The following is a 144,179-nucleotide window of genomic DNA, read 5'->3' as shown; positions in this document are numbered from 1 at the left end:
TTCTTAATGAGTTCACTTGGTTATCAAATCTACTTTTTAAAGCCAGGAAAGATAGTCATTATATACACGTGATTTTCAGGAATGGCATTAATTATATTACTTCTAAAATTCCATTTTCTATGGCATCATACCCAGCTCACACTGACTTCTCTTGCTAGAGAAAATTGTGAACATTCCCCTAATTGGTCTACCATAACCCATATTATTTTTCAGTTTTTTATTAGCTTTTTGTCCAATTTAATTGCATTTATTTTAAATGAGCTGTTGCCAAGTATCATTAGAGCTTGATCTACATCTCAATAATGTGTGCAGCAGGGCATATAGGTGGGTCACAGAGTGGAGGGAGAAATGGCAGCCTTGTAGAGAATCAGCAGAAATGACTAGGTAAAGGCAGGCTTGTTTTCAAAATGAATATAAAAAAAGAGATGAATTAAACTGGAATCTGAAAATGAGGGGATCAGTAGCATAAATTAGGATAAAATAGGTGCCATTGTAATTAGAATTTTCTGTTTTATTATTCTAGGCTCTCAAAACAGAAAGCCTTAATATTAATATTTAACTTCAAAGACTTCCATATTTGAGCACATAGCTGATAGTGTAAGTCCTATCCTTGTGAACAAAAGTGGTTAGTATAATGTTCCAAATCAAATTATTTGATAAAAATTCGGTTATATAAGTCTATACTAACACATTTATTGCCTGGAATATTTTAATAGATGATAAAATTTATGTTTTGAGCTTCCCTTCCTCAGTGCTTACCTCAAAAATAGAGAATCTAGTGGTATTATGCTACTCTATGGTTTGTACATATGAAATAAAACTAAAAAAGAGTACATGCCGTTATAGATCAAATCATGTAATTAGAAGAATAAAATAAATGCAATAGTTCTGAATACCTACATAAATCTGTGTATATTATTTCTCTCATATAAATTTTGCCTAAGCATTAGAGTAAAATTTTGACATAATTATCTCATTGGTACTATCATTAACATGTATATGTTTGAATATACAATATATATTATTAAGTATAATATCATAACTATTGTCACATATATTATGTAATAAGTATTTCCTACGTAGATGTTGTCCTAACATATATTCTACATATAAGCATATGTAATGTAGGGCAAACCTGGGATTCAAATCCAAAGAAATATTGTGATTTAAAACATGAGATACTCCTTTAAACTTTCCTCAACTCTTTGACAATTTATTTCTCCTTGCAGTTTGGGAATTGTGATATGTGAACTCTCCTTTTAAGACTCTTGGCCAATGGTCATCTGTCCTCTGATGAATACATTTTCTGAAAGAAATTTATCTTCTAGTGAAGAGACTTCCATATTTAACAGTTTCAACTGTAGAGAAGCTCTTCCTCATAGTGCCCAACATCTGTTTTCTTCAAACCTATTCTTGTTTATGTAGGACTTTTCCTTCGTAGGCCACAGAAAATGCTCTAAAATATTGTTTGTACATCAGACCTTCAAATACTAGAAGCCAGCTATAATTGACTTTTCCTTTCCATTTTAAATTCGTAAACACTTCTAGATCCTTCATCTCCTCTTTAAATGACACAATGTGACACTCATTATCTAGTGCAGTTAGGCTTTTCCAGATACTACCCTGTTTTTAATATTTTTAAACAAAAGTTGGCCAAAGTTGAACACCTTACTGTATGTGTAATCTGCAAGAAGCCACAATTTTAGGAATGAAGTGGTGTAGACACTAGAAACTATATACCTCAAACCAGTTTGCCAAATTCTTTACCGCATTTAAAAATTTCCCTTTAATTGTCTCTTATGTTATTTCCACAGTTTATAGTTGCTCTTTGCAGGAAGAAATAAATCCATACTAATTTGTCCAGTTCAGAAGTAACAATAAGCTTTTAACTTTCTCTGCTTTTATCTATTCTCTGCTATTATTATGTTGTTGCAAAATTAACTGCGGCTTTTGAATATGCTTTCCCAAATTAAAATCTCAGATGCAACCCTCCTGATTTAAATGTCCTAATTAATCCCCATTTCTTAATATGTTAAACTTCAAACTCCACAGATGGAAATACAAATGATTTTTTTCCTAAATCTGATCCCTGCCCGTCTTGAAACCCCTGATTTTATCCCACAACCATCTCACACATTAGCATTACAGGGTATTGACCATACTTTAAGATGGCGAGGTCATCCTTTCCTCTCCATTTGTGAGTGCTTTTCTCTTCCCCTCAAACACTCTCCCCTTCTATGTCATGCAGGTTTCACTTGGAAAATAGAAACAACGTTTTCATTTTCAATTAGAAACCTCTAATAAAAAGAATCATATACACAAAGTATTTGAGAAGCTGAAAGAACAAAAAGGTAAGGTGAACTGATGAAGACATGAGTCACCACAGGAGACCTTACCTGAGGTATGGGAGGAGGAATGTTCAGAGAAAAAGCAGGTCATTTCACTAATGACCAATTCACCAAAAGGCAATTTAATAAATGACTCATTTACTGAATGATCTTTTTTCCAAATTTACTTGTTTCCTGTAATTATTTAGCCTAACCTGTTTCACATTTTCATAGCTTCATTTTATGAAATATTTACATTTATTTCAGTCAAGCTCTCTTGCTGTGGCTGGAGATTCAGGGGCAGACAAGGAAAGAGTCTGTAACTCCTAAAAAGGTATTAGTAGAAAATATGTCCTTAAATTGTTTTCTTAATATTAATATAATCATCATCAATATGTTATCAATAATGAAATATATGTGATTGTATATATTCAGTAACATACTTCCACATTTTTGATGAATATATTTTTGACCTATACTAGAATATATTTGGTAAATATATTTTTCTGAGGAGTGTATATATATATATATATATTTTTTTTTTTTTTTTTCTGAGATGGAGTCTCGCTCTGTCGCCCAGGCTGGAGTGCAGTGGTGCAATCTCAGCTCACTGCAAGCTCCGCCTCCTGGGTTCACACCATTCTCTTTCCTCAGCCTCCCAAGTAGCTGGGACTACAGGCACCTGCCACCACACTCAGCTAATCTTTTGTTTTTTTTTAGTAGAGACGGGGTTTTGCCATGTTAGCCAGGATGGTCTCGATCTCCTGACATCGTGATCTGCCCGCCTCAGCCTCCCAAGGAGTATATATTTTTTATAAACCTCAAGAATAATATATTAATAAAATATATTAAAGGACTGTTCCGTAAAGGTTAATTTTGGTGATGTTTGATGGAGGGTTAATGCTTAGCAATATCAATTATAAAATGACTGGGATAGAATTCCCAGTTATTCATAATTATGGGTATCACTAGGTTCCTATGGGACCAGATGATGCTTTTTGACCACTAATGTCAATATGTTTGCAAATTGGTTTTTGACTTGGGAAGACATTTTATTATACATAATCCTGACTGCATTGGCAGAGCAGCTTTGAAGTGTTTGTTTGTAATAATCTCTGTGGCTTAACCAGACCCCTGGTACAGGGCTCACAGATGGGATGGAGCTAGGCAAGGTGTATCAGCAAGAGACATAGATATGGAAGCAAAAATCTTTATTAACTAAGTTGAGAATCATATAACAGCTATGTTTGTGGCAGGAACTCATGTTCAAACCATTGAATTATTTCTAGGGTAGGGGCAGCATATCATGATTACTTCATCTCAGAAATTTTACAATTCTATTCCTTAGCAGCCCACAAAACCTGCCTAGGTCCAACTGGTGCAATGACCCTGGCAATCATTTCATTTGAAAAGGACAGCAAAGTCTCAGGATCACTGGAGAAATTTTCTAAGGGGTTTATCCACAGCAGAGTTCATGAAAACAGATATTTTTTGAAACTCTAACCTCTGTATTATAAATTATGATTGCATCATTGTCCTATGGAGGGAAAGCCAATGTCACAGGTAGCAGAGGTGGCACAAGAACCTGGAATTCATAAGCAGCTACTACATGCTCCATGACAACTGGGGACACTAAAGCCTGAAGAAGAGAATATTGAACAAAAATGTAGGTGTTTTTTCATCATCTAGTTAAAGAGTATTGCACCTTGATGACGGCATAGGCAAATTGAAGCTCTGTTGAGCTCAGTTGAATCCTGGATACCAGGAGAAGCAGGAATTCTCCTCAAATATAAAGCCACAGAGCATAACCCTTTACTTCCTCTTCAAAACCAAAAGAAAGATCTGGTGCTCAATGTTCAATTTGTTGGAAACTCTAAAATTTAAAATAAAAACATGCCAAGTTCTGAACATGAATGTATTATACCAGCTATTAAGGATAGAGAATAAGCAAAGAAACATGCACTTACATACATACATACAAACATACATATGCACACCCATATAGTAAGTCGTGGTCTTAGCTCAAAGAACTCTAGAAATAAACTAATTCAATTCTCCTATTCATTGGTAAGAGATTTGTTTTTACTTTATTTATGCAACTCCCTCTACTAAGTATTATATAAGCAGTATAATTGATACTTTGGGTATATTAACTTACACATTTGCTGTTTAATAAAATGACTAGCTGAATAAAGGAATAAATGAAACACTGGGCATCAGAGGTTGTATCATCCTCAATCACATGGGATTCAGGCCTGCAGATTTCCTGTTCTTCCATCTTGTATTGAACAGGAATAACATATTTCAACGTTGAAGTTAGATGGCTTATAATTGATCCCTGATAGATTCAGAAGGCCTTAAAAATCTGTTAGCACTTCAAGCCTTTGATATTCCTATTGAATCAAATGATAAAGGTGATAACTTTGGAGTACATTGTTCAGCACATTTTTTCTCAAATTCTCATTATTATCTAGGAAGGAAAAGGAAGACCTGGAGAACAGGTGAAATGCACCAAAGGATTCTTCTGAACTTTATTCTCCAACAAGTCTTTGAATCTCTCCCTAAAGTAATGCGGGTCAGTAAATTTCTGAAAGTTCAGAAACATTTTCCCTGTCCTGCTTTGAGTCTAGTTGAGACACTGATGCTGCTAGTTAGGAACTGTAAAGAAACCAAATTATGATCTGTTATTTAAACATAAAAAGTTACTGGTGGCTTAGAGCTAAATAATACTACTATGCTAAACAACTAGATATTAAAAAATAAAAAGTTAAAGTTGTTTATCTCCTTTAAGGGGTCATTAGTATTGAAAGGTCCAATATCAAAATAGAAACGTCTGCAGCACTGAGACCTGAACTGCATGGAGGAATTGGATTTCTGCAATTAGAATATCATGTGTGAAAGAAAAACCAAAGCAGGACTCTGCAATGTCACTAGAAGAGCAAGCATAATAAATGTGAAGAAACATAAGATCATAAACATGACTATGTCATTCACAACTCTGATGATAACGACAGACATATTTGTGACTTCACAGCCTGCTATTAATACTATAAGCTTCGATCTTTATAAATTCATTTGTTTTATCATTTGAGTGAGTGCATAAGGAAACTTTTTCCTTCTTAACTTTCCTGTAAAGTCTAAATTGAATGCAATTTTAGTGATCTCTCATGGCACATAAAAGAAGAGAGAAGAGATTTAGATTGACTCTAGGTTTATTGGACTCTCAAGCCACTCACATAATGGTAGCTCTTATCATGAGACTACCAAATAGTGTCAGCCATTGACAATGTTTAGATACGTTGCAAAGCCTGTTGGTTTTGAGTCTTCAGAAACAGCGACGGTACTCCAAAAAATTAATACTGGCCACCTTAAAGCTAATTCTAATTTGCTCCATATTTTTATCTCTGCTAAATTGCATCTTACATAAAGTTTTTCATAGTTTAAGACCATGAATCAAAAGTATCCTTGAATGCATATTGTGTTACAATTGAAAAGTCATTATATTCTCTGTTTTCTAAAATGTTCGAAAGAAACGAATTAAGGTCCAATATAGAATATGCTTTCCTGTCTATATAGAAAAGATGCCAGATAATTTATAGTAAAAGAAATAAAGGTGAGAGAGATTTTATAATGGCTGATCTACTTTAATTCTTTTTTCATTCAAGTTGTTATTTCTTAATATTAGTTAATATTTCTACTCTGGTTGGATTTCTAACTTACCTGGAGACTATCATAGCTGTTTTAAACCTGTGGTCATGTAGTCAAACCACTACAAAATATTAACAAATGGCATATTCACATGGTACCCAAGTAGATAGTCAAAATTTCCTCACCAGAAACAAGGATAGAATATTATCTCCTACAGTTGATTGTGTGAAGATTAGGTACCCAATTCAATTACAAGGAGACCAAAATTAAGAAACGTGTAGAGAATTCTAACTGCCCCTTTCGCTGTGGGCATATAAGATTCTTCCAGTTACACACTGTTGTGTAATAAGTCACTTCAAAACCTAGTGTCTTAGAAAAAATGTATTATTCTCATAAATCTGCACTTCAGGCTATCTGTACTAAATTTTGCACTGGCTGTGACAACTCAAAGGATGGAATATAGTATCTTCTGTATGCTTCCTCATTCAAGTCTGTTGAATGGATTAGAAAGATTCAAACAGCTGAACGATAACCCAAAAGAACTTTTGACATTTTAGAAACTTCACTGTGAGTTATACAAACCATCTGCTTTTCCAAATAAAAAGAAAGCATAAAACTAGAGTAGATACACCTCCAGAGAAGAAAACACAATATTTGGGTTCTGAGGCAGAAAACCATAGTTTAAGGTTCTAAATACTTACTGTATCCCCTGACCCATCAGACAAGCATACAATTCAGTAAATCTATTCCAAATATAAATGCTCCATCAAAAACCATTAGTAATGATTAGAAAGAATAGAGAATTGATAAATAAACATGAAACAACAAATTGGATAAAAGACACATAATAATAAGATAAACATCATATATCAGAAAAATTGCCACAAAGTTTAGAAGACAATATTGAGAGATTTTTCAAAATTCAGGTGCCTTAGATAAAATAAAATTGAATTAACTCAAATATATACATTTTTGAATTAAAATAAAATAAGTAAAAAAAGTAAATTGAACTAATAAAAAAGGTAACTGTGAAAAAATAAATAGAGGAATAAAATAGAGCATACCTTGGAGATACCGCAGATGAGTTCGAGATCACAGCAATAAGGCAAATTCTGCAATAAAACAAGTGACATGAATTTTTTGGTTTTCCATTGCATATAAAAGTTATATATATACTACACTGTAGTCTACTAAGTGAACAATTGCATCATGCCTTAAAAAATACCTTAAAAGTGCTCTATTGCTAAAAAGGCAATCATCTGAATCTCCAGAGAATGCTAATCTTTTTGCTAGTGGAGAGTCTTGCCAGTGTTGGTGGCTGCTGACTGAACAGGGTAGTGGTTGCTAAAGGTTGGGATAGCTGTGAGCATTTCTTAAAAGAAGACAACAGTGAATTTTACGGCATCAATTGACTCTTTCTTTCACAAAAGATTTCTCTGTAGCATACCATGCTGATTGATAGCACTTTACCTATAGCAGAACTTCTTTTGAAATTGGAGTTAATCCTCTCAAGCCCTGCTTCTGATTTATCAACTAAGTTTATGTAATATTATGTAATATTCTAAATCCTTTGTTGTCATTTCAACAGTGTTCATAGCTCTTCACCAGGAGTAGATTCCTTCTCAGGAAACCACTTTCTTTGCTCATGCATAAGAAGCAACTCTTCATCTGTTGAAGTTTTATCATGAAAATGCAATAAATCAGGCCCATCTTCAGGCTCCATTTCTAATTCTAGTTATCTTACTATTTCCACCATATCTGCCATTATGTACTCCACTCAAGTGTTGAACCCCTCAAAGAAATCCGTGAAAGTTGAAATCAACTTCTTCCAAACTCCTGTTAATGTTGATGCTTTTATTTCCTCCCATGAATCACAAATGTTCCGAACGGTATTTAGAATGCTAATTACTTTCTAGAAGGTTTTGGATTTACTTTGCCCAGATCTGTCATAGAAATCACTATTTATGGCAGTTATAGACTTACAAAATGCATTTCTTAAATAATAAGACTTGAAAGTCAAAATTATTTCTTGATCCATGGGCTACAGAAGAGATGCTCTGTTAGCAGGCATGAAAATATTAATCTTGTATGTCTCCATCAGAGCTCTTTGGTGACTAGCTACACCTTCACTGAACGGTGATATTTTGAAAGGATTTTTTTTTTCTGAGTGGCAGGTCTCAACAATGGACTTAAAATATTTAGTAACAAATGCCATAAACAGATGTGATATCACACACTCTTGTTTGATGTATAGAGCAAGGGCATAGTAGTTTTAGAATAATTCTTAAGGGCTTTAGGAATTTTAGAATGGTAAATGAGCACTGGCTTCAACTTAAAGTCACCAGCTGCATTAGATCCTAACAAGAAAGTCAGTCTATTCTTTGAAGTGTTGAAGCTCCTGGATATGACAGTCTTAGATGGCATTTTCTTCCAATATAAGGCTGTTTTGTCTTTATCAAAAATCCTTTTTTTTTTTTTTTTTTAGTTTTAGTGTTAACTACCTTCATCAGTGTTCTTAGCTAAGATCTTCTGAATAATTGGCTGCAGCTTCTACATTAGTACTTGTGGCTTCACCTCGCACTTTTAGGTTATGGAGACAGCTTATGTTATGGAGATAGGGTTATTAGCTGGTCTAATTTAAATGATGTTGTGTCTCAGGGAATAGGAAGTCCCAAGAAAAGGGAGAAAGATGAGGGAACATCTGAAGGGTGGAGCAGTCAGAACCAACGCAACATTTATAAATTAAGTGTGCTATCTTATGTGGGTGAGGTCCATGACGCTCCAACAAAATTACAATAGTAACATCAAAAATCATTGATTACAGATCACCAGAACGGATATAAAATAATAATGAAAAACTTTGAAATATTGTGAAAATGTTCCAAGAATGTAACAGAGGCACAAAGTGAGCACATGCTGTTGGATAAAGGGCACCAATAGACACTGAACGCAGGTTGCCACAAATCTTCAGCTTGTTAAAAAAAAAAATGCAATATCTGTGAAGCACAATAAAGAAATACAATAAAATGAGGTATGCCTGTATATGAATGACAGATAAGGAAGTAGGACATAGCATAATTGATAGTACCAAAGAAAAGAACAGAATAAATTTATCAAAATTTTTGAAAACACATGTTTGAAATACAGAAAATCTAGAACCTGCAGGCAAAAGTACAGTATTTGAGGGATAAAAGGATAAGTAATAATTACTATCTATCTATCTACAGTGGTAACATTTATTTTAAAAGTCTTTGAAGATAAGGATAGAATACAAAAGGCATCCAGAAAAAAAAAAGTTTTGTCACCTATAATGGGGCAAATATCAAAGTGATACCAGCACTCCGAATAGCAGATTTCATGCTGAATATCATTTCCAAAGAGAGAAATTTTTCATTTAAAAGAGTTTTGCTTAGGAACCAAGATGGCCAGCTACCTGCAGCCAGGAAGAACTTCCCACACTGAGAGAAACCAGACCATCAAGTAGACTGATACACTCCAAACAGATTTTCAGAAAGAAGACATTAAGAGTAGACAGAGGGAGGACACAGACCCCAGGCTGAAGGGAATCCTGCACTGAGTCGCTGAGCACAAGGACTTGTACCTAGGCAGGGCTGCCTTGCCTGTGAGATGGGGCCAGTCTGATCTCTGAGTGCCTGCCTACCTGCCAGCCTCTCCAAGAGTACCTACCTGGTTGCACCCACTTGCAGTGCAGCCTCAGCTGCCCAACTGAAGTGTTTGCCAGCAGCTGCCATCATAGCTCTTTTGCCAGCAGATTCGGCCTACCCATCAGAATGCTTTTGCAGACTAACTCCTACCAGTGTTCACTCACCCACAGCCTTCCCCCACCAGCACACACTCATCCACAGCCTCCTACTGCCACCCTAACAGCTTGCATCTGCACAGGGCCCCACCACTGCCTTATCAAAGAGCTTTTGCTGGCAGCTCCATCGGAGTGTTGGTAGAGAAGACTGGGAACACCATGCCCTCTCCAGTGCAGCAGGTGCTTAAACTTGATGGGCCAGAGGACAAAGCCACAGGCTTGGTTCTAGCCCCCTAGGGCAAAAGCATGCAGCCCAGGAGTGCTAAGCCAAGCCTTGATCCACTGAAAGCATCCAGCAATGAAGCCAATTGACTGAATTTAACTTACACTTCAGTCACACCCTCAAAGGCATCAAACAATATCTAAGCAAAAAGCCCCTTCCAAATGACAGAAACCTCAAGGATTAAAGGAATATCAGCCCACTCACATGAGAAAGAACCAGCAAAAGAACTCTGGCAACTCTAAAAGCCAGAGTGTTTTCTTATCTGCAAATAACCACATTAACTCCCCAGCAGTGGTTCTTAACCAGACACAAATGGCTGAAATGAGAGAGAGAATCCAGAATCTGGATGGCAAGGAAGCTCACTGAGATATAGGAGAAAGTTGAAACCCAAGCCAAGGAAAACAGTAAAGAGTCCAAGAGTTAAAGGTGACATATCTATTTTAAAAAAGAACAAAACTGAACTTCCGGAAATGAAAAATTTACTGCAAGAACTTCAGAATGCAATCAGAAGCATTAATAAAAAAATAGACTATGCTTGGAATGTCAGAGCTCTGAGACCACTCCTTTGAATCAACACAGGCAGACAAAAATTTGAAAAGAACCAAACAAAATGAACAAAGCCTGCAAGAAATATAGGATTATATAAAGAGGACAAGCCTACGACTCATTGGCATTCCTGAAAAAGATGGAGAGGGAGCAAACAACTTGGTAAACAGATTTGAAGATATTGTCCACAAAAATTTCTCCAAGCTTGCTGGAGAAGTCAACATGCAAATTCAGAAAATTCTCACAACCCACGTAAGGTACTATACAAGATGACCACCCCCAAGAAACACAGCCCTCAGGTTCTCTGAAGTCAGTGTGAAAGAAAAAATCTTAATGGCAGCTAGAGAGAGACAAGTTACATACAAAGGAAATCCCATCAGGCTAACAGCAGACTTTTCAGCAGAAACCATACAATCAAGAAGAGATTGGGAGCCTAGATTCAACATCTTTAGAAAAAAGAAATTCCAACTAATAATTTTATATCCATCCAAATTAAGCTTCCCTAATTAAGCTAAGGAGAAATAAAATGCTTTCAGACAAGCAAATGTAAAAGGAATTCATTAACACAAGAACTTCCTTACAAGAGATTCTTAAGGGAGTGCTAAACATGGAAATGAAAGCTGTTACCTGCCAGCTCAAAAACACACTTAAGTTCATAGCCCACTGACACTGTAAAAAACCATACAATGAAGTCTATGTAACAGCCAGGTGACAACATGATGACAGTATCAAATTATCACATATCAGTATTAACCTTGAATGTGGATGCACTTAATACCCCACTTAAAAGACAGAGAATGGCAAGTTGGATAAAGAAGCAAGACCTACCTGTATGCTGGCTTTAAGAGACCCATCTCACATGCAATGACTACACTAAGCTGAAAATAAAAGGATAGAGAAAGATCTATCAAGCAAACAGAAAACAAGCAAGAGCAAGCATTGCTGTTGTTAGTTCAGATAAAACAGACTTTAAGCCAATGACATTTAGGAAAGGACAAAAAAGGGCATTACATCATGGTAAAGGATTCAATTTAACAAGAAGACTTACCTATCCTAAATATATGTGTACCAAACCTTCAAGCACCCAGATTTGTAAAACTAGTTCTTAGAGACCTACTAAGAAACTTAGATAACCACATAATAAGTGTGGGAGAGATCAAGACTGAACTGATAGTGCTAGGCAAATTATTAAGGCAGAAAACTAATAAAAATATTTGGGACCTAACTCAACACTTGACCAAATGAACCTAGCAGACATCTGCAGTACTATTTGCCCCTATAAAACAAGAGTATACTTTCTTCTCATCCGCACATACTCTAAGATCAGCCACATCCTCAGCCATAAAGCACTTCTCCACAAATTAAAAACACCTGAAGTCCTACCAACCATACTATTGGATCACAGTGCAATACAAACAGAAATCAATACTATGAAGATCTCTCAAAACCATACAATTACATGGAAATTGAACAACCTGATCTTGAATGACTTTTGGGTAAAAATGCAATTGAAGCAGAAATCAAAATATTATTTGAAACTAATGAAAGCAAAGATACAACATGCCAGAATTTCTGGGACACAATTAAAGCGTGTTAAGAGGAAAGTTTATAGCACTAAATGCCTACATCAAGAAATTAGAAAGATCTCAAATTAACAACATAACATCACACTTAGAGGAACTAGAAAAACAAGAGCAAGCCAACCCCAAAGCTAGCAGAAGGAAAGAAATAACCAAAATTGAGTTGAACTGAAGGAAATTAAGGCACAAAAATCTGTATCAATGAAACCAAAAGTTGGTTTTTTGAAAGAGTAAATAAGATTGATAGATGGTTAGCTAGATTAATAAAGAGAAAAAGAAGATGCAAATAAACACAATCAGAAATGACAAATGTGATAATACCACCTCATAGAAATATAAAAAACCGTCCAGGCACGGTGGCTCATGCCTGTAATCCCAGCACTTTGGGAGGCTGAGGCCAGCAAATCATTTGAGGTCAGGAGTTCAAGACCAGCCTGGCCAACGTGGTGAAACCCCATCTCTACAAAAATACAAAAATTAGCCAGGCATGGTGGCACATGCCTGTAATCCCAACTACTCAGGAGGCTGAGGCAGGAGAATCATTTGAACCTGGGAAGCAGAGGTTGCAGGGAGGCAGAAGTTGCAGTGAGCCGAGATTGAGCCACTGAACTCCAGCCTGGGCAACAGAATGAGGCTCCGTCTCACAAAAAAAGAAAAAAAAAGAAAGAAAAAAATAAATGTAAAAAAGCCCTCAAAGACCATTATGAATGCCTCAATGGACACAAACTATATAACCTAGAAGAAATTAATATTTCCTGAAAACATACAGCTACCCAAGATTGAAATGTGAAGATATTAAATCCTGAACAGACCAATAATTGGTTCAAAAATTGAATTAGTATTTAAAAACCTAGAAACTAGAAAAAAAAAAAAAAACCCTAGAACATTTAGATTCACAGCAAAATTCTACCAGACAGATTAAGAAGAGCTGGAACAAATTCTACAAAAATCACTCCAAAAAATTGAGGAGGAGTGACTCTTCCCTAAATCATTCTATGAGACAAGCAGCATTCTGATACCAAAACCTGGTAGAGACACAAGGAAAATAGAAAATTTAAGACCAATATCCTTGATGAACATAGACACAAAAATATTCAACAAAATTCTATCAAATCCAATCCAGCAACACATAAGAATGTCAATAAACCATGATCAAGTAGTCTTTATTTTGGTGATGAAAGTTTGCTTCAACATACACAAATCAGTAAATGTGATCTATCACATAAACAGAACTAAAAACAAAAAAATCACATGATCATCTCAATAGATGCAGAAAAAGTTTTTGATAAAATTCAACATCCCTTTATGATAAAAATTCTCCACAAAATAGGCATTGAAAGAACATACCTCAAAATAATAACCATCTATGACAAACCAACAACCAACATCATACTAAACAGGCAAAAGCTGGAAGCATTCCCCTCGAGAACCAGAACAAGAAAATGATGTCCACTCTCACGACTGCTATTTAACATATTACTGGAAGTCCTAGTCAGGGCAATCAGGCAAGATAAGTAAATGAAAGGCAACTGATATGGACTGGATCTGTATCCCTACCCAAATCTCAAGTTGAAACGTAATCCCCAATGCTGGGGGTGGGGCCTGGTGGGATGTGATTGGATCATGGGGGTGGTTTCTCATGGTTTAACACCATTCCCCTTAGTCCTATCATGGCAGTAGTGAGTTCTCGTGAGATCTGGTTGTTCAAAAGTGTGTGGCACCTCCCCCACTCTCTCTCTTCCTCTTGCTCCAGCCATATAAGACGTGCCTGCTTCCCCTTTGCCTCCTGCCATATTCGTAAGTTTCCTGAGGCTTCCCCAGAATCAGAAGCAACTAGCCTCCTACACAGCCTGTAGAACTGTAAGCTAAATTTCTTTTTTTTATAAATCACCCAGTCTCAGATATTTCTTTATAGCAGTATGAGAACAGACTAATACAACATCCAAATAGGAAGAGATGGGGATAAATTATCTTTGTAGATAATTTGATTCTATACAGAGACAACTCCATAGTCCCTGCCCAAAGGCTCCTAGAACTGAAAAACCGTTCCAGTCAAGTTTCAAGAGACAAAGTCAATGTATAAAAATTAGTAGCATTTCTATACACCAAAAATGAACAAGCTGAAAGCCAAATAAAACCATTCACAACAGCCACAAAAGGAATAAAATATCTAGGAATGCAGCTAACCAGGGAGGTGAAAGATATCTGCAATAAGAATTTTATAACATGGCTGAAAGAAATCAGAGACAACACAAATAAATGGGAAAACATTCCAGGCTCATGGATAGGAAGAATCAATAGCATTATAATGGTCATACTTCTCATAGCAATTTACAGATTCAATTATAGTCCTATCAAACTATTAATGTCATTTGTTAAAGAATTAGAAGAAGCAATGCTGAAATTAATATGGAACTAAAACAGAGCTCGATAGCCACAGCCATTCTAAGCAAGAAAGAACAAAGCTGGAGGCATCACACAAACTAACTTCATATACTACAAGGATACTTAATCAAAACAGCACGGTACTGGTACAAAAACAGACACATATACTAATGGAACAGGTTAGAGGACCCAGAAATAAAACCACACACCTACAATTTACAAGCCACACACCTACAACAATAACCTTGCTATTGTCTACAATAACAAACAATGGGATTAGGGCCCCCTATTCAATAAACAGGGCTGGTATAACTGGCTAGCCACATGCAGAAGATTGAAGCTGGACCCCTTCCTTTCACCATCTATGAAAATAAACTCAAGATGGATTAAATACTTACATGTTAAGACCTGAAACTATGTTTAAAACCTTGAAGAACACCTACGAAATAGCATTCTAGACATAAGCATTGGCAAAGATTTTATGATGAAATCCCTAAAAGCAATTGCAACAAAATCAAAAATAGACAAGTTAGACCTAATTAAAGAATTTCTGCATGGCAAAATAAACTATCAACAGAGTAAACAACCTACATAATGGGAGAAAATATTCACAAATTATGCATGCCACAAAGGTCAAATATCCAGAATCTGTAAGGAACTTAAACAAATCAACAAGCAAAAAGCAAAGAACCCCATTAAAAAATGGGCCAAGTACATAAACAGACACATCTTAAAAGAATATATACAGCATGGCCAAGAAGCATATGAAAAAATGCTCAACACTACTAATCCATTAGAAAAATGAAAATCAAAACCACAATGAGGTAACATCTCACACTAGTCAGAATAGCTATTATTAAAAAGTGAAAATATGAGAGATGTTGCTGAGGATACAGAGAAAAAGGAATGCTTATACACTGCTGGTGAGAGTATAAATTAGTTCAGCCACTGTGGAAAGCAGTTTGGAAATTTCTCAAATAACTTAATACAGAACTACCAATCAACCCAGCAATCCTATTAATGAGTATATACCAAAAGAAATATAAATCATTCTACCAAAAAGACACATGCACTCCTATGTACATCACAGAATTATTCATAATAGCTAAGGCATGGAGTCAATTTAGATGCCCATCAATGGTGGACTGGAAAAAGAAAATGTGGTATATATACACTATGGAATACTATGTTGCCATAAAAAAAAGAACAAAATTGATATGGTTTGACTGTGTTCCCACCCAAATCTCATCTTCAATTGTATTTCCTATTATGTCTACATGCCGTGGGAGGGACCCAGTGGGAGGTAATTTAATCATGGGGGTGATTACCCTCCTGCTGTTCTTGTGATATTGAGTGAGTTCTCATGAGTTCTGGTAGTTTTATGAGTCTTTTCCCCTTTTGGCTTTGCATTTCTCCTTGCCGCCACCACGTGAAGAATGATGTGTGTAAGAACAAGCTAATACAAAAATTATTATTATTATTTGCACCAGCATGGATGGGACTTGAGGCCACTATCCAAAGTGAACTAATGCAGAAACAGAACATTGAGTACACTGGGAACAAGGAAGAAAGAGCAGACACTGAGGCCTACTTGAGTGGGGAGGGTGAGAGAAAGGTAAGGGTTAAAAAGCTAACTATTGGGTACTATACTCACTACCTGGATGACACAACCATTTGTACACCAAAACCCCAATGACATGAAAATATTCATGTAAAAAACCTTCACATGTATCTCCTATACCTGAAATCCAAGTTGAAAAAATATATATATGTATATATTTAAAAAGAGCTTCGTATTTAGCCATATGTCATTTAAATATTCTGATATATAAAAGCATTTGAATAATATAGAAACCATTAAATTTATAGGAAATAAGAAACTCCCTACTTAAATAAAAGTAAAATGCAATAAATAAATTCAAACAAAGTAAATAAAAATAAAAAGGATTGGGCCAGACACGGTAGCTCACACCTGTAATCCCAGCACTTTGGGAGCTGAGGTGGGTGGATCACAAGGTCAGGAGTTCCAGACCAGCCTGACCAACATGTTGAAACCTCATCTCTACTAAAAATACAAAAACTAGCTAGGCGTGGTGGCACGCGCCTGTAATCCCAGCTACTCAAGAGGCTGACACAGAAGAATCGCTTGAACCTGGGAGATGAGGTTGCAGTGAGCCAAGATCGTGCCACTGCATTCCAGCCTGGGTGACAGAGACTCTGTCTCAAAGAATAAAAATAAAAATAAATGAAATAAGGATTGGAGGGGCAGAAGATTTGAAATACAATGTAAAAAGCTGTGAAGTGACTGCTTCTATCTTAATGACAACCTAAAGCCATTATAATCCATTAAACCATAACTTCTTTTCAAACCCTTGAAAGGCACAGGCCTCAGGACAACCAAATAGCCTTAAATCTAAAGTAGGGCAAGGGCCTACAAGCAGAGATATGAGATGAGTTCTGGATTACTTTCAGTAGAGCAGAGGAGGAAGATGGAACTGCCATACTGAATGGTAAGAATTCAGCTACAATGTTTAAAAAAATGCTAGAGGCCAAATGTAGGCTAGTATGACAATATAGAGATCCTGGGAGTTGTAGACAAAAGAGGAGCTTGTGTTCATTCGCAAATCCTTCTCCATGGACTTCACCAGTTACTCAAGAGAACTACAGGGACAATGAAGAAGCTGAAGAATGCCTCCCACAGGGGCAGGCTCTGAGGACAACAACAGATTTTGCTATTCGATTTTTCTCCTCTGTTGAACAGAAGACTATGTAACTGGAAAAAAAGTAAACCCTCTTTCCCCAAGGAGCAGGTGAAGACTCATGGCAGCTATCAGAAGAAAAGACTAAAAAAAAATAATAAATAAAACAACAACAATAACAAAAACACCTCAACCCTTAGAGGAGGGGCAGAAAAACTTCCCGGTCCCAAAACTTGGAGAATCCCCTGATTGTGGGAGAGGTATGATCATTAAGGAGACCCTCCCCATGAGGAATCTAATGGACTATAGCTTAACAAAGCCAATAGTCTTTCTTTATACCTCCCATACTGCTACAGAAACCCTCTTAATTTTTCAATACTTAGCCAAAATATCACAATATTTTATTGTCTTCTCATTTCTTCCTATTATAATATTCATTCATTCTTTCATTCAACAAGTATTTGAGAATTTGCTATATGTTGCTAGGCATGAGGTTGCAGGATTGAACATAATAAAGAAATCCTTGGCCTTCAAAAGTGTTTGTATTCTAATAAAAGGCACATAAATAACCAAATAAATACACATTTTACCCAGAAGTAAATAATACAAAATCACTATAAAAAATCAGAGTGACAGTGTACACATAGATAGGGTATTCAGAAAACCTTATTGAGGGTTACTTTGAAGCCAAGATTACAAATAAGCTAAACAGCAAGGGAGGCAAATATCTGAGGAAAGTGCATTCCTGAGAGATGAGCAAGTGAAAATGCCTTGATGCTGTGATATATGTGGTATGTTGAAGATAAAGAGACTGGTGTAATGAGACCAGGTGAATGAAGGGGAGCACAGTGTTTATTCCTTCTCATTCTATTACATGATCCCCTTATACCTTTCACATTGTACTTACATTATTAAATAATTATATGTTCAGGTGTTTTGTGTAATATTGTTATTGCCTGGCATAAGTTATAGTCACACTCTCACTCACCTATAAACTGGAAACATACCATGTTTTATTCATTTGAAACCCTCAATACCTGACAGTAAATGTTAGTGTAATTGAAATCTAAGACCAGTGATATGGTTAGGCTTTGTGTCCCCACTGAAATCTCATCTTGAATTATTATCCCCATAATCCCCACATGTCGAAGAAGTTACCTGGTGGGAGGTAATTGGATCGTGGGGGCAGTATCCCCCATGATGTTTTCATGATAGTGAGTGACATATGATGAGATTTGATGGTTTTATAAGTGTCTGACATTTCCACCTTTACAAACCCACTCTCTCTTGCCTGCTTCCACGTAAGACTTGCTTATTCCCCTTCTGCCATGATTGTAAGTTTCCTGAGGCCTCCCCAGCCATGTGGAACTGTGAGTAATTAAACCTCTTTTCTTTATAAAGTACCCAATCTTGGGTACATCATTATCGGTAGTTTGGTCAAAACCATTCAACAAGTCTCTAGGAAGTTCCAAACATTCCCACGTCTTCCTGTCTTCTTCCTAGCTCTCCAAACTGTTCCAGCCTCTGCCTGTTACTCAATTCCAAAGTTACTTCTGCATTTTTAAATATCTTTACAGGAATACTCCACTACCTCAGTACCAATTAACTATATTAGTCTATTCTCACACAGGGTCAGGTGGTCTCAGATAGAGATCAGGAACTTCTTGGGAGCTGGAGCACAGGTCACTTTTACTATGCTTTAGCAAAGAGACTGGTGGAATTTTGTCTCTGCCCTAGAGATCTGTGGAACTTTGAACTTGAGAGAGATGATTTAGGGTATCTGGCAGAAGTTTCTAAGCAGCAAAGCATTCAAGAGGTGACCTGGTTGATTTTGGAAGTGTTCAGTTTTATGCATTCACAAAGAGATGGTTTGAAATTACAACTTATGTTTAAAAGGGAAGCAGAGCATAAAAGTTTAGAAAGTTTGCAGCCTGACCATGTAGTAGAAAAGAAAAACCCATCTTCTGGGGAGGAATTCAAGCCAGCTGCAGGAGTTTGCATGTGTAACGAGAAGACAAATGTTAATAGCCAATAAAGAAAAAAATGTCTCCGGGGCATGACAGAGACCTTCACAGCAGCCCCTTACATCACAGACCTGGAGGCCTAGGAGGAAGACATTGTTTCATGGGCTGGGGCCAGAGCCCCACTGCTGCTCTGTGCAGCCTCAGGATTTGGCATCCTGTTTCCCAGCCATGGCTAAAAGGGACGAACATACCCCTCAAGCCATTGCTTAGAGGACACAAGCCCCAGGCCTTGGCAGCTTACATGTGGTTTTTGGGCCTGCAGGTACACAGAAGTCACTAATTGAGATTTGGGAATGTCCGCTTAGATTTCAGTGGATGTATGGAATTGCCTGGATGTCCAGGCAGAAGTTTGCTGCAGGGATGGAGCCATCATGGAGAACCTCTGCTAGGGCAGTGTGGAAGGGAAATGTGCTGTTGGAGGCCCCACGGAGTCTCAACTGGGGCACTGCCTAGTGGAACTGTGAGAAGAGTTCCATCAGTGTACCCCAGAATGGCACATCCACTGACAGCTTGCACCATGTGCCTGGAAAAGCCACAGACACTTTTGTGGCAGCCTGTGAAAGCAGCTAGGACGGGGGACTGTACCCTGCAAAGCTACAGGGGTGGAACTGCCCAAGACCATGGGAGCTCACCTCTTGTATTAGAGTGCTTTGGATGTGAGACATTGGTGACAAAGGAGATCATTTTGGAGCTTTAAGATTAAATGACTACCCCATTGGATTTCAGACATGCAAGGGGCCTATAGCCCCTTAGTATTGACCAGTTTTTCCCATTTGGAATGGGAGCATTTATCCAATGCCTGTACCCCTATTATATCTTGGAAGTAACTAACTTGCTTTTGATTTTACAGTCTCCTAGGTGGATGGGACTTGGCATGTCTCACATGAGACTTTGAATTGGGACTTTTGAGTTAGTGCTGAAATGAGTTAAGGCTTTGGGTGACTGTTGGGAAGGCATGATTAGTTTTGAAATGTGAGTACATGAGATTTGGGAGGGGCCAGAGGTGGAATAATATGGTTAGGCTTTGTGTTCCCACCCAAATCTCGTCTTGAATTGTAATCCCCATAATCCCATATTCCAAGTGAGAGACATAGTGGGAGGTGATTGGATCATGGAGGTGGTGTCCCCCATGCTGCTCTTATGATAGTGAGTGAGTTCTTATGAGATCTGATGGTTTTATTATAAGTGTCTGACAGCCTCCTTCACACACTCACTCTGTCTTACCTGCTGCCATGCAAGATGTGTTTCTTCCCCTTCTGTCATGACTGTAAGTTTCCTGAGGCCTACCCAGCCATGGGGAAATGTGAGTCAATTAAACCTCTTTTATCTCTAAGTTACCCAGTCTTGAGTAATTCTTTATAGCAGTGTGAGAACAGACTAATACACTGAGCATTGGTATATTAAACTATTTTCTAAAGCAGGAGAAAGAAAATGCAAAATGATTTCAGCCTCACTATTGAAAAAAGATCCTTCCATATGCCTCTTCCCTAAATAAACCAATCGTTAGTTCATTTTTCCAGGGATGCCATCCATTTCCTCTGTCCAAGACTATATCTGAAACCAGTTCTGGGTCACTGATATCCTCTGCTATTATAGCAGGAGTATAGCTTATCCAACCCAGATAACCGGATATATTCATGTAACAATTCTGACTTTAGCTCAATTTCCAAAGTAAGAACTGAAGGTTAGGTTGAGAGAAAAACTGGTTCTGCTTTTGAACTTTTAAATATCTGGTTTAGAAGTCACCATGGTTCTCTGGTATTGGTCTATACCTGGACAAATTTCAATAGATTAAGGTTCCACTGTTAGGCTTCTATTAAACGAATAACAATCCCCTAATTAATTCCCACTGTTTATAGGTGGTGAGTTTGTTTAAACAAAAATTTAGAGTCTTGAGTAACCAAAATAGATAAAGAAGGCAACCAATATATTCCCTTATCATTAATCAATTTTCTTATTTACTAATGAAGGAGCTTCTAAGATAAAATCTATTCCTTTATTGTTCCAGCCTTCCACTATCCACAGAATTCTGATAGTAAGACTCGACAAACAGCTATTTAATTCTAAATACAATGGATTCTGTGCATTTGCTTCTTTGCACTTTTTCTGTATCTTAAAGCAAAGACTCACATTTTATACTAAAAAGAAAAGAAGTTACCAGGGAGAAAAATAATATTGGTAAAATTTCATATATCCATGTTTGATACTTCACAGAATTAAAAAGCTCAATGAAGATTACAAAAGAGAGGTCAGATAGTTTAGCTTTGATACAAGAAACCATTTTAAAATTCTAATTAGATGAAAAAAGAATATAGTTTTATAAATTAAATTCTGTAATCACTTCAGTTTAAATTTCCCTTCTGTTAATTTTTTAAAGCAAGAAAACCATATGCAGTGTGTTAATACTGATACCAAACTTTTTTATCTACTAAGTTCCAAACAACTACTGATTAAAAGAATAAAATCTCATCATAAGAGGGAAATTTAATGAGTTCTCATGAACAATTAAAAAGATTATTTGCATATTTTTAGCCTATTGGAGGAAAAATTACCAAGTAGCAAAGGTTTAGCAATAATCACATGCTGAGAAGGAGTGGAGAGGGAAACATTAAATAGTTTTCTTATTCCTCCTGAAGCCATGGATAGCATTTCAGGAGGCTTATTAACATGCACATTTGAGTGACCTGGTTTACCAGTTCTCTCACTTAGACAGGTGTTTATTACAGGTGCTCCATCTTTGGTATTTTTATCCCTCCAAGAAAAATTAGGAATACAGAGAAGACTCATGCCTGATTATGTTCACAGTAGTATATATTACAGCTAAGGGCAGAGGCAAATTCAACCCAAAGCAAGGCTTGATAAACATTTGATAAGCTCTCTTTGAGAGCCTATTCTAGGACATTTACTCTATCATTCAGCCTATGGTACACTGGAATTATGAAAACATCTGTCTGTAAAGTCGAGGTAGCAAAAGTAAGGATCTGAAAAGAATATAGGCTTTAGATTCAGAACTGATGAGCCACTTACTACCAAATGATCTCAAACAAGCAACTTTCCTCTATATCTCCATAAGTTATACATGTGTAAACATTATAATAACATCTGTCTCCTAGTGTTGTTGTATTGATCAGGAAGAATGTCTTTTTCCAGTTTCCTGTGTATAGAAGAAACTCATCACTTGGCAGCTAGGGACATAAAACATTTAAATAATAATAAACATCCATTAGCAGTCTAGCAGCACGTGATTAACGGAGGGAATACTCAAGGTAATATATGAAGTGCAAAAATAATATAGTCGATGGAGTCATTTTTGATTGATACTAAAGACTAGTGACAATTCGTGTTGCAGTGTATCTTTTGTCTATGCCTTTAATGAACCCTGACACTGGAATATACTTCTTTCAATATGGAACAAACAAACTGAAAACACTGACACATTCCTGTAATATTTATTTTACTCTTGTTGCCTCACATCTCATCCTCACATTTTCATTTCAGCCTTAGCTCTGGTGAGCTGTGGTGGCTCATGCTGACATTGCTTCACCCAAAGGCATGCCACGCCGTCTATTTTTCTGCGTCAAAGCTGTTTGAGGAGCCACAGAATCCCTCTTAGATTACACAAGCACAACCTATAAATGCAAGATGATAGGGGTTGGAGGGTAAAGTTACTGACTCAGGTGACTTTCAACTGATGGTAATAGAAGGCAGGGGTAAATTTGATACCCCCCTTTACTTTGTAAGGAAAATTCTAGAAAATTCCTCATGTTTCTCAGAGATCCCATCTAAATTGAGCCCATTGCCTGCAACAAGGAACTTGATAATTCTAAGTGACTTTTCCTCTTTTTCCTGTCTTTTGCTTTGTCTTAGTCCATTTTCTATTGCTATAACAGAATAACTGAGACTGGGTAATTTATTAAAAAAAAATTTTTTTTTTTGGCTCACAATTCTGGAGACTGGGAAGTTCAAGCTCAAGCAACTGCATCTGATGGGGGCCTCATGCTGCTTTATAGCATGGTGGAAGAGCAGAAGGCAGGAACAGGGCATGCACAAGAGAGAAAAGGGGGGGCCAGATTCTCAAGATAGCTAACCCATTCCTGCAAGAAAGACATTAATCCCTCTTAATTACTTAATCACTTCTTAAAGATTCCACCTTCTAACACTGCCGCAATAACAATCAAATTTCAACATGAATTTTGGAAAAGTAAAACCATATTCAAATCGTAGCTCTCCCTCCCTGACTCCATTTTTACCTGGTTGGGATCATCTACCAAATAAACTGTTTCAGGCTCTATTTTGGGGGTTGCTCCAACTAAGACACTTACCAAAAATTGGGTGGATATCCATTGAAACTAGTCCTGGACTACTCAAAAGGTACAAACCTTATAACTTTGGTATATTGTAATTTGAATAAATAGTATTAGTCCTCATAATTTTTTCATTTATATGGAAAATCGATATATGATAGGAGAGGTGACAGCGTATTTATTAGGGGGAAAACATTCTGGAAGTAACAATACATAATTATGTAGTACCTCATATTCATTTTACTTGGTCTTATGTAAATAAAGAAAATAAACTCTTAAAATATCTGAGAGATTAAAATGTGGAAGCCAATCTTGGTTGAAGCTAGTTTTTTTTTTTTTATGTAATACACTCAAGGATGAATTTTATTTCAGTATGGAAAGTGTGATTGGCTAATATCTACACCATTCAAACCAGACTTTTAAACCTTTTAGTATGACAAATTTCTGAGATATATAGAATATAAATAATAATATAATAAATCCCCATGTAGCCAGCACCCAATTTCAACTGTTATCAACATTTCACCATTCTTATTTATTCTGTTACTTTTTTCTCGAGTATTTTAAAGTACTTCTAAGGCATAATTTTAGCCATAAATGGTTCAGTATACATCTCCACCAAATAAAGATATTATTTTTAACATAACCATGATACTATTATCATACCTTAAAAATTAACATGAATAATATTATCTAAGATCCGGTCATTTTAAGATGTTCTCCAACTATCTTAAATTTTTATTTTTATTTAATGAATTTTAATCAAGGTCTCTTAAATCATTTGTGATTTATTATAGTTCTTTCACTTTAAAAATGTATTGATGCTTAATTGATACAATAAAATGCACAGATGATTAATTGTAGAGTCCCATGAGTTTTATAAGTATACACCTCAATATAACCACTACCTCAAACAATGTGCAGAATATTTTAATCACCTTATAATGTTCTCTAATGTTTTGCTGTAGGCCATCCCATCCTACCACAATGAACGAGACAACCATTGTTGAAATTACTACCATCACAGCTTAGTTCCACTATTTCAGAACTATATATAAATGAAATAAAAAGATGTATACTTTTTTGTGACTGGATTTTTTCTTTAAACATAATGTTAATGAGATTTGTTCATGTTGTTTTTTGTATTATTGAATAGTATGCTATTAAATAAATATGTCACCATTTGTTTTGCTATTTACCTCTTGATAAGTGGTTTCCACTTTTCTTTGGTGAAATAAAGCTACATTTGATCATTCTTGTACAGGTATTTTTGTGGACTTCAGATCATATTTTTCCAATTTCTCCTGAACAATATCTAGCAGAAATGTTTCTCGGTCATATGGTAAATATAGGTCTTAATTTTATTTAGAAAAAAACACAAAACTATTTTTGTGAAGTAGATGTATGCTTTTGAACTTATACCACTAATGCCTAAGAGTTCTGGCTATATACCCTCATCAAATTTGGTGTTTCCTCTTTAAAAAATTTTGACCATTCTAATGGGGGTCTAGTGGCATTATATATATATATTTTTAAATAGTTATTTCTGAGGTTACTAGTGATGTTGAGTATCTTTTTATGTATTTATTGATCATTTTAGCTTTTTTCTAAATTATCTATTAAATTTTTTTGTCCATTTTTATCATATCTGTCTTATTAATTTGATACACAAGTTGTTTATATATATTTGGTATAAGCCCTTATTGAGATATTTGTATTGCAAAAATTGCCACCAGTTTGTGGCTTGCCTATTCATTTTCTTAATTTTTGAGAGTAAATGTGTTAAACTTTGATGAAATATAATTTATGAACATTTTCTTCATTAATTATAGTGCTTTATGCCTTGCTTTAAAAATAATTGTCTATTTTCAGTTACAAAAATAGTATTCTATGTCTTTAAATTTTGTAATTTCAGCTTTTATATTTAGATCTGTGGTCTGAAATTAAATTTTAATATATAGTGTAAGATAAAAATTGAAGTTTTTTTTTTTTAAATAGCCAGTTTCTTCAGAATCGTTGGTTGAAAAGACTATCTTCTGTCCTACTGAATTATCTTTGTGTCACTGTAAAAATCAATTGAATGGATATATGTGGGTTTATTTCTGAACTCTCATTTCTGTTGCATTGATCTATTTGTCTCCATGTATACTAGTACTTAAATTGTTTTAATCACTGTTAATGTATATTAATCTTTGAAATGGGTTGTTCAGTTTCTCCGTTTTTAATACCAATATTATTTTTGGCCATTTAAGGTCTTTTTAAAATTTTCTTTTGACTGCTTTTTATTATTTGGCTATTTTCATGTCCATATTAATGTGAAATTAGCTTGTTAATTTCTACCAAAAAATACCTACCAAAAATTTTATTGGGGTTTTAGTGAATATAAACAGATCAATTTAGGTAGAATTGATATCTGAATATTAATATTGAATCGTTTTGTCCATGAACATGGTACATCAGTTTATTCAGGTCTTTTAAAATTTATTTAAGCCATGTTTTGTAGTTTCCAGTATTTGTGTGTCTTGCACACATTTATTAACTTTAAAAATATTTAACGTTTTGCTACTATTTATAAATTATGTTTTATTGTATTTTTCAATTAATTGTTGATTGTATATTATACTACAGTTGATTTTTGTACATTGGGCTAGTGTACTGCAATCTTGCCAAATTCACTTATTTATTCCAGTGTAGTTTTATTTGTTTTTGTAAATTGCTTTGGATTTCCCAGCATAACCACAAATGCATATGCAATTTTCATTGTTCTCAGATGTTATTAACATAAATGACCAAAGAACAGAGAAATCACATAGTTGATTTATTATTGTTACATGATTAAACAATGTAGAGCATATTTTTCCAAAGGTGTTTTCTTTTAAAACACTACACAGATATTTGCCAGATTTTAAATATAAATTCAAATGAGCACTGGTGTAGTGCTAATTTAATTGCTTTGGATGGCATTTTAATTATTTGTATTTTCTATTTATTCCCAAGTGAATAATAGTAATGTTATTTCATTGCCAGTCATAAAATATGTGATAAGGACTAGAAAATGACTTGTTTAAAAAAGAGGATATTCTCTACCCAGACTCCCATTGACAGAATGTTGAAGCACACTTCATGCATTATTTCAGTTGTCAATAATTTCTACAGAGCTTCTTCTGTGTCAGAAATAAACTATCTGATTTGAAATATTGAACAGCTACCAGAGGAAGTTTCTCATTAGTTGTCGATTCACATAAATATTGGAAAATAAAAAATTGGTCCTGTAGAGATTATGTAATTTCCTTCTTGAAAGATGTTAGATGACATTAATATGAATTGCTTTGAGCTTGTCATAAATCCTAGTTATCAAGCCTTTAAGTCAAAGAAATACACATTCCCTGTCATTACTTGGGCCAAGTTGCTCCTTTTAAAAAGTACATCTCCAGATAAATCTTGCTAGTGTCAAGTTTTGTCTTGATTACCAAGTAAGCCAAGTCACAATGTGTCCTCTATGACCAATGTCCCAGCAAGAACTGCATGTGAGGTTTACTATTAATCTTTCTGTTATTTGAAAGAATGACATTGATGTAACATTGAGAATTATTGGCTTCAGAAAGGAAAACAAAGACAATATTTCAAACATTTTTTAATGCTCTGAATTTTATTCATTCCATGGTGATATTATTTCAAACTATTCCCAATTTGAGGGTACTCACAAGGGAGCGATACAACCAAAGATGTAAATTTTCCTATGTTAAATTATGAAAGACATGCACACTATCTGCTGCCCGCTTGATGTGGAAAGATATGTGGGCAATTAACTTCTAGAAGTGTGAAAAAAAAAATCATCCTATTCCAGTACTGTAGAAAGTAAAACAGGACAGAAATTTTGCACATTATTTTTTAAACAATGTTAACAATTAGCATCACCTACAATGGTAGAGCAAACAAAGGGACAGTAAATTGTTTTCTCTCTTTCTTTCCCAGGAGAAAGACCATTTTAGTAGTGCTTGTTACATGAAAAAACAGCAGCTGTATCATGAATGGAAAAATGATTAATAGCTGGATTAATACACAAGAGACCTAAAGTCTGGCTTAATATTTTTTTCTTGTATTTGAGAGATGAGGTTTATCTAAATTATGAAGACTAACAATAGAATGAACTAGACACTCCTCAGCTTAACAAATAGAACATTACTAATAATTTATGAGCTCCCCATGAGCCTTTTGTGATTCAATACCTAGCCTCTCTTCCTGAATTTCGGATTCATACTTCTCCTGCTGTAGAGATATTTATCTATTCCTAAAAATGTATTATTCAATCTTAAAGTGTTTTGAACTTCATATAAATGTTAGACTTGCTGTGAATCATTCTGCACACTTTTCAAAGATTTTGTGAGATTTATTTGTCTCAATATATGCAGCTGTATTTGATTTGTTGTTACTGTTGCATAGTATTCTAAAACTTGAATCTTGCCAGGCGTGGTGGCTCACATCTGTAATCCCAGCACTTTGGGAGACCTAGGCAGTGGTTCACCTGAGGTCAGGAGCTCAAGACAAGCCTGGCCAAAATGGGAAAACCCCATCTCTACTAAAAATACAAAAATCAGCTGGGCTTGGTGGTGCACACTTGTAGTCTGAGCTATTCAGGAGGCTGAGGCAGGAGAATTGCTCGAACCTGGGAGGTGGAAGTTGCAGTAAGCCAAGATCCCACCACTGCACTCCAGCCTGGGTGACAGAGCGAGACGCCATCTCAAAAATAAATAAATAAATATTTAAAAAAAGAAAAAAAACTTGAATCCATAATAATGTCTTCATCTCCCCTTCTTCAGTGGGCATGTTAGTTGTTTCTTGTGTTCTTGCTACTACAAAGCAAGCTGTACACATTTCATTCTATTTCTCCTGTGGAACATGTGCAAGAATTGCATTTAGGTATAAAATTTTTGGTCATTGTAAACTTTACTGCCTCACATTAATTAGTTTCCAAAATGGGGGTGAAGGCTATGAACAGACAGTTCTCAAAACAGGACATTCATGAAGCCAACAAACATATGAAAGAAAAGCTCATCCTCACTGTTCATTAGAGAAATACAAATCAAAACCATAATGAGATAACATCTCATGCCAGTTAGAATGGCGATCATTAAAAAGTAAGGAAACAACAGATGCTGGAGAGAATGTGGAGAAACAGGAACACTTTTACACTGCTGGTGGGAGTGTAAACTAGTTCAACCATTGTGGAAGACACTGTGGTGATTCCTCAAGGATCTAGAACCAGAATTACCATTTGACCCAGCAATATACTGGCTATATGCCCAAAGGATTATAAATCATTCTACTATAAAGACACATGCACACGTATGCTTATTGCAGCACCATTCACAATAGCAAAGACTTGGAACCAACCCAAATGCCCATCAATGATAGACTGGATAAAGAAAATGTGGCACATATACACCATGGAATACTATGCAGCCATAAAAAGGGTGAGTTCATGGCCTTTGCAGAAAAATGGATGAAGCTGGAAACCATCATTCTCAGCACACTGACACAGGAACAGAAAACCAAACACTCACATGTTCTCACTCATAAGTGGGAGCTGAAAAATGAGAACACATGGACACAAGGAGGGGAACATCACACACCAGGGCCTGTCGGGGGGTGGGGGCCTGGGGGAGGGATAGCATTAGCAGAAATACCCAATGTAGATGACGGGTTGATGGGTGCAGCAAACCACCATGGCACGTGTATACCTATGTAACAAACCTGCACGTTCTGCACATGTATCCTGGAACTTAAAGCATAATTTTTAAAAATGACATTCTCATGGTTTATTAATCCAATAACTATATTTCATAAATATATAAAGAAAATAAAGCAAGCTTGATATGAAAAAAATGTTTCTAGAGCTACTATAAAAGTTACACTTATGAAATGTACATTTATGAATTGATAAAATATTCCTCTGAGTTGTACAAGGATGGGGACAGGGACCAGGGACAAGACATGGTATTTGGTATTAATGAGACTTGGCTTCTTTCTCTCTGATTTCATCAAAGGCTGGGCTCTCCTCGGTTTTCATGTCACCATTTTCTGCAGGTTGATCTTTAGTTTCTTGGTTTGCCATGTCACCCTGTTTTCCCTTTGCACCGTTTTTTTCCCTTTTGTTTGTACTTTTTTGTCTGAAGATTTATTCTCTCCTGTTTTCTTTTTTGGCTTCATTTCCACTTTTGCAGCAGCAGGTTTAACAGACAACCGCGCTGATGTCCTCTTGGGCTCGTCCTTCACCACCTCTTCTGCTGAGCTGACCATCCTCTTGGGCACCTTAGTGGGAGGGAGTGTGCTTGCTGGGTGCCTGCAAGACATGAGATACTGAGAGCCTCTGTGAAGCTGGGCTGCCTGGCCACTGCTGCTCCTCCCACTGCCTGAGGTACTGAGCAAATTTTCTGTAGAAACGTAGTCTCTGCCACTTTGCTCAGGCTGGTCTCAAACTCCTAGCCTTACGCATTTGGGAGACTTTGGCCTCCCAAAGTGTTTGGATTACAGGTGTAAGCCAGGCACTCTGCCACATTTCTTGATTGATTGATTTTTATCCTTAGAAGTTGTCACATTTTCCTGATCTTTTGTAAGTGAACTGTGTAAACTCTGTGGTGTGGATTTTGCTAGAGAATACTGAAACTTCTATTTTACTACATAATCCAGTTAGGTTCAGATCATGACTTTTTTTTTTTTTTCTTTTTCTGCAGTGGTTTAACGCTCAGTTAGGTTCACCAACCTTTCTTCTACTGGTTTGGAGAGGCCTCCTTTATGTGTAGATGGGTCATGAGACTGAGCCTTCTGTAGGTTCATACACGGGATTAGGGCAAATGACTTGCTCTCATTTGGGCTTGCCCCACATTCCATCTAATCAAACTTTGTCAGGTACCTCTGTCCAAAATGACAATCTTTTCAGAGATATTTAGCCAGATCTTTTCATCATGATTGCCTGCTTCCCATGACAAGAGCTCACACTGCAGGCAAAATCGTATTATGACTCAACAACAGGAGCAACCTAAGTGCACAGTGAGAAATAAGTGGACAAAGAAAATGTGATATATATAAATCAGAAAAAAATAAGGAAATTCTGTCATTTGTGACAAAATGGATGAACCTAGAGGACATTTTAAGTGAAATAAGCCAGGCACAGAAATACAAATATATAATTACATTTATATCTAGAATCTTAAAAAGCCCAACTTATAGAAGTAGAGAATAGAATGGTGGCTGACATGGGTTACGGGTTGAGGGAAATGGAGAGATGTTGGTCAAATGGAACAAAGTTTCAGTTATGCAGGATTAATAAGTTCTGGAGCTCTAATGTGCAGCATGTTGACTACAGTTAATAGTACTGTATTGTACACTTTAGCTAAAAGAGTAGATCTTAAATTTTCTTACTACACACACACACACATGTAGTGTAACTATATGAGACGTAAGTATGAAATTTTTATTTGTCAATTATACTTCAACAAAGCTAGAAAAAATATGCAAGAAATACTATAAGACATTCTAATGAAAAATTTAGAAGACATAAGTAAATAATGAGCTATACTATGATCAAAAATTGTAAGACACAATATTGTTAAGAAGACAATTTGCCCAAATGATTCATAGATTCAATGCAATTCCAGCAAAATTTTCTGCGTGCCTTTTTTTGTAAAAATTGGCAAGCTGATTCTCAACTTGTATTAAATAAAAATAAAGTACATTATTCAAAGCAACTTTGAGAAAGAATAAAAGAATTAGAATATATCAGCTATCTGATTTCAAGACTTGCTGTTAAGTTACCTAATCAAGACCATGTGGAATTAGGAGAAATACACATATATAAATAAAACAGAATAGAATGTTCAGAAATAGAAGGATATATTTATGAACACTGATTTTTTTACAAAATTGCCATGACACTGAATGTGAAAAAAAACTCTTTTCCACTAATAATACTGTAACAAATACATTTCTATATGCATCAACTTTTATCTTATACAATATCTAAAATGTAACTGGAACTACATCATAAATTTAAATATAGAAGGTAATAGTATAAATATTCCTGAAGAAACCACAGGGGAAATTTTTGCAGCATTGGATTAGTAACATTTTCTTAGATAGGTCACAAAAATCATAAACTATGAAAAACTTAATAAAAATTGGACTTTAAAAATTATATTATTTTTATCTTCAAAAGACAACATTAAAAAATCAAAATGACTCATCTCAGGAGGGGAAAATACTCAGTATTATTTTTCTTATGATAAACCTGAATTTAAAATATACAAATAATTCTTACAACTCAATATTAAGAAAAATATTTAATAAATAATCGAGAAAAGATTCAAACAGATATTTCACAAGGTATAAAAATGGCTAACAAGCACTTGGAAAAAATGTTCAAAATTATTAGTTAAAAAGGAAATGCAAATAAAAGTCATAATGAAATACCACTTCTTGCTCCCTGGAAAGGCTAAAACTTACTTTGAAAGACTAAAACATTCAACTGATGTTCTGCATGTAGAGCCACTGGAATTCTTTTCTCTTCTTTTTATATTTTTATTTATTTATTTATTTTTATTATGCTTTAAGTTCTAGGGTACATGTGCACAACGTGCAGGTTTGTTACTTATGTATACATGTGCCGTGTTGGGTTTGCTGCACCCATTAACTCGTCATTTACATTAGGTATTTCTCCTATTGCTATCCCTCCCCCATCCCCCCACCCCATGACAGGCCCCCCTGTGTGATGTTCCCCACCCTGTGTCCAAGTGTCTTATTATTCAATTCCCACCTATGAGTAAGAACATGCGGTGTTTGGTTTTCTGTCCTTGCGATAGTTGGCTCAGAATGATGGTTTCCAGCTTCATCCATGTCCCTACAAAGGATATGAACTCATCCTTTTTATGGCTGCATAGTATTCCATGGTGTATATGTGCCACATTATCTTAATTCAGTCTATCATTGATGGAAATTTGGGTTGCTTCCAAGTCTTTGCTATTGTGAATAGTGCTGCAATAAACATACGTGTGCATGTATTTTTTTATAGCAGCATGATTTATAATCCTTTGGGTATATATCCAGTAATGGGATGGCTGGGTCAAATGGTATTTCAAGTTCTAGATCCCTAAGGAATTGCCACACTGTATTCCACAATGGTTGAACTAGTTTACACTCCCACCAACAGTGTAAAAGCATTCCGACTTCTCCACATCCTCTCCAGCACCTGTTGTTTCCTAAGTTTTTAATGATTGCCATTCTAACTGGTGTGAAATGGTATCTCATAGTGGTTTTGATTTGCGTTTCTCTGACGGCCAGTGATGATGAGCATTTTTTCATGTGTCTCTTGGCTGCATAAATGTCTTCTTTTAAAAAGTGTCTGTTCTTATCCTTCGCCCACTTTTTCATGGGGTTGTTTGAATTTTTTTCTTGTAAATTTGTTTAAGTTCATTGTAGATTCTAGATATTAGCCCTTTGTCAGATGGGTAGATGGCAAAAATTTTCTCCCATTCTGTAGGTTGCCTGTTCACTCTGATGGTAGTTTCTTTTGCTGTGCAGAAGCTCTTTAGTTTAATTAGATCCCATTTGTCAATTTTGGCTTTTGTTGCCATTGCTTTTGGTGTTTAAGACATGAAGTCCTTGCCCATGCCTATATCCTGAATGGTATTGCCTAGGTTTTCTTCTGGGTTTTTATGATTTTAGGTCTAATGTTTAAGTCTTTAATCCATCTTGAATAAATTTTCGTGTAATGTGTAAGAAGGAAGGGATCCAGTTTCAGCTTTCTACATATGGCTAGCCAGTTTTCCCAGCACCATTTATTAAATAGGGAATCCTTTCTCCATTGCTTGTTTTTGTCAGGTTTATCAAAGATCAGATGGTTGTAGATGTGTGGTATTATTCCTGAGGGCTCTGTTCTGTTCCATTGGTCTATATCTCTGTTTTGGTACCAGTACCATGCTGTTTTGGTGACTGTAGCCTTGTAGTATAGTTTGAAGTCAGGTAGCGTGATGCCTCCAGCTTTGTTCTTTTTGCTTAGGATTGACTTGGCGATGCGGGCTCTTTTTTGGTTCCATATGAACTTTAAAGTAGTTTTTTCCAATTCTGTGAAGAAACTCATTGGTAGCTTGATGGGGATGGCATTGAATCTATAAATTACCTTGGGCAGTATGGCCATTTTCACGATATTGATTCTTCCAACCCATGAGCGTGGAATGTTCTTCCATTTGTTTGTATCCTCTTTTATTTCATTGAGCAGTGGTTTGTAGTTCTCCTTTAAGAGGTCCTTCACATCCCTTGTAAGTTAGATTCCTAGGTATTTTATTCTCTTTGAAGCAATTGTGAATGGGAGTTCACTCATGATTTGGTTCTCTGTCTGTTATTGGTGTATAAGAATGCTTGTGATTTTTGTACATTGATTTTGTATCCTGAGACTTTGCTGAAGTTGCTTATCAGCTTAAGGAGATTTTGGACTGAGACGATGGGTTTTCTAAATATGCAATCATGTCATCTGCAAACAGGGACAATTTGACTTCCTCTTTTCCTAATTGAATACCCTTTATTTCTTTCTCCTGCCTGATTACCCTGGCCAGAACTTCCAACACTATGTTGAATAGGAGTGGTGAGAGAGGGCATCCCTGTCTTGTGCCAGTTTTAAAAGGGAATGCTTCCAGTTTTTGCCCATTCAGTATCATATTGGCTGTGGGTTTGTCATAAATAGCTCTTATTATTTTGAGATACGTCCCATAAATACCTAGTTTATTGAGAGTTGTTAGCATGAAGGGCTGTTGAATTTTGTCAAAGGCCTTTTCTGCATCTATTGAGATAATCATGTGGTTTTTGTCTTTGGTTCTGTTCATATGATGGATTACGTTTATTGATTGCGTATGTTGAACCAGCCTTGCATCCCAGGAATGAAGCCCACTTGATCATGGTGGATAAGCTTTTGAATGTGCTGCTGGATTCAGTTTGCCAGTATTTTACTGAGGATTTTTGCATCGATATTCATCAGGGATACTGGCCTAAAATTCTCTTTGTTTTGTCCCTGCCAGGCTTTGGTATCAGGATGATGCTGGCCTCATAAAATGAGTTAGGGAAGATTCCCTCTTTTTCAATCGATTGGAATAGTTTCAGAAGGAATGGTACTAGCTACTCTTTATTATCTGATGGTAGTATTTCAGTGGGATCAGTGGTGATTTCCCCTTTGTCATTTTTTATTGTGTCTGTTTGATTCTTCTCTCTTTTCTTATTAGTCTTGCTAGTGGTCTATCAATTTTGTTGGTCTTTTCAAAAACCAGCTCCTGGATTCATTAATTTTTTGAAGGATTTTTTGTGTCTCTATCTCCTTCAGTTCTGCTCTGATCTTAGTTATTTCTTGCCTTCTGCCAGCTTTTGAGTTTGTTTGCTCTTGCTTATCTCGTTCTTTTAATTGTGATGTTAGGGTGTGAATTTTAGATCTTTCCTGCTTTCTCTTGTGGGCATTTAGTGGTATACATTTCCCTCTACACACTGCTTTAAATGTGTCCCAGAGATTCTGGTACGTTGTATTTTTGCTCTCATTGGTTTCAAACAATATCTTTATTTCTGACTTCATTTCATTATTTACCCCATAGTCATTCAGGAGCAGATTGTTCAGTTTCCATGTAGTTTTGCAGTTTTGAGTGAGTTTCTTAATCCTGAGTTCTAATTTGATTGCACTGTGGTCTGAGACACAGTTTGTTGTGATTTCTGTTCTTTTACATTTGCTGAGGAGTGCTTTACTTCCAACTATGTGGTCAATTTTGGAATAAGTGCAATGTGTTTCTGAGAAGAATGTATATTCTGTTGATTTCGGGTGGAGAGTTCTGTAGATGTCTATTAGGTCTCCTTGGTGTAGAGCTGAGTTCAAGTCCTGGATATCCTTGTTAACCTTCTGTCTTGTTGATCTGTCTAATATTGACAGTGGGGTGTTAAAATCTCCCATTATTATTGTGTGGGAGGCTAAGTCTCTTTTTAGGTCTCTCAGGACTTGCTCTATGAATCTGGGTGCTCCTGTATTGGGTGCATATATATTTAGGATAGTTAGCTCTTCTTGTTGAATTGATCCCTTTACCGTTATGTAATGGCCTTCCTTGTCTCTTTTGATCTTTGTTGGTTTAAAGTCTCTTTTATCAGAGACTAGGATTGCAACCCCTGCTTTTTTTTTTTTTTTTTTTTTTTGCTTTCCATTTTGCTTGGTAGATCTTCCTCCATCCCTTTATTTTGAGCCTATGTGTGTCTCTGCACATGAGATGGGTCTCCTTAATACAGCACACTGATGAGTCTTGACTCTTTATCCAATTTGCCAGTCTGTGTCTTTTAATTGGGGCATTTAGCCCATTTACATTTAAGGCTAATATTGTTATGTGTGAATTTGCTCCTGTCATTATGATGTTAGCTGGTTATTTTGCCCGTTAGTTGATGCAGTTTCTTCCTAGCATCGATGGTCTTTACAATTTGGCATGCTTTTGCAGTAGAGCCATTGGAATTCTTAAACACTGCAGGTGGAAATGTAAAGTGGTACTACTACTTTAGAAAATCATTTGCCAGATTCTTTAAAATTTAAGCTCACATTTACCATGTACCACTCTCCAAATCCTTATGTGGACTGAAAGAAGCTAGATACATAAAATTGTGCATTCTTTACAATTCTATTAATACAAAATTCTAGAAAAGAAAAATTAGTTTATAATGACAAATGTGGATCAATTCTTGTGTGGGGCTGGGTTTTACTCTTGTGATGGATATATTCACTATTTTGATTGTAGTAGTGGTTTCATAGCTGTGTAAACCTATCAAAGTTCATTATATCCTATACTTTTAATGGATGCAGTTTAAAGTAAATACATTTATTTCTCAATAAATTAACAAATATAATATGTATGACAGTTCAAAACAACTTTATAAGTTAATATTTCAAAGTGCAAATCTCACATTTCAGTAATGTTTTGTAGGATTAATTCTTAAAATGTGGAGCCGTTAGGCGGGATAGGCCCTTATCACTTTACCAGACTCTGTCTTAATTTGTTTTCACCTCCATAGGGCATCACATACACATGCATGCCTCATTAACCTTATTCAATCTATTGCCTTCACCTGGAATCTTCTTCCTTTCTCTGTATGTCCTTAGAATTGCCACTCATTCTTTAAGAACTAGCTATTGGGCATCCTTTTTCCAATCTTTTCCTTTATACTACTTGAATGCTAATAGCTCCTGCCTATAAAATCTTCGATTCTTTGTGTTTCCCTCTCTCGTTGCGTTTTTTCTTTGCATATATTCTAGAGGTCATTGTGCGAATGTCAGTCTTCCTCACTAGACTCTAAGCTTATCAAAATCTAATTTCCTTAGGCCTTCAAACAAGGCCTACAACCTAAGAGGCAGATGTTAAAAGTACATTAGAATGGAATTAAACTTATTCAGATACAAATTTAGCTAATTTTTAAATGGGCCATTTTTTTCCATTATAAGCCCCTCTCTATTTTCTTCACAGGGAAACCATGGGCAGCAGTGTATGCTGTTACAGCTAAAGAGAAATATCCATGGAGAAGGAAACTTCAGAGAGAAAGTTCACAATTTACATGACACAAGACATTTTTTCCCCTCAATTAAGATGAACTATTCTTAGTTTTAGCCTAACTTAATTCAGTTCTGAATAAGAGGGGCATACCAAAAAGTTAAACTATTTGCTCATTAATTAGTGTAGAGACATTCAGTCTTCTTAGAATTCCTGTAATTTTTTTTTAATTTCAGAAGTGCTTTATGAACATTTCAGTTTTGCTAATGTATGGATGTTTGTCAATGAAAAATTTCACCACAGTTAAACACGAAAGGAAGACTTTATGCAAGGCTATCACAATAGAGGGGAGAAACCAGAATCCAATCTGAGCATTTAGGAGTTAAAGTAAGAAAATCATATGACAGTTGTTGGCTAATTGGCCTTATCCAAATGAAAGTAAAGCATTCCCATATACAAATAATAGAGAAGCAGAGAGCCAAATCATGAGTGAACTCCCATTCACAATTGCTACAAAGAGAATAAAATACCTAGGAATACAACTTACAAGGGACAGGAAGGACCTCTTCAAGGAGAATTACAAACCACTGCTTAACAAAATAAGAGAGGACACAAACTAATGAAAAAAATTCCATGCTCATGGATAGGAAGAATCAATACCATGAAAATGGCCATATTGCCCAAAGTAATTTATAGATTCAATACTATTCCCATCAAGCTATCATTGACTTTCTTTGCAGAATTAGAAAAAAAAAAGAAAAAACTACTTTAAATTTCGTTTGGAACCAAAAAAGAGCCTATATAGCCAAGACAATCCTAAGCAAAAAGGACAAAGCTGAAGGCATCATGCTACCTGACTTTAAACTATACTACAAGGCTACAGTCACCAAAACAGCATGGTACTGGTACCAAAACAGATATATAGACAAATGGAACAGAACAGGGGCCTCAGAAATAATACCACACATCTACAACCATCTAATCTTTGACAAATCTGACAAAAACAAGCAATGGAGAAAGGATTCCCTGTTTAATAAATGGTGCTGGGAAAACTGGCTAGCCATATGCAGAAAACAGAAATTGAACACCTTCCTTACACTTTATACAAAAATTAACTCAAGATGGGTTAAAGACTTAAATGTAAAACCTAAAACCACAAAAACCCTGGAAGAAAACCTAGGCAAAACCATTCAGGACATTGGCAGGGGCAAAGACTTCATGACTAAAATGTCAAAATCAATTACAACAAAAGCCAGAATTGACAAATAGGATCTAATTAAACTAAAGAGCTTCTGCACAGCAAAATAAACTATCATCAGAGTGAACAGGCGACCTACAGAATGGGAGAAAATTTTTGCAATCTATCCATGTAACAAAGGTCTAATATCCAGAATCTGCAAGGAACTTAAACAAATTTACAAGAAAAAAACAAACAACCCCATCAAAAAGTGGGTGAAACATATGAACAGACACTTCTCAAAAGAAGACATTTATGTGGTCAACAAACATATGAAAAAAAGCTCATCATCACTGGTCATTAGAGAAATGCAAATCAAAACCACAATGAGATACCATCTCACACCATTTAGAATGGTGATCATTAAAAAGTCAGAAAACAACAGATGCTGGTGAGGCTGTGGAAAAATAGGAATGCTTTTACACTGTTGGTGGGATGTAAATTAGATCAACCATTGTGGAAGACAGTGTGGCAGTTCCTCAAGGATCTAGAACCAGAATTACCATTTGACCCAGCAATCCCATTACTGGGTCTGTACCAAAGAATTATAAATCATTCTACTATAAAGTCACATGAACACATATGTTTATTGCAGCACTATTCACAATAGCAAAGACTTGGAACCAACCCAAATGCCCATCAATGATAGACTGGATAAAGAAAATGTGGCACATATACACCATGGAATACTATGCAGACATTAAAAAGAATGAGTTCATGTCCTTTGCAGGGATGTGGATGAAGCTGGAAACCATCATTGCTAGCAAACTAACACAGGAACAGAAAACCAAATACCACATGTTCTCACTCATAAGCAGAAGTTGAACAATGAGAACACATGGACACAGGGAAGGGAACATCGCACACTGCGGCCTGTCGGGGGTGGGGGCATGGGGAAGGAGAGCATTAGGACAAATACCTAATGCACGTGGGGCTTAAAACCTAGATGATGGGTTGATAGGTGCAGCAAACCACCATGGCACATGTATACCTATGTAACAAACCTGCACGTTCTGCACATGTATCCCAGAAGTTAAAGTGAAATAAGCAAAAAAAAAAAGAAAGTAAACTTTCTTTGTATCTTCAGGAGGGGAGGAAGTTTCACACCTAGCCCAAAGTGCCCACCACAAAGAAGTTAGGACTCTATACTCCCAGGGACACTAGAAAACAGGAGTGCTATTTCCCTTAATGATTACATTTCAAAAGGATAGATCTCAGGTCCTTGTAAAAACTGTCAACAGGCTTTTAAAAGGATTTACATATGAAAGGGAAAAAGAAAGATTTTACAATTACAACTTTTTTAATGTAAATGATCTAAGAAAAGAGAGTAAAGCGACCCTGTGGTTAGGCCATCTGTATTCTGTAAGAGCCTGCATCAGAAGCAGTTCAGGGACTTAGAGGCAGGAAGCAGCCTGTGTATAATCTACCTGAGGGAAATGTTAAGGCTTTCTTGGTTTTCTTGGTCACTACCTTCTTTTGCTAATTATTTCATGTTTCTAACATTCAGCCTTTGGCCTTGGCTTTGCTGCAACACCATGGAAATTGTCCTCAAGCAGACAACTGGTCTCTTGATTTGCAAATACAGGGGCTTTGATGATATGTCATTTTGCACTCTGCCAAGCTGAATGTGAACGACAATATATGGTTTTCTTCCAATGCTTCAAGGCCACAGCAAGGACATAATAACTTCAAGTGGCCCTGCTATAGTTGTACAATAGTACTTTAATACGCATTTTTTTCCTAATTGATCAAGGAAATGCATCTTTCCTCTAATAGGAATGAAAATAGAATCGATAATGCTTGCTGTAATCTAACTTAGATCTTTACCATACTGTTTGTCAAAAACCATGCAGCACACATATTATTTTGGGAGCAGAGAGGTTGAATTTAATCAGTGCCTTTTGTTTTCTTGCTACTTGCTTTGATTGCAGCAGTTTAGCTGTTTTGCTCTGTTTAGTCATTATCTGTTCCTCCCCCTCCTTCCTTCCTTCTCTTTGTTTCATTAGCATCTTTATTGTATAATTTCTTTATTGTTTGAGCTGCGGTTGTCAGTGTTTAAATGATTGTTTTGTTTCTAAATTCCCTTTTTTCATCAGAAACTTATTTTAAACAAAAGTAGTTTGAACAAATCTGACATACGCCCTTGAATTATATTTATTTATATATTTGTGAGATAATTCATGTCATACTTTTGGATGACTTGGATACATATGTAAATTAGCATAATGCCCTTTAGGTAGAGTGTAGTACATTGATTGTACCAATTAATGGCTTCACTGTCTCCATGAGCCTTGTAATGGGACTGCTGCTTCTCTGTTCAAGAGGTATAGTCTATTTTTCCACTTTTGAATTTGTGCTGGTCCTGTGACTTGCACTGGTCAACAGAACGAAGCAGAGGAGGCTTTTGCTAGTTTCAAGCCTAGAAACTTTAGCGGATGACTGCAAATTACCAAGAATAAGCCTGGACTAACCAATGGGAAGATTAGAGAACACGCTGAAAAGATGTACGTTCTCAGTTGAGGATATCCTACATCAGCCAGCTCTCAGCCAACCCACAAACTGACTACAAGTGCATGATCACATCTAGTCAAGATCAGCCACATCTTTCAATATTAGCAGAACATCTTCATTGAGCCATAGACTGAAAGCAAAAATAAATTTATATGTTTCCACAATACCAGTAAGGTATTGCCATTGTTATCTTACACAGCACCATTTGGGTATTAAGTGTATACTTTTCCCCATGTATATACTTTTCCCCATCATATACACTTTTCTCCATCATACACTTTTCCCCATCATATATACTTTTCTCCATTATATACTTTTCCCCACCATATATAAGTATATACTTTTAAAGTATATAATTTTCCCCATCACATACTTTTCCCCAACAAATCATATTTTAAACATCTGTTGAGTACCATAATATATACCGAGATACTGAGGTAATTACTAGTGGCATAGAAACAAATGTCAACAACAATTCTCTCAGTTGACATGCTCATGTGGAAGACAAACAGAAAAATCAGTCTATATTACAATATAGTATGATATATCAGATTTTTTAAAGCAATGAAAGTCAACTGACAAAGTTTTCCTCAAGACATGGTCCCAGAATATCATGGCTTCCAATGGAAACAAGATATTGCAATTGTTCATGTTTTACATTCTGCAATAGTGTCTGCATACTGAATTTGTGACATAGGGATATAAAAGCAAAGAAAATGAAGCAGGATGGAAAGAAAATGACGACTTTATGCTTAACTAAACTAGGTGGGGATAAAATTGATAACCTTTACGGTTTGAATTCATAAGCCCATTTTACCCTCAATTTAGTTTTATGTCTTCAAAAGCTCCTGTCCAATTTTACAGATTTCACGAAAGAAATAATTTTCTTATGAAATTTCAGAATTGCTTTTTGGTTCAGTTAAACCTTGATGCCAGGGTAACTAAAGCTGTTACCAGTTGACTGTCCTGCATATCTTGTCCAAGTGAATACATTCTGCATTTTTCCTTTATCTGCCTTGGATGAATTATTCATTGATTGCACTCACATTTCTAGGAACACAGATGGAAAATGGTTTTAAAAATGTACTCTTTAATAGAGTGGTCTATTTTCTTTTCTCATTAAATGTCTTTGTATAGTCAACTATTGCTTCTAACCAACCACAGCTATGCCCTGGTGGCTCCTCATCAACCTAGGTTCTTTTACTCTCCCATAATATTCTTTTCTTTATACCTGAGTTTGCTATTTCAGAAATACCTCTGCTATCCTCATAGTTGGAATAATATATTTATGCTCTTTCCTATGCCAAATGAAAAATATAAAATGCAATACATGTCATTGAGTGAAATGCTGATTTTCCTTTCTTCCCTCCCTTCTTCATTTCTTTCTTTCCTTCTTTCCTTCCTTCCTTCCTTCGCTGTCCTTTTTTCCTTTTTGTTCCCTTCCTTCATTTTTTCAGAATACACAGTTATTATTTATACATTGTTTATCAGCATGACTTTGTCGAGAATTTATTCTTGAACTTCTTTTATATTTTGAGTCCATACAGATTATATGTATTTGACTTAAAGTTTGCTAAGTAAAAAGAGAAGCAATTTGAAGTCGTCCATCTGTATTTTTAATCCAGGCCGCATCATGTTCTTGCTAAGAAATGAGTCAAATAACCTGAATGATTCTCACCATATTATGTATAAAATAAGGTAAATAATCCTACGTTAGAAGAGTGATGTAAAAGTCAATCTAATTGTGTATATGTTAAAATAATACCTTTCTGAATAGGTGACAGTCTGAAAAACATTGTAGAATTGTTTAGAGATGTTGACACAGCAAAAAGTATAGTAAGTTCCTAAAATGTATTGAAGTAGAGAACAGATTTTCTTGGACTTAAAATTTTAAATGAACCTTGAAGTGTTCTTAAAAATGTTAATTTTAAGAAGGAAGAGCTTTTCCAGGAAGAAATTTTCCAAATATCTGGGTTCCTAATGGCTACTTAAGTCTTGTGAATACTCGAAATAGAAACTTTTGCATTTTTATGATTAATCTATCTCTTATGTTCCAAGTGTGAGATCATATTTATCTATTTATCTATATATCTATCATCTATCTATCTCACTACATACACACACACACACACACACACACACACTTCAGTAGGTAGCAGCAAAGGCTTTCTCTTTCATTGTGGTATTTTAACTTTCATAAGAGAAGAGTTGCCTTAGTATAGAAAGAATACATTTCCAATTCCATGTTCACAGCTTTTCTTTAATTATCATCTTTCTTAACCACATTTTTCACTTCATAAACTTGGCACACATCTTATGTAAGAAAGTTTAAAGTATGATCTGAAGTGCAAAGTAATATATATTTCAAAAAGATATTAAGTAGGCACAAAGATTAATCTGCTTTTTGTTAATCTCATTCTCTATTTTTCTCTTCATTAACACTTATTTCTGTGCCCTTTGGTAACTGGAAGAGACATAGTGAGTAAATTGTAAGGGGAAAAAAACCTCATTACTTCATGAAAACATGCGTCATAAGGTCAAATTAAGAATTCAACATAACCCTTCCTTGTTAGTTGTGCTAATTATATGTTATTTATTGCAAAGGTAAAAGATACAGTTTATTTTCCAACTTGTAGCATTAAATGTTTTAAATATTAAAGATGATAGAAAAACTTGGTTTGCATTTTCCTTTTGTGGACTCCAGAGGGCAGCATGCATTCTTTCAATGTCATAAAAGGTTAATAATTCTTTCAATGTCATAAAAGGTTAATAATAGCTATCCATCTATCTCTTTGTCTGTCTGTCTATCTATCTATCTACCTATCTATCTATCTCTTCCATTGACTTTGTATCTGTATTTCTGGATAGAGACAAGTAGACTCCCACTAAAAAGAACTGAGAGAAAACTAGAAATACATTATTATTTTTTTTAATTATTAAATACTTTCTTTGCATTTCCAAAAGAAAAAATACAATGTGGTTAACTAAGCAGAATATATCCTTCTGGACCTTCCAAAAGTACTAAATATAAACTAAACATTATTTTGCTTTCATTTTAAAAACTGTTTAATTTTATAAATAATTAAGCTTTTGAATAGATGCTGAAAATTACTCCATTCCTTATATAACCAACAAGACAAGCCTAGAAAAGTAAAACTGACTTTCACTAGGACAAACAATGACTTTTCCTAAAAATAAAAGATGATATGGTAGCACATTATGGACAACTTTTAGATGTCTGAATATATAGCAAGGGAAACTTAGATACTCCCTGTGTAAAGGGTTATCTTGTTCATTTACTTGCCTAGACTTTTAATAAATCAAGACCAGACAGTGACCATTTATAAGGTGCTGGCATTATTCTAATTATAGAAGAAGTGTGTGATATAGAACTGTAGGGGGTGTGGAAAGACAAGTCTGTGTTTTTCAACTAATGATGCTTTTAATGACCTCTCCTCACAAGCTACTCAATGAACAATCTAGAAGAAGGTAAAGGTAATAAAGAGAGCTTTATTCTAATCAGTTCTCTCTTAATTTCATCTTTTGGTTTGTTTTAATCAAGAAAAAAATGGGACAAAATAATCATTTCACAGATAAAACTTTAGTTAATGGTAGAGGAAAGAATATCAATCTTGAATTGAGCATTGAAAATTTGAAGCACCTGGGGGAGATTGTGCTTGCAGAGAGAATGGGGACAATAAACGAAAGGGGCCGGGCAAGGATCAGACTACGCCGGTTGCGGTCAAGAGATCTTTATTGGAGGTATCGGGCACCACACGCAGGGAAGGAAGAAGAAGAACAGAGAGAGAGAGAGAGAGAGGCTGCCTGGGCGCCAGTTTTTATATTGCTGGGGGCTACGTGGACGTACGTGATTGGGGTTAGAGGCAGGGCTTGGGGAAAGGCGGGAGGTGTTTCTTTCTGATTGGTCCTCCTTTGGCGGGCCTGTATGGAGGAGGAAGAAGAACCCCGAACCAGCGCCATTAAGGTACCCCTGTTGCCTAACAGTAAATGAGGACCATGGAAAAGGTAAAAGTGGCATTTTACTAATAATTATACATAAAATTCCAGCGATTACATTTACTTTCCACAAAATTAAAACAAAGTTGCGACTAATGTTTAAAAATGCAAGAAAAGGAAAATGCAGTATTTTGATATGATATGCACACCTGCTTAGATTTGTCTCTGGTTGTCTGCCGGACCTGGTCACATAAGCTTTCACAATAGTATTTTTTTTTTTTTTTTTAATGGAAGGGAAGCCCGAGTTCCTTATTGCTGCTTGCAAGAAAATTAACACTTGAGAGAAAGTGCAGAATGATTGAAAGATGTTCTTAACAAATCATGACATTTTTCTTTTCGGTCTTAACAAGTAGAAATAAAGCTACATCTATGGAATTCTTTAACATGAGCACTGTAATTTACATGCAAAATAAATTCAGGTGGAGCTATTCGGGGAGACTAGGTATAGCAGGATCGCCATTTGTCAGAGATTATTACTCTAGAAGGCTCCCTAGGAGAAGCATAAATTTCTCCTGAAATAACACGTTGCATAGTAACAGCAAAGAGCTTGTCTCTGCACTTCTCACAGGCTGCACACCTGTTCAGAGAGACCTTCCCATTGAGCCTATCAAGCTAACCTGCTCATTCGTGTGGCAATCCCAGCCCTTAGTTAGGAAGTACTGAAGCAATCACAGAACCATCAATTTACCCACTAACATGTTGCCTTTGAAACATAACGGGGATAGATCTATTTCATTTGAAACCCTAAATGTTTTAAGAAAGACTGGGTTAGTAGGAAGATACCAAACATTGGATTTAAGTAATCCTAAATTTAAAAAAAATCTCAATAGTTTGGCTCATTCATTAACCATGAAGATCAGTGTCCTCATATCTAAATGGAGAATAATAAAGTCCTCATCAGAGGATTATTGTGATGATGATAATTGCCTTAGGCAAAGTGTCTCGCACAGTGCCTGGAATAATTGAGCATCTCTGCTTGGGTTGGAATCAGGGGGCCTATAATATTACAAATTCAGATCTTGTCCTTCATGTAAGATGACAACCCATCCACAGCATAACCCCAAGCTCTGAAGAGTAGCACTGACCCATTTGTGTTACGTGTCCCTGCCCATATTTAACTTATGGATTCTGGTCATCCAAGGCTGGGTGAAATATAGAGTGGTTCTGGATACTCTAGCCATGAGACTGTAAAGAGCTAAGTGGCCATAAATGGAGTCAGGCTGTGTGCTCATTCAGCACCAAGTTCCAAATAGCAACTTTCTATCTAACTAGTCCTTCAGCCGCTTGTAAGGAAACTTTAATGCAAAGATATCCTTTTGAAAGTGGGAGCGAACCTTCTTATTATTGAGTACTGATTTAGTTAATTGAATTATTAAGCCTTTGGAACTTCATCCATTTATAGTTCCACTGTCGTTTTGTTGTTCTGGAAGAGCGATATGAGGGAGCACACTCAATTTACCAAGCCTACACTAATAGTTGGTAAATGTGGTTGTGCTTAAATTTAAATGAAAAGCTAAACTCAGCAATTTAATTCAAATAATGAGCTACCAACTATTTTCAGAATCTTAGAGCTCCTTTTGGTTATAAATTGCTGTTTGCAGACAGCAACTAGTCAATCATTTCACCACAAAGCCTCTTATTAAGTGAAATTGTTTTAATCGTTAAAAGTGTTTGGAGTTTCAGAAAGTCAGACAGCACAAAAATACCTAATAATACACTCTAAGCCACCTACAGTGAATTTCAACTTTATCTGGCTCCAAAGAGAAAATTGACTAAAATATTTTTGGTGGATGAGTATCAGTGGATTTCCACTGCGTATATTATTTCAAACAGGGAGAAGTGTATGATTAAGCAGAAAAAGAACTAATTGATTTGATTAAAAGAATTTTTAATAGAAAACCTTAAATAGACATTCTGTAGAAAAACATGGTAAGACTCTCTAATGTACCATAATCTATAAGGTATATATGAATATATACATAGCTATATATTCATAGCTATACATGCATGGAGCTAATGGGCCTCTCATAGAGAAATAATTAACACTGTAAAATATGATTTTGATCCTCATTAGAGCATCTTCCTTAAATAAATAAGAGCTGTTTTCTTTATAAAATATCGTTTTTATTATCCACCTAAAAAATCCCACCAATCAGCAGTGGGATTTGGTTCATCACAAATAAACTTGAAAATAATTTTTTTTAAAACATAAATTACTTAGAGAAGATGCCCTAATCCCAAAAAAATCAGTAGGCACATTTTCTGGAATTAGTTTTTGCTAATGTAAAAATTCACCAGTTCAAGACAAGAGAGGGTTTTAAGACTATTTAGTGTATGTTCACATTCGATACATTCAACCATACTGGGGTCAAAATTGCCAATGTGCATAACACCGGACTGTCATAGTTCATCCTATTAAACTAAAAGCCTATAAAAGACACAATTTGCTCACATAAACAGGCTAAAGTTAAGTCCATTATGAAAAAACAAAGAGCTCATCTTCTTGAAGAGATGGGAAAAGTTCAAATACAAAGCATAAAAATTTCAAGGGAATGTTAGGATCCACCCATGTAACTAATTCTTATTCTAGGCTAGATGCTAAGCTCTTTATGAGGAGCCAGTAAGTAATTGCATTATTCAAAACATGTTTTTTAAAAGGTTTCTTATTTTTATTTATTTATGCAAAGACAGTATCGGCAATAGGTAATGAAGACATATTTTTAAGTTTAAAATTAATTTCCCATTTTGAAAGGTTCAGGATTTTGTCTCTTCTTTCTACCTTACCCTTTAAGTACTTCACCCCAACAAAGTAGCAAAAAAAAAAAAAAAATGTATTTCTTTAGTTTTTCTTAATGTTATACTGGGATACCTACAATTGGCTCTTTAAAATTTAGTTACCATTTATATTTAAGCTAGAGACTTAATTACAGAATGATACATGTAAGAATGTTATAGCACCACAAAAAGTACAAAGAATTTTTAAAAGTAAAATTTCAGGGCACTTCCAAATTCTGAGGTGTAATAAAGTCCTCCTGGGGATTCTTAAGTTTAAAGACACTTCCCTTCACATTGAGAATAAAAATTACTAGGAATTATACAGCACGATGCACACTGGTAATATGGCCCATAGTAGCTACATTAGGTGAGGGATAAATGGAGTCTCCATGATTTAGGGACAACGTAATTGGGAGAAAGGCCAGGAAGCCTCTGTAAACTCATATCTATGGCTGGTCAAATGATACTGATACAACTGTTTCCCTTAAAAAGGTATTATCCCTTTGCTTCCTTTCCAGGGATTAGCCCTTGAAGTTCTTATACAGCTACTTCCCTTCTTTACGTCACCAGTTTTAGGAGCAAACCTCCTGGAAGAATGGTAATACTGACTGGAAAAGCAAGACTGTGGGTGCAGCAAAGGGGCCCTGATGCTCTAGTTGTTTGTCATTTACAATGTACAATGAAGAGAACAGCTAATCTAGAAACACTGTTAACTCTGCCTCTAGCACATTCTTGGGATATATGTATTAAGCAACTTTTGTGGTTTAGAAATACCTAAACTACCTATGTTGATTCTTCTGGACATACAGCCAACTAGCAGACACTCTCTAGGTGCTGAAAATATAACACTGAACAAAAGTCAATGTAGACATGAAATTATTCTAATGATGAAAATAAACAATGGACACAGAATGAATTATGTCATATAATAGCACATGGTGTTAAGTGCTATGAGAATAAAAATAAAGCATCATAAGGGTAAAGAGAGTGGTGAGATTGCCCTTTCAGACAAAGTGGGCAGGGAAAGCCTCTCTAGGAAGGTGAATTTTGACTACTAAATTAAAGAAAGTGAGGGAAACCATCTAGCTAATATTTAGGGGAGGGGCATTCCAAGTCTGTATACAATGGCAAATGCAATGGTCCCAATGTGGAAATATAGTTGACATTGTCACAGAACCTGAAGGCCAGTGTGGGTAGGCATAGTATAATTAAAGGAAAGTGCAGTAGAAATGAAATACATGAGCAATAAATGTGCCAGGTTGTATAAGGACTTGGATTTTATTTTGTGATGGGAAAATATTTGTGGATTTATCAAGAAGAGAAAGATGATCTGACAGATTGTTAAAGGATCAGTATGAGTGTTATGGTTTAAATTTATAGAAAGATTAGTCAGCAATGTTTGTCACTTTTCTGCAGCCAAGTTCAACTACAAAGGTTCATGGAATTATTTTGATTTAATTGGGGTTGGAATTTTACCAGGCAAGAGAGTTGATGATAAGGGTACATTTTTAAAATTGCAATTGTAGAGTTTAACGTCATTAAACTTAATGTCATTAAGAACACATTGTTGTACAAGGATCACCACTATCCATCTCCAGAACTTTTCCCCTTCCCAAACTAAAACTCTACTCATTAAATTAAAACTTCTCACTCTTCCCTCCCCCAACCCCTGGCAACCACCATTCTACTTTCCATCTCTGTAAATTTGACTAGTCTAGATACCTCATATAAGTAGAATAATACAATATTTTTCCTTTTCATTTGACTTATGTTGGCTTATTTCACTTAGCATAATGTCTTCAAGGTTTATCTATGTTGTGCATGTGCCAGAATTTTATTCATTTTTAAGGCTGAATAATATTCCATTGTGTGTATATACCACATTTTATTCATCCATTCATCCAATGATGAACAGTGGATTATTTCTATCTTTTTGGCTATTGTCAATAATGCTCCTATGAATATGAATGTACAAATACCTGTTTAAGTCTCTGCTTTCACTTCTTTTGAGCATATACCCAGAAGTGTAATTGCTGGATCATATGGTAATTCTATGTTTAATTTTGGAAGAACAGCCATCTTTTCCCACAAGGACTGCACCACTTTACATTTTCTACCACTGGTGCACAAGGGTTCTAATTTCTCCACATTATTGCCAACACGTGTCATTTTCTATTTTTTAAAATAGCAATTCTAAAGTGTATGAAGTAGTATTTCTTAGTGTTTTGATTGATTTGCATTTCCTTGATGATTAGTTATACTGAGCATTATTTCATGTTTATCGGACATTTATATACCTCTTTTGTAGAAATGTCTATTTAAATATTTTGCCCATAAGACACGACAACAACAACAAAAAGAAAACTACAAGGCAATATCTCTGATGAACATAGATGCAAAAATCCTCAACAGAATACTAGCAAATCAAATCCAGCAGGACATCAAAAAGCTAATCCATCATGATCAAGTAGGCTTTATTCCTGGAATGCAAGGTTGTTTCAACATAAACAAATCAATAAATTTAATTCACCACATAAAATAATCAAAAACAAAAAATACATAGTCATCTCAATTAATGTGAAAAAAGGCTTTTGATAAAACCTTTTCATAATAAAAACCCTCAACAAATTAGGCATTGAAGGAACATACCTCAAAACAACAAGAACCATCAATGATAAACATACAGCCATAATATTGAATGGGCAAAAGCTGGAAGCATTCCCCTTAAGAAATTGAACAAGGCAAGGATGCCTACCTTCATGACTTCAGAATGGTACTGGAAATTCTAGCCAAGAGAAATAAATAAAAGGCATAAAAATAGGAAAAGGAGTCAAACTATCTTCACTGATAATATTACTCTGTACCTAGAAAACCCTAAAGACTCCATCAAAAGGCTCCTAGAATTGATAAATGACCTCAGTAAAGTTTCGGAATACAAAAATCAATGTAGAAAAAAGTTGCATTTCTATATACCAATAACATTCAAGCAGAGAGCCTGAGAATTCAGTATTGTTTATGATACCCAGAAATAATAAACTGAAATACCTAGAAATACAGCTAATCAAGAAGGTAAATGATCTCTACAAGGAGAACTTCAAAGCACTGCTGCAAGAAATCATAGATAACCAAAACAAATGGAAAACGATTTCATGCTCATGGAATGGAAGAATCGGTATCTATAAAATGGTCATACTGCCCAAAGCAATCTATAAATTCAATGCTATTCCTATCAAACTTACAACATCATTTTTCACAGAATTAGAAAAATATGTTCTAGAATTCATAGAGATCCAAAAAAGAGCCTGAATAGCCAAAGCAATCCTAAGCAGAAAGAACAAAGCCGGAGGCATCACATTACCTGACATCAAACTATTCTATAAGGCTATAGAAACCAAAGCAGCATAGTAATGGTACAAAAATACACATATAGACCAAAGGAACAGGTTAGAGAACGCAGAACTAAAGCCAGACACATACAGCCATCTGACTTTTGACAAAGTTGACAAAAATAAGTGATGGGTAAAGGACTCCCTATTCAATAAACGGTGCTGTCATTACTGGCTAGCCCTATGCAGAACAAAACCGGACCCTTACCTTTCACTATATACAAAAATTAAATCAAGATGGATTAAAGATTTAAATGTATTACTTCAAACTATAAGAACCCTAGAAGAAAACTGACAAAATACCTTTGTGGACATTGGCTTTGGGAATTTTGTCAAATGCTCTTTCTGAATCAATTGAGATGATTATGTAATTTTTGTTCTTCATTCTGTTAATGTGGTACATCATACCTATGGATTTTTTTTATATTAAATCATCTTTGTATTTATATACTAAGTGAGAATAAATCCCACTTAGCCATATGTATAATCTTTTTAATGTGCTGCTGAATTCTGTTCCCTAGTATTTTGTTGGAGACTTTTGCATCAATATTCATAAAGGACATTGGTCTGTAGTTTTATTTTCTTTTAGTGTTTTTGTGCCCTTTAGTATCAGCATAATGCTGTCTTCATAAAATGCATTAGGCAGCATTACCTTCTCTTTCATTTTTTGGAAGAGTTTGAGAGAGATTGGTATTATTACTTAAAGGATTGTTAAAACTGAGCAGTGAAGCACATCTGGTCCTGGGCTTGTCTTTGCTGGGAGGTTTTGTAATTACTGACTCAATACCTTTATTTCTTATAATTCTGTTCAGGTTTTCTATTTCTTTTTGAGTCAGTTTCTATAGGATGTGTTTTTAGTAGTTTGTTCATTTCATCTATGTAACCTACGTGAAATGAACAAATTTGTTAATTTGTTTGCATAATTTGTTGGCATACAATTGTTCATAATACTCTTTTTCTCCTTCTGTAAAATTTCTGGCAATATGCTCAATTTAATTTATTATTTGAGTTGAGCTTTCTCTTTTTTCTTAGATAATCCAGCTAAATTTTGTCAATTTTATTGATTTTGTGAAGAACCAGCTGTTGGTTTCATTAATTTTTTCCATTCTTTTCCTATTTATCTCTTCTAATTTTTATCATTTCTTTTTTTTTCCTTTCTATTTTCTTAAGGCTTAAAGTTAGATGTTTATTTGAGAGCTTTTTTCTTTTTAATATAAGCATTTATAGCTGTGAATGTTCCTTTTAACACTGCTTTTGCTGCATCCCATAAGTTTTGTTATGTTGTGTTTTCACAATATTTATCTCAAGCTATTTTCTAATTTCTTGTGCAATTTATTCTTTGGTTTATTGTTTGTTTAAGAATGTGTCGGCCGGGCGCGGTGGCTCACACCTGTAATCCCAGCAATTTGAGGGGCTGAGGCGGGCGGATCACAAGGTCAGAAGATCAAGACCGTCCGGGCTAACATGGTGAAACCCCGTCTCTACTAAAAATACAAAAAATTAAAGGGGCCCGGTGGCTGGCGCCTGTAATCCCAGCTACTTGGGAGGCTGAGGCAGGAGAATGGCATGAACCTGGGAGGCGGAGTTTGCAGTGAGCCGAGATGGCACCACTGCACTCCAGCCTGGGTGACAGAGAGACTCCATCTCAAAAAAAAAAGAGAATGTGTCATTTAATTTCTACATATTTTTTTAATTTTCCAGTTTTCCTTCTGCTATTTATTTTTAGTTTCATTTCACTGTGATTAAAAAATATATTTTATATAATTTCAATACTTTTAAATTTTTTAAGTCATTTTATAGCCAAACACAGGAATTATCATGGGAAATATTTCATACACACCTGAGAAAAATGTATATTAGGTTGTTAGATGTAGTGTTCTTAAATATCTGTTAGATCCAATTAATCTACAGTGTTATTCGAGTCCTCTCTTGTGTTATTAATCTACTATCTGATTGTTCTAGGAGAGCTTTTAATCATGAACCATAAAATATAAGTTGGATAAAAAGGGACATAAAGATATGAAAGAGATAAAAGGAAAAAAATATTGTTCTGGAATGATGGAACAATTGTTAGAATCCAGTTACTAGAGATACAAAATGGAAAGACAGCACACAGTTGTTGAAATCAGGGTGGCTGAAATATAGCTGGTGTCAAATTTCCATTAATGGTCGAGTGCAGGGTGTGACCATGTGAGTGGTAAGTTGGCATAGGCAGGACAATGTGGAGGAAGTGAGAAGGCTAAGAAATTAACAACTGGGTTGGATTGATGATCCTATGGAGTTAATCAGAATGAGGGCCAGAAAATGGTGAGAATAAATGCACTGAACCAAAATGCTATTATCTTCAAGGGGATATGGGGAATGTCAGCGAAGAAAATCGATTACGGCACTCTGAGAAGTACCTGAAGAAGTCTGATTCCATAGGCTTCAAGGGAAATTGCTCTTTATAGGATGACCTAGAAATGATAATGAGAAGCCCACATCCAGGACTACTGGTATAAGATGTGTGTGAGAGGAAATTGCCATTATTTGAGAGGATAGCAAGAGCAATTATATCTCTAGAAAATAAATAGATTTCAATTACTGCAATAGCTTTTGTCAAAGAGATTGAAAAAATAAAAGACGCTTATGAGTTGATTGTGAGTTGCAAAGAGTCCAGTAGAAGGGTTTGCATGTGCCAGTGTGAGAGGGTGAGAAAGGAATACATGAGGATGCACAGAACATGGCATAGGGGGTTAGAGCAGGAATGGGGAGGACTATCTAGAATGCGTGTATTTCTTACTGAGTAGAGGCAAACAGAAAGAACATGATATAATGATTCTTTTTTTATTTTATACTTTAAGTTTTAGGGTACATGTACACAACATTCAAGTTTGTTACATATCTATACATGTGCCATGTTGGTGTGCTGCACCCATTAACTCGTCATTTAACATTAGGTATATCTCCTAATGCTATCCCTTCCCCCTACCCCCACCCCACAACAGGCTCTGGTATGTGATGTTCCCCTACCTGTGTCCATGTGTTCCCATTGTTCAATTCCCACCTATGAGTGAGAACATTCGGTGTTTGTTTTTTTGTCCTTGCGATAGTTTACTGAGAATGATGTTTTCCAGCTTCATCCATGTCCCTACAAAGGACATGAACTCATCATTTTTTATGGCTGCATAGTGTTCCATGGTGTATATGTCCCACATTTTCTTAATCCAGTCTATCATTGTTGGACATTTGGGTTGGTTCCAAGTCTTTGCTATTGTGAATAGTGCTGCAATAAACATACGTGTGCATGTGTCTTTATAGCAACGTGATTTATAATCCTTTGGGTATATACCCAGTAATGGGATGGCTGGGTCAAATGGTATTTGTAGTTCTAGATCCCTGAGGAATCGCCACACTGACTTCCACAGTGGTTGAACTAGTTTACAGTCCCACTTACAGTGTAAAAGTGTTCCTATTTCTCCACATCCTCTCCAGCACCAGTTGTTTCCTGACTTTTTAATGATGGCCATTCTAACTGGTGTGAGATGGCATCTCATTGTGGTTTTGATTTGCATTTCTCTGATGGCCAGTGATGATGAGCATAATGATTCTAAGAGTGGAAGCATAAAATCATTTCTCATGTAGCTCACTTCTTTCAAAACAATGGCCTGTATTTGTTTTCTTGTAATGTTTGTCTAGTTTCGTATCAGGGTAAAATAGCACGAAAAGTGTAACAGTGGAGAATTTGTACAGGCAAGGGTGGTCTCACCAGAAGCAGGTGAACTTTACAAGCCTACCCTTTTAACTATGTTCTGTGACAATCTATATAAGACAGATTCCTAGAGGAAAAATTATTGGGTAAAAATATATAAGCACTCTCTAAAATGTGACTATTATTTCTCTAAAAATATGTCTTTTGATACTTATGTAACTTGGCTAAGGCAAAAATGGAGAAAAACCACCACAAAGACCACCATTCAGAAAATAATTTCCTTAAATAATAGATGCATTTTTAAAAGATCTATTTACAAGCTGACATAAAAACAGAATGTTTTATAAAATATTGTAATATTTCTTCACAGGTTATAATTTAGTTTTTAAAAGCTACATGTTACTTCATCAATTTAAAAGAATTGTGAAATAAAACAGAGGAAGCTAAAACTTATAATAAATATTTTATATACAGATTATTTCCTAAAAGATTCCACTAGGTAATAAAAATGATTAACACAAACATTATAATCTTGGATTCACTATGTTTTAGGTACATGTTTGAATTTTAGACACTGTTTACTTGCCACCAAGAATGATGAAAAACTTAATTTTTTAACAATTTTTTCCTCCTCAGTTACCCCAAATCTCTTCTATTTATTATATTATTTTTCATATTAGGGTTTGCAATATTTATATGTTCTGTCAACACATTTCAGAGTTATTTCCTCTTACTTTCATATTTATATAGACAACGCTAATTATTTGTCTTTTTTTTTAACCAAGGCTTGTCAATTCCTGAGTCATTTGGATTTGTATAATGGATGGCTGGATGTTATCATCAAGTGATATTTTTTAAAAATGTTCACAAAAATTGAATTCTCCAAGTCCTTGCATAATTCTGAATGTATGATTTTTTTTCGTATAGAATAGAACCTTGCCTGGATGTTACATTCTGAGGACAGTTTCTTTTATTCAGTACTTTGTAGGCATTACTCTAACAGTCTAATATTGGAGGTCCCCATAGAGAAAGATAATGCCAAACATATTTTCCCCCCTGGGGCTGACTAGCATTTTCTGCCTAGAATTTTTTTCCATCACTTTAATAGCTTACCTAGGATATGACTTGGTGTCAATTGCTATGTGACTATTTTTTTCTCAGGATAAGAGTCATTTCAAACTGTAGGTTCACAATTTTTTCAATTAGGTGAATTTTTATTACTATCACTTTAACAATTTATTAGATGTTGAGCAAAAAAAAATACTTTATTTTCTTCTTTTTAAATTTATTTTTATTTCAATAGGTTTTGGGGGAACAGGTGGTATTTGGTTACATGAATAAGTTCTTTAGCAGTGATTTCTGAGATTTTGGTGCACTCATCACCCAAGCAGTGTACACTGTACCCAATGTGTAGTCTTTAAGCTCCGCCTCCCAGGTTCACGCCGTTCTCCTGCCTCAGCCTCTCCGAGTAGCTGGGACTACAGGCTCCCGCCACCACGCCTGGCTATATATATATATATTTTTTTGTATTTTTACTAGAGACGGGGTTTCACCGTGGTCTCAATCTCCTGACCTCGTGATCTGCCTGCCTCGACCTTCCAAAGTGCTGGGATTACAAGTGTGAGCCACCGCGCCCGGCCCCCAATGTGTAGTCTTTTATCCTTCAGCCTCTCCCACCCTTTTCTCTGAGTCCCCAAAGTCTATTGTATCACTCTTATGCCTTTGTGTCCCCTAGCTTACCTCCTACTTGTCAGTGAGAACATATGATGTTCAGTTTTCCATTCCTGCATTACTTCATTTAGAATAATAGTCTACAATTACAACTAGGTTGCTGTGAGTGCCATTATTTCATTCCTTTTTATGGATGAGTAGTATTCCATGGTGTATGTATGTGTGTCTATATATACATACATATATTATTGTATATAATGTATACATATGTGCATATATAATATGTATGTATATATTACATATAATGTACATATATGTATATGTATTATATACATACATATACGTATACATATGTGTGTATATATAATGTGTGTATTATATATACACACATATACATATGTATGCATATACACACACATATATGGTGTGTGCATGTATATAAATATATATACATATTTTATATATATACATATTTTATATATATATATTTTATATATATATATATATATATCTCATATGTTCTTTATCCACTCATTGATTGATGGGCGTTTGGGCTAGTTCCATATTTTTGCAATTGAAAATTGTGCTGCTATAAACATGCGTGTCCAAGTGTCTTTTTTATATGACTTCTTTTTCTTTGGGTAGATATCCAGTAGTGGGATTGCTAGAATGAATAGTAGTTCTACTTTAGTTCTTTAAAGAATCTCCATAGTTTTCCATAATGGTTGTACTAGTTTATATTCCCACTAGCAGTGTAAAATGTTCCCTTTTCACTACATCCACGATGACATCTATTATTTCTTTGTTTTTTGATTATGACCATTCTTGCAGGAATAAGGTGGTATCATGTATTGGTTTTCATTTGCACTTCCCTGATCATCAGTGCTGTCAGCATTTTTCCATATGCTTGTTGGCCATGTGTGTATCTTCTTTGGAGAATTGTCTATACATGTTCTTAGCTGACTTTTTGATGGGATTGTTTGTGTTCTTCTTTTCTGATTTGTTTGAGTTCGTTGTAGATTCTGGATATTAGTCCTTTGTCAGATGTGTATATTGTGAAGATTTTCTCCCACTCTGTGGGTTGTCTGTTAACTCTGGTGATTATCTCTTTTGCTGTGCCAAAGCTTTTCAGTTTAATTAAGTCCCATCTACTTATCTTTGTTTTTGTTGCATTTGCTTTAGGTTCTTGGTCATGAAGTCGTTTTCTAAGCCAATGTCTAGAAGAGGTTTTCCAAAGTTATCTTTGGAAAGTATTTTTATTGTTTCAGGGCTTAGATTTAAGTCTTTGATCCATCTTGAGTTGATTTTTGTATAAAGTGAGAGATGAGGATACAGTTTCATTCTCCTACATGTGGCTTGCCAATTATCTCAGCACTATTTGTTGAATAGGCTGCCCTTTCCCCACTTTATGTTTTTGTTTGCTTTGTTGAAGATCAGTTGGCTGTAAGTATTTGGCTTTATTTCTGGGTTCTCTGTTTTGCTTCATTGGTCTATGTGCCTATTTTTATGCCAGTACCATGCTGTTTTGGTGACTATAACCTTATAGTTTGAAGTTGGATAATGTCATGCCTCCAGATTTGTTCTTTTTGCTTGGTCCTGCTTTGGCGATGCAGGCTCTTTTATGGTTCCATATGAATATCAGGATTGTTTTTTCAAGTTCTGTGAATAATGATGGTGGTATTTTAATGAGAATTTCCTTGAATCTGTTGAATGCTTTTGGCAGTATGGTCATTTTCACAGTATTGACTCTATCCGTTCATGACCATGGGATGTGTTTCCATTTGTTTGCGTCATGTATGATTTCTCTCAGCAGTGTTTTGTAGTTTTCCTGTAGAGGTCTTTCACCTCCTTGGTTAGGTATATTCCTAAGTATTTTATTGTTTTTGCAGCTGAAAAATAATACTTTTAAACTGTGTGCATGGTACACAGTTTGACACTGATTAAGAATGAAAATGCTTCTATTAGCCATATATATGTCCTCTGTGTGCCCCTGAATCTCCCTGTTCTCCCTCCTTAGAAATAACCACTGCTGCCAATTTTGTGTTAGTCATCTCTGTGATTTAAAAAAAAATACTATTTTACTTCATATTGTTTCCTGTGAACAATATGAGGTTCAGTTTTGCATGTTTTAAGATTATCTAAATGATAATACCTTATGCTTTCTTCAACTTATATTTTTATTCAATATTATTTTTCAGTGATCCAGCCATGGCATTAAATGTGACTATATTTAATTTCACTATTCTAAAATCAATATTTGATTTGTTTTCAGATAGAAACTATTAGGAGTAACACTGCTGTGAATTATCTGATACATAGCTTCAGACACACTAATACAGTTTATCTAAACCCAAGTGTAGAATTGCTGAATCATAGATTTTAGACATCTTCAACTTTACTATCTAATGCCAAATTATTTTCCAAATTGGTTGTAAAACTTCACACTCTCAATAACTTGTATAAGAGTTCAGGTTACTATACATCATAATTCCCACTTGTAATCTTCAAATTTTAACTGTTACCGCTTTGTCAGCTGTGAAACCTTAGCTGATCATATTTACAATTAGCAATTCCCTGAGCTTGCAGTTGGCATCAGCCCTTTAAAGTGTTATTTTCTGTAAAATGCTTATTCATTCAGAAATATTCTCAATGAACAATTCTTTCATGTATGCAATTATAGCTTGTCTGATCTTCTAAATTTAAAATAAAAAATCCTAACTTGGAAAAATAAAATAAAATAAAATAAAATAAAATAAGGAGCTTCTGCACAGTAAAAGAAAATATCAATGCAGTAAACAGTCAACCTATTAGAATGGCAGAAAACATTCACAAACTATGCATCTGACATAGATCTAATACCCAGAATCTATAAGAAACTTAAATCAACAAGCAAAAAAACAAAATAATCCCCTTAAAAATGGGCAAAGGACATGAACAAATACTTCTCAAGGGACACACACATGGCCAGCAAACATACGAAAAAGTGCTCATTATCACTAATCATCAGAGATATGCATATCAAAAGCACAGTCAGAATGGTTGTTATTAAAAAGTTAAAGAATAACAGATGCTGGCAAGGCTACAGAAAAAAGATAACACTTATACACTGTTGGTGGAAATGTAAATTCGTTCATCCACTATGGAAAGCAGTTTAGAGATTTCTGAAATAAAACAGAACTATCACTCAACCCAGCAATCAGATCACTGTGTATAAATCCAGAAGAAAATAAATTTGTTTAACCAGAAGACACCTGCACTAATATGTTTGTCACAGCACTATTCACAATAGCAAAGACATGGAATCAATCTAAATGCCTATCGATGGCAGATTAAATCAAGAAAATGTGGTACATATATACCATCGAATATTATGCAATCATAAAAAGGAATGAAATCATGTCCCCCAGCAACATTGATGTAGCTGGGGACTATTATCCTAAGCGAGTTAATGCAGAAACAGAAAACCAATTACCACATGTTCTCACTTACTGGGAGCTAAACATTGAGTATACGTAGACATAAAGATGGGAACAATAGATACTGAGGACTACTAGGCAGTGAGGGCGTAGACAAAACTACCTATCAGTCACTATGCTCACTACCTGGGTGAAGGGATCATCCACATTCCAAACATTACCATCACACAATACACCCATGTAAAAACCTACACTTGTACTCCTTGAATCAAAAATAGAATTTGAAATTAAATCAAAGAGAGATAACAATTATTTTACAGCACTACTGTACCAAATGTGATGTGATTGGAAATAGGTTTAGGTAGGTAAAAGCAGGTGGAAAATAGTGTACTTCACTGATTTGAGATTTTCTCCAAGACAGCTTTCTAACATGGGGAATCTCCTTTGGCATCATAGCTCCTTTTACACAAGGCCGTCACAATCTAATCATGGTGTTCTGTTTCTGTTTATAATTTAAACTCCTTGAAAGAGATGTTCTTACAAGAGAAGCTGATATACTCTTCATATCTCAACAACTGGCACAACTTCTCCCATGTACTAGGCTCTAAATTAATATTTGTTAAATATATTTTAAAACATAGTTAAAAAAACTTGCTGTAAACAAACTCTATATTGTAATTGCTACATACTGCTTCTAGGGAATGGATGTAAAAGCATAAACTTCCCATCCTAAGCATTTGTTAATTTTCATTAATATTTTAGTAGCATTTTTACATCATAAAAACCAATGAGTACAATTTCACAACCCTTCTCTCTTTTTTTTTTTTTGAGACAGAGTCTTGCTGTCGCCCAGGCTGGAGTGCAGTGGCGCAATCTCGGCTCACTGCAGGCTCCGCTCCCTGGGGGTTCACGCCATTCTCCTGCCTCAGCCTCCCGAGTAGCTGGGACTACAGGCGCCCGCCACCTCGCCCGGCTAATTTTTTGTATTTTTAGTAGAGACAGGGTTTCACCGTGTTAGCCAGGATGGTCTCGATCTCCTGACCTCGTGATCCGCCCGCCTCGGCCTCCCAAAGTGCTGGGATTACAGGCGTGAGCCACCGCGCCCGGCCAACCCTTCTCTCAAGGAGAAAGGGGAATCTTATTAGAATAACAGACAAGTTGAAAATAGTTTAAATCTCATTGGTTGTCGTTTATCAAAGGACCTGAGGGATGAATGGGTCTTCAACAACTTCAACGAAATCCTCATAAAATGGAAAATAGTAAAAATCTTCAAGCAAACTGCCTAAATAAGTACCCCAGCTACACTCTGCAGCTGATGAACCCAGTTGAGATTAAGGAAGCTCATGCAAAATTTATGGAAAAGATCATTTTAGTTACATTTTGAAAGATTAGTAGAAGGTAACTACATCAGTAATCTATGAAAAGATAGTCCAATAATTCCAAGAATGTGGGAGAAAGTGTTATGTATTCAAGGATTTTACACTGAAGAAAGTGGTGGACCACTGACTAATTTTAAACAGGTATTGAGGAATGTCATGATCAGATTTGTGATTTAAGAGGCATTGCCCTGCAATCAGCATGAAAATATTTAAGAGATAGGCAGAAAATAGAAGGAAGAAAGCAATTTAGAAAGTTATTAGAGTAGTTCAGGTGGCAAATAATTCAAAGGGACTCAACTAGAACAATTACACAGATGAAAGTGAAGAGTACGCATAACTGAGAGATTAATAAACTGAAAATGATTGGTTCATTATTAATTTTTAGGTGAAAGAGAGTCATAAGAGTCAAAAACAACTCATAGGTTTTGGCTATCTACCATTACTCCCTGAGGAATTTCATTTCTGGCTTCACGGAGAAATAAATATAATGATAGATTCCTGATCTACCATGCCTCCCTGAGGAATTTCATTTTTGGCTTAATGGGGAAAAAATATAAACAACTTTCCATTTTATAATACCTAGGAAGTACACTGATCATGATTTTCAGAACATTTTCAGAAGAGTTTAATGCACAAGTGAATGAAGTAATTACTTTTGAACAAATGAGAGTGTTTTCAATTTTGAATGTGTTGAGTTTTTTTGTGTAGTATCTATTGAAAGTTTCAGTTGATAAGTAAAGAGAAGAATATAAAACTTAGAAATATGTCATTGTACATGAAAAATAACATATTGCAACCTGCATGAGTTTGTAATATGAAAAATAAATTATAGATTATGTTTATGTATTGGAAGAGTGAATATTACAAAGTTGCCAATTCTTCCAAAATCAATCTGGACAGCCTATGTAATTTATTGAAGCTTCCAAAATGTATATGGAAATACAAAGGACAAGAAGAGGAAAGATACTCTCAAGCGAAAATAATAAGGTGGAAGGCTTGCTCTGTAAGGTATAAGAAATATTACTTAGCTGGAGTAATTATGAATTTCAAACTGATTCAAGGAAAGACAAATAGAAAAATTGATTTATTAGAATGTTGGCACTGAAGATCAGTAGGGATAGAAAATAATTTTTAAGTAATTGTACTAGGTCAACACATAAACAATAATGCAAACCCTTATATTAGTTTTCTATTGCTGCTGAAGAAATTTCCACAAACTTAGAAGCCTAATACAATAGCCATTTATTGGCTCAGAGCTCTATAAGCCAGAAATCTAGCACAGTGTGCCTGGGTCCTCTGCTCAGGGTACAATACAGCTGAAATCAAGTTGTAGATTGGACTGAGTTCTTTTCTGGAGCTCTGGGAAAACATACAATTCCAAGTTTATTCTTACTGCTGAGAGAATTCAGTTTTTTTGCAGCTACAGGACTGAAGTTCTCATTTCCATGCTTTCTGGTCTCAACTCCTAGAAGCCACCCACATTCAGTGCCACATGGCCCCCTCTGTCTTCAATGGGAATAATAGAGAATCCTGCTCAGGCTGAATGTCTCTGATTTCCCTGTTACTGATCTATAGATCCAGGATTAAAAGGCTTGTGATTAGGTCAGATTACCTGCATAATATCCTTATCTTAAACTCAAGTGATTTGGCATCTTAATTATATCTGCAATGACCCTATAGAGCAATACCTAGATTAATGTTCCACTGAATAACTAGAAGATATATGTACACTAGGAGCCGAGAACTTAGGGGTCATCTAAGAATCCTGACTACCATACTCCCAACCACTGCATATTCCATTATCATTTACAAAAGAATTGTAGAGGCCCATGTAACAGGAAAAATACCAACACTTTTTGCTAAATACACAGACACATAATTTTATAATTTTGGCATATATAAAGACATTAAATAGGACACAAAGGGTTGGCACACTAATGGGAAAAATGATGAATTAGACTACTTTATAAATAAGAATCATTAGGGGTAGCAGAGTGGAGAGGGGAATATGTAGGTCAAATGACAAAGTACCAAATACATAGGATGAACAAATCTAGAGAGACAATATATAGCATGAGAGATATAGTTAATAAAATTATATTGTATTGGGGATTTTTGTTCAATAAGTAAATTTAAGCCTCTGTTGTTACAAAAAAGTAATTATGTGAGATGATAGATAGTTACTTTGCTTCACTATAGTAACCATTTTACTATCTATATGTATCTCAAAACATTGTATTATAAACCTCAAACAAACACAGTAAAATTAATTTTAAAAAAGAAGTTCATCAAAGCATGCCATTTAGAGAGTAAAAAGGCAAGCCATGGAGTAGCAGAAGATATTGGCAAGACATACATCCAACAAAGGATACATATCCAGTATATAAAAATAAAGTGCTGAAAATCAATAAGAAAAATACAATAACCTAGGAGAAAAAGACAAGTGACTTAAACAGAGACTTCAGAAAGAGGGTATTCAGATGTCTACTCATCATATTAAAAGATACTCAATTATTAGCTATCAGGAAAATTTAGTCAAAACCTACAATGGTATATCATCACACAACCACCACAATACTTAAAATTATAAAGATTGACAAAGCTTAATTTTAACAAAAATATAGACCAGCAGGATATCATGCACAATGCTGTGTGAGTATAATTATTGCAGCCATGTTAAACTGTTTGGCATTACCTTTTGCCTTAGCAGTGTCATTCCTATGCATATAGACAGCAAAACATGTGCACCCAGAAAATGTATAAGCATATTCTTAGCAACATTATTCATAACAGCCAAAAATGCAAAAGCCCCAAATGTCCAGCAAGAGTAGAACAGATAAATTTCCTTGGCAGAGTCAAACAATGTAGACATTATGCAACAATGAAAACAGATGAACCACAGACACAACAATATGGATGAATTTCATAATCTAATGCAGAATAAAATCATCCGGGCAAAAATAATATTTTCTGAGTCTATTTTTATAAACTTTAAAAATATGCAAAAGTAAATATTGTGTTAGAAGTTAGAATCGCATTTAACTTTCGGGAAGAGAGGTGGTACTACTTGGGCTTCAGAGGGTTTCTGTACTGTGGATAATATTGTATTTCTTTATCAAGATGGTAGTCAAATGAGTGTTTCATTTGTAATAATAATTCAATAAGCCATATATTTATATTCCTGCATTTTCTGTTTAATATTGCAATAACCAAAAAGGTAGAAATAATTCCAGGCCCAAATGGTTTATTAAATGGTTTCTAACATACATTCAATAATACATTTTAAGAAACTCTTATACGTTGCTGAAAAAGGAACTATTTCCCTACCATATAAAACTAATTAAGAATCATATAATATTATAAATACAGATGAAAAAAATCCTAAATAAAATATTGACAAAGTCCCAAAAATGTACACAAAACATGCTAAGCTGGGTTTATTTTGGGATCACAAAATTGTTTTAACATTAGAAAATCGTTCAATGTATTTCATGACATTAACAGATTAAAGACAAAACCATATGAATATTTCAGTAGATGTATATGAACAATTTCCTAATGGCATTACCTTAGGAATGATGTTTAATGTTTTGAAACTTGGTTTTCCTTATTGTAAAATGAGAAGAAAAAGTGTAGAAGTGTAAATTATTTTTTAGAAGATAGAAAATAACAATATACAATATATTGGATCCTCACATACTTTATTCTGACATTTATGGGAAACTTAAAGCAACAAGTTTACTGTGCTTAAGCAACTCTATTTCAATTTTAGTTTTAATCCTAGCTCAAAGAGAATTCTTAAATTATGTATTTAACTTTATTCAATATTTTTTATTACAAGACACTTAATTTTTTAAATACAATTTTCTTTTAAATTATGACAATAAATATGATATTTCAGGATAAGTCAGTAGACATTTTATGATCATTCATTAATACAATAGACTGGATTAAGAAAATGTGGCACATATACACCATGGAATACTATGCAGCCATAAAAAATGATGAGTTCGTGTCCTTTATAGGGACATGGATGAAACTGGAAAACATCATTCTCAGTAAACTATCGCAAGGACAAAAAACCAAACACCGCATGTTCTCACTCATAGGTGGGAATTGAACAATGAGAACTCATGGACACAGGAAGGGGAACATCACATTCCGGGTACTGTTGTGGGGTGGGGGGTGGGGGGGGCGGGGACAGCATTAGGAGATATACCTAATGCTAAATGACGAGCTAATGGGTGCAGGAAATCAACATGGCACATGGATACATATGTAACAAACCTGCACATTGTGCACATGTACCCTAAAACCTAAAGTATAATAAAAAAAATAAAAAAAATAATCAATCACGCAAGAGGATTAATTTTAAAAGTCATAACTTTGTTAATGCTGAACTTTGACTTAACAAATGCATTTGTATCTAATCCATATATTTCTATTGAAGTTAATAATTATTTTTATCTAGATCCAATTGGAAAATTATCAGTCACAATTTAAACTTCTATGAACAGAAAACCCAGTTCATTTTTCTTATTTTATTTTTTTATTATTATTATACTTTAAGTTTTAGGGTACATGTGCACAATGTGCAGGTTTGTTACATATGTATACATGTGTCATGTTGGTGTGCTGCACCCATTAACTCGTCATTAAGCATTAGGTATATCTCCTAATGCTATCCCTCCCCGCTCCCCCCACCCCAAAACAGTCCCCAGTGTGTGATGTTCCCCTTTCTGTGTCCATGTGTTCTCATTGTTCAATTCCCACCTAAAACCATAAAAACCCTAGAAGAAAACCTAGGCAATACCATTCAGGACATAGGCATGGGCAAGGACTTCATGTCTAAAACACCAAAAGCAGGGACAACAAAAGCCAAATTGACAAATGGGATCTAATTAAACTAAAGAGCTTCTGCACAACAAAAGATACTACCATTACAGTGAACAGGCAACCTACAGAATGGGAGAAAATTTTTGCAATCTACTCATCTGACAAAGGGCTAATATCCAGAGTCTACAATTAACTCAAACACATTTACAAGAAAAAAGCAACCCCATCAAAAAGTGGGCGAAGGATATGAACAGACACTTCTCAAAAGAAGACATTTATGCAGCCAAAAGACACATGAAAAAATGTTCATCATCACTGGCCATCAGAGAAATGCAAATCAAAACCACAATGAGATACCATCTCACACCAGTTAGAATGGCAATCATTAAAAAGTCAGGAAACAGCAGGTGCTGGAGAGGATGTGGAGAAACAGGAAAACTTACACTGTTCGTGGGACTGTAAACTAGTTCAAGCATTGTAGAAGTCAGTGTGGCGATTCCTCAGGGATCTAGAACTAGAAATACCATTTGACCCAGCCATCCCATTACTGGGTATATACCCAAAGGATTATAAATCATGCTGCTATAAAGACACATGCACACGTATGTTTATTGTGGCACTATTCACAATAACAAACTATATAGGTATATATATATATACACACTATATAGGTATATATATATACACTATATATATACACTATATATATACACTATATATATACACTATATATACACACTATATATACACACTATATATACACTATATATACACTATATATACACTATATATATATATATATATATATACAGATCGTGCAATGATTAGTAAAGCAGGTTAACATAACTATCATCTCACATATACTAGTAACTTTTTTGTGTTAACAAGAGCAGCTAAAATCTATTTATTTAACAAAAATCCCAACTCAATACAATTTTACTAACTTTAGTCTTCATGTTGTACCTTAGGATTCTAGATTTGCTCATTCTACATATTTGCTAGTTTGTGTCCTTTGCCCTATGTCTTCCTATTCCTTCTTCCCCCACTGCACAGTATCGTTTCATTCTCTATCTCTGTGTGTTTCAGCTCTTTTTAAAATTTCATATGTAAGTGTGATCCTGTAATATTTTTCTATCCATGTGTGGCTTATTTCACTCAGCATTATGTCCTCTAGGCTTATCCATGTTGTAGCAAATGGTAGGATCTACTTTTTTAAGGATGAGTAATATTCCATTGTGTGTACATATATATGCCACATTTTCTTTATCCATTCATCCATTAGTGGGCGTGTAGGGTTTTTTTTTCCCCTTGTATTGGCTGTTGAGAATAATATTGCAATGAACATGGAAATGCAAATATCTTTACAAAGTAGGATTTCATCTCCTTTGGGTATACAGTCAGAAGAGGGATTCTAAATAAAGCTGTTTAGATTTCTTTTCAAAAAACTCAATTAATTTCAAGGGACCTATTCACACTTTGTAATTCATTTTTCCTAAAAGCAGATGTAGCAAATTTAAATCAAATCCCTGAAGTATCTCTTCTGTATCCTCTCTATATTTTTAAATGGTTTGAAGATGCTACTTTATATTAGAATAGTTTATAACGTAAAAGACCCTTTCCTGCAGTGTTACATAAAACATAGTTTCTTCATAAAATTCCTTTTTTTTTTCCAACCACATATATGTGAGAAAACAAGTTATAACAAGGCAGGGATGTACAGATTAATGGTGCAACCCAGGTTCTAGCAGGCAGTAAGTAAAAGTCAAATTCCCAAGTAGCCAAATATATTTTAACTTCACAATGTGGTTTCTTATACTATGGTGCAAGTGTTGATTCCAGTATTCTCATTTTAAAAGCTCTTCAGCAAAAAAAAAAAAAAAAAAAAAAAACAGTGCCACATATAATCCTTTGACCTTAAGTGAATCTTATTTACCTGAGGATACATGACACTACAATCATTCTTAATGTAGCTATTTACTTGGGTTATTTGACAATGAGCAGATGATCCTTATTCAATCCTATATTTTCCTCATAAGACAGAAGACAATGCCTACTTTTAAACCATATTATTTGGTTCTAATGCATAGTACTTTTCAGATATCTGTGGTCTAATCGTAATGAAAGTAAATTTTAAGAGAGCCTTATTAATTAAAGTATATTTTTAGAATTAGCACTTATCCTGTTGAATCATGAGGACTGTGGACTTACTAGTAAGGAAAAGAGATAATTATACTGCACTTCTATGTAATTTTTAAAATGAATTTTATTGTGTATATTTGAAGTTTACAACATGGTATTATGAAATACATATAGATATATAGGGGTGTGTGTGTGTGTGTGTGTGTGTGTGTGTGTGTCTGTGTGTGTTTATATATATACACTATATAGCAGGCCTCTCTTAAGCACCTGAGGCACTGGAAAATTCCCTCGAAAATTGCATGATGCCAGTAGAGGCAAAATTCAATTGAATGAAAAAGACTTGAGCAGGAAGTCAGAAAAAGTACACTGAATGAGAAAGAGATGGCAGGCAGGTTTTAGCAGGGTGCCCATTATAAAGGAATCTCAGAGATAATCAGATCTTTTCCTAAAACCTGGACACAGACCACCTTTAGCCATTTTAAAAGCTTTATATTTCATTCATAGTAATGATATAACAGTGACTATTTATCTTAGTTGAATTCAAATGCAAGTAGTTTATTTGGGAGATAATCTCTGAAAACAGCCCAAGAGGAAGAGTGAGGTGAGACAAGGAAGGAAAAAAAAGCCAATAAAGGATGCCATATTGTGTCAGTTTCTAGGTGGACAACTAAAAGCTTAATACCACAAGGGAACTCTGGGGGGCCAGTGTAGAACACACAGTGTTATTCCACTTGCAGAGATGTTTATACACTAATCCCTATCGGTCGCTGTTTGAAGGTTGCCCCAGAGGACACAAAGCAGGCTCAGGGAGCCAGAGGGTGAGCCATAGGCTATGAGCTACATAGGCACCAACAGTGTCTCATGACTTAAGTGAATATGCAATGCCAAATAAATATCATCTTGCAGCAACCATGAGAATTAAACATTGTCATATTAATTTTGAAGATGAGAAAAACTGCAGCTCAAAAACAAATTCTATTGGAGCCAAATTTTCTCTAATTCTAAAGGCTTTATGGAAATAAAGTGGCCCATCTGGATGTAATGGAGACAGACACAGAGAGAGAGATAAGACACCGTCATTGGCATGCTGTAAATGCAGAACATTGAGGAAAGAATTTTAAAAGCACTTTAGTGTACCAAGTACATATTTGATCTCTCTGAAAGAAAGTTCAACACTTGGAGCCAAAGTCTTACTATGGGAAAATCAATCCATGGATTCTCATGGTCTTAATTATTCACATTTCTTCTGTTCACATGTAGTATTTATGTTTTCAGAATGAGAAAAAAACATACAAAGTTAGCTGTGAGAGATGAATCAAATTGGAGAAAGAGAAAAGTTGAAGTTATTTGGAGGATAATACTGGGTTGAATAGTGTTCCTGTAAAATTCATGTCCACCTGGAACCTGAGAATTTGACCTGATATAAAAACAGGGTATTTGCTGATGTAATTAGTTAAGATGAGGTCAAACTAGATTAAGGTGGGCCCTACAACCAGTGCTGGTGTCTTTATAAAAACAAACAAATAAACAACAAATAAAGACATAGAGAAGAGTGCCATGTGAAGACAGAACAGAGATTGGACTGATGCAGCCACCAGCCAAAGAGCCACCAGAAGCTAGGGAGAAACATGGACTAACTGCCCCTATTAAAAAGCATAGAGTGACAAGCTGGATAAAGAACCAAGTCCCATTTATATACTGTCTTCAAGAGACCCATCTTACATGCAATGACACACATAGGCTCAAAATAAAGATAAAGAGAAAATCTACCAAGCAAGCAAATAGAAAACAGAAAAAAAAGCAGGGTTTGCAATCCTAGTTTCAGACAAAATCAACTTTAAGCCAACAAAGATCAAGAAGGACATGGCACATACTCTAAAATCGATCACATGATCAGAAATAAAACACTCCTTAGCAAAGAACTGAAACTAAAAGAACTAAAATCGTAACGAAGGATCTCTCAGGCCACAGCACAATCAAATTAGAAATAAAAATTAGGAAATTCACTCAAAACCTGCAATTACATGGAAATTGAATAAACTACCCCTGAATGAATTTTGGGTAAATAATGAAATTAAGACAGAAATCAAGAAATTCTTTGAAACTAATGAGAACTAAGATACAACATATCAGAATCTCTGGGACACAGATAAGGCAGTGTTAAGAGGAAAATTTATAGCACTAAAGGCCTACATCAAAAAGTTAGAATGATCTCAATTTAACAACCTAACCTCACAACTAAAAAAACTAGAGAACTAAGAGAAAATCAGTCCCAAAGCTAGCAGAAGACAAGAAATAACGAAAATCAGAGTTGAACTGAAGATTCAGACATAAACAACCATTCAAAAGATCAACAAATACAGGAGCTGTTTTTTTTGAAAAAATAAAATTAACTGCTAGATGGACTAATAAATAAGAAAAGAGAGAAGATCCAAATAAACACAATCAGAAACAACAAGGGAGACATTATTACTGACCACACAGAAATACTAATAGCCACCAGAAATATTATGAACAACTCTATACACAGAAACTAGAAAATCAAGAAGAAATGGATAAATTACTGGACACATACAGCCTTCCAAAACTGAACCAGGAAGAAATTGAATCCCTGAACAGACCAATAACAAGTTCGGAAATTGAGTCAGTACTAAATAGCCTAACAACTGAAAAAAAAAAACAAAAAACAAAAAACACAGGACGAGATGGATTCACAGCTGAATTCTACCAGATGTACAAAGAAGAGCTGGTACCATTCCTGCTAATATCATTTCAAAAAAATTGAGGAGACTCCTCCCTAACTCGTTCTCTGAGGCCAGGATTATCCTGATACCCAAACCTGGCAGAAACACAATAAAAAAAGACAACTTCAGGCCAATATCCTTGATGAACACTGACGTAAAAATTCTCAATAAATTCCTGGCAAACCAAATTTAGCAGCAAATCAAAAAGCTAATCCACTATGATGAGGCAGGCTTTATCCCTAGGATGCAAGTTTGGTTCAACATCCACACAATTCAATAAATGTGATTCATCACATAAACTGAACTAAAGACAAAAACCACATTATTATCTCAATAGATGCAGTAAAGGCTTTCAATAAAATTCAAAATATCTTCATGTTAAAAACTCCCAATAAACTAGTTACTGAAAGAACATACCTCAAAGTAATAAGAGCCTTCCATGACAAAACCACAGCCAACATTATACTGACTGGGAAAAAGCTGGAAGTACTCCTTTTGGAAACCAGTACAGGACAAAGATGCCCTCTCTAACCACTCCTATTCCACATAGTATTGGAAGTTCCAGCCAGAGCAATCAGTCAAGAGAAAGAAATAAAGGGCATTCTAATAGGAAGAGAAGAAGTCAAACTATCCCTGTTTGCAGACAACATGATTCTATATCTAGAAAGCCCCAAAGTCTTTGTCCGAAAGTTCCATCAGCTGATAAACAACTTCAGTAAAGCCTCAGGATATGAAATCAATGTGCAAAAATTGCTATCATTCCTATACACCAACAACAGTAAACCTGAGAGCCAAATCAGGAATGCAATCCCATTCACAATTGACACACACACACACACACACACCCCTAAGAATACAGCTAATCAGGGAGGTGAAAGATCTCCACAAGGAGTAAAAAATACTGCTCATATAAATCAGAGATGACACAAACAAATGGAAAAACATTCCACGCTCATGGATAGGAAGAATCAATATTGTTAAAATGGCCATACTGCCCAAAGCAATTTAATGTTATTTCTATTAAAAAACTGCCCAAAGCAATTTAATGTTATTTCTATTAAAAAACCAATTACATTTTTCACAGAACTAGAAGAAACTATTTTCAAATTCATATGGAACCAAAAAAGAGCCCAAATAGCCAAGATAATCCTAAGCAAAAAGAACAAAGCTGGAGGCATCATGCTACCCAACTTCAAACTATGCTAGGGACTACAATATTCAAAGCAGCATGGTACTGGTACAAAAAGAGACCAGTGGAACAGAATAGAGAACCCAGAAATAAGGCCACACACTTACAACTGTGTGATCTGCAACAAACCTGACTAAAATAAGCAACGGGGAGAGGACTCCCTATTCAATAAATGATTCTGGGATAACTTGCTCCCCATATGCAGAAGATTGAAACTGGACCCCTTCCTTACACTAGATACAAAAATTAATTCAAGATGAATGAAATACTTAAATGTAAAACTCAAAACAATAAAAGCCCTGGAAGACAATCTAGACATTATTATTCTGGACATAGAAACAGGCAAAGATTTCATGATGAAGATGACAAAATCGATCAAAACAAAAGCAAAAATTGAAAAATGAGATCCAATCAAAGAGCTACTGCACAGCAAATGAAACTATCCACATTGTGAACAGACAAACTACAGAATGAGGGATAATATTTGGAAACAATGCATCTGACAAGGGGCTAATATCTAGCACCTAAGAGGAGCTTGTACAAATGTACAAGAAAAAAAAACAACCACATTAAAAAAGTGTGCAAAGGACACAGTCACTTTTACAAAGAAGACATACATGATGTTAACAATCATATGAAAAAAAGTTCAACATCACAGATCATTAGAGAAATGCAAATCAAAGCCACAATGAGATACCATTTCACACCAGTCAGAATGTCCATTACTAAAAAGTCAAAAAATTCAGATGCTGGCAAAGTTGTGGAGAAAAAGGAATGCTTATACACTGTTGGTGGGAAATTAAACTAGTTTAAACATCGCGGAATACTGTGTGGCAATTCCTCGATGACATAAAAACAGAAATACCATTTGACCCAGCAATCCTGTTACTGAGTATATACCCAAAGAAATATAAAATGTTCTGTCATAAAGACCCAGGCACATGTATGTTCATTGCAGCACTATTCACAATAGCAAAGACATGGAAACAAACTAAATGGCCATCAATGGTAGACTGGCTAAAGAAAATGTGATACATATATATATGGAATACTATGCAGCCATAAAAAAGAATGAGATCATGTCCTTTGCAGGAATATGGATGGAGCTGGAGTTCATTATCCTTAGCAAACTTACACAGGAACAGAAAAACAAATACCACATGTTCTCACTTATAAGCGGGAGCTACTTTATGAGAACATATGAGCACATAGAAGAGAACAAAACACACTGGGGCCTATTGGAGGGTGGAGTTTGGGAGGAGGGAGAGGATCAGGAAAAATAACTAATCGTTATTAGGCTAAATACCAGGGTGACGAAATAATCTATACACAAACCCCCAGGACACAAGTTTACTTACATAACAAACCTGCACATGTACCCCTGACCTTAAAATAAAAGTTAAATTAAAAAAAATAAATTTGGGAGAAGATAGATATCCAGGGAAAATACTCAGTCTAGGAATAAACAATGAACTTTATATAATATATAAACAATAAACAAACAATGTAACTTTCATGTACCTGAACCTCACTTATGCAATAAAAGATTTAAGGAAGACCAATCCTCTGAAATTTCTCTCTATAATGCTGTTATTTTCAAACCAGACAACCACTGAAACATGGAGATGTTAGGACAGGGAATTTTGTGCAGAACATAAATACTGCAGTGTTTGTTTGTTTTTTTTAAGAAGGGGGATTCCAGTCCATAAAGGGAAGATATTACTATTAAATAATAGTCAGATTCCCTAAATGCTATATATGTTTTCAAAATTAAATGTGTTGAAATGTTTATGTTAAAAAAGCAAAGTCACAACATAATTATTTAGTTTGAATGAAAACGCATCTCTATTTCAGTCACTACGTAACATTTTCACACTTTAGTATATAATTGAGAGTTTTTTGTTACACAAGAAGGTTCACAACTGGAGAAGAAAATGACATTTCTGAAATTCTTCTGGATGAGAGACATGTTACAGTTCCTTCCAGCTGCATTGAGTATATTAAGAACAAGAACATTTCAATTAGAAAACAAGCACCCATTTTTATTCTTTAAAAAGGAAGGCATTTTTAAAGGAAAAAGAGTTAAATACTTTTTCTTACCTGTAGTTATTTAGGCTTTTAAAATTCCTCAGCAGAGTAACTATTTCATTATTGTATTTCTCCTAGGTAATGGTCCCCTTGTATGGGGATAAAATCAAAGTAAAGGTAATTTATTGTCTACTAAAATGTTCAGCTCTGTCAGCATCCAAAACATGAGATCGTCTATATGAGCCCAAATTCAAATTATAAAGATTAATTTTATTAAAGTGCAGCAACAAGCAGAAATTTTCCCCAATACAATAAATCTTTCAGATGGATTAGAGACCTTGAATTACAACCTGTGATGTTATCTTGCCCTCTTAAACATGATTATAAAAGCTGTAGTTAATGGACTTGTTCATAGGCATTCCCATTTCTTACTTCCAAAAATGTACCACAAAATATTTTTCTTCAAATTCTCAGGAATTAAACTATGAAATAAACAACTGAAAGAAACTCATAATTAAAAATAATTTATGTTTGTAAGTATATATATATATATATATATGTTTTTACAAATATGTTAATCAAAATTATATGTTAGAAATGTTTCTAAGTAAAGTCCTAAAAAGCAGAACCTCAGTTTTAAACAATTAAGATGGGTGATAAAAATCATGGCCTGCCGAGTCTCTCTATCATCACCAGAAATGCAGCTAGTCTTCAGAGCCCACGGCAAAAATTCTGTCCTCACAGGAGGAGCTAACGCCAGGCCAGCCGCTTCCTGTCTGCGTGGACATTTGTTCTTTCCTCAAAGACAAGATCTTGCAAGTGTCTTTTCACTTCATTATACCCGGAGCGTCAAAGCCATCAGGAAATGCTCAGACTCACCAACCACCTGTAATGGAGGCATCTGGACTAAGGTCTGGTCCTGTTGGGTTTGTGACCACATACTGATTGCTGTGATTTGAGTTTGCTTTTTGATTATAATTAATGTTAAGAATAAACCCTTGAGGACTAGACAATATGTTTCTTTGGCTTTCAACACTGCCTCTTATAACTGAGATAAAGCCTTACTTTCTTTTCTCTCCTCTAAAGCAGTGCTTCCAATTTCTAAATGTTTGCATTTTTAAGTTTTCTACCCACTGCTTTTGTTCCTCACTGGTTAGGACCTTTATCTAATGTCCCTCTCAATACATCCTGAGAGAATTTTAGAGTCACCAAACCTATGCCTTTTTGTTACCTGTTTGAAACAAGTTGCCTGGGCTTATTGTAGATATTTTTTTTTATCCCATGAATAGTCAATATAGGGAAAGCTTTTCTTAACTTTTCTAATAATCAGTGCTATACATTTTGGCCATATTATGTAGTGGGCTACCTCCAGTGGTTTCAAACTTCTCAAGGTGTTCATGCAATTCTGTCATAGGGTGAACCGCCAAATTGGGTTTCAGCCCAGAATGCCAGTGGGTTCTTGGCTTGTGCAGGAAGGAACTCAAGAGTGATTCGACAGGGAAAAGTGAAAGCAACTCTATTAAAAAAGTAAAGGAATAAAAAGATGGCTACTCCAAAGGCAGAGTACCCCTGACGGCTATTTGTTGGCTGTTTTTATGGCTATTTCTTGATTACATGCTAAACAAGGGGTAGGTTGTTCATGAGTTTTCTGGGAAAGGGGCAGGGGATTCCTAAAACTGAGGACTCCCTTCCTTTTCAGACCATAGAGGGTAACTTCCAGATCTTGTCATGGCATTTGTAAACTTTCAAGGCACTGGTGGGAGTCTTCTTTACCATGCTCATGTATTATAATTAGTGTATAATGAGCAGTGAGGACAGCTAGAGGTTGCTTTTGTCACCATCTTGGTTTTTGTGGGTTTTGGACAGCTTCTTTACCCATCCTGTTTTATTATATGGGGGTCTTTGTGACCCGTTTCTTGAGAAACAAGTTCTGTGGAACTCCTATCTCAATTATAATCAAGATAAGTGGAGCTATGTAGGGTTTCATGTGTGGCTGATACTGGGTGTGACTTTAAATCTGTTAGGCAGATTTTAAAAATCCATAAAATGGGGATTCAAAACTGTAACGCCTTTCATTAATGGGGACAAAGGTGTATAGAATCTGATAGCAGCTAGCACAGGGATGCAGAAGGACTGACTGCCTTCCCACAGCTTAGGCCAAACGCTCAGGCGCTCCACCTGCTTGTTCTTTCTCCTGCTGGGTTTTGGTGCCCTTTCCTCAGCACAACCATTAATTGTTGCCATTTCTTTGTCATTCATTCCTTTCTTCACTTCTTTCTAAAGAGATCCTAAGCACCAAATATAGTACAACAACGGTGCTAATAACAGTAACTTATTTTCAAGATTTCCCCCTAAATGCCAGCATTCCACTAGGCCCCTTCTCCTAAAGATAAATGATTTGGTGAAAAGTGATATAGAATGGTAATTGAAGTAAAATTATAGATCCACCACATGAGACTGGAGGTACAATTTGGAACAGATTCTTTCTGGGTTAGGCATGATCTTATACACTGCAAGGCCGAGTCATATTAGATCTTCATTAGGACCATGATATACTTTCTCCTTTACTTGTGCAAAGCTTATTTTTGTGACACTTTTAGTAACTGCCTCTCTATTCACATATTAATAAAAATTTAAATATTTTTTGGAGCTCAAAATGTAAATGAAGCATGTAGATGAGGGGTCCCCAACCACCTATTCATCCATGACCTTTTAGGAACTGGTTGCACAGCAGGAGGTGAGTGGCAGATGAAGGAGCAGTGCCGCCTGAACTCTGCCTCCTGTCAGACCAGTGCAGCGTTAGATTCTCGTAGCATTAGATTCCTTATGCTAAGGAAAGAGGGCGCCTGTTGTGAACTGCACATTCAAAGGATCTAGGGTGCACGCTCCTTATGAGCATCAAACTAATATGCCTGATGATCTCAGGTGGAAGAGTTTTATCCTGGAAACCATCCCCCCCACGAAACTGGTCCCTGGTGACAAAAAGGTTGGGGACAACAACTGTAGACTATACAATAAATGTCTGACCAAGAAGGCCCTGAAGTTCCGATCAGTTTCACTAAAACTTACACAGGTTTCTTCCAGGCTATAGGCCCCTGGCCTTCTTTCCCTTACAGCATTGACTTTAGACTAAACTTTTTTTTTTTTTTTTTTTGACAGAGTCTCTCTCTGTCACCCAGGATGGAGTGTAGTGGCGTGATCTCGGCTTACTGCAACCTCCGCCTCCCAGGTTCAAGCGAATCTTCTGCCTCAGCCTCCCGAGTAGCTGGGACTACAGGCATGCACCACCATGCCTGGCTAATTTTTGTATTTTTAGTAGAGATGGGGTTTCACCATATTGGCCAGGCTGGTCTCGAACTCCTGACCTCATGATCTGCCCGCCTCAGCCTCCCAAAGCACTGGGATTACAGTTGTGAGCCACTGCACCCGGCCTAGAATAAACTTTTTTTTTTTTTTTTCTTTGAGATGGAGTCTCATTCTGTCACCCAGGCTGGAGTATGGCGTGATCTCAGCTCACTGCAAGCTTCGCCTCCTGGGTTCACACCATTTTCCTGCCTCAGCCTCCCGAGTAGCTGGGACTACAGGCACCTGCCATTGCACCCGGCTAATCTTTTTGGGTTTTTAGTAGAGACGGGGTTTCACCGTGTTAGCCAGGATGGTCTCGATCTCCTAACCTTGTGATCTGCCCGCCTCGGCCTCCCAAAGTGCTGGGATTACAGGCGTGAGCCACTGTGCCCCGCCAGAATAAACTTTTAATAGTAAATTCTCTGCCTATTTAAGATGTAAATCTTCTACAACCCAAGAATGTCTTTCTCTTGAACCTGGGAGCTAACTCTTTGAAATGCAATCATCAGAAATCCCTGGGCACCTGTCTCAGTGGGAGAATGAGTGCCCAACTTCCCTAAATAACAATTAGCAAACCAAGGTAGCCTAATCACACTGACCAAACTACCCACTTAGGCGATCTAGTCCTTTCCTACCAGCTCACTCCAGTGCTTATAAGCACTCCTGCCTTTTCTTTCAGTGGAGCTGAGTTCAGCCTCTTTTCCTTGTTAAAACAGTATTGATCCCTCTTGCAATACCCTTGAATAAAATCTTTCGTGCCTGTTTAACTCCATCTGGTAGAATTTTTCTTTAACATGTGAAAAGGAAATAATATGGAAAAAGTTAGAATATGCTAGAATATATCATGGCTTTGTTTTCTTTGCTGTAAGTACATTTATAAGCATTCTTGTCATTGAACCAGCAAGAGGGATAACGATGGAAATGACTGAATTAGCATTGATTAGGACATCAGGATAGACGAGGCAGACGAGCGCTCAGAACAAATGGTACTTGCATGGTTTGACAAGCTTTTCTACTGGATTAAATATATGACCATTCGGGGAGTTCTTGCAGCCATACAGTAAGATTCTGCAGCAAGGTGCTATGCATGGCAAAGACAATGCAGCTGTAACATGATGAGTGATTGCTCCAGTCTTTCGCACAATCCTCTCCTCAAACAAAAGGTGCTGAAGATTTTGGTGAGTAGAAGAAAGGTTAAAGACTGTCTGTATTAGTCAGTTTTCACACTGCGAATAAAGACATACCTGAGACTGGGTAATTTATAATGGAAAGGGGTTGAATGAACTCACAGTTTTACATGGCTGGGGAGGCCTTACAATCATGGTGGAAGGCCAGCAAGGAGCAAAGTCATGTCTTACATGGTGGCAGGCAAGAGCGTGTGCAGGGGAACTCCCCTTTTCAAAACCATCAGCTCTCATGAGAATTATCACTATCATGAGAACAGCATGGGAAAGACCTGCCCCCATGATTCAATTACCTCCCACCAGGTCCCTCCCATTCATGGGAGCTACAATTCAAGATGAGATATGGGTGGGGACACAGCCAAACCATATCATTGTCCTATAATGGTATATAATTTTCTTAATCTTGTATATGATTGGTTGCATACAGCACACTTTTCACTATCTTTTTATGTGATTTTGTTTTAGCACATATTGATTGAAAAATACTGCAACTTCATGAAAACATGACAAATATTTTTTCATAAATAGATTATTTTGATGTATCAGATTACGGAGGGTTATTTCTGTATTCCTACAAAATTTTATTATAGTTGCCAAAGAGTTTTATCTAGGGCTCTTCTGATGTCTTTGGACATATTAGTCTAAGTAAGTGATTTATTGTAGTGCACCAGGTTTGTATACGTATGTAACAGGACTACATTTAAGCTTCCAGAATCCAATTTCAGAAAAAAAAAAAAAGCTCAAGCCATATCTTCACAGGATTGTCAATCCAGAGGTAAGGGCTCTGTCCACTCAGAAACACCCAGATGATGGAGGCACAAGGAGAGAACAAATACAAGCCCTTAGCTTTCCAAAGATAATAAAAGTGAGTATTTTAAAAGGCAGGCTTTAGGCCAAATAGTAACTGATATTATCCACAATTTCATTAGCCAACTCCTATCTTCATATAACAGTACTTTACAGAAGCTCCTGTTATGAAAACTTATTATTATATTTGTTTTTCTTTAAATATGCAGATGCAGTTAAGGGTCATGCATGGAGTTTATTATGCTAATTTTCTATTACTTCTAAGAATCCAAGTTTAGCCATGTGCAGTTCATAGTTGGCATTGCCAAAAGACAAAATGTCACTTAGAAAAAGCGAGAAGCCCTTTGTTCCTTAAAAATTAAAGTAATATGAAAAGTAAAATATCACAGTACTATTGAGAAGAAAATTAGAAAATTTCCTGGAATCAATCAGCCAAAGATAATTGAGTTATTAAGAAACCATTTGAGTATGTATAGGTGAAAAGCCAAATTTTGTTCCATCTACAAAAGCTTTGCAGTGTATCTGAGACATCTAAATTGCTTTTATTAATATATATATAAAATGTTTTATTTTTGGAAGTATGATGGACTAATTGCCTAACAAAGTAAGTGAGTCCTATGAGCATGCTATGCAAATGATTTTATAAAAGGTCATTTTTATTAGCAACTGTGGTCAAATCAAATATGCATTTTCTGAAATGATGTGGCACATAATGTGCTGATACATTCAAAGACTGTGGATCTTAAACCCAAGAAAGCCTATTTTAGGAGGCTAAGTATAAATTAAACAAATCTGAGTTATTTGTAATATACTAAGCATTCACTTCACACATGTTTATTTATGATGTACTGGGTGGTCAGCCTTGGAGAGGGCACAGTCACCTCCCTTGCTTATTCAGGACTTTGAAGCCATAGAGTGCTTTATTTCCAGACGATCTAGTGCCTGTTCAATAAGTAACTGCTACTGTGCCTGAAGAAATATTTGTAGAACATACACTAGGTATAGGACACTGTTCTAGAATTTAATAATACAATGGTGAAAAAGATAAGCAAGCTTCCTACTCACTGGAAACCATCTCCAGTAGGAAAGACAAACCGTAAATAAACAAAGAAATGGGATCTCTTCAGACAGCTTTGAAACAAGGTAGAAGGGTAGAGTGACCTTTGTTTCAGTGGAGTTGAGTTCAGTTTCCCTCCCCTGTTGCAATAGTCTTGACCCCTATCACAATAACTGTGAAAACATCGTCCTTGCCTCTCTGTGGAAAACATTTAATAGAAGGATTGAGAAAAACTTCTTGGAGCTAAAACCAACCAACCAGGAGCCAAAACAAAAATTTCATTTCAAACAGAAAGAGCTGATGCAAAAGCTCCTTGCCCCGAGATCATTTTTAATGTAAATATTTTCCATAGGTAAATAAAAATGCTGCAGACCTCAGGTGTTTGCTATTGCTCATCAAAAAAAGATGTCCAAAACCAGTCACCAACGGACTAGAGTTGGACAGCAAATATGCTTCGTTTGGCCAGCACAAGAGTTGGTTGTTGTTTTGCCTGTTAGTTTTGTTTTATTAGTTCAGACCAACAATCAAAAGTTGTGAAATTTCAAACTAAAATCCAGATTTCTGTCTTCTCTTTAGAAACCAGAACACCTGGAGTCTTGGGATCAGAACTGCAGCACAGCAGGCATCAGCTGGAGCTGGTGGCCATTGTGCATCTTAGATGAGGTGTGAAGCTTAGGATCACATTGGCGGTTATTTTGTCACTTTCTTCTTTGGCACCAGCACTGAGGCCAAAGTTCAGTTGCCATTTCTCTTTGTTTTCATACCGTTGGTTTTCCCTGTAACTATATTTCCATCAAAGTAAGGAAAGAAAAGTTAGGTTTACAGAATTCTGTGTTTCAAGAAAAATGGTGGCAAAATACATAAACCAGTCCTTCTGTCAGCTGAATACAATTCAGCCATTCATTTATATTTTGTCCTGGTCCTATTAGGCATATGAGTTTGAGATACTTGAACTAGGGTGTTAAAAATCAAGAGCATGACATGTTAATGACCTTGATTGTGATGATTATTTCACAAGGTCTATCTCTCTATCTACCTATCTAAAACTATTATGTTGTACACCTTAAATGCAATTTTAAACAGTCAATTATACCTTCATAAAGTTGGGGAAAAATTGAGATGATTTAAAATTGCTTTGTAGAAAAATAAAATAGAATAATTGCATTTGTTAGGCTGCTACTGTGGGACAAGCATGGGTGTCCGGATGATTTGAACTTGAGTCTCAGTTTCAACATTTAACTAGCATTATCATGAGCCAGTTAAATACTCCTCTCTTCTTCAGGTTCCTCATCTGTAAATAGATTGATTTGGATGTATAATAATCAGCCTTGTCACATTATTCTCAGAATTAAATGAGTTAACCTACAAGTACCTAGTACCTGAGAGACACTCAATTCATGTAAAATACTCCTAATTACATGTATAAGTTGTGGTCTGGCAGATAAGCAATGAGAAGAATGACTCACCACACCTGAGTTGTATCAGGGGTTCTCACAAGGTTGTTAGGAAGGAAAGAGACTGGGGAAAGCATAACATCCTTCAGCGCACAGTGTGTGCTCGCTCTGAGCTGTCTTCTTTACTCTCATTATTATTAGAACAATATTTTAATGTTGTAGGTTAACTCTGTTTTACAGACAAGAAAGAGGAGGTATAAGAAAGGTAACTTGCCAAGGTCACACAGGAATAGGAGAAAGAGAGATGCACATATGCAAACCTTTCATAGCCCGTTCCCTTTTTACCACCTCCAGCTGGAATAGATGTAGAGCCATGTTGAACCATAGAAATAAAAGCATTTCTAGACCACTGTCTTTGTCATACTTGGGCATGCATAAGAATCACTTGCAGAGCTCATTAAAAATCTCCTACCACCAGGGACTGTCATTCAGTGATCGGTCCCATCCATTTCATTTTGAGAGGCACCAATGAATTGTCTTTCTGGTCTCATAAACTAATATTTAATTGAAAATAGTAGAAAACGTTGAAGAATTCCAAATGGTACCTGAAGGTAGACACTGAATAAGAATGGATAGAACACAAGCTTCGAATGTCCTGGACATTTTAAAATTGTCTCAGGTAGTGTTTTAATTAGGGTAGTGTTCAGAGGACAGACAAGATTTAGAGTGAAATTTAACTAAAATAATTAAATCTCAATGAAAAATCTGGATCATGCTTTGTTCATTGTCTGTAGTAAGACATTTTTAGGTAGTTTGTTTATTCAAGTATAGAATGAATATGTTTAATTTCATACTAAAATATTAATACTTAGAATATTTCTTAATTACACCTTATATACAAACCATTCACATTTAAATGTGAATAATTTTGACATACTTCAACCCGAAATGAGAGTCTTTCCTGTATCCACTACCAGTTTCATTGTATCTTTCCTGGTGAAAACACTGAGAAGACTCATTATAGAAAACAGAAGACATTGCAGGAAATTACTGTGGATACAAAGAGAAGTAAAACTGAGTCTCTATCTTCTTCCTTATTTTTTAGATAAAATTAATTGTAGGACCTAAAATTTAAGTGCTGCCGTGGCATCTTTGAGTTGCTTGGCACCAAAGGCCTATTGATGAGCTCCCAGCTCTTGCCAAATATTCCCGTCACTCCTTGGGAAAGACTCCCCACCCAGGTAGTCTCCCAATCAGCCAGACCAGCTGTCCCCGACCTTGTCCTCAACCTCACGGGTTTTAGTTCCCTGTCAGCCCACAAAACTATTCAAACAACCGATTGCATTCTCCTGTGAGAACCAGAGGACACCCACTCACCAGTTACTACAAAGCCTGCCTCCCACAGCCCTGTTGTTTCCCTTTGCTTCTGAGTATACACCCCTGTATTACCATGTGTTGTGTGAAATGTAACGTCTCCTACCTCGGGACATTACGAGTATAGCTAATGCATATAATGCTGCCAATATCATCTGTGCGGTGCTGGGTTTCGCGTGTTTGGCTTTCTTACATTATTTAGGGCAAGAATCTCTCCCTCACCAACAGGGTGAATAGGGTAGACAAGACACAGAACACCTAGAAACCTCAAAGTCTTCAAGCATTTACTTACTGTGTAAATGTCTTTTTTCTCTGTGATTAGCCTGATGTGAAACCTTACTTTTACCTAGTGTAGAACATAAGAAATAATGATTTCTCTTTGAAGTCAAAACACCTGAATTTGAATTCTGCTTCTGCTATTTCCACACAGTGCTTGGGAAAAGTTACTAAGCTTTAGATTTCTCATCAATAAAATGTCATTCTTCTGACATAGCGTTGTGAAGAAAGTTATGTATGATACTATACATTAAATATTTAGTGCACGTCTTTGGTTGGTAGGATTAGATAATAAACATCAAACACTTAGCAAAGTTCCTACAACCTAGTAAGAGGTAAAAACCAGTAAGTATTTTTTCTTTTTTCTTTTTTTTCCTTTTGAGACAAGGTCTCATTCTGTTGCCCTAGCTGGAATGCAGTGGCACCATCATGGCTCACTGCAGCCTTGACCTCCCGGGCTCAAGCGTTCCTCCCACCTCAGCCTCCTAAGTAGCTGGCACTACAGGCACGTACCACCACACTCGGCTAAATTTTTTATTTTTTTTGTAGACACAGAGTTTTGCCATGTTGCCAGGCTGATCTCCAACTCCTGGACTCAAATCAGTCTGCCTCAGCCTCCCAAAGTGCTGGGATTACAGATATAAGCCATGGCACTGGCCCAAAGCCAGTAAAAATTTTTTCAGGACAAACTGGAAAGTGTAACCAAGATGAAAATGAATGCCAGTCATTGTGCATCACTGTCCTGGCTCAGGCAGGTGTGAGCATTACTTGGCATCTGGGCTTTCTAAAGCTCGGAGCCCATGGGAACTGGAGGAGGAAGTTCCCTCCAAGCAAAGTGGTTCAGGCACCTAGGAAGACTTGAGGTTGCCAAGACAAGGAGAGCAGATGGGTAATGCTGGTTAAAAAACGAGGGCCCTGGGTCAATTTCAGAAGAGTTAGATGCCAAGATGTCTAACATGGAGACCACAAAGGTCATGTGCATGGCTATGAGGATCGACACCAGGTGGAACGCAGACAATTCATCTGAAAGCTGTTGGCCCAAAAATCTGCTTACCTAATAATAAACCAACCCGTATATTCCTTAATCCATTTCATATGTGATACATTAAATGTTTTTAAGTAGTCTTCCTTCATTGTTACTCTGTCTTTGGCTTTTTAAAAATATATAGCCATAAATGAATGTAATATATTATAGCTAAAATAATCCAGAAACCTAGGAGACTATTTTCAAATTTCCACTGTGATGATTAATACTCCAGCGCACAGCTTTGGCTATAAAGGTGCTTTTTTAATTCCTGCATTTAGAATCATTTCTTTTTTTTATTATACTTTACATTTTAGGGTACATGTGCACAAAGTACAGGTTTGTTACATATGTATACATGTGCCATGTTGGTGCGCTGCACCCATTAACTGGTCATTTAACATTAGGTATATCTCCTCATGCTATCCCTCCCTCCCCTCCCCTCTCCCCACCACACAACAGGCCCTGGTGTGTGATGTTCCCCTTCCTGTGTCCATGAGTTCTCATTGTTCAATTCCCGCCTATGAGAGAACATGTGGTCTTTGGTTTTTTGTCCTTGCAATAGTTTGCTGAGAATGATGGTTTCCAGCTTCATCCATGTCCCTACAAAGGACATGAACTCATCATTTTAAAGACACATGAAACAATGCTCATCATCACTGGCCATCAGAGAAATGCAAATCAAAACCACAATGAGATACCATCTCACACCAGTTAGAATGGCGATCATTAAAAAGTCAGGAAACAACAGGTGCTGGAGAGGATGTGGAGAAATAGGAACACTTTTACACTGTTGGTGGGACTGTAAACTAGAATCATTTCTTAAATTCTGAGAAATGGCATTACTAGGTCAATAATTAGGAAGACTTTTACATTTTTAAATTTAAGATTGTTTTCCACAGTAATTCAATTTGCGCTCCCATTAGTAATATATGATATTACTTGCTTAACAAAATTTGAACAGATTTCTTAATATTACTTTAAATGATTTTTGTTAAATTGATTTCCTGTGTTATTAATAAGTGGGTGGATTTTTAAATTTACTTTTATAATAAATGTAGTTTCTCATTTATGAATTGGCTGCCCAGGTTGTTCGATTCTTTATTAGCTTAAAGGGTCTTAGTGTTTTGGCATCAATAGGAATAGACTCTTTTTATAATAAAAGATACTCTATTTGTTGCAAATAGTGTCTTCACTTTATTGTTTATCTTTTGTTTTCAATTATGTATTTTTGTCTTTTTGAAATAAAAATCATACACAAGTTTTAAAGGGCTATGCAGCCAAATAGTCCACTTTTTTCTATGTGTACTTGCTGTTACTTTTAAACTAGGAAAGTCTGCCATCTGGAGATCTGACAAATACTTTATATATTATTCAGTTCCTTATGATTTAGTTTTTAAACTTCTTTAATGCATTAGAAATCTATTTTTTTGTGTTTTGTGAGGTTGAGGGTTCTAATTTCTGGCTTGGTATTTATCAGATAAAGGATCTTAATTTGTAACTCTAAATTCTTTTATCTTTTTAATCCCTAGAGTCTTCACTTTCCCCATGGCTAAGTATGAAAAGAGATAAAAGGTTACAGATGTGAATGTGAAAGACTGATTGTTGTTTTCCTAATTAACGTGGACCGAGAGTCTGTGAGGGAGAATGACTTTCTTTGAATGTTTTCATAGTCCCCTTAATAACATGACTTTTGCTTGTTTGTATCAAATTAAGGCAGAAATGACTTAGATAGATTGGCCCAAACATACTTAAAGTACTCATAATTAGGCAAAATAGTAAATAAAGGAACATAGAGACTCTCAAGTTTTGCTAGAATCTATCATCTGTGAAAGGTAAATATAAACACATGACTTTTAGATTATTAGAAAAAGTAGAAGCACACTTCTTTTTAAGAGAAACTGTATATGGAATTTTGGCAGAAAACAGGCTTTATCTGGCCAAATGTGGGGCATTTGGCTGTGAGACTGGACAGAAAGTGATCTTAACAAAGGGTTTTGGCATGAATTAAGCAGAGCTGCAAAGAACAGATTTCTGTTGCCACTCTTTGTAAGGTCCACAGGACTGCAGTTTTAGACAAAACAATCCATCGGAACCAAGGAAGGAGGACTCATGCAGAAGTTCAAGTTCAAAGAGGGGTCCCAAATGCCTTCATGGTGTATGGAGAAGATACAGAAGGCCAGGGCCTTGACCATAAAACATACTACTCCCCCAAGCTCTTTCTCCAGTGGCTTCTGCCTGTATCTTTTGGCAGAAAAGTAAATGAGGGTTGAGAGCAGAGAGGGAGATGGCAGAATTGGGACGCCAAGACACATACAGCGTTGCTAAGTAGTATAAAGGGAACAGAAAGAGGGGAAGAATGAGGCTAGGACACTTAGGGAGACTTGTTTATCATTTTAAACATGTTTTTGTTCATCTACGTGTTTTCTGGCTTCTTTGCTTGTATATTTGTTTATCTGTACCTATGTACCAAGTATTATGTTCAGAACCAAAGATAAATAAGCCTAAATATTCTGAACCTTCATCCATTCACCGAATATTCACTGAGGTTCTACTATGGGCCATCACCCTCTTTAGGAGTTTGAGATACATGCGAGAACAAAACAGACATGGTCTTCTCACTTATAGGAGCTCTACTTATCTCTCTCTCTTAAAATATTTAAAACATAGAAACAAATGAAAACATATCACATATTCCTGTATTATCTCCAGGTTTCACAAATGTTAAAATTTTGCAAGTTTTATTTTTAAAAGTTAAATCTTTTATTTCATTATCGCTACAGTTAGAGCTGCTTTAACCACTCTCTGATTTCATGTTCCTTCCGATCTTCAGGGAAGTAATTAATTGTCTTGACATTGGCAGTCTTCCAATTTTTAAAAAGTATATTACTACACACATACTTGTTCATGAAAAACTTGTAGTGCAATTTTATAATTTGAAGATTTTGAAATGATGTCTTAGGTATGAAATGACAACTCATTTTTTATACTTCACATCAGGATTTCAGACAATTCACACACATTTATTAAATATCCTCTATGCCACAGGAAATACTCTAAGTGTTAGAAGAAAACAGTAAAGAAAACAAACTAAAGTCTTTTCACTCATGAAGCTTATATTCTAATAGGATAATAGACAATGAACAACAAAATATGAAATATTCGATTAAGGCTGCTGTTACAAACTGAATTTTGTACCTCCCAATATACATATGTTGAAGGTCTAACCCTCAAAGTGACAAATATTTAGAGAGAGAAACTTAAGGGGGGAATAAGATTAAGAGAGGTCATTAGGTAGGGTTTTGATCCCACAGGACATGTGTGCTTATAAAGAGACACCACCAGATAGTTCTCTGAAATTGAGAGGCCTTGTGAGGACACAGCAAGATGCCACTCATCTGCAAGCCAAGAAGACAGCTCTCACCAGGAATCCAATCTGCTGACACCTTGATAAGGACTTAGAACCTCCAGATGAGTGAGGATGTATATTTCTGTTGTTTAAGCCACCATCCTGTGGTGTTTTGTTATGGCAGCCCAAGCTGACTAATGCAGTGGCTTTATAATTGATAAGTGCTAACAAGAAAAATTAAGTAAGAAAAGGGAGAGGAAGTAATAGGGTTCAGATCGAAGCTGAGATGAAGCATCCAGGGAGGTATTAACCAAGAAGCTAATCTTGAGGAAAGCTCTGAAGAAAATAAAGGAACTGGTCATTTGGCTACATGAGCAAACACAGAACTGCAAGTTCAAAGACTGAGGCAGAAGCATCCCTGGTGCACTCTAGGAAGAGGACGAGGTCAGGATGGCTGGAGTAGAGGGAAAGAGGGGAAGGGAGGGAAGAGATGGGGCCTAAGAATAACAGAAGCCAGATCATGTAGAAACCAAGGGAGAGTATTTAGGCAGAAGAATGATAGCATCCAACATTCATTTGAACAAATCGCTGTGAAAAGTCCTGTTGAGAAAAGACAGAAAGAACCAAGGGCAGCAGCAGGGAAACCTCTTATAAAAACTCATTTCAGTGACAAAAGTGAAAGGTAATGGTGGTTTCAATCAGACAGGTGGCAGTGGGGTGATGGGAAGTGATCAGGCTGGAGATCAATTTTGAAAGATCTAAGCAACTGTCAGAATCATCTTGGCAGTAAAAGAAGTGAGAAAGACTGCATGGGGAAAGCTTTGAGCTCCCAGGAGCCAAAGTCTAAGACGTGCAGATGAGATGACTAAATGGGTTGTGAGACAGAGGGGTCTGGAATTTAGGGGAAAGATCTGGGCTGGAGGTCTAACTTTAAAGTCATTAGCACCAGGTTGACATTTAGAGCCACAAAAATTGATGAGGTCACTTAAAAAGTAAATGTTCCTTGAAAAAAGAAGTCCAGAGGAAATTGTAGAGATGACCATCAACCAGATTTGGCCAGATTTCTGGCCAAGACTGAGAGATTGGCCAGAAATTTAGGAGGAGAACGAGGTGTCATAGCTGGATGTTAAATGAAGAAAAAAGTTTCAAGGGAAGTCATCAGATGCATCAAATTTATCAATGTTGATGCATGTAGATCAAGGACATTCATTCACTTCCCATATATTCTATCATACAAATATAGCCATTTTTATTTATATACTCCTATAATAATACATACTTTGGTTATTTATGAGGTTTCACTTTTATCCGTCATGTAGCAATGATTATCTGTGTTCATGAATGACATGCTTTAGGGTATAAGTAGATGAAAAAATGTTGATTTGTGGAATATACATCCTCAACTTTTCTAGCTGTTGCTAAATTGCTTTTCAAAGGGATTGTGCCAATGTATACAGCTACCAGTAGTGTTTGAGAGCTCACATTCTCTCTCATGCTTGTTGTTTTCAGTTTATTTTTGACAGATGAATGTGAATTTTTAAAACACTTTTCAACATTTTTAACAGCTTTATTGAGGTATGATTGATATGCAAAGAACTGTCCATATGTAAAGTGTACAATTTGATGAGTTTGGACATATGCAAACACTCATGATACCATCACCACAATCAAGGTAATAAACATATCCATAGGTTTCCCTCTGTTCCTTTATTTTTCATTTTTGTTTTTAATTTTTCTTTTTGTGGTAAGAACACTTGAAATCTATCCTTAACACATTTGGAAGTACACAAAGTAGTATTGTTGGTGATAGGCACAACATTGTATACTAGCTCTCTGGAATCTATTCATCTTGCATATTTGACACTTTATACACATTAAACAATTCCCTATTTTCCTCACCCCTCAGCTGTGGTAACCACTACTGCATTCTCTGCTTCCTTATGTTTGAGTACTTTAGACACTTCATATTAGTGGAATCGTGCAGTATTTGTCTTTCTGTGACTGACTTATTTCATTCAGTGTAATGTCTGCCAGGCCCATCCATGTTGTCACAAACTGGCTTCATAGCAAAGGAATTAATCAACAGAATAAAAACCAACATATGAAAAGGGCAAAAATATTTACAAATCATATACTGCTAAGGAGTTATATTTCCAAAATATATAAGACATTTAAACAACTCAATAGCTGAAAAAAAACAAAATAAAACAAAACAAATAACCCAAATAAAAATGGGCCAAGGAACTTGAACAGACATTTCTTTAAAGAAGACATATAAATGGTCAACAGATATATTTTTTTAAATGTTAAGCACTACTAATTACAAGGAAAATGCAAATCAAAACTACAATGAGATATCATTTCACATCCGTTAGGATTGCTATTATATAAAACAAAGGCAAGCATTGACGAAGATGCGAAACAATTTGAACTCTTGCACGCTGTTGGTGGGAATGTAAAATGGTGTGGCAGCTCTGGATAACAGTATGGAGATTTCTCAAAAAATTAAAATAGAAATATCATATGACTCCACAATCCCACTTCTGGTTACATATCCAAAGAATTGAAGTCAATATGTAAGAGAAATATCCGTATTCCCATGTTCATTGAAGCATTATTCACAATTACCAAGATATGAAAACAACTCAAGTGTCCATAGACAAATGACTAAAGAAAATGTGATATGTATATATACACAGTAAAATATTATTCAGCCTTAAAAAGAAGGTAACATGTTGTTTCAATTGGCATTTTCCTGAGAGTCCTAATGAAATTATTCACATATAAAATGCTTATTCATAACCTTGGCCCATTTTTCAACTGGGTTGTTTACCATTCTTATTAATCTGCTGAAGTTTCTTATGTATGCTGGATACTAACTCTTCACTGGTTAAATGTATTGCAAATGATTGTTTCTTTCAGTATATGGCTTATATTTTAACTTTGCTTATAGTATTTTTAATTATACTTATTAAAAACTTTAATGTATAGGGCATAGTTGAGAGAAATTAGTCTTATAAGGAGAAGATGGAAGATTTGGAGATAAATTTTAAATTTGATAAGATGTAGAGTGAGTTTTCCACTCATTAGGCTATTATGTCAAATAATCAATTATTCAGTGCAAATAATCAATTCATGAAAAGAGCATGCTGATCAGCTGCATTTTGACAGTAGAAGGCTAGGGGGTAAAGTTCTTTTGTGGAGAGAGGAAAATAAAAAAAACACCCAGTAACTTGAAGGAATTCTGAATAACACTGAGCATGCAGTAGAGGTGGTAGAATGTGGCTTTACAGTAGCCCTTGTTTGATTTTTCCAAGCTAGTCTCGGCATCTCAAATGAAAGCATGGAAATAGCACACAAAGATTTTCATAGCACTGAGGTTACCTAGGAGGCTCTGAATAGCCGAGGCCCAAAAGAACAAGGAGGTTTACATGGAAGTGGAGAAGGGATCTCCTGGAAATAGCACAAACAAGTAAGGGTACTGCTGCCCTACCGGACTGAATCCTATCCTCCCAAAATGCATATGCTGAAGCTCTAGCCCCCAGTGTGACTTATTTGAAGACAGGGCCTAAAAGGACATAATTAGTGTTAAATGAGATCATAAGAGTAGTAGGGACCTGATGTGACAGTGTTCTTGGAAGAAAAAGAAGAGGCGCAAGGGAGCACTCCTCCCCTACCTCTCGGCCCTGCAACCGCAGAAGAGAGCCCTCTCCAGACACAGATCCTGCTGGCACCTTGATCCTGGAATTCCAGTCTCCAGAACTATTAGAAAATAAATTTATGTTATTTAGGCCATGCAGTGTATGGCATTTTTTAAGACAGCCTGGATGGACCAAGACATGGGGTAAGGGAAAATGAGCCACCTCCATCTGAGAGGCCTCAGCGAGAATTGTATATCAAAGGAACAGTGAGGTTTCTGCAAAGGGAAAGAGAGAGGCAGTTTTCTGTAAGAAGCTGAAGATGTAGGTCAGTTTGCTTCCCAGGAAAATGAAACTGAGATAATATAGTTTTCTTTACTCTACAAAATGTCTCACAATCACTGTTAATATATTTTTATTTTAGAATCCCATGTTGTTAAAATATAAATCGTAATATTTATAACAGCAATGCTAAAAAATTTTCATGTTTGGAATTTTTGTATTTCTAGTAGTTTATTTGTTTTTCCACTGGGTTTCTTAAAATGATTTTTTACATTGTATTTCTACATGACAACATGTGAGCATTTCTGGATGTCATTTCTGCTATTTTCAAGTATGTAACATATTGTGGAAATAGATTTTTGAGGGTTCCAATAAATGGAAAGTCTAATTCAATTAAAAATTTTACCATATTTTGTTTTCTTGTCACTAATTTTTGGCAATTTATGTATTATATAGTAATTTTAATAGAATGAATATCTCTTATAAATCTGGTGATTATTATATCTTGAAGAAAATGTGTAGACTTATTTTAGGCACTTCTTTAACTTTTTTTCAACGTAAATATTCATTTTGCTTTTTAAACCAATTGTGATATATGCATAAAAATAAACATACAATTAATAAAAATCTATATAAAATTCAAAACTATCGCAACTACCATATTAGCTATCAGTGTTCCCAAAAGGGTTTAACTGAGTTGTATATATGCTGCTGTGATACATGCTGGCTGCCAAGAATGCTAACTCATTACATACTCAGTGGTTCTACAGATATGTTTAAAAGAGAAAATAATTGTGTACACTACTTTTTGTCAACATAGACATTGAAACAGATGACATTACTGTCTATGCCAAACCAATCTGAGAATCATCCTTCAACTTACAGAGGTCACAATACAGCCTTATTCACTTATTTAAATTTTCATCAGCATTCCCATTATTTCTGACCTAGACACTTATATCTTGAGATGTTTCTAAAAGTTAGTTTTACTATGTTTTCTTTACTCTTAACAATGATACTCCTACAACGCTATTCATCTCTTCATAATAAGATAACTTCTATTATTTTTACCATAATTACAATATTGTCGTTTAGAAAGAGCAACTAGTATAAGATCCAGAGAAGAAATATGCATACAACCTCTGAGCATGTATCAGGAATATTTCACTTTGCTATTGGTTTTAGAATAAGAAATCTCAGTGGTACATCATCCTACAATGGCCTCTAATGAGATCCATGGCTATAAAAGTATAATAAGTTCTAATAATTTTATGTAGAGATGTTTTTCTCATTTAGGAGTTTGGTTTTTACTATCAATCACAATGTAAATATATCCTCTATGATAAATCTAGTTGCTCTTGAAGAGTTTTAATATTTAACTGCCTGCCTTGTAAATACCTTATTAAAAGCAAGAGCAAAAAGATGATCTTGGAAATAAATCTATTTTAATGTGGTATTTTTTCATAATATAAAAATTTGAGAACTTTAAACTCCAAATAAGTAAAGACCTAAGAAAAAGTAATTTAGAATCGAGTGCGAAAGAATAGCAAATAGGTTACACTAAACATACAAGCAATATTAATTTTAAAAATTTGGCATGTATTTACTTATTTATTTGTATTTATTTATTTTTATTTGTTTTCTGAGACAGGTTCTCCTCTGTCTCTCAGGCTGGAGTACAGTGGTGTGATCGTGGCTCACTGCAGCCTTGTCCTCAACCCCCGGGGTTCAAGTGATTCTCCCACCTCAGCCTCCTGAGTAACTGGGACCAGAAGTGAAAGCCACTACACTGAGCTAAATTTTTGTGTTTTTTGTAGAGATAGGGTTTTGCCATGTTGCCCAAACTGGTCTGGAACTCCAGGGTTCAATGGATCCTCCCACCTTGCCCTCCCAAAGTGTTAGTATTATGGGAGTGGGCCACCATGCCTGGCTAGGATTTATTTTTATAAAAAAATAAAAGAGTAAAGAAAGACAGATAAAACATTAATTGAATTGTGTATCCACAAGCATCCCAAACAGAAAACAATTCATAGTTTTCAGTATTCGTGTTTTTTGTTTCTGTTTTTCTCATATCTTCATTTCAGGCTTTTTTTCTTGTTCTCTTTCAATGGACTAGTAGTGATGTAATTAGTGCTCGTGGCTTTTTATCAGCAACAGGAATTCCTTTTCACTCCTTTTTGTTTATGTTTCATTTTGCAGGTTGCAGCAAGGTTTTTTGGCTCTTTACAAAGGGCCTGTCAAAAGCCAAGAGAGCAAAAGACAATGTGGAGATTACAGGCAGGAGACAAGGGCCAAATTAGTTAATAGAACATTTGTGTCTTGCCGAGCTGGCTGCCCTTGGGGTGGATGTAGCTAGTGAACCTTGTGTCTACCAAGCAGATGTTCCCTCTCCAGAGAGAAAAGACAACAGACCTCCTACTGTTCTGAAAATGAAGATGGGGAATGTCATAAGACAAGCCCAACAAGCTTTCATATGTTTCTCATTGCCTTTGCCCACATCTTAAACATGCTAGAGGGCCCAAGGGACATGACCTTTTATTTCACCACTCCCTACAGAACTGAGATAAATATGGCTACATGAAAGTAACTTTAGTATTAGAGTTCATTTTATCACGTCACTCAGTAATTATAACCTCAAGGGCAGTCCTTCAAGTTAAGAAAGAGCTAACGCTAATCTCAATTTTAAAATTGACAAATTATCACTTCTAAAAAGCATGAGGATATATCTTTGCAGTATCCAACTAGATGTAAGGTGCTTAAGTAATGAGGATGCTGAAATGATTAGTTTTTTGGTACATATCAAAAGTAATGTTCTCCACCGGGCGCGGTGGCTCACACCTGTACTCCCAGCACTTCGGGAGGCCAAGGCGGGCGGATCATGAGGTTAGGAGATCGAGACCATCCTGGCTAATACAGTGAAACCCCGTCTCTAATAAAAATACAAAAAAATTAGGTGGGCATGGTGGCGGGCACCTGTAATCCCAGCTACTCGGGAAGTTGAGGCAGGAGAATGGTGTGAACTCGGGAGGCGGAGCTTGCAGTGAGCCGAGATCGCACCACTGCACTCCAGCCTGGATGACAGAGCGAGACTCCGTCTCAAAAAAAAAAAAAAAAAAGTGTTCTCATTGTCGGTGTTAATTTCCTTGTTGCTTTGGGACTACCAGTGGGATATTTTCAGAACTTTCCAGCCCAGGCTAAATAACCTGTCATTTTTATGCAATTGAGGAGAATTTTACACTATGTTTTCTATAAATATTTTCCTGAATTTTCTTATTCTAAAGTGAAAGTCCAATATTTTTAATGATTCCAAATGTAATTTTGAAAAATATATTTAAAGCACAGTGTTTATCTCAAATTTGTAGTTGTCTTACTTTCACAGAGAAGCAACATTTTATTATCCTAAGAAAAGAAATTGTAGGCATTTACTTTGATACAGTTCAAGGCCACAAAAGAAAGGAAGGTGGTCTAACTTTCCACACTGTAGGACACAGACCAATAGAGCTACCCACAACCGTATATCCCAAGATATTAGTCAACTCATAAAAATTATTCAACTCATCAACAAAAGTGCTCACCAACTGCAACTGATAAATGTGTCATGTGAGAAAAATACTGGGAGCATCTTTCCTACTGGAGCATTGTGAGTTTTTCCCTAGGATTTTAGAAAGTACCCTCTTCACGTTCTGATAGAATAATCATACAGCAAAAGTAGACATTCATTAAAAACTCATCAATATATTCCATTTTTGGCATGACATTGTTTAATAAAAGATGAATAAAGCTACCCATAAGTATCCAGAAAAACTAGCTCTGTATGTTTTCCAAACCTAGCTTATTTTCTTTGTTTCTTTTAATTATATTTTTAAATATGTCATTTACTGACAGTATTCAAGACGAAGTAGCGACCAGTATGAATCACCATAGCATTTTGTGTATTTTATACTAAATACAAGTATCATCTTTAAAATATGTTATTTGGTAATCATTTGGTAGCTACAGGGTAAAATTAAGTGTAATTTTCCCAGCTCAGCTTTTCACAACTTGCTACTAAGATAAGAGAATTGGCAAAGCATGGAAAGTGATTACCAACATTTCTGTGATTGGCAGGACGTTACAGCTCTGTTCAGTGTTCCTCGGGTGGCTGGCTTTTGGGTTAACCTAGCTGATGGAGTGCTCATGCTCTATTTCCCCACGGTTGCCACCAGGCTTACTCTTCTTTAGGAAGTCAAGTTCTCTGCCAAGCAGAAAATGAGGAATCCATCTTGCTCTATGTGGGTACAGCTACTTCTCCATACCCAGCAGCACTTTTCCTTTACTCTCAGTTGAAGAGTAAAACTTCCAGAGAGTAAACTTTTTATGAAGTAAGCACAGGAAGTAATATTGACATATTGCATTACAACGGTAGTCCTCATAAGTAATGAGCTTTTGGTGGTGACAAGAATAAGAGAAGCTCTGAGAAGAGTGTCTGTTTTTTTCTTTTATTTTTTTTAATTCCCTTGTTGAGAATAAAAAAGATTTAGAAACTGGGAACTGACAATCTTATCATAGTCCAGTAGAGTTTACACCTGATCAAATCCTAATAATAGACATTAAAATTATGCTAATAGCTGTGCATATTAACTGGATGTCTGGCCAAACCTCTGCAAGGGGATTTTCATTCAGCAATGAAATGTCGAGAAAAAGAGATGAAAGCCAAAATAAATAGTTTGTCCATTGGCACGTGGTGAGTCTCGACAAAAGCACCTATCCGAAGATGAGAAAACAACAACAATAACCACAAAATAAACAACAAAGGAAGCTGTGTAAGGACACAGGAGAAAAGAAGTGGCAATCATCATCCTAAAAGTAGGGAAGAGAATACCAAGAACAAGAAATAATAACATTAAAGGGAAATTACAATCGTTTTTGTAGACACATAGGGTGCAAAAAATGCATGAATTCTGTGATGCACATGTGAAAGGAGCATGACAACATGCTGGTGTGGATATAAAACAGGATGAATTGAAATGGGCAACTGCTGAGAAAAGTAGGATTAGCAGAAAACTCAAATGCAACGAAAGTGTTAAATGCATATTAAGAGCAGCAGACAGTAAAGTTGATTAAAAAATCAAATCAGTGATGAAACGAAAACTTCAATTATTTTTCCGGAATGCAACAAAAATGACCAAGAGATTTAAACAAGGGGACAGGAGGAAAAAATAAGGTAATAAATGTGGAAGACAAAGTATTGAAGAATAACTTAGGTGTCTTAACGGGGGAAAACCAATTTGTACATAAGTAAAATCTGAAACAAACAAGCAAACAAAAATCCGAGTAAGTCAACTGAAAAGTCACACTACCATGTTACACATTAAATCAATGAAGAGTTCCACACCTAGACAACCTTGGCAAAATTTTGAATTAAATGGTGAAAGAAAAATATTAAAAGAACACCCAGAAAAACTGGCTGCCTTCATATTTTTCCTCTGCACTAAAGTTCCAGAAAATGTTGGCATATTATCCAAAATGTTTTTAAAGGAAAAGGCTATAACCAAAGAATTTCTTAAGTAGCTAAATTGTCTTTCATTTGTGAAGCTAACAAAAGACATTCTCTCAAATGTCTCAAAATGTGCAAAATATATGAATCACCTGCCCATCTTAGAAACAAATAATGTAAAGATACATTTCAGATCAGACAATCAGAATTAGGAATTAAAGAAGGTGTAAATAGCGGTAGATACAGTAGAGATGAATTTCATTTATTTTCCCCTTCTACGAAAAATGACAAGAGAAACATTTGAAATATGGACAAAGATTTAAGCATAAAGAAATGCATTACAGTATAATGATAGCATAACTGTTAAAATCGCTGAATATTCAGCAATAGAATAGCATGCAACAGGGTAAGTTTATGCTTAATTCTAATGGTAGGTTTAATTTTATAATGAAATATTTACTAAGAAGCAGAGTATGAAAGAAATAATCCATGAATTAACAGTGTAAAGAAAAAGCCCATGTAACTTTTATCTGTAACATTTTATATCTTTAAAAAGAGATCTGAAGTAAATATTAGAAATATTGACTTTTTGAAATTTAGGGGTAATGGATACATAAGTCTAATTGTTATTTTACTATATGTAGTTTCTCTCATTTGTTTTTCAAAAGAAAAAAGATCATAGGCAATAGATTGTAAAAAAATTTATCAAACTTGTTATATTTGGATACTGATAGTATGGTTCTTTGTTTCTCTCACTACTTTATATTTTTCATTAGTTTTTCATACTCCCTGCAGAAAGAAATAAACTGGCAAAAATGAAAAAAAAAATCATCCATCATAGTATATTAGAAAAAACAGGGTTAGAAATAAGAGCATGTCAAAACATCCTAATACCCACCAATTATTAGTTAAATGAAACTTAATCTCCTTACCTATTAATTTTTCATTTATATAATAAAAGCATTAATTTCTGCTTTCTACAATTATTATGAGGATTAAGTAATAAAATGCTTTGAAGCAATACATCTATGAGAAAGATTTCTTTGAATGACTATCTTTTTTGGGAGAGAAATTACTTTAACTGTAGATTGGTTTGGTCTGTGGCTCAGAAGCAGAGCAGTTGTTCTTTCAGTTATAGTTGTGGTTAAGCCAATGAATGAAGCTCTCCTTAACAGAGAGCATTGCCATTTTACTGGGAAGACAGAGTAAAACATCAATTTCATTCGGTGACTTTGGCCATATTAAGGAGAACAATAAGGGCAGAAGCTGAAATTTTGTTGTAGAGGAGGGAGCCCTTGCTTATTCATTAAGGTGGGACAGGGTCAAGTACAAAAAAAAAAAAAAGAAACAATCAATAGAGGAAGTGGGCAGTGAGGTGTTCTAACTTGTCCGGGCAGGCAAGTGGCCATATCCAGAGAGGCAGCAAGTAACTATCTATTCATCCGAAGCAGGTCTTCTTTGTCCCCAGAACACAGCTGGACTACATTTCCCAGCCTTTCTGGCAGTGGGATTTGTCAACTCAGCTCAGTTGAACTGAGCTCTGGCTAATACAATATACATAGAATGATATGCATTTCAAAACGATGTGCCCAACTTTAAAATGCTCCCAAGCATGATCCTTTATCATCTTTCCTTTCACTAACTTAATGCAGATATCTACGGCAACCCTTGAGGGCAAATGTTGATAAAGGGAGAACCACAGATGGAAGGAGCCTGGCCCTGATTATTGCAGAGACAAGGCATTTCTACCAAGGAGCGCTCACTTTGGGTTTTCCATGAGCACAAAATAAACTTTTACATTATAATGGCTAAAACTGCCCTAACAAATCCAGGTTTCCTCATACCTGAAAGCAGCAAGGCGAGTGTGATATTTCATGTGTGTGTGTGTGTATGTGTGTGTTTTCACCCATGACTCTTGGCTTGTAACTCCCATAGACATTGCTACAGTAAACAGAATGGCTCAGATATTTTCCTGCCCTCCTTTCACCTGCCCATGACAGGACTCTAATCCAAATATGCGTCATAAGACCCTTATCCAAGAGAGAGTTCTACCCCATACCCTGGAGGAAAAAATGCTACACAATGAGACCAAGAAGGATCTAAACAGATAAGCCTGGCTGGGTTTAGATCAAACCCTTTTTGTCTAATCACATTTCTACATGGCTATCCATGCTTCAATCATGCCTATCCAATTAAGTCTCCATAAAAAGGCCCAAGAGGGTCCAGGAGAGCTGAATATGTGGGGTCTCATAGGACACTGAATAGGAACTCATCCACATGTGGGGAGGGTGGCGCACCCTGACTCCATGAGGACAGACACTCCTGCTCTTGGAACCCTTCCTGATCTCACCCTATGGATCTCTTCATCTGGTGGTTTATTTGTATTCTTAAAATATCCTTTGTAATAAATCAGTAAAGTATTTCCCCAAGTTCTGTGAGCTCCTCTAGCAAATTAGTCAAACCCAAACAGGGGGTCATGGGAAACTCATTTTCAATGAGTTTTCAATGAACCCAAATCTTCAAATTGGGAAACTCAATTTGAAGATGGTTGGTCAGAATTTCTAGAGACCTGGAGTTGTGACTGATGTCTAATGATGTCTAAAGGGGTCAGTTTTGGGGACTGAGCCGCCATCTGTGGGATCTGGCAGTATCCTCAGGTAGATAGTGTTGGAACTGAATTGGGGGACACCCAGTTGGTGTCCACTGCAGAATTAATTGCTCACTTGATAGTGGGGAGAAACTTTCCTCCCAGATTTAGTCATAGAAATCTTGTGTTGACTATCACGTTGAGTGAAATAATAGGAAAAAATACTTTCAAGTGCATCTGAGTTTCTCCAAACAGTGAAGATACAAAGAATGAGGGCCAAAAACCTGTGAGTACAATTGTAGAGATCAAACATAATGGGAGCCCTCACAAAGGGCCTCAGAAACAATGATTTTGAATCAAAGCAGTAGAATGTGAGCAAGGTATTGGTGCATAGCAGCAGGCATGGAGTGAAGATTTGTTGATTTAATTGTCTTGCATTGATCTTAAGACAGCATTAGCAGCAAAGACAGAACTGGAAATCAAAGGAAGTGTTATGGGAGATCTTATTTCATTGGCATAGAAATATGTCCTCATGGTCCCCATTATTTCAGAAACCAAATGAAGAAGCTACACAGCACTGCCTTTGATTCCGTATTTCCCTTGTCGTTACCACTCAGTTTCACTGCTCTTCTCTCTAGCCAAACCTCAGGATATAGGAAATAGTTTACAAATGCTATTTCCCATCATTTCTCCAGGAAATGATTCCTCATCGCATGCCGACACGGTATCTGCTACCACCATTCCACTACACCATTTCCTGCAAAGGTGACCAATGACCTTTATAAAGGCAAATCCAGGAGAAAATGTTCAGACCTCAAGTTTCTTTCTGTTTCTTTTTTTTTGTATAATGGACAGAATTGTAGTGCATACTTGATAGATTTGTTATAAGGATCAAATGAGATAATGCAGTATTGGTTAGACTGATGCCTGGCACATACTAAAAGCTCTATTACTATTATTACATTTTCATGCTTTTACCCTTTTTGTTATTTTTGTGTTATGCTTTTTGTTAAAAGATATTTAACAAAATATCTTTTGGCCACATTGGATTTCTCTCTGCTACTTGACGGGCAAAGTTTTATTCATTCCCCTTGCCCCCACCTTGACACCATCTGTATGTTCTTTTTTCAGCTTGAAATGCTTATTCCAATCTCCCTGACTGTTTTCTTTTTATCCTTCACTTTGAAGAGGTTTTTTTTTTTTTTTTTTTTTTTTTGACTACCTTATCTAAAGTAGATCCTCATTTTAATTTTTTATGGTTTCCTGTTTTTCTTTTCCTTCATGGCACATAAAACAATTTGTAATTGTTTTGAAACACACACACTCACATCCTTCTATTTAGTGCTTTTCTCTCTCCTTGAACTATAGGCTTTATGAAGTTAAGGTCTATGGAGGTTTTGTTCACCTAGGACCTAACACAGTGCCAGGAACATATTAGGTTGTCAATAAATATTTATTTATGAAGAATGAATAAATTAAGTAATGTAAGTGCTTTTAGTACTGGGTTACATTTCAAAGTCTATATAGTCAGTGATGCAGAGAAGAAGAAGTAGGCAACAGACAGCACTTTATATGAATGCATTAATAGAATGTAAACATTTAATATTGAGGTATGATAATTTTTATAGTAGTTAATAGCTAATTCATATTCAGATAATTATGACGTTTTTATGTAACATAAAGTGTATGCATATACGATTAAAGTTATCCTATAGTCTTCACAGAATCTTTGTTAGCTCTAGAAATGGTTTCTGCTTAAAATGATAAAAGCTTCTTGAAGCTAAATCTCAAAATGATGCCTAGGACAAAGAAATGAAAAAGTAAATGTTCCACACACTGATTAATTAATTAATTGCTGAACAGTTTCCTTGAAGTGGTTAGGTGGCCATAATTGCTACAATTCTAAGTGACTTGTCTCTAATTCCACAGTTTGATGGAAGCAATTCTGCCAAGTGAAATTGGCTGCAATTTCTGGCTAAGCTCAGCTTGCTTTGATATTTTTGGCTTTTCCCCAAAATATTTATAGTTTTCTTTTCACATCCAGTGATTTACTATTCAACCATGGTTCACAGAGGTTAAAAACACCAACCTTAGTACATATACAGTGTTGCTGTCACTGTCTTGAACAAAACGTTTTCATTCCATGGGTATGGAAAAGAACTGCCAAGCATCAATTACATGCCCTCTCCTACTTTCATTCCAAACCTATTTTTACTGAGAGTATATTATATACCAGATGTTAGAGATGACTTTAGTGGGGTCATGGAGAGAGGGATAACAAATGCGTCTCTATAGCACACAAAGACTTTGCTACTTTTTAAAATGGCTTACACTACAGACACCTCCTGACTGCCTCTTGAGTTGTTGATTCTATGGCATTAAGAGAGGAGTCCAGAATGTTTCTGGTATATAACATGAAAAATTAAGTAGCACTGTGATTACCACTATTGATTAAAATAGGAAATTCTCTCCCAAAGGATATACATCTGTCTTAGGTAGTATAACGGGAATTGTGTAATGAAGGATCACCTTTACGAGATAAGAGCCTTGAGGGGACGGATTACATTTCAACTGAACACAATATCAACAGGTTTCGGTCTCCTATGGACATGTACATGTAGTCCCTCAAACAACGAATTATAAGAATGATGAATATTGTCTTTTTATGTGCCCCCTTCCCTTTTGCAATCTTCCCTCAACCCATTTCCTTTGCCCAAGAGATTCCCAGTACCCAGATACATCTCTCTATCAAAAGCCTGAACAATCTGTCGTGCAGACACTTAAAATACATCCTCCCCATTGTCGTCATCTTCTATCTTGGGATTTTCCATCCTGTTAAATAGTAAACAGGATGGAAAATGTTAAAAACAACAGTTGACTAGTCTCTTAACTGGCTCTCTAGGTTATAAGTCCCAATCGTAAGTGGAGAGGGAAAAATGAAGATTCCTAATGACAAATCTTTATTTTATTGTAATCCTTAAATTTCTCTTATATTTTCTATCAATACTAACAGCTTAAGTTTCTTTTGCTCATTTGTTTCATGTGTCCCACAGTAGCAATCTAGATCTTTTAAAAATAGATTAGGAATCTCTAATTTTCCACTAATTTTTTTTATCTCATTACCCCTTTCAAAGTTATAATCTATTTATTGCTTATCTCTCTTCTCATTTCCATTTATTTTCTAATTAACCACATCCAAGCTCTTCTTATTCAATTGCTGATCCCAAACTACACTTCCCAGTTTAAAATTTTTAAAGATGGTTAAACATCTCCCCTCATTCATTTATTCACTTAGTAATTCATTCACTTAATATTTTTGGGGCATTGGTGTGCCAGAAAATTGAGTTGGTGCTGGGCATGTCATAACTCTGATCCTATTCTAGTGAGTGAAGGAGTTCATAAAGTGTAGAGTATTAATAATAAAAAAGAGAAAGCAAACATCGACCTGGTTTGAGATTTTTTAAAACCAAGTAAGAAGTCAGAATACATTCTAAACTTAAAAGAGGTGCATGGATATTTGAGCAACTGCAATGTCAGTTAATTCATACTGGTGAATTCCTCTGCAATCTTGCTTACATTGAAAAGAAAGTTTTGTACTGTTTTGTTTTGTTTCCCTGTTATAAGTATATAAAGAGGAGAAAGAGAAAGCAGCAACTGTAAATTTCCTGTCTCATAAAAAAAAAAAAAAAAAATCCAGTATCCTGCACTAACATGGTTAAATTGGTGGACTGGAGTTTAGGATTCCAAAAAAAAATCTCTACCATTGGCAGGGCATGGTGGCTCACGCCTGTAATCCTAGCACTGTGGGAAGCCGAGGTGGGCAGATCACGAGATCAGGAGTTCAAGACCAGCCTGGGCAACATGGTGAAACCCCGTCTCTACTAAAAATACAAAATTTAGCTAGGCATGATGGCGTGTGCCTGTAATCCCAGCTACTAGAGAGGCTGAGGCAGGAGAATTGCTTGAACCGTGACCCGGGAGGCGGAGGTTGCAGTAAGCCAAGATCGCCCCACTGCACTCCAGCCTGGGCAAAATAATAATAATAATAATAATAATCTCTACCATTGATACTTTTATGGCTTGGATTGAACTCTGGATGAGAGCGAGTTCCCAAGGTCCCAGGCAGCATGTGAAACCTCTCCCTAGAGCCCTAGAGTGCAATACAGGATACCGATCTAAAGTCTTAGCCTGTGTTATGCCTGGTCTCCTGCTGACAGTAACAGCATGCCTCTGGGAGCCACAGAACTACATCTATGGAAGAAACCAGGGAGTCATTCTGAAGGTCGAGGCCAGCAAACTCACAGAAACTATTGAGGAGCACGGTAGGGAATGATTGCAAGTTGATGGTGAGTGCGCTTTTCCAGGCATGTAGAAAGGTTTTAGTACTGCAGGTGCAATTACCACTTAGCAAAGAATCAGCACCGTCTTACTGAAATTAGAACACAAAATGAGTCAGGCTAGTGGACAAATTGCGGTACCTGGCCCCGCTGTGTTAGTGACCTATATTCACTCTCCAAACTTAGTATGAAGCTGTTTTCTGGAGGTAGCAATTTAGTGGAAGGTGGCAAGGAAGATAACGCATTCAAGGGAGGAATAGGGAGCATTCAGCTTTATGATATCTCTTCAGATGTCAAAAAGCCATTTTGGGATACAGTACAATCAACTTCCATCTTTTAACTTTATATTATTGGGAGAAGTCAAGTGTGCAAGGATGTGGGTGAGGAATTGGAGCCCCTATTAAGATAACAGGAAGGGCATGGCAGAGTAAACACATTTAGAACTTTAAATGCCATTAAAAATGGGTGTGAAGAGCATCTAAATGTTCAACACAGAAAATGAAAATGTCTAGTATCAAGAATGCCTTTTATGAATAAGATGATTTTAAGTTTTTAATGGTTAGACTTACAAAGAGCTCGTAAGTCCAGGAAATTTTTACTTTTCTTAGTCTTCATCTGAATTCCCTTATAAATGGAAATAAGCAGAAAAATTGATTACAAGAGAATTATAAAATGAACTGTAGCTAGGAAAAATGATTAAAATTTTTTTGTCAATTGACTTGTGTACTTGTCTAGACCTTACATATATGCTTCTTCTATGTATAACATTTTGATTTTATTCATTTGTATTTTGTGGGGATAGGAGGTCTTATAACTAGTATGAACATAGGTACAAAATAAATGTCAAATGAAGATAAAGTGTGGGCATGGTGGCTCATGTCTGTAATCCCAACACTTTAAGAGGTGGAGGCAGGCAGATCACCTGAGGTCAGGAGTTCAAGACCAGCCTGGCCTACAAGGTGAAACCCCACCTCTACTACAAATACAAAAATTAGCTGGGTGTGGTAGCAGGTGGCTGTAATCCCAGCTACTCAGGAGGCTGAGGCAGGAGAATTGCTTGAACCCGGGAGGCAGAGGTTCCAATGAGTTGAGATCTTGCCATTGCACTCCAGCCTGGGTGACAAGAGTGAGACTCCGTCTCAAAAAAAAAAAGAAGGTAAAAACACTGAAAAGTAAAGATACTCAAGTTCATGTGTAACTGGAAGTATTTTTTAAAAATTATTTTCTACCACAAGGAAAAAATTAAAGCATACATTTCACATAATTAAAAAATAATTGGCAGCCTAGGCAACATAGTGAGACAGTGAGACCCCGTTTCTTTATATATATATATATATAGCCAGGTGCACACCTGGTAGCAGTCCCAGCTACCCAGGCAGCTGAGGTAGGAGAATCGCTTGGGCCCAGGAGTTCAAGGCTGCGGTGAGCTATGATTACACCACTGCACTCCATCCTGGGTGACACAGTGAAACCTTGTCTCTTAAAAATTAATAATAATCATAACTGATATTAACAGACTGATGATTTTCTGAAACTAGTCTATTTTTCAGAGCATGGGATAAGATTAAATTTTACCTGTTAAACTCATTCAATTCAATAAAATAAAGTCACTAAGCACCATTAAAAAGCATTTTAAAGGCCCTTTAAAAATATTCTAGTCTTTTCTGATACTAAAAATTTAAAAACTCTTTTGAGAACAAGGAAATGTTGAGAAACGTGAGCAAGAGGTGTATTCAAGGGGCTATGACAGCAATTAAAAGGGTTCATTTTTATAACACATCTTTAAGGATAATGTGCTCAGTTTTGACTTTAGAAATCTAGGCCTTAGGATGTCCACATCCACCAAGAAGGTCAAGTTTTAAGAAGTAAAATATGGCAAACACTGTAAAATCCTCCAGGCTTTAAGGAGCAGGGGCACTAAGAAAAAATATATGTGTATATATACACACATACAATTTGGCTATGTATGAGATATGAGATCGGCTAGAGTTGCAAAATTTACAGCCTAATTTAGGGATCTTAAAGAGGGCAAAATCTGTGAGAAAATTAAAGAAATATCTCGAGTTAACTCTTTTAGGATACAAGTAGTGAGAGCTGGAAGAACTAGAAGAGAACAGAAGCTTGAATGGTATGGTATGGTATGGTGTGGGGGGTGTGTGTGTGTGTGTGATGCTATTTTTGTTGTTTCTTTACATTTGTGGTTGAAGTGTGGGCATGTATATACATAGAGAAGATGCAGACCAGGGAGAAGGAGATACTGAAAACGAAAATAAAAATGCAAATAATTAAAGTCATACAATCCTGGAGGGCAAAGGTGTAATGCTATCAAGACCAAGGGTTGAAACATTCGTGTTGTCTTGGGGGTGGAACAGTCTGCAGGCAGAGGGTGATCTTTCCTCAGACTAAGAGAGTCATCCTTCCTCTGCTCCTGGGAGGGGGTGATAAGTCGGTTAGGGCAGTGTGCAGGATGGGGGAGAGCCTGAAAGGAAATAGGCATAAATACAGGGGAAGATTTGGAGTAGAGAGGAATGAGTTGATGAGGTTCGTGTGTGATAATCTAAATTCTCCTTTTTCAAGAAGTCAGGGATGTTGAAACTGCCTCTTACTGTGGACTAGAATAAAGAATCAATTCCCCCCCTACTTTTTTTTTTTTTTTTTTGAGATGGAGTCTCCCTCTGTCCCCCAGTCTGGAATACAGTGGTACAATCTCGGCTCGCTGCAACTTCTACCTCCTGGGTTCAAGTGATTCTTGTGCCTCAGCTTCCTGAGTATCTGGAATTATAGGCACCTGCTACCCTGCTAGGCTAATTTTTGTATTTTTCAGTAGAGAGGGCGTTTCGCCATATTGGCCAGACTGGTCTCAAACTTCTGGCCTCAAGTGATCCGCCCACCTCCCAAAGTGTTGGGATTACAGGCATGAACCATCATGCCTGGTCTAAAGGATCAATTTTGATCTAACTAACTCATTGGCAATCTAGAAGACGTAAGAGAGAGAGGCTAGTTAGATAAACACTAGATTTGTTTTCATTATTATTTATAACATTACTTTCTTCTTTGGTACATTTCATAAACTACATTGAGTTTTAAAGTCTTCCTCAACCTTATAATGTCTTTCGTGTCCCCATAATTTATTTTAAACAATAAATCAGTACGTTAAGTGGAAAAAATATATTTGAGTTAATTTCTCAATGAAACATGTTCAAAGTGTAGGAGAAAAGAGAATAAACTAATGTTTATTGCCTTTTTTCAGTAGGAGAGAAAAGATTCTGGACTAAATTAAAATGACAAAATATAATGAGAAAAAATATTAACTTGTTGGAGAATGCTTATTTTTAATAGGATATTTTAATAAATTGAAAAATAATTTCTTAAATGTGTATTGTTCAAGTAACCCAAAAATCATACGAATATATTTTACTCATAAGAACTTGCCTGTCAAGAAGTTTAACTTGTTAAGTAATAGCTCTTAAAGTTTGTATTGTGTACATGCAAGTAACATCATTTGATCAAGTAATTTTTTATGTTTTAGATAAAAGTATACATTTGTTTGAAATAATCCCAAATAGAGGATATCTTCTAAAACATTTACTGTCAAGCAAAAATTCTGATTTCTTAGAATAGTAAACTTATTTATGAAGTGCCTCAATTTATAACTAGCTTTAAACAATTCAAATGCTCATTCTTAGAAAATTTTGAGAAAGAAAATTCTCTGTTATCCTTTTGTAATAAATAAAGAGATGCTGATATTGGCTAAGTAGTTCTCTTAAGGTTACATAATTACTTAGAATAAACAAAAATGTGGGAACTTTTGTTACTTTTTATTTAGTCCTTCATCCATCTATTCATATCATGATTCTTGCTTATGTAATTACTTTGAACCCTTAGTAACTGTCTTTTTCTCAAGGAAATGTCTATGTCTCTTGGAGGATTCTGTAATAGTATAATAAACTTCAGTAGCTCCTTGGTGAACTGAAATAGATCATTTTACATATGTGGTGTTTTTTCTACAATTGTGACTTGGAAACAAGAAGGGCCAGGTGTGGCGATATAAAGGAAGTTAGAAAATCATAATAGCATAGGCTTTCAAAATTAATGAGGATCTTTATTTTTGGTCTCAGATTTGTACTAAACTTTTAAAACATTTTAAGCGAAATTTGTTGCTTTAAAGATAGTTTTTACAGACTTGTTTAAATTAAAAAAAAAAAAAAAAAGCAATGCTTTACCTCCAGAGAAGGAGACCCGGTAGACTTTCAGAGGCCATCAGAGCTTGTAAGCTGTAACTGGGCCTAAGGCCAATTGACTTAGGGGCCTTCATTAGTCCTGTACTGGGAACACCCATGGTTAGAGGTAGTGGTGTGTAGTCATGAGACCCCTGACTATATACTTGTGTTTTAGTTTCCTAGGGGTCTTTTAACAAAGTACCACAAACTGAGTGACTGACAACAACAGAAATTTATTGTCTCATAGTTTTGGAGGCTAAAAGTCTGAGCTTAAGGTGCTGGCAGGGTTGCTTCCTTTGGAGGGATCTGGGGGTGACGTCTGTTTTAGGCCTCTGTCCTTGGCTTGTAGATGGCCATTTCTCTACGTCTGCTGACATCACCTTTCCTTTGTGCGGGTTCCTGTGCCCAGTTCTCCTTTCTATAAAGTCACCAGTCACACAGGATTAGGGCCCACCCTAATGACCCCTCTTTAATGTTTTTAACCTCAGCTAAAGACCTTATCTCCAAATAAGTTTATATTCTAAAGGTAAGGCTTGAACATATGAATTTAGGGTGTGGAGAATGAAATTCAATCCACAACAACTTGATAATACTAGAAACACTGGCTTATGTCTATTATTCCAAGTTATCAAAGTGGCTTGAGAGAAGAAACAAAAATGCTGACATATAGAAGAGAGAGAGAGAGTGAGAAAGATTTTGAGATAAATCCATATTTATTGATCTATAATAAGACACTTGAAGCAGAAGATAAATCAGGAAATGACAACACAGGCACCTTATTTGTAAATGTAAAGATAGCCAAAAGAAGAACTAAACCTGGAAACCATTAAAAGTAGTTTCCTCTGAGGTCTTGGGTTTGAGTTCTTGAGATAGGGGCACATATTCCAATATTTTCATTAGAGATCTTGTTGGGTTATTTCACTTTTTAAAAGTGTGTGTGTGTGTGTGTGTGTGTGTGTGTGTATGTATATATGTGTGTGTATATATGTGTGTATATATATTGAAAATTTGTAGTTTAAAAATTAAACCAAACTTTTAAATCCCTGATGATTTTGAGATCAATTGGCAATATTAAAAAAAATGAGAATAGTCTTGGAAGATGAAGTAAGATGACTTCCCCTGATAAAAAAAACTCCTATGATGTCCCTAGGCAGATAGTTGGCAATTGATAGTGAAAGATGGGATATCATAGGACCAGGGAATAAAACTGCCTTTTTTCACTGACAAAAGTAGCGCCTGGTAGGGAAGTATTGTGAGACAGAGTATAAAACTGAAAATACAGTTTCAGGATTAGAGAACAGAGAATGAGGCTGGGAGTATCCTAGATTTTTTTCTCAGATACATCACTCACTTGTTTTACGATTTTGAAAAAAATGCTTAACTTTTATATCTCACTGCAAAATTTTTCACTGTCTGTATAATGAGAGAAATACTCCTACTTTCTTTGACTTATAATTTGTTTTCTTCTCAACCATTTTGTTTTTAAGTGGTCTATATAATATATATATACACACACATATATACATGTATGTGTGCATATTTTTATATATGTATACACACGTATTTTCCTGTCAGATGTAATAACATTTTATTGTCATATTAAATAAATTTTCTTTCAAAAGACCTCTAAATATTAGAAAAACTCACCCTACTTCTGACTCGACATGGCAAGGTTCCTGTTCTCCGAGTTGTGAATAAAAGGTGAAAACTCATGGCCCACTAGCAGGAATTAAAGAGCAACCTACTGGTTCTGGATATGAAAGTGTGGCTTATGAAACAATGTGCAATGACTCTAATTCTAACTGCTAATCAGTTTAAGTGAGTTCCACGTTGATGATGAAGAAAAACAAAACAAACAAACAATAACAAATGTGCCTGTGCTCAATGAGATTCTACAAAGCCTATTCCTGCAGAGAATTCAGAAATTGAATTTGGAGAAACTCTTTTCAAGTTTTAATGAGCCACCTGCCTCCAGCTATAAAACCCAAAAAGGAAGGAGAGGGAATCTGCTAAACAACAGGCGATTTGTAGCATTGTATAGCAGGGTCTTTCTGGTGAGGTTTTTTTTTTTTTTCATAATGTCACTGGCTTTTCAGGGCACATGAAGTTATGTCTTGAGTTAGTTAATATTCCATCATTGTTTTAAGTGTTATCACTTATTTTTAATGCATCAACTTAAATATAAAAAATAGAGTGAAAACTGTATTTTTATAAAATAGTCATTAAATATTTACTAAATCTTAGTCACCACAGTAGGTGTTGTAGACACCCCCCTCAAAAAAAAAAAGGCAATTAAGATATGGTGGAAGGTCTTTTCAGGCAGAGAAAAACCATCATTATGAATCACTGAAGAGAAAAAAAAATCACAAGGCTCAAATACACTATCCACTTGATGAACATACGGATTGCAAATTTTGTTTTGTATTGTTTTGTTTTGCTATATGTAGGAGCATTCTGACCAAACTGCCATGGGCCCTTTGGAAAGGGAAAAAGAGAAAGCAGGATGTCTATTTCCTTGATGTAAAGAGTGAGCTCATCTTCCAGGATCCAGCTATACTAGTCTTTTGCCATCCTGATATTATTCAGCTTTCTTAATTCTCTCCATTCTCAGTGTAACAGTAAGCCAACCTTCTCTCATTAATAAGAGAAGGCAAGTATCAATGTTAAAAAATATAGATAAGCCTCATTAATTTGGGGAAAAATATAAAAAAGAAAACTAAGGTGACTTTTTATAAACTCAATTTTTAATGGAGCTTTATGACTTTAAAGTACCTCCCAGTAAAAGTAACTTATTCTTTGCTTTGGCCTACAGCTACCACCGATACTCCTGATAACTTCTTCTCACCAAATTAGGGAGTAAGTTCATTTCAGGAATTTTTCTTTTTGTTATTTTATTGTTTTGTTTGTTTGTTCTGGGCAAAAGAGTGACATGACCTGGGGTATTCTTTGGAAAGATGACTCTGGAAATGAAGAGAAGAAACTGATAGCAGTGAAGCTCTTAGGTACTTAGATATTTAGGCAATCTGAGCAAGGTAAGTGATTATAGCCTGATCAAATAGGAGCAAATATAGTACACATCACAGGTGAAAAATCATCGGAACCACATTTGATTTATCCTGTTGCATTTTCTAAAGCACCCAGAAAAGACACGCCCCATACATAGAAGTGTTACTAACACAGGCTGGCTGAGTAAATGAATGCACACCCATGAGAGGAAAAATGCTTGCATACATGACTGAGTGAGTCGAAATGCATAGGATATGGGGGATGAGCAGCAGTGAGACAATGATAAAACCAGTTTTAAGCCTGAGTGGCTGTCAGTGTTAGAAGTCACACATCAGAGAAACTATACATTCATTATTAAGACCTGTTCTCATCAAATTTACAATTTGTTGATCATCCTAGATAAGATATCCAATTCTGGGCACTCAAGACCATAGTGCATAAAGAGCCTGCTGCATAGATCAGGTACCTGAAGGATGTATATAGTTAAATCTGGCAATGTATAGGCGCAATCATGAGATTTCCTGGGGAAAGAATGAAGAGAGAAGACAGGAGTGAAAGGAGGGAAATGGAAGTAAGAGGATGGGAAGGAATGGAAGGTGCAGAAGCTTGAAGAACGATGTCTGTGATGGGTAAGAGTTATATGAGTAGTGACAATGTTGGACATTGTCAAAAAGTTTCTTTTCTAACACATCTTAATTATTTTTAAAAATCCCAGGACTTTGGGAGGCCAAGGCAGGAGGATCACTTAAGCCCAGGAGTTGGAGACCAGCCTGGACACCACAGGGAGACTCCAACTCTACAACAACAACAAAAACCTAGCCAGGCACAGATTATGGTTCCAGCTACTCACAAGGATTCCGTAAGCCTGGTAGATGGAGGCTGCAGTGAGCCTTGATTGCAACAAGGCACTTCAGCCTGGGGGACAGAGCGAGATCTTGTCACACACACACACACACCCACACACACAAATATTTTTAAAAATAAAAAACTGTTTCTCCAATGTGAAAGTACAAAATTGGAATGCTTTCCCTTCCTTTCTCCTAAGAAACATCTCTCATTCTCTTGCTTTGAATAAATAAAATAGAAATGTTTGAACTAATAAGAAGATGATCATTTTAAAGGCAAATTAATGAAATTTCAATTATCAGGCAGAATGATTTTTAAAAAGTAACATCGATCAAAAATGATCTATTCCTCAAAATTATTGAGCTGTTATGGCATATGCCCTTCTTTTACAGCAAGTTTTTTAAAACTTATTTTTAACTTTTAAGTTCAAGGGTACATGTGCAGGTTTGTTATGTAGGTAAACTTGTGTCATGAGGGTTTGCTTTACACATTATTTTATCGCCCAGGTATTAAGCCTAGTACCCATTAGTTATTGTTCCTGATCCTCTCCCTGCTCCCAATCTCTGCCCTCCAAAAGGCTCCAGTGTGTGTTGTTACACTTTATGTGTCCAAGTGTTCTCATCAGTTAGCTCCCACTTATAAGTGAGAGCATGCAGTATGCGCTTTTCTCTTTGTGTTAGATTGCTAAGGATAATGGCATCCAGCTCCATCCACATCCCTGCAAAAGACATGCTCTTGTTCTTATTTATGGTTATGTAGTATTCCATGGTGTATATATACCCCATTTTCTTTATCCAGTCTATCATCGATGGGCATTTAGGTTGATTCCATGACTTTGCTATTGTGAATAGTGCTGCAATGAACACATATGTGCATGTGTCTTTAAAATAGAATAATTTATATTCCTTTGGGTATATACCCAGTAATGTGATTGCTGGGTCAAATAGTATTTCTGTCTTTAGGTCTTTGAGGTATCACCACACTGTCTGGCACAATGGGTAGGCACGGGCAAAGACTTTATGAAGAAGATGCCAAAAGCAATTGCAACAAAAATTGACAAATGGGACCTAATTAAAGAGCTTCTGACAGCAGAAGAAACTATCAACAGTGCAAACAGACAACTTACAGAATAGGAGAAAAGTTTTCAAACTGTGTATCTGATAAAGGTCTAATATCTAAACTCTATAAGGAACTTAAATTTACAAGAAATAAACAACCCCATTAAATAGTGCATAAAGGACATGAACAGACACTTTTCAAAAGAAAACATACATGCGGCCAACAATTACATATAAAACAAAGCTCAACATCACTGATCATAGAGAAATGCAAATCAAAACCACAATGAGATACCATCTCACACCAGTCAGAATGGCTACTACAAAGTCAAAAAATTACAGATGTTGGAAAGGTTGTGGAGAAAATGGAACACTTATACATTGTTGGTAGGTGTATAAATTAGTTCATAACTTACTTTCATATACATTATTTTAAAATTTGAACCTAAGCTATTATTTGGCGATACAAATCTTAGATCTCTCTAAAAGTCTAAGCCACATTATTTCTTTTAACAGAAGGGTAAAATATTATAAAGTTATTTTGGTTTAGGAGATTATTGCAATTAAGGTATTCAAGATTTTATAAATTAAATTATTACATAATGAAGAGAGAATATTTTATAATAAGATACATTATTTTCATATATTATTTATCTACATAAAGATCAGCATTAAAAATACAAAGTAAACAGAATGGGGAGTGGATCTTCAAGGAACTTATATATTAAAAGGTAAAACCATTTGGGAAATGCTGTGTCCTCATTAGTAAAGGCCAGCCATTATCACATCATGGTGCACACACACATGAAATAATAAATACCCGTGGGAGACCAGACCCTAGTTACCACCAAGGTAGATCATAGGAAAGTGCTTTATGTTTTTAAAAGTAGCTCAGGCACTGGCTCTTCTATATGATCCAATCTCCCCGCAATCCTGAGCTCTGCTTGGTCACTACTGCTGTTCTGCCTTTTAGGCTTCCATATCAAAATGTTCATTTTTTATTATAATCAAGGAATTAACTTCACGGATTAGATTGTCTACAGAGTGTCTAATCCAGGGACATGCATAGTGCTTACATAATTTAAAAGGAAGAAATATAATGTGAAGCTCTAGTGTCTCATTCTTTGAACAAACAAAACAAAGCTAAATAAGGATCTTAGAACATTAGAGGAAAAGATTTGAGAGATTGAGAGATTGGATAATGAATACTTACCTCCCCACCTCTGCCAACATATTTTGTAGCTGAGGTCTCAAAAGGCAAAGAGGCTTGCTAAAGCCACCAAGCTAGATAATGGCAAAACCAGCTCGGCATGCTTTTGGGGATGTGTGTGTGTGTCTGTTTGTGTGTGTGTGTGTGTGTGTGTGTGTGTGTGTGTGTGTGTTCAGGGGCGGGAATATTTTAGGTTTGGTGAAATATGTAAGGGAAGGGAATGAAGATGTACAAGCTACAGAGCACAACTTTCAAATTAGAAAAATAAAGGAAATCCAAATACTCATTTTCTCGATGCTTTAAGTCTTTTGATCTTAAGCTCGCTACTATTTAAACTGAATTCCAATCCTCAGCGTGTAAAAATGTAATTAAAGCAGTATGCATTTCTGTGAGATTTATAGTCCTGTTCCGCCATTAGAATCCTAAACTGTGTAGAAAAAAAGCATAGTGGAATAACCCATATTTTTTTTTTGAAAGAAACAGACCAAAGAAAGGATAAACTCTGCACTTTGTTCACTTGCTTATCTCACATGTGTTTTATGCTTTTTTGTTTTTTTTTGGTGTGGGAATACTCAGCAGATAGAATCAGTATCCCTGTGACACATGTACATTTGCATACTGAGGAAGGAGATTTGGAACTGGAGACAAGCCATAGGGGCAAACAAGCCATTAGAGTGCCGGGATCCCATTTTGCTAATGAAGAGAACTACATGGGACGCCAACAATAACTTAAATAGAATCTTCCAAAAATCCACTCCAAATTTAACTTTCTCTATAAAGCCTTCTTCAAAATTTTCCATAACCTATTAAAACACCTTAATGAATATCATATTGAGATGGAAGGAGGTCATTACACTGTGTGGAAAATTTGCATTAATAGCGAAAAAGGTATTGGTCTCTTACTCCTTAGTAACTGCGAGTGATTTCTTATATATTTTTTCCCAGTTTTAAGGTGACCTTGTTCTTTTTCTTCCTAATTTATAGTCCCAAGGATAGTCCAAAAAATTGTTATAAAAAATGCTAGTTTTATCAATGTGCTTATTGCTGAACTAACATTCAAAAGGAGACAAACTCCTTTTACTCTGTAGACTGTTCTAAATGGGGTGATATTGACTTTGGGGGATTATCCTGTTTCAACAAAAACTACAACCATTATGTGTGACACTTGTGGAGTGCTTACAGTGTGCCAGGCTCTGTTCTAAGTGCTGTGCATAAATTAACCTACTTATAACTTGTAACAACCCTGTGAGGTCAATGCTAGTATTGTCCCCAAGCTACATGTATTGGTCCGTTCTCATGCTGCTATGAAAAAATACCTGAGACTGGGTAATTTATAAAGAAGGAGGTTTAATTGATTCCTAAGGCTGAGGAGGCCTTAGGAAACTTACAATCGTGGCGGAAGGCACTACATCACCGGGCAGCAGGAGAGATAATGAATGCCAGCAGGGGAAATGCCAGATGCTTATAAAACCATCAGATCTCATGAGAACTCACTCACTATCATGAGAACGTCATGGGGGAAGCCATCACCATGATCCAATTACCTCCCAGCGGGTCCCTCAAACAACATGTGGGAATTATGGAGATTACAATTCAACATGAGATTTGGGTGAGGACACAGTCAAACCATATCACTACACATGAGGAAATTGGGGCAGAGGGAGATCAAATAACTTGTACATGGTCACGTGACTACTGTCTGGTAAAACAGGATTAAAATTGAGGCAATTTGACGGTTTTCATAAGAACAAGCTAGAATTTAGCTTCTCTTACTGAACAAAATGTAGGTCCCATTGTCCAAGTTGCCATTTGCTCCCACGTAACCATGAGACATCTGCGAAGAATTTAGCAGCTCAATGGAGTTTATGAATTCTCAAGTACTGAATATTCGAGTTTAAATGTACTCTAGGAATAAGTTTGAAAACCTCATTTTGTAGCTGAAGATTCTGAGAACAGTTAAGAAATTAACATATAAAAGAACTAAAAGTAACATGGAGAACTAGAAGTTGTACTCAGGTCGTCTAAATGCTTTTAATCATTTTCCTTTTAGCATGTGTTGAAGCTTAGAACACTACAAGAGAAGGCTATAAGCATTCATATGTTATCACATGTTTGGAAAACACACTTTTACTGATACAAATAATTTCAATAAATGTAAAGCACTGTACACCAGGCAATAGGTTATGTATTTTTATATACAATGACTAACATAATTTTTAATCATTTTACAGGTGACATAGCTACAACACAAATATTACAGAATGGTTTCTGATCTCGTTTAATTCAGAGACTGGCTTTTCTACTTCTTAGCAACCTGCTGTAATGGATGCTGTACTGTCCACTGAGATCCCCCTTCTGCTTCTAGCTTTTCCTTCTGAGAGCTGCCTAAGCTAAATGGAGCTTTTTTTTTTTTTTTTTTTTTGAGACAAAGTCTAGCTTCATTGCCCAGGCTGGAGTACAGTGGCCCGATCTCATCTCACTGCAAGCTCCGCCTCCCGGGTTCATGCCATTCTCCTGCCTCAGCCTCCCGAGTAGCTGGGACTACAGGCACCCACCACCATGCGGGGCTAATTTTTTGTATTTTTAGTAGAGACAGGGCTTCACCATGTTAGCCAGGATGGTCTCGATCTCCTGACCTTGTGATCCACCCGCCTCAGCCTCCCAAAGTGTTGGGATTACAGGTGTGAGCCACCATACCTGGCACTAAATGGAGCTTTTACATCCAAGGCCATGTCCCCTTCCCAAGGGCAGCTCCTATTCAATGGATATACGGGCCAATTTTCAAGGGTTATCTCAGCCTTCAGGAACTCAGTGTGATGGTGGGGTTGGCAGAGGCCATACAGTGACTACACGACCGTCCAACTTCTTATTTTCTTATCTTGCTTCTTTTACTTTCCTTCACAGGTGTTAATCCCAGAAGCCTTCCCCAGCAAACATCCTGCAGGCTCATCTCTACCTCAGAGTCTGCTTTCATTGAAACTGGACATGTGACATTTAACTATGTGTTTCTTAGAATTAAGAAACCCTTACCAAGCTCTAAGGATAGATCTATTCATAGGTGCAGTGACCATAAATACAAATGCATATAAATGTATATTTATAAATACAGATATAAATAAATATCTCTCTCTGCTCATCCACCCCTGGCCCCAAGGACACATAGACTCATGATCTGAATGTCATTCCTTGGAAGAGATGTGCTTGGCAATGGCATTTCATGCTTGTTCTCAGATTACAATTTGACACTGCTGTCCCCGTGTTTTAATACTTCAGCTGTACTTTGAAGTTGTGAGGGAGCTAGTTCAGTTTGAAAACATAATGTGCACAATGTTAGTTTCCTGGGGCTGCCATAACAATATATCACACATTGTGTGGCTTAAGACAACAGAAATGTTCTGGAGACTGGAAGCCTGAAATCAAGGTGTTGAGAGGGGCATGCACCCTCTGAAGACTCTCAGGAAGAATCCTTCCAGCTTTGGTGGCCCCAGGTGTTCCTTCGCTTGTGGCAGCAAAATTCCAATATCTGCCTCCATCTTTATGTTGGCTTCTTTCTGTATCTCTTGGTGTCTTTTTCTCTTCTTAAAAGGATACTAGTCATTGGATTTAGGGCCCAGGCTAAATCAAGGATGGTTTCAACTCAAGATTGTTAACTAATAATGCCCGTAAAGACCCTACTTCCAAATAAGATCACATTCTGAGGTTCTGAGTAGACATGGATTTGGGGGGACACTATTTAATACACTACATGAAAAATATTCACTACAGCGGCCCCTCACTCTTCTCCAGTCATCCCTCCCTGCCCTGCTCCCTAACTGTTCCCATTAAGAACATGTTCAGTTTTCCACACGGGCTTCCTCTCCAATACTATCACATCAGAATTTGGGATTTACTTCTCATTAATTTTCGTATCCCTAAAACCCAGTTCACAGAGGTGTATTAGCCAGGGTTCTGTGTGAGAACCGAACTAATAGAATGATAAAGTAGGACATAAAGAGATTTATTTCAAGAAATTGGCTTACAAAATTGTGGGGGCTGGCAAGTCTGAAATTTGTAGGGCAAGTTGGTAGGCTGGAAACTCCCAGGCAGCAGTTGGCACTGTGGCACACAGCTGCGAGTTCTTCCTCAGGGAAACCTCAGTTTTGCTCTTAAGAACAAATTGAATGGATTTGGATAAGACTTACCAGATTATTAAAGACAATCTTCTTTTTGTTAAAAAAAAAAAGTCAACTGATTGTAGATTTTAACCACTTATACAAAATATCTTCATAGCAACACCCAGGTTAGTGTCTGATTAAATAACTGGGTACTATAGTCCGGCCAAGCTGACTCACAAAACTACCTACCACAGGTGGGGTAGTGTAGTATGGTCTTAACTACTCTATCTGACCCAAGGAGGCTTTATTTGGCAATATTAGAAATTGATTACTTTTCCTTCTAGGCTATCATGGCCATAGTACAAAACTACTTTACTCATTGAGATTTTTAAAAAATAAGTAAAGATTTTTACTATTTGAACCCAGAAACTGTGATCTTTTATAGAGCAGCTTAACATAAGAATATTCTACAGAGGATAATCCTCAAAACATAAGTTGGGATATACGATATCTTTCTTTATGCTAACAAAAGTTAGGCACACACAAGGAAATCAATTCCTCATTTGATAACTTACCCGAGGTCCCAAACTGATGAATAGGAAAGCCTGGATTTGAAGTCATGCCTACCTCATGGCAGAGCTAGAGCTTACTTTGACTTAAGTTCACTAAGCCATTACGTAGACAGGCCAGGGCTGGATTTCAGTGTTCCTGATTGTCCAGTGTTACTTCTCATTCTCACACTAAAGGTGTTCATAATGATGAAATGGAGACAAAACGGCAGAGTGCCTCCTCTGAAGGAGGATAGACATTATAACCTCCAAGTTATGCTCAGCTTAGAAATGCTATTTTGATTTTAAGCCTTATGTTCTTTAAATATAGGCCAAAACAAATCTATTTAGGTTTATGTAGGCTGGTGTGTCTCATGTGATAAATGATAATAGCAGGACAGAAGAATTATGTTCTATGAGAAAATCTAATTACAAACTTAGTTTAGGTGAACTAAATATTAGTCTTATGATGACTGGTAAATATTTACAGGCATAATTCAATAAGATACTCATTCTTCTTTTTTAATAAAGCCCAATTCCAAGATAATTTTCTTAGAAGATTTTTAGGGTTCTCTAAAGAAACAGAATAAGTAGGGTATGTTTCTATATATATGTAATATAGATATAGATAGATTTACTATAGACATATAGATATTGACATACAAGAAGGGACTCATTAAGAGAATTGGCTTCCATGGTTATGGAGACCAGGAAGTCCCACACTCAGCCACCTGTAAGCTGGAGAATCAGAAAAGCTGGTAGCGCGGCTCAGTCCAAGTCTGAAGCCCTCAGAACCAGGGAAACTGACTGTGAAACTCTCAGTCCAAGACCAAAGGCCTGAAAACGTAAGGAGCCACTGAGGGAAGTCCAGGAGTCTGAAGGCTGGAGAACATGGAGTTCTGATATCCAAAGGCAGGAGAAGATAGACTCATCCGCAGAGGAAAGAGATCAAGTGAGCAAATTTGCCTTTCCCCTGCCTTTTTGTTCTATCCCAGTGCTTGGCCGATTGGGTGGTTCATGCCCCCTTTGGGTGAGGACAGAACTTCCTTACACAGTCCACTCATTCACTCTTCCCTGGAAACACCCTCACAGACCTACCACGAAACAATGGTATACCAGCTATCAGGATATCCTTTAATCCAGTCAAGGTGATACCTAAAACTAACGATCACAGAAGTGAAATAAAACTATGTCTTAGGAACCAAAACACCAGAGCACCATGACTCAAGTTTCTAAATATTTATAAATGTGAACATATTTTTACTTGGCATAAAATTTGAAAACTTGAAATACTTCAGCAAGATTGAACAAGAAAAACTTATTAACAAATCTCAGGCTACTGTAATGTATCTTTGATGGTCAGGCAGCTTTGTGAAGCAAATTGAAGTCAACTCTTGTCAGCTTGGACATATTTTCATAATTCTTATTTTGTGCCTATTATTCCTTGTTAATCTCCATACTTCTAAAGTTTGACAGTAGTTACCTGAATAATCATATTAATTATTATCACAAAAAATATTGCCTACAATTTAGTGTAATTACTCAGCTCTCTAGTTCTCTGTGAAACCAATGGTATTTTATTTTTTAATTATTTATTTATTTTGAGACAGAGTCTCACTCTGTTCCCCAGGCTACAGTGCAGTGGCACAATCATGACTCATTGTAGTCTCAACCTCCTGGGCTCAAGAGATCTTACCACTTCCGCTTTTCACATAGTAGGACTATAGGTGTGCACCACCATGCCCAGCTAGTTTTGTGTGTATGTGTATTTTTTTTTTGTAGAGATCAAGTTTCACCATGTTTCCCAGGCTGGTCTTGAACTCCTGGACTCAAGCAATCCACCCACCTTGGCCTCTCAGAGTGCTGGGATTATAGGCATTAGCCACTGTGAATGGCTCAGCAATGGGAATTTCAAGGATCAGCTGAAATAGACTATATAATTCAGAAGTTCTCCCATTCCTTCAGTTCTTCTCCAGTGTACAATAACTTAACTAATTTTCATATTTGAAATTGGTCTCCATTGGTGAACAGTCATGTATGTCTAAGAATATTTAATAGCATTTTCTTTCCTGGTACACTTAAGCATTCCACTGAGTCTTATTTTTTCCCAGAGGTTAACAGCCCCACCCCCCTTTACAAAATGCTGATTTCAGCTGTGGCAACATAACAGGATAATTATGAATAGGAATGTGTACGCACATTGTAACAGGGTGTGACAAATTCAGAGATAAAGCATAGAGCTTATCTGAGAGAATAGCATCAGCAAGGGTAATGCATATTTTTATGTAAGTTCATTTGAATAATGAGGGATTTGGTGCACTTGTGGATTGAATTGTGTTCTCTGCAAATTAATATGTTGAAACCCTAACCCACAATGTGACTGTATTTGGAGATAGGGCCTTTACAGAAGTAATTAAGATTAAATGAGGTCAGAAAGTTAGGGCCTTCATCCAATAGGAATGGTGTCCTTATAAGAAGAGGAAGAGACACCAGGGCCATGCCTGTGCACAGAGGAAAGGTCATGTGAGGACATGGCAAGAAGGCAACTGCCTGCAAGCCAAGGAGCAGGGCCGCAGGAGAAATCAACCCTTCCCACACATTGATTTTGGATTTTCAGTCTCCAGAATCATCAAAAATAAATCTCTATTGTTTAAGCCACACAGCCTGTGATATTTTGCTATGGAAGCCTTGGAAAAAAACAGTGTATTGTTATTTCAACAGTTTTATGGATGCACTCAACTGAGTTTGGGGGTGGGAACTGCGGGTGATCTAATAATATCACTGTACTACACAACTAAATCATAAAACCTAGCACAAGCCTAAGTCACCTCCTCACATGTGTAACACCCACAACCTTGGAATGTGGGCCAAACAGGTATCACACATTGAAATTCACTTCCAAGAAACAACAGGCTCTTTCTTTCAGTTTTACTTCTGGGAAAGATTTGTTGGTGCTCCTTCCTTCACAGCAGTCTAGATGATGCCCAAGAGGAAAGAAGTATATGATTACTAAATAGTGACCTAGGTTAAGGAGCACCTGTCTCACCAATGCAAAGATATATGATCCAACATAGCTGATTCATGTATGAGAAAGTCAGGGCCATTCCTACAATGGGCAAGTCTGAACAAAACTTGTGGGCGTTCCTTGTCACCTCTAGCATTTTTACACAATTGAAATTCAGTTAAATTTGACAAGATTCATTTTTAAATGCACTTTTTAAACTTGAGAATAGTTTTAAATTTACAGAAGCTGCTCTGACCATGTGTGTAGTAGATTAAGCCCCAGTTGTCCATGTCATAATTTGTTGCATCAGGCACCTTTTATTGGCATCTTTCCATCTCTATCTCACTTCCTTATACTCCTCCCAGTATTCCCTGAGATCACCTCTTACATAATCTGCTTGTACTTGAATACTTGTCTCACGGTCATCTGAGGGAAACTAGACTGAGAGAATCACTTACGGGTGCTGTGAGGATTAAGTACTACATGAAAAGCATCTGCACCAGTGCTTGACAGTTAATAGGAGCAGCTCAATAAATGTTAATTATCATAATATCATTGACCCCAAACCCTTTAGAGCTGACTTGGACTCTTTTTGCTCCTCTAGGCTAAATTATATACTAAATTCAGGACTTACGCATCTCTCTTTCCCTTGCTCATATTTTAATAATAGCCCTCAAGAATTATCCACTGTAATTGGGACAAGAGCACATAATGATAAACCAAGGAGCAAAAATGTGTCAAAGGACTCAATGTGTTTCCCCAGAGTTCTGGGACTAAATGTGCATGAGTAGCTCACACTGAGCTTACTCCTCTGATGTGGCTCTAGTTCATGAACTTGACTGGACTCTCCATCAACTTGTGGGGTTGTTTACCCTCCTGAAGAGTTGAAAAGGCAGTGTTGTTGAGCTGGGATTTCCAGCATTACAAACTCCTAAAACACAAGTAAGAAATTATGATTATTCATAATAATTTAAATGTCTAGTTGATTGGTGTAGAAAGAAAGAGCTGAGAGTCCTAGATTTTAGTCCTGGCTCATATTACTGTGTTTATCTTAGGTAAGTCATTGGATTTCCTCTGAGTCTCAGGTTACTCATGTGAAGATAATAGATAATGAATGCATTTAGCTTTTCTCAAAGCTCTAAAAGCCTATGATTTTTAAAAGACAATAAATGTTGGGAGGCCGAGATGGGCAGATTGCCCGAGCTCAGGAGTTCCAGACCAGCCTAGGCAACACGGTGAAACCCCGCCTCTATTAAAATACAAAAAAAAAAAAAAAAATTAGCTGGGCGTGGCAGCGTGCCTCTGTAGTCCCAGCTACTCGGGAGGCTGAGGCATGAGAATTGCTTGAACCCGGGAGACAGAGGTTCCAGTGAGCCAAGATTGCGCCACTGCACTCCAGCCTGAGCGACAGAGCGAGACTCCATCTCAAAAAAGTCAATAAATGAATTTTCATGATGCATTAACCTGCATGTATGGAGAGGCAAGGAAAAAGAGCTGGCCCAGAGTCAAAGTGTGAGACCACTATGAAAACACTGAAGTGCTAACTTGCAAATTTGAAGTTTGGATTTTATGGAACTCCCACAACCAGGAACTGCATAGGATTCAATATAAATAACATTTTCTAGATCATGGTATTTTTCCTTGGAAAGGTAATTTTTAAAAGTCTGGTAGTTCAGTTCAGAGGCCCAGCCTGAGCCATTGGCCCAAACAATGAGTCAATTGCAAAGAGTCCCGAGAGCTGCAGAAAGAGGTGCTATATGCAATGGTACAAAATATAATATGTTGTATGGATTATTTGTCCAAAAATCAATAAATTGCTCTTTTTCGTGTTTGTGCATGAAAATACAAAAAAGTGAAACTGACTTGAAATCAAAATGAAACAGACTCACCTATTTCTGTTGACTTAGATGATTAAAGAACAGAATTGACTCGCGCATATAAAATGAGAAGTAAATTGGTTTTTAAAGATTTTTTCCAACATTTGAAAACACAACATATGGCTTTTCATATGCCCTCCCCTCAACTCTGCAAAATTACTAGGTGCTTTTTCTGATCACCCAAGCCTGAAGCCTTAGAGCTAGCTATGCCAACTTCAAGGCCTTCAGAGGTTATACGCACATAAGACTAAGGAAAGACAGGGGCTTCTTATCGAAGGAGAGTGCGCACACCCTCCCCCAACACGGCCACCAACAAGCCTGGCACATTTCACCCACATCTGGCATTTTTTGTTCTCTGTTTTAGACATTCTACGTTTTCTTCAACTTTTCCTTCCAGATCTGTTCAGTCACCAAAGCTTGTAGCTTTTTATTTCCTGTCTCTCTCTTTCATGCTTTCCATTCTGTTTTATAGCAATCACTGTAATTATGCTCATATCCCTCAGCCTTCCACAACATTCACGTACATGGAATTTTGATTTTACTAATTTTTCTCTTTGATCAGTCCAAGAATGTGTCATCAAATTAATGCTTAAATAACTCTTCAATCATAAGCTCCTGCTAAAAAATGTGCCCATTTCCAACGGGCTGAGCACAGACTTGTTACCGGAGTATTAAGGTTAGTTGTAGCCAAGAAGGAAACTGCCCCCCAACCCCTCCTTACACTGCACTTTCCAACCAATTAAACGAGTCTTTCTTTCAGGAACATTAAGCTTCTCATCATTGTGGTTTGGCTTATATTATTAGGCTTTATTTATAATGCTCTTTTAGTTCCTCAATGTCACTTATTGAACTCTTCCCAGCCTCCAAGCTCTAACTCATATAAAGTATCCTTTTCCAATAAATTTTCCCTTTCTAACATGGTTCAAACTGAATATTCTCTTATATGATATTCTGTGTCATGTAGAATCTTTAACTATAATTATCAACAATAATAATATAAATAGTAAATATCAGCTGCTTTTCTTATTTTGTATTGTAAATTATTTTTTGAATATGTCTCATATCCTTGCTTCTACACTTACATTATGGTCTCTGAAACTAGATTCTGTTATATTTTCAGATTAGAGAAAAATTTTAACTCAATTTTTATCAACCTAGCTAATATGTATATTAACTCTCTTTGTAATTGTTGAAATTTGTGTCCTAGCAGATTGGTTATCTCACAGATCTGTGTTAGTGAGATACATATATTTATCAGAAATTTTCAATAAAATATATTCTAAATCACTTTATATATATTTAGATTAATAAATTCTACTTATTAAATGAAATAATATACTTGTTGAATAATTGCATAGTAAATTTTTGTTACAATAAATAAACCTATTTCTTATTTTGGTAATGGGAATGTTTTAAAATTTACTGTGGTGATGATTGTGCAACTCTGTAAATGTACTAAAAATACACACTTAATGCAGGTGAATTTTATGTATCTAAATTATTCCTCGATAAAACTGTTAAAAATTATATTGTCATGCACACAATAATTTTCTTCTTAAAGCTATTTGTTTAAATTATTTTAAAAATCCAGCAACCAACATCAACCATCTGAATTTCAGCTTATCACCACCCCCATGAAATGTTTATCTGAAATACAAAATATCATATTCACTGCCAATATTATATATTCCTTTGCATTTCCACAAGATTAAAGTATGAAAGAAATTTTCTATAGAGTTCCCAAATCACCATTTATCATGTTCTTTGCCATGGCCATATTGAAAGGAACTGTGAGGAAAATTAGACCAAACTCATGTATATGTTTACATACACACACACGCATGCACATAATTTAACGTGTAGGTTCCATTTGCTTAACTAGGCTTTCATTTGAATCTGCTGTGAAAACACCATGGCAATTTCAGACAGAGCAAGGACAAATCTAGGCCAAAGCCCTCCTTTAACAAACAGCTGTATTGCATAGCAGGCTCATTCGGAATGCCATCCAATTAACACTGAATATTTCTCTCAGTCAATACATCGTTAACTTAATTCCTTTCAAATTGAACTTCCTCTGTTCCAATATTGGCACATTAGGAGTTATCACTCTGCTTCTGCTGAATGGTTTGGGTGCAGGACTGTTCAGAACACCCCGCTGTTCACCCTCCTATACCCAAAGTATAGTGTCACTAACAGTGCCTCCTGCACCTTAGCACATGTCAATGGATTCTAAAATAACACACCATAACTCTCCATGGTTATTATGATAATATACTGGAAGTAAACCTTTTAATCTAACTAAATAAAACAAATACACTTGTACACACACAGTCTGCTTTCATCATTACTCTACATGAACAGAATCTGACTGCTCCAGTCAAGTAGTTTTCTGGGTCTCAGAGTCCTTTTCTATGCCTTTTGGTGCTTACAACTTGCGGTTTTTATATATCACATAGTTCATTTAACTCTCCTTTCCTCTTCATAAAATTGTAGGTTTCAGCGCTTGACTGAAGGTGGTGCAATGAAAATGCAAAAGACGAGTTCAGAAGTTGGGTTTTCTTCTCTGATAACACGGACTTGAAACCTCAGGTTCATGACTCTAGATTCTGTTCTCCTCCCCTTTACAATCTGATCAGCAGCCTCTGCTTGCATATTTTATCCCCAGACTAATTTGACACTGGCTGAGGGTGGGTTGGCCTGGAGGGAGTGGTGAAAGAAATAAACAAAGAATAAAGTCCAAAAGGAAATGAGGTTTATCTATTCCGTTCCATTTTCACTGATTTTGCTCTCAGTGTCAGACATTTAAATTAGGTCTTCATACCTGGAAATAGCAGGGGAATAATTATTCTAGTTCAGTTTATTTTTTTTAATTTTTGATTATTATGGATACATAATAGTAATACATGTTTATGGAGTACTTGCAATATTTTGATATAAGCATACAATCTGCATTGTATTTTGCATCGCATGTGTTTTGATACATGCTTGTATCAAAACATCACAGTAACTGAGGTATTCATTGCCTCAAGCATTTATCATTTCTTTGTGTTAGGAAAATTCAGATTCTATTTTTTTCAGTTATTTTCAAATATACAATAACTATTCTGCTTAACAGTGGTCTGAAGAATCTATTATGGCTTACAGTTAGTGTTTCCCAAAATTATACCACCAGAACAGAGGCTGACTTAGCCTTCAAAGAACTTGATTATGTGTGTTTAATTATACCTTAGATAATAAATAATGTTTGATGTTTTAAATTCGTAGCCATTGTTAATGAAGTGCTGCCAACATTTCAGCATAAAAAAGTATGTTTGTAGAAAAATAAGCAACATATGTAAGTTACCAATAATATCCATAAGAGCAGCATTATATAATCTAGGTATAGAGAACTTTCAGTATACTACATATCATTTTCCAAATTACAAGATGTAGTAATGAAGCACAACAAAATTATCTTTTGAAATTATTAGATATACTGAAGATTTTCTGTCAAATTAGAAAACATGTAAAAGAAAATGGACGTTTCCTTTTCTTTAATAAAGAACAAATATTTTATACTGCTATATTATTTAGATATGTGACATTGTTTTAAAAGAAAAAACATTCTACAAATTGCAATGGTGTTCACATAAAAAGAATCACGGAAAATTGCATAGTTTGATTATTTAAAGAAATCAAGTATGAATGATAAAATGAATATACTTGTATTTAATTGGGATATTGTAAAGGTTAATGAAATCAAACAACCTTGAAGGGATATAGGTGATGGTTAATATACCACACCGAATTTTTGGATTAATATTAAAATAAAACAACCTGATTCATTTCTGTTTTCTCCAATGTTCAAATGAAGTACAACTCTGGGGAATTATTAGAGAGACAAATTAAAACAACAGATGGACTTGCAGTTGCCTGCATAAGAATGTCTTCACAAAGCCTCCTGACAATTTCAGAGATTCTAAGGTGGCCTATTTACTTTCAAATCAAGAATGCTGCATTTCTGCTCTTACCAGGCTGTCAATCTCTGAGCCCCCCTTCCCACAAAATAATTTCAAAACACCATGAAAGTATTTTCTTGGGTGTTTTATAAGATACATCTTGTACGATATGTATAAGACTATTTTTTAATGATAGAAGAAAAATATGTAGGCGATTACTATCTCCCAAGATGTGAATCTTCATTTTGGATATTATGTGAAAGCAATTATTTTTAAGGAATACAATGTCAACATTCATTTTAAAGAGAGCATAATCAATTTACTACTGTATCTTTATTCCACATAATTAAAATATTCTGTTCATATTTTATGTATCATTGAGTTAAATTAGTCAGTCAAAGAATAGCTATGTTAACAGCTGGCTTTGTATAAGTTTTGTCCCTAGAGTTTCAGGTCTACAGATGGGTAATTTTGTTTTTGATATTATGGAAGATGTTTTGGATAAATAAATATTTTTGTCACTGACTAGTCTAATCCTTATAAGAAAAATTATTCTTTTTTTGATAGAAGATTTATGCAGATATCCAAAATATATAATGGGAACACTTGTGGGTAAAAATGTCTAATTGTATAGCATTTAATTGCACCTATCATACTGAAGGTCCATGTAAAGAAGACAATATGTTTATAGAGTAAATTATCAAATTGGGCTCTAGGGATTTCTGCTTCCAGTAATTGAGGAGTGGCTTCTGCAGATGAACCTTCCTTCTGAGAACAACCAGAAAGGATGGAATTTAAAAAAATGTCTCTGAAAGCATTAAGGGGGTAAAAAGAGGCTTAAGGGATAACAATCCCAGAAACAAAAAATACACAAAGATAAGAATTCAAAATTTATTACTACTTTTCCCTTTGAGGTGTTTGCTGATTCTCAAGAGGCGACAGACTTTGAGAAGCTGAGCAGAGCTTCCGGCAATGCTATGTGTCTGGGAGTAAGCAAAATTTTTACTATGGCCCACAGAGAAGAAGGGGCTCTGAAAAAGGGTCTAGACTCTCAATTAGAACTGATGGAGGATGAGATCTTAAGGCATGGGTAAGCAAATGGATCAGCCTGGACAGAGACTGAAATCCAACTTGGAATCACATCAATTCTTGATTGGATTAAGGAGATGTATTCTTAGCCTAAATAGTTACCAGAAGCAAAATGAAATTCCCTCTAGATAAATTTAACATTATCTCTACATTTTTTTTATTAGTTATGTGAGGCACTCAATAAAACTTTTAGTGTATTCCATGAGACATGCTAACAGAATGAACAAAAAAGGAAAAACCCTAATAGTAAGAATATACAAAACATCTTTATATTCATGTTGCTGGATATTAATTTTAAAATAACTATTATTAGTATGCTCAAAATATAGATGACATAATAAAAATGTTATCAGAGAACTGGAAACAATAAAAATATCAAATGGACATTCTACAAATATAAAATATAAGCTAAATGAAAAATTTATATATGGGTTTAATAGCAAATTAGTCAAAAAACCAAAGAGAGAATTAGCGAACTGGACAATAAGCAAATAGAAGGTATAAATGAAACACATGGAGAAAAAAAGGATGAGATGTAAAGGATGCAGTGAAAAGATATAAAATGTGTTTACTTAGAGTCGGGGAAGAGGAGTGAAAGAGAATGGGGAAGATGCAATAGCAGAAATGAACTATGATCTTAGAAATCAAGATAAGGATTACTTTGGGAGAATAGGAACTGAAAGAGAGAATGAGAAAGGCTTAGAGTTTGGGCATATTCTTTTTCTTGATCTGGGTGTTTGATCAAAGATGTGAAAATTAATTGTGCTGCGCGCTAAAGATATATGTGCTTGTCTCTATGTATTTTTCATTTCAATTTGAAGTAAAAATGGATAACAACAACAACAATAATAATAAACTCTACAAATTCCCAAGCATAATGAACACATTGAAAATACCCCTGTGCACAGCAGAGTAGAATTCCTGAAAGCAAAACCCAGCTATATGACCCTTCTAAGATACACGTCTTTAATTAAAGGACAAAGAAAGGCTGACTGTAAATGAATTGAAAAAAGATAAATCAGGATCACCTTACCAAGAGAATGCTTATATAACTATCCAAATATCATGGAAAGTAGACATCAAGGCATAAAGCAATTCTGGATATAAAAAAGGACATTTCATAATGATAAAAAAACCAATCCACCAGAAAGATACATTTGTATGCAATCCAAAAGGTAGCTTCAACATATGGGAAGAGATATTTTAACAATCCCTCTTTATGGCTGATAAAACAAGCAGACCAAAAAGTAAGTTAGACTATAGAAAATCTGCAAAGTACAAGTAAAAATTCAAACTGAATGTCAATTATGACATGCAAAACAAGACAGAAAACACATTATTTGCAAGTACTGATAAAATACTCACCAAAATTGAACTAGTCAAAATGCACCCAGTCATTTTATAAATGAGAAAGTTGAACCAATTATCTCTGAGAGCAAGTGAAATGAAGCAATTGGCTCAAGGTTATAATGAAAGTGAGAGAGCACAGATCTGAATCAGAGCACAGATCTGGACTCAGGTCCACATTGCTGCAGCCACTTCAACTTAAATAAGTGAGACACAAAGCATATTCTAATAAAGACTTTGCAACTTCATGTCTAGTTGCCTATACAAGAGGCTGCTCTGAAGATTGTGCCATAGATATAAAAAGAAAACTCTACTGACTGTCGCTTTCTATTCTAACTAATGGTAAAATAGTGTCAGAATGTGGGCAAATTCAGAGCCATAAATATATTGAGGGAAGCTTTCAATTTGTATTTGACAACATGATTAGGGTGTAATGATCCAAAACAAAGGTTATAATAAGTGATTGTAACTTTCTCAACCCTACTCTAGTCCTCTAGAAATTTGATAGTAACAAGGAGGTCTACAGATATTTTTGCTCTGTGCATATTGGAAAAGAGTGTGGCTCTTCCCTAAATTTCTGTGGAAATAGGAACAGGCATAGAAAAAACAGTATATATTTTTAGTTAGTGCTCTCTATATAAAATATTAATATTAGCAATGGCTGTAAGATTGAACATTCTATGCAATTAGTATATTAGCTAACTTTATTATTATTATTATTTGAGACAGAATCTTGCTCTATCACCCAGACTAGAGTGTAGTGGCACAATCTTGGCTCACTGCAACCTCTGCCTTCCAGGTTCAAGTGATTCTCGTGCCTCAGCTTCCCAAGTAGTTGGGGTTATAGGCACACACCACCATGCTCAGATAATTTTTGTATTTTTGGTAAAGATGGGGTTTCACCATGTTGGGTTTCACCATATTGGACAGGCTGGTCTTGAACTTCTGACCTCAGGTGATCTGCCCACCTCAGCCTCCCAAAGTGCTGGGATTACAGGCTTGAGCCACCAACCCGGCCTTAGCTAACATTTTTTGGACTCTCACTATGTGTCAGGCACTGTGCTATATAATTTACATATATTACCTTTAGTCTTCAAAAGAAAATTTTAAGGAGGGTATCATTCTCCCTTTTTAACTGATGAAAAATCTAGAATCCTGGGGTTAACTTGCCCAAAGTCAACAAACTGAGTTGGGTTATATATATAATGCCTATCTATCTCCAATGTCTACTCTCACTCTATTTCTACACTGAAACCTAATACAGAAAGTAAATATTCCAGGAAACACTACTATAAAAATAGGGAAGAGTATGAAATATAGAAGAGCCACAGCAGATGATATGGAACCAGGGTATTGATAGGAGAAACACTAAACAAAACCAGAGCAAGCACGAGTCTAAGAGAAATTCAACATTCCTTAGATAAACACAACCTGCATTATTCACAGTTTAGAATGAATGTGTTTGTGGTGGGGGGTGGTTGATATGTATATGTATGTGAGAAAGATTATGTATTTTTAAAAATTATCTGTTTAGTTAACTGTAACTTATTTCACAGTTTGCTTATTTTCAATTAATCCTTTTATTATTTAATCCTCCTAGATCAGTGATTCTCAAACTTCAGCATGCATCAAAATCATCCAGATAGAGGGCTTATTAAACATTAATTCCTGGGTCCCACAATCAGAGATTCTGACCCATTATATTTGGGTGAGATCCAAAATTTTTGATTTCCAACTAGTTTCCAACGGATGTTGATTATTGTAGTCCAGAACCATGTTTTGAGAACTATCTCTTGAGATACTGCTACAGAATAGATAGAAAATTCCAAATAGGGATAAACCAGTAAGGCAAGTGGTTAGTAAAAGACCTAATGTTTACTGAGTCATTTTTTTTTTTTTGTAAATTTTCAGGCACTTTGTTGATTACTTTCCATTGATGATGTCATTTAACTTTCCCAACAATCCCTGAGGCAGATCATATTGGTTCCCATTTTATAGATGAGGAAATGGAAGATGAAAACAGGTAACTTGCCCAGATCCTGGGCAATGGGTTAGACCCATTTCAACTCAACTAGCCCCACCCCAAAAGGAGTCCAAATCTATGCTTTCATGATTCGCACACAGTAGTGTGAGATCATACAAAGGGATCATCCAAAACGTTGTATAAACATTCAGATTCCTGGGTTCCATATTCAGAGATTCGGACTCAATATCTTTATAATGAAGCTCAGCTGTCTGCATTTCTAACTAGCAACACATTTTTAGACATTGAATTAAGCTTTAAATTATTCTGGTTGCAGAACAGGCAGTACAGGTAAGTAGCAGAATCCATTTCATCATGTTGTAGAACAAAGCCTTATTCTTGCATTTGGGTATTATACAGACTTTACAGAACTTTTTCATCAATGTAGAGCATAAAAAAATGCTAGATTGTTTAGCTTATTATTTGACCATCAATCTAATAATTCCATAACATTTTTAAATGCATGGACCATTATCTATGATCATTGCATCAGTTCACATTGATTAGACACATAGTCAATTGCCTATCTCAGCTTAGCAGTGATTCCTCAACATTGAAGTATATCAGAGCCCCACAACAGTTCCGTTGGTGGGTTTTGTTTGCTTGTTTTAATGAACTTTGAAGGTTCACATTTAGTAGGACTGGGGTGAGGTTCAAATAGCCATATTTGTCAAAATATTTTAGGTGACCTATCATAAGCCAGACATGGAAACCACTGTTCCAGATCATTTTCTGATTGGTTATTTCCATCTGTAAAGATCTGAGCTACCGAGAGTGAATTTGATTCTGTTCACTTGTTTTTGAGTATGTATTCTGCTTCAGTTGTTTCACTGTGATGCCTCAAGGAGACACAGATGGTGGTCCTGCCAGTCATACCAGCACAGCCAAAGATGAGAGTGGGAGGTGGGGGAGATGGAGCTGAGTAGCAGAGGGGATCTCAGTCTTCTGACCTGTGATTCTGGTACTCGGTTGGAAAAGTCACAAGTCATTACCTCACTGATTTTCTCAGGCAGTCAAATCATTTCACATAGAAAATCTGTCCAACTGGTTTGTATAAGTAGCAGAAGGAAGAGTGTGAAGACAGTTGATAGAGCTGAGAAAAGACCATCCATTCATTCACCTAATATGTGCTGCACATCTACTCAGTGCCGGGCACTGTTCCCAGCACTGATGACCTGCAGGAAACTGGAAGACAAAGCCCCTGCTCTCATGGTTTCAACTAATTAGGGGGCGTTAGAAATAAACAAGTAAGGAAATGAGTGTGCATGACTGTAATGGTGATAAGCATCATACAGAAAATAAATCAGAGTAACCTGAAAGTGAATGGCTGGGGCCGAGACGAGGCTACTTAAGTGGTGACAGAAAAACACTTTCATAAGGTATCATTTGAGCAAAATCTTAAATGATAAAAAGCCATTAGCCATGTGAAGAAAAAGGATTACAGATAAAGGAGAGAGCATCTGTAACTTTCTGAGATTGGAACAGCCTGGAGTGTAACAGGAAAGAACGATAAACAGGTCGAAAAGGAAGGATGGGTCAGATTCTGAGAGCTTTGGCAACTGACATGAGATCACAGACAAAGATGAAGACTGGAATAAAATAAAGGGAAATCATATTCCAAGCTGGAATAAAAACCATACAGATGAAAACTTTCTTCAAAGAAATACAAAGACATGTTTTGTAACTTGGCAAAATAATTCTAAAATTGATAGGGAAAATAAAAAGCAAAAAATTAAAGAGAAGATCCATGGTAGGAAATGTGCCCTTCACTGGACACAATGGCTCGTGTCTGTAACCCCTGACTTTGGGAGGTTGAGGAGGAAGGCTTGCTTGAGCCCTGGAGCTTGAGACCAACCTGGGCAACATGGTGAAAGCCTGTCACTACAAAACACGCAAAAATTAGCCAGGCATGGTGGCGTTTACCTGTAGTCCTGACTACTTGGGGGGCTGAGGTGGGAGGATTACCTGAGCCTGGGATGTTCAGGACATCCAGGCTGCAGTGAGCCCTGATCATGCCACTGCACTCCAGCCTGGGCCGCAGAGTGAGACCCTGTCAAAAATAATAATAATAATAATAATAATAATAATAATAATAATAATAATAATTTAAAAAAGAGAGAAAGAAGAGAAAGAAAACTTGCCCTTCTATATTTTAAAATATAAAGCCTCAATAGTTTTAAAAGTATGGTATTGAAACGTGAATCCTTTGTCTTCTGTCATACTGAGCTATCAGCGGAGCAGAATAAGAAGTCAAAACTAAAGGCAAATAGATATAGAGCTTTAGAATATAATAAAGATGGCATTTCATTTCAAATCAGTAGGGAACAGATGTGTATCAATAACTTCTGATGGGACAACTGGAAAACCATCTGGAATACAAAAGTTGGACTCATATCTCATCCATAGGCTGGAGTAAATTAATTTCAAATACAAAATGTGTATATGTTATATGTTAATATGGAAATGCAAAATGGTATAGCTATTTTAGAAAGCAATTTGGCAGTCTCTTATGAAGATAAACATATACTTACCATGTGACCCAGATATTACATTTCTATTCTCTAGAGAAATGAAAACGTATGTCCATACAAAAAACATGAATTTCTATATTGGCTTTATTTATATTCACCAAAAACTGGAAGCAACCAAAATGTCTTTCAACTGGTGAGTGGATAAACAAACTGTAATGTGGCCATACTATGAAACACTATACAAAAACAAAAAGAGACCAATTACTGCTACATGTTTTAATATGGATAAATCTCAAATGCATTATGCTAAATGAAAAAGGTTCATAAGTCTCCTTACTATATGATTCCTTTTCTATGACATCCTAGAAAAGGCAAAAGTGTTGAGTATAGAAAACAGATCAGAGACTGCCCAGGGATGGAGGTGGGTAGAAGAAATTCATTACTATTTTTTGCTTGCCAAAAATTATTCATAGACTGCACGGCCAAATAGGGAGAATTTAACTGTCTGTAAATTATACCCCAATAAATATGACTTAAAATGTTAATATGGTTATTAAGTCACAAAAATATTGGAAGAAAACTTGGAAGAATTGTTTCATGACTTCTGAGTGAGAAGACTTTTTAATAATCATATAAAACTTAAGAGTTCTAAGAGAAGACATTGGTATATTTTGCTACCTAAAAAAAAATGCAAGGGAAAAATATTGTTCAAAGGTAAAAAGACAAAGAACACATATGAAAATTTTTTTTTTTTTCTGGAGTACAGTGGCGATATCTCGGCTAACTGCAAGCTCCTCCTCCCCGGTTCATGCCATTCTCCTGCCTCAGCCTCCAGAGTAGCTGTGACTACAGGTGCCCACCACCACGCCCGGCTAATTTTTTTTTTTTGTATTTTTAGTAGAGACGGGGTTTCACCGTGTTAGCGAGGATGGTCTCGATCTCCTGACCTCGTGATCCACCTGCCTCAACCTCCTACAGTGCTGGGATTACAGCGTGAACCACCGCGCCCAGCCCAAAAGAAATTTTTAACTCCTATCACAGAAAAAAATGTTATTCTTCCTAACATAGAACAAAATCTACAAATTGTTTTAGAAGCAGTCCAATAGAAAAGTTGATAAATAATATACACAGATATTTCACAAAAATATGAAATAAAATTATATAATTGAAAAGATAACCTCAGGAAAAATAAGGAGAATGCAAATTAAAACTTCATTCTGATTGAAATTTTCACTTATAGAAATGGACAAAAAATATAAAATACAGCCTGTGAGTAAGGTTCTGAAGAACTATGAACTCACACATTTCATGTAGGAGAGACAACTGGTACAACTCTATGGAGAGTAATTTTTAATATATCAGAATTACAAATCAATACTAATATACATGTGACTAGGCAATCTAACTTACCTGCCAGGAATTTTTAAAACAAGTATACATTTGTGAGATGAAGTAAGTACAAGATAAGATATTGAGACAATGTTTGTAATGACAGCAACTAATATTTATTTAGTACTTATCATATAATATAGTCCCATCCTAAGTATGACAGCTTTAACTCATTAATTTCTTGTAACTTCTCTATTGGGTAGGTGCTATTACTGCATTTTACAAATGAGGAAACAGAAAAACTAATTAACTTGTCCTAGATTTATTTAGTAAACGATTGGTTGGAACTAACAAGCAGGTGCTCCAGCTCCAAGGTCTGTTATCTTAACACCTACACTTCATTACACAGCAACTGAAAACCACATAAATTTCCATCAGTAAAAGGCTAGTTAATTAAATATGGTACATACATACAGTGAAATAGTATAAAACTGTAAGAAAGGATGAGGAATACTTTATGTACAAGTACAGAAAGACATTTAAAATATACCTGACAGTGAAAAGGAAAGTGCAGAACCATGGGATATATTATGTTACTACTTGCATAAAAGGAAAGACAGAGAAGACTATATTTGCATTTTTTAATGTGCATTAAAGTATTCCTCAAAGGAATCTAATAAACTTATAACAATTGTTACCTTTGGGAGGAGGTGGAGGGAAGTTGTATAAACAGGTAGGATTCTGATGCCTGGGTTACAGGGCATGAAACTTTTCATTATATACCTTTGCATGTTTTTGAGATTGAGTTAGATAATGTAAATGGTGTGACTACTGTATAATTAAAGAAATATAAAACATTAAGATTTATCAACAGACATTATGAAATTGAATGAAAATTACATCAGAAGATGCATCTCATAATCAACAATGGATTACTTTCTGGAATAGAGAGATATATATTTTTTTAATTCTAGGAGAAAAATATCAAATAACCCGATGGAAACATGATGAGGCATTTGATAGAAGAAGAAACATGAAGTAATGAAACATTGAAAAAGTGGCTCAGTTTTCCTGGCAATTAGGGAAATGCGACTAAAACCAAAATGGCATGCCCTTCTGGTTGCATAAATTTAAAAAGAAATTAAAGTAGCAGTCAAAAATGTCAGTGAGAATGTAGAGAAACAGGGAAGAATACACCCTGTTAGTAGGAATCTAAATCGATACTTTGAAGAGAGATTTCCAAATATCTAATAAGGTTGAAGATGCACTTCCCTTGTTGCGTATATACCTAGGAATACTCTTACAGACCAAACAAGGAAACATCCAAGAATGGACAGAGCAGGATTGTTTATAACTACAAAAATATCTAAATGTCCACCAATAGGGGAGAGAATTAAAAAACTGATATATACATACCAATAGAATATTATATGATTGTGAAAATAACTGATAGCTACAAGTATCAACTGCATAAATGTCACCTATATAATATTCAGCAAAAAAGTTAATTGCAGCAGGATACAAGGAGTATATGATGTCTACAACTATTCAGTTATAGATATATACATACGTGTAGATAACTAAAGAGATGTATGGGCCTGATAAACATCTAGTTCAGGTCTGTGACCATCTCTGATATGAAAGGAAAAGAACGGAAATAGGGTAGGGTGACTGGGAGCTACAACTCTATTAGTAATTTTTTTTTAAGTTTGGAAAAAGGGACATGGTTTTTTATATTAACCTTTATATATTTTTGTATGTCTGAAACAATGTAAAAATAAGATAAAAAATAAAAAATAATTTGTGTTATCCTTCAGAGGAATTGTTGCTTCAAGATGTAAGTTAACAATCACACCTGCAGTAGGGGTGAATAGTAAGAGTTAAATTCACTAATAAAAAAAATCTTAAAGTGAAACTCAGTACATTCTAAATACACAAAGTATACTAGCATTATAAATGCTCAATAAATATTGTCATTATTATCATTATTAATGTATTAAGAATATTACCAAAATAGGGTAAATATAGATAAAAAGTCTGATTTTAGCAAATTGATTGCTCTAAGAGCTGAGGATAAAGCAGTTCTGTGTATTTTAGGAAACTTTGGTTCTTTAAATGTTTCCAAGCAAGCATGTGATTAAGAAAATAGTAATGTGCTACAGTAACTATTTTTATTTGTTCTGGCTAGTAATCCAAACCCTTTGCTCTGTGGAGAGAATTGGTTCCCTGTGATGTGAATCTTGGCTGAGTCTTGTCTCCTTGAAAGCCAAAAATAATCGGAAACTTTGTCTTTCTTCACTTGTTGCTTGTAATGGACACATGATCCAAGTTCAGTCAATTGCAAGCTTCCACTTAGGACTCCTAACTTTGAGTCTAGGCACAGTGGCTCACACCTGTAATCCTAGCATTTTGGGAGGCTGAGGCAGGCAGATCACCTGAGGTCAGGTCAGGCTGGCCAACATGGTGAAACCCAATCTCTACTGAGAATGCAAAAGTTAGCCAGGCATGGTGGCATGCACCTGTAATCCCAGCTACTGGGGAGGCCAAGGTAGAAGAATCACTTGAACCCAGGAGGCGGAGGTTGCAGTAAGCTGAGATTGTGCACGGCTGCACTCCAGCCTGGGTGATGGAGTGAGACTCTGTCGCAAAAATTTAAATATATATATATATATATGCAATAAAATTCATTAAAAAGGTAACATATTTTACTCCAATTTCAAACCAAGACCCTATAAGTACTATTGTTTATTGGTAGATTCATTGACTTAACTATGTAAATATTAGGAAGCTGAAGATTAGATACTTGTCCTACCATGAAGGAATTAAAAGTCTAATCAGGAATAACGCCATATAAATACAAACAGAGCAATGGTGGCAGCAGTAACACTCACCACGATTACAGCCCAGTGTAAGAAGGGCTATAATAGAGGCATATATTGGAGTTATACAGAAGCATAAAGAAGAAATCAAGTCCGTCTGGCTGCAAGGGAGAGGAAGGAGGCAGAGAAGCCTCCAGGAGAGCACTGGACACTGGGTAAGAATTTACTACACAGTCAAAACGAGAAAGTCATTTAGGAAAAGGAATACTAGAAGCAGGCAGTCATGAAAACGTAGCACATTTAAGAAAATATGAGTAGTTTTCCCAGCAGTCAGCACAGTGCTTTTACATGGAAGGTATTCAAATGTTAGGTTGATACAGGACCCAGTGAATACACAAATGAATAAAGCTAAGCTTCGGGCAAATTTTTGGTAATAGTGTAAGTCAATAATTTACCACATGATTTGTTAGTCTATGAGGTTGAATCAGTCTAATTCACTTATCAGCTTAATTTTTGAGATAATTGGTAACTCATTTGTTTTTAGTTGTCTAAGGAATCTATTGATAACACTCCTACTTATGAATGTTTTATCGCCAATTAAAATATACGCCCGTAATCTTAAGTTTAAAAAATACTTTTCATGAAATTAATAGAAAATAAGTAGTTAAAATACCATAAATACTAGATTGTTTGGCACTATCATTGTAAAAGCTGAATAATTATGAATTTAATAAGCATCATGATATTATATTAACAGGTAATTAACACTGAAAAACAAAGTAATTCTTTTTGGAGAGACTAATGAGAAATAAGATTAGATACAGTTTTTCATATTTCTTTGACAAATTTGGATAGAAATAAACATGGGAAATGCCAACAATTTTTAAATGCTCTCAATATTTTATGCTTTGTTTTGTTTATAAAAGTCTCTTAAACACACATTTTATAAAGTAATAAAATTAAAATATATCATCTCACGTTTTTTTCTAATGTGTCCTAAATGAATTAAAAGAGTTATAATCAGTTGACTCACTGAATATTTTATATAGCCAGTTCTTGTAGCACTTCAACTCTGTGGAAACTGCTAAAGTAAACTTTTAAATTCATTAGATTGATCCTTAAATTTAAGCCCAATTACTAAAATATTTATAGTTCTTATTTTTCTACTATCGGGTTATTGCTAAACCTTAGTAAGCATGTATGTGTCCCTACTTTGTTTGTAATTTAACATTGGTCTTCTATTTCCAGAATCAAGAAGATCCAACGATGTCTCATGAGTAAACATAGTATAATACATGGTAAAATAGTTACTAAATATATTCACGTGCATTTGTGTAGTCATCACGATGCAATGAGGTAAACCTTGTCAAACTTCACCTATTATCCTCATATCTGAATTTTCAGACTTCCCCTTACAATTGAAGTCTTTCTTTCAGTTTAAGACACATTCTTTCTCATCACCTTACTTCTTCAATTTCTTAATGTTTTAATTAGATTTTAAATCCCATCCATTATGTTTTTGTAAATATGCAACTTCAAGCATCAACTGGATTTCAATGGCAGTCTGCTCTAATGAGACTTTCACTGTTTCATGATGTGGCCTATGGGCTTGGAGGTTGCTCTGATCCACAGGACTGCAAAGAGTTCTTGAGCTCTCTCTCTCTGCTCCAATAGTAGCTATGGTTTATGGGCATTTGTGCTTTTATTTGCCCTATAATACTTATGAGCAAACACACTTCCCTACTGATAAAATTATTTTTTCTTTACTACTATGACTTTGTATCTTCCTTACCTTAGTCTTATTCTTCAATACATCTGCCCTTGTTACGCCAAGGGTACTTCTTTTACGTGGTATTTTCAACATACTGATTGAACATTCTCCTGCCTGAGTGAGATTAAAGATGTCATCAAATAATATTTTCATCTTGATAATGGGGCCATAGGGGCAGTGGCAGGGTAGGGTGGGAGTGCATCAACTTTCAGGCCACCTTGCCTGCTACAGACACTCACCTGCAGAAGTTACAATTGAAATTACAGTTGTCATATACCACTGTTCTACTTTTCTCCTATTTTACACTTTTATAACAGTTCACACCATGTCTCTTGCCTCTCTATCTTTGCTCTCTGGAATGCCTTTCCCATCTTTCTTGGTTTGGCCACCTCTTATTAATCTTTCTTAAACAGCTCCAGTTTGGCCTAAGTGGGTCTTTTCTTTTACCCTCTACAACTACGTTTCTTAACCTTTACCAATGATCTGTTTTTATCTGTCTCACAAGACGGTAAGCTGGTAAGATATGGGTCTCCTCTCTTCCATGATTATTTTAGGACTTGATACCTAGTAGATGTTCAATAAATGTGTGAAAATAATTTGTTTGCTTAGTTTAACTATCTTTATTTCACTTTGCTTCACTACAGCACTTGACATTGACCACTACACCTTTTGTTTTCACAGGCGTCTTTCTCCTGTGGCCTCTTGAACACTCATCTTTGCTTATCCCATTTCTATCTCCCTAAAAACACCTCTGTGATTTCTTAACATCCATCTAATTATCCTCTTTATTTTCTCTCTTTTCCCCTTACTCTCCTCCTTTTCTCCCCTTTGGCCCAATTTCCTTCCCTTCCTCTTTACCTTCCTCTCACAGTAAGTTTTATTCACTTAGCACTTCAACTTTATCTTATAGGATGTTTGACTCCCTGTCTTTACATTTGCAAATTGAGTTCTGTGCGTCCTTCTCATTGCAAGACATTCTCACACGCAGAGTCCTCAAGGTCAACAAGACGAAAATGACTCATTAAAACATCATTCTCAGCAAACTATCGCAAGGACAAAAAACCAAACACCGCATGTTCTCACTCATAGGTGGGAATTGAACAATGACAACACATGGACACAGGAAGGGGAACATCACACACCAGGGCCTGTCGTGGGATGGGGGCAGGGGAGAGGGATAGCATTAGGAGACATACCTAATGCTAAATGACGAGTTAATGGGTACAGCACACCAACATGGCATATGTATACATATGTAACTAACCTGCATGTTGTGCACATGTACCCTAAAACTTAAAGTATAATAATAATAAAATTTTAAAAAAAAACATCTGTAGTAGTTTTTTTAGCTGGTTGCTATTGAATAATAGAATCTCTGTCCATTCACATACTCAATTTAGGTATCTCAGATTCATCTTTGGTTGGGGAATTTAAGACAAGCATACCAGTTGAGTTGATTCTGTCTCATAGACGTCACTCAAACCCATTCACTCAATTTCTATGGCCTCTACGTTAGTTCAGGCTTCCACTTGCTTTTGCCCAGATTATGGTAGCAGCTGCACCTAATTCTCTCTACCTCTAGAATCCTGTTCCATTCTACCTTCTCAGATGAAAACTAGCATTGTCTCTGCTAAGGAATGTTTGATCAATATTTTATGTCCTTTTTTATTAAAGTTATCTCACATCTACTCTGGTGCTATTACCACACTCAACTATTGAAAATTCCTTAGAATTGTGACATAACCTCATGTCACTGTATCTTAGCTCTGTCTGCAATATCCTTCCAATACACATGTAAAATATATGTAAACAGTGCCTAGCCCACAGTGTTCATTCAGACAGTGATTAGGATGATGATGGTAATAATAATAATCATTATATATTTCCCACAACTATCTCTGACTTCTTGAAGAAGTAATTGCCATTCCTCTACATTTCTACAGTATTTTTAAATAACGGTGTTATAGTTGTGAGAGGAAAATAAAAACTTGGGACCACAATTCATTCTGCAAAACGGAAAAAAAATTAAGCTGAAAGGGGAAACGTGCAAGAAGCTGCCTTTTCTTTTGTTCCTAAGCAGATAGCTACAGATAAAAGGTTAAATATCTTCACAGGTAGCTACTCTATGTTCACCTTATATTATGTAAAGTGCTGATTAAAGAGCGCAAGAACATAACTGACTATTCCTCTACCTTCTCTTTCCTCTTGCAACACATGGATTCAGTAATGTGACCACACCCTCCCTCTTTCCCCTCCAGTCCACTTTTCCCTTTTAAATATTGAAGACTTCAAAGTCATCTCTGGAGAAAGGCACAGACCACAAGCTTTTTCTGTGATTCCATTTTTGTTTTTGGTTTTTCTCTCCCAGGCACTGTCATTAACCTTGCCAAAATAAACATCTGAATTGATTGAGACCTGACGCAGATACTTTTTGGTTTACATAGCAGTTACTGCATTATTTTACATTCAATTGTTTTATTGCTTACTTAAATTGTAACATTTCTAGAGAGTTTTAAAATTATTGGGGATTTTCTGCCTCAGAGCTTGAAGAAATATTAATAAATACTTTAATAAATGATTCAGTTAACTAACTCAATTTTATAGACAAAAAAAGCAGCTTTAAATTTGTAGTTACTTCCCAAGGTTGAACAAAAAAAGTTAAGTGAGGAACTAAACTGAAGCTCTAAATCTAAGGCTAATGTTCAATGTTTAAGCTATTAATAAGTATATTACATTAATTTCCTCAGAAAACGATACAATTTATGATTCCTAGTAGCCATTTAAAAATTATGAAGGTGGATTATTTTCAGGTTTATACCTTTCATTACATTTCAGTTTTATACCTTATATACCTTTCATAATTTATTCATGCAACCCAAACCAGGTTAATGAGGACCATAGCAAACACTTGTATAACACACACAATGTGCCAGGGACAGTTCTAAGTGTTTCACCTACATGAATTTATTTATCCCCACATTTCCTGAAATTGTTATTGTCTTCTGGCTTCTATAGTTGCCTTGGAGAAGACTGTTCTCAGTTTACATTGTCTTTCTATTATAGATAATCTGGCATTTCTGTCTTGTTTTCTAGATCTTCTCTTTGTCTTTGGTGTTCTGCATTTCACCATGATGTGATTAGATATAGATTTATTTGTTTGTATTATGTTAGGGATGTTATAATAGCTAAAACAAAGAATTTACATGTTTCATTAAATCTCTATGTTTTGATCATCATATCTTTGGATATTAGCCTTTCTGAATTATATTTTTTTCTC

At 35.9% G+C, this 144,179-nt stretch overlaps 1 pseudogene; it reads right to left on the bottom strand.

Annotated features, from left to right (window-relative positions):
* Positions 1-29,563: 29,563 nt before the first annotated feature.
* Positions 29,564-29,910, bottom strand: LOC116467772 (non-histone chromosomal protein HMG-14-like; annotated as a pseudogene).
* Positions 29,911-144,179: the final 114,269 nt, after the last annotated feature.

This window comes from Hylobates moloch, unplaced genomic scaffold, assembly GCF_009828535.3.
Source record: "Hylobates moloch isolate HMO894 unplaced genomic scaffold, HMol_V3 SCAFFOLD_5, whole genome shotgun sequence".
Taxonomy (NCBI): Eukaryota; Metazoa; Chordata; class Mammalia; order Primates; family Hylobatidae; genus Hylobates; species Hylobates moloch.
The sequence above is the reverse complement of the archived record's forward strand: the minus strand, read 5'-3'. Positions and strand labels throughout refer to the sequence as shown.